The following is a 144,179-nucleotide window of genomic DNA, read 5'->3' as shown; positions in this document are numbered from 1 at the left end:
ATGCTCCCAAAAGGAGAAAATTTCTATGGCCCAGGGCCAAGAGGCGAACAGGAGGAAAAGTGGCCATGCTAAGGAGGAATAGAACTGCATTCCATTCCCAAAGGAACATCCATTCCCACCGGGGGAGCGAGTCTAAGAATTTATGCCCCCATCATTCGGCGGGGGAACGTGACTATGCCGCGTTTTTATCGCCACTCAAATCTTTACCCCTGGGGAATATATAGAAGGAAAACTGTGTTGTTCCCCCAGCGCATGAAGTCAGCAAGCATTCCATTCCCCCAGAGGCATTACTTTAGAAAAACTTGAAGGCCTGTTATTTTTGTAGGTTTCTATATAAGTCACACGAAGACTGCCATGGAGATAAAGCGCTCTCGTTGTTCAGCATCTTGAGCACTTAAGGTTAGGTTCTTTCCTGGTTTTGCAACAGCCTGGGCTTCTGCTTCAGTAACAGTATTGAATTCTTCTGTGTAAGAGGTCTTGGGTCACCAGGGTGATGCCCTTTACTAGGTTGAAAAGTATACCCAAATGGAGGAGGGACTTAGACAATCAGGATGAGATTTCCCTTTCCCCCAGAAATCTGCTTTCTCTTCATTTTAACTGATTTCTGGGTTCAAATTTGACTTTCCACGAGTCAGATCACACTGTGGAGAACGACTTCTCTCTGTCTACCTCTTTCTTTCCTTCCTTCCTTCTTGACAAATAAAGACACTTCAATTTAAAAAGTATTTATTAGCACTCACCTCAGGTCAGGCACCTGTGATACATCAAGACAGACTCAGCCCTTTCTTCTATGTCCTCACACGCAGTCAAGGCCTTGTATTCTCCTCCTAACTATTTACAAAAAGGAAACTCAAATGATAATCGAAAAGCTGGAAAAACTGAACGCAAACACCCACATACCCTTCTTCTGTTACTTTACCACTTCTGCTCATCTCTCGATGGATAGATAAGTAATATAAGGGCGATAACAATATAAGATCGGTGCATAGGAACAGTTTTTCCTTAGCCATTTGAAAGTAAATGGGAGATACCATGATCCATCACCCCAATATACTTCAGAATGCCTCTCCTCAAAATGAATATACAAGGTTCGATTTTGAGCAGAGAAAAAGTGATGTCTTTTTTTCTTAGGCAGAGTGGGTCCTTGCGGAACACTGACTGTGTTCCGGGTGTGGAATTACAAGGGTAAGAAAGTCTGGAGTTCAGGAAGCCGTGGAGCCTGCAGTTTGGACCTGCTCTTGAATTTTATAACTGGCTCAGGAAAACGGCACTCGTGTGTTTAATACCCAGGAATAACAGTTAGCTCATCTCTGCGTCTCCTGTTCAGTCTTCTCTGGTCAAGCTGGATTTGGGGAGTTAAATAAATACATCGAACAGACTATATCTCTGTAATTTACACCCCCTGCCTGTCCCCCCTCCGCCCTTTAAATTCTCACACTGAATCAAGAATAACTTTGCACAACTAGCTGAGCAGGTGTGGTACTTTTCACCCATCTGAGTACCTGCCATGCTGAGTTGGAACACTGTCACAATACGAAAAGCCTTTGCTCCTCACCTTCTTGCCTTTATATCTTTGGTTCACAAGAGGGATCAGCAGGAATTTGCTGGTGGTCCAGTGGTTAGGACTCTGTGTTCTCACAGCGAGGGACCGGGTTCAGTCTCTGGTTGGGGAACTAAGATCCCACACGTCATGCAGCACAGCCAAGAAAAAAAAGAGAGAGAGAGAGATTAGCAATATACTGACGGGCACTCTGTCTGATGCAGGTTCTTGTCAGAACATTGATTTGGTACAGATTATACAATAATTCTTTTCTTACTTCCATACACCGCTTTGCAGTGCAGTTTGACTGTAATTACAATATCTACTGGATGCAATACCGCCAATATTTCTGTTTAGTACAGAAATTTTTCCATCTGTACAGTATTATGATTTCAGAGTCTTTTGTAGATTTAGTTCAGCATTTTTTAGAATGCACTTTTTATATAAAAAGAGGTTCAGAAAAATAATATTTTGAGATAAAAAATATCTTGCAGTTACTCTAATATACACTTTAGTCACATTTATATTCCCTCATGTTCAATGCACTTATCTGCTACATTAGAAGCTCAAAGAATAAATACAGAAACTCAAGGAACAAATAAAATTGTTACATTTACTGCCACAATAAGCAATATGGAACATTAAAAACAGTATGAATTCATTAAAAAAAAGAGCAAAGATGGAATGGCAGCATAAAATTAAGAAGGACATTCTAACTGGGCTGTATGGGAACCAGCCTCGTTGGTTTCTTCCAAGCAATGCATTTTCGTCAAAACTCATACATATTCACCAAAACAAACAGCATGTCAATGAATTCAATGAACTGCCACTGAAACTGACACATCTATTTCCTCGCATCTGCTTACGGGAATTATGTAAAATACTTAATCCAATGTGTTTTCACCGCAATCCTATTTTTGTCTCTCATCCAGTGAATTTTCATTTAAACCAATACGTTTGCCTGAGACCTGCACACGTGAGTTTCTTGGAACCTCAATGCAGTCACAGATTCAGGCATCATGTTTGCGGAAGCCTAACCAATGCATTTCAGTGCAACTCAGCCAATTTTCCACGACACGTATTCTGATTCTCTAGCGGGTATAAAGTCTCCTATAATTGTAAATGCACGTGATTGCAAGGGAAGGCAGGAGAGGTTCTGCCTGGATTGTCGGGTAATACCACAAGTGTGGCTTTCCTAAAGCCTTGATACCCGACGCGTGCTCTGGGGGCCTGCAGCACTGCCATCCAGGAAGCCAGTGCCACAGGAAGGCTCTCAGCCCTGACTCCAGACCTACTGATCCAGAATCTGGATCCCAGAAAGATCCCTAGTCGATGTGTTTGAACAGTAAAATATGAGAAGCGCTGTGTCAAAACAAACTCTTTAACAACCATAGTTATCTCGGGGGTGATACTCAAAGTTTTCTGAGTCAAGCGCTTCTTCCAGTGGATGGAGAGTTTGATGAGACAGAGGTTGAAACCAGCTTACTTTATACGCAAAGGTATATTTGCATATAAAGTTTTTTATTGCACACATGATTCATGCATACATTTTCTTTTAATCAATTCACGCATACATCTTTGAGTCAAAATTTTTTTTAAATTAAACCATTCAGGGCTTCCCTGGTGGCTTAAGTGTTAAAAAATCCGTATGCAATGCACGGGACATGGATTCAGTCCCTAGGTCGGGAAGATCCCCTGCAGAAGGAAATGGCCACCCATCCCAGTATTCTTGCCTGGAAAAGCCCATGGACCAAGGAGCCCAGCAGGCTAGAGTCCATGTGTTCTCTAGAGTAGGACAAGACTTAGCAACTAAACCACCGCCACGAACAAGAGTTACTAGAGTTAGCAATAGAAATAAACAATGAGGTCATTGGTGACCTGGATAAGAAACTTGTTGGTAGCGCTATGGGGGAGAACTTGTTTGCAATGGGTTCATAAGAGAACAGCCAGAGAGAATTGCTTGCATGGTGTCCCACAGCAGGAAAGAGATGGATGGGATGCTTAGCCTGAGGAATAAGGTCAGTTCATCCACATCAACAGGAGAGAAGGTCCAGAGAAGTTCAGGTGTGTTGAAGTGATGGTGGGAGCTGGTAGTAGTTCTGTTCTATTTACTTCACTTTTCTCAGAGACTCGGGAAGTATGTCATTAGCTGAAAGTGACAGCTGATGGGAGGAGGAGTTGCTAAGAGGCTTGAGGTGGGAGAAGCTACAAAATAGTCACTGGGAGAGAGTGGGAGTGTATGGAGCCCACCATGGACTTAAAGTATTCTGCACAGTCAGGTGCTTTTCAACAGCTTCTTCTAACTGCCAGGGTACAAGCGTGGAGGAGGCAGGAAATTGGGTTTAAGCAGCCTTGTGGTTGAGCCAGGTGGGAAGGACTGAGCAAGAGACAGGCAGGAGAGTGGTGAGGTCATGCAAAAAGTGATGGTAATAATGACCTTGGAATTGAGTTGGATAAGAAGGAGAAAATGGATATGGGGAGAATGTAGGAAGTAAAAGGATGATGGGATCAATAAGTTAAAGTCCCACCGGGGCTAAAGGATTGCTGGAGTTGGAAATGTGAGAGGCAAGACACTGGGAAGACAGCGGTAGAAGGGGAGTGAGTTATGAACACTGAGGTTATGTGGGGGTTGTCGTTATCAGCCACGACAAAGCTAAGGGTATGGACATGCGAGTGAGCAGCTGATGTGGGGTGATCAGTAAGACTGCTGGAGGAGAGGCCAAGGAGCTGAGCTGCCAGGGCATTGGAAGGATCACTTAAGTGGACATGGAACCCACCAAGAATTAGGATAGCCATGGTGGACAGGGGGGCCGTGTGCCTCTTCACAGAATGAGGGTGTGACCCCAGGCTCAGTAGGTGACCTTCAACAAAGAGGAATCGTGGGTGGAATCGTCTGATAATGGCATGAGGTTTATAGCTGGATGTATGTGGGAGAAGAGAAGGAAAACGGCATAAAAGTGGAAACAAGGACCTGGAAGATTTCCTCCAGTCCTAAGCTCAGCGGTGCCAAAGGTATAGGACAGAGAAGAGCCATTTGAGGAGCTCAAGGAAAGTGGGTTCCTCCTGGCAGGAGGGGAGCCAGGTCTCAGTTACAGAAAGAAGGTGAAGGGATTGATCCCCAATGAGCCTGAATGAAGGGAGCTTCCAGAATCCCAGCCCTCAGGATTGTTCTTACACAGTTCAGCGGATTTAGCAGATGCCATCATTTAACCAACATTGAGAGTAGTTTGTTTTTTGTTTTTTTTTGCCAAGCTCATTTTTTGTGTTGCTAATAGATACAGAGGAGGTAAATCACTGTTATCAGAGACTTAATGCGAAAGCAGGTGGTAACTGGGACGCTCTACAAAGGTGAGGTTTTATTATTAGTTGAGAGAGACAGAGCCTTCTACCCCAGGCAAAACTGCCCCACTTGATGGCTTTCGATGATGGCACCAGAATTTCTTATTCCTGCAGGAGGTCTCCTTTATCAGCAGGTCTTTCTCTGTTTAATTGTCTTCATGATGCTTATCACCACCTAGCACATGCATCACTTATTACCTTTTTTATTTCATGGTGAAGACAGGACTTGGCTTTTGTTCATAGTTTTATCTCAGCGGAGCCTAGATGAGCATGTAGCTCAATAGATACTGAATGAATGAATGGATGAGTAAATGTGAATGAATGAACGAGAAAATGCAATGGCCTCTGTCCAATAACCGGTCACCAGATGTGGTTTCCAAGTAGGGGAAAGAGCACAGGTTTTGGAGCAAAAGTCCTAAAGGGGGACCTCCGTGGCAGTCCAGTGGTTACGGCTTCACCTCCCAGTGAGGGCGAGGGTTCAATCCCGGGTCTGGGAGCTAAGATCCGACCCGCCTCACAGCCAAAAAACCGAAACAGAAGACAGAAGCAATATTGTCACAAATTCAATAAAGGCTTTTTAAATGGTCCATATTAAAAATAAAAAAAATTTTTTTTAAATCCTGATGCATAAAGTCTAATCCATAGCCTCTGAGCCTCAAGTTTCTTCATCTATATAATAGAGATGAAGAATTATTGTTATTAAAAAAAATAAACCCTCTCACAATCGTTTTGGAAATTAATGAGGTATCAAGTGTACAGTAAATACATTAATAGGTTTCCCAGCTCATAACAACCCTGTAGTTGAGTTCAGTTGCCGGGACCAGCCGTGGACACTTGATCCAAATGAGGGCAATCGGAAGCTCCCTCCTGGAAACTAGATGTCAGCATCATGAGATTCTGGAGCCACCTATCTCTTAAATGGTGGGGGTGTAAATTAAGAATTCTGCAGTCACTATATTTTTACAGGCTGAGGAAAGAGAGAGTCTATTCAAAGAGAGAAGAGAATGACTAGTTACATGTATAACTTAGCCATCTTCACAGCTGGTTTTTGGCTTTGAACCTCTGTAAGACTTATCTGGAGCCTTTTCAAAAAATTCCTTTATTGCTCAAGCTGGTTCAAGAGGGTTTATTACTTGCAAACAAAGACTTATGATAAGAGAATGTAGTCACTCTACATTCTCTACATTGTGCAGTAATCTCTATATGCTTAAATACATTTCATAAACACAAATGGAATGCATGTTATATATTACACTTTTTTTCATTTATCTACATGTTTCTAACATCGGTCCTTGTCCATATACTTTGGATAACCTCAGTCTTTTTTACAACCACATAGCTCTCCATAGTACAAACACATGATCATTTGCACAGCCAGCTCCTTATTTATGGCCGTTTGGGTTGTTTCTATTTCTGTTGCAAACAGTGCCATGTGAACATCCCTCAGCATCAGTCTTTGTGGCGATGTTGGAGAATTTTAGATTAGATTCCTAGAAATTGAACTCTAGGGCCAAGAAAAACAGATAGAAGGATAAAGTTAAGAAAAACATATGATATGTGGGCTCTCAATCTCTTGCGATTGGGTCAGAAAGTACCAGGAGTCATTACAACTCAACAACAACAAAGCAGTTTAAACCTGAGCAAAGGACTTAGACTTTTCTCCAAAGAATTTATACAAACGGCCAGTGAGCACATGCAAAAATGTTCAACATCACTAATCGTTGCTGCTGCTGCTGCTAAGTTGCTTCAGTCATATCCGACTCTGTGTGACCCCATAAACAGCAGCCCACCAGGCTCCCCCGTCCACGGGATTCTCCAGGAAAGAACACTGGAGTGGGTTGCCATTTCCTGCTCCAATGCATGAAAGTGGAAAGTGAAAGTGAAGTCGCTCAGTCGTGTCCGACCTCTAGTGACCCGATGGACTGCAGCCTACCAGGCTCCTCCACCCATGGGGTTTTCCAGGCAACAGTACTGGAGTGGGGTGCCATCGCCTTCTCCCACTAATCATTACAAAACTGCAAATCAAAACCACAAAGAGATACACTTCACATCCATTAAGGTGACCAGTTTCACTCTTTTTTGTGGGGCCTCAGACATGGACAGCTGCCTCAGAATGAAGCTCAACATCTCTTTCCCAACCACTGGCTGCCAGAAGCTCACTGAAGTGGACAATGGATGAAAAACTTCGTATTTTCCAGGACAAGCATACAGCCACAGAGGCTGCTGCTGACGCTGTGGGTGAAGAAGGGAAGATTATTAGGTCCGAATCGGGGGTGGGAATGACAAACAGGGTCTCCCCATGGAGCGGATTTTCCCCGTGAAGAGGATGATCCGTGGCTGAGTCTGCCTGCTGCTGGTCAGGGGCATTCCTGTTACACACTGAAGGGGACTGGAGAAAGAAAGCGCACATTTGTACAGGATTGCATTGTGGATGCCAACCTGAGTGTTCTCAATCCGGTCATTGTAAAAAAGGGGGGCGAGAAGGATGTTCCTGGACACAGTGATACACTGTATCTCGTCACCTGAGACCCAAGAGAACTAGCTGCTGCTGCTGCTGCTTAGCTGCTCAGTCGTGTTCAACTCTCTGTGGCTCCATGGACTGTAGCCCGCCCACCAGGCTCTTCTGTCCATGGGATTCTCCAGCCAAGAATACCGGAGTGGGTTGCCATTTCCTATTCCAAGGGATCATCCCAACACAGGAACTGAACCCACATCTCCTGAATTGGCAGGTGGATTCCTTGCCACTAGCGCCACCTGGGAAACCCCCAAAGAGATGGCAAAATCCACACGCTTTTCAATCTCTTTAAAGAAGGTAATGTCCACAAATACGCTATGAAAAAGCCCCTAAACAAAGAAGGTAAGGATTCAGCATCTTGTTACTCCGTGTGTCCTGCCATGTTGGTGTTTTACTCTGAAGAAGCATCATACCAAGAAAATTAAGGAGGAGGCTTCAGAAGACGCTAAATTTTTGGCCAAGAGAATGAAGGTCAAAGGAAAACACCTGGAACAGATTGCCAAGAGACGGGGGCTGTCGTCTCTGAGAGCTCCTGCTGCCCAGTCTGAGACCAGTCAAAAACGAGACGTCCTAAGAGCAACAAATAAGATCAGACATCAGAAAAAAAAAAAAAAGATGTTGACTCTAAAAAAAAAACCAGCAATAGCAAATTTTGGTGAGAATGTGCAGAAATTGGGCCCCTTGTGCGTTGGTGGGAAGGTAAAATGATGTAGCCACTATAGAAAATAGTATGGTAGCTGATTCCAATTCCGCTTCTGGGTGTATCTACCCCAAAGAATTGAAAGCAAGGTACCAAAGGCATAGTCACACCTCCATGTTCCTTGCAGGATTATTCACAGTAGCCACAAGGCAGAAGCAACCCAGGTGTCCATCAACAGATGAATAGATAAACAAAACTCACTATGTGTACACAATGGAATATCATTCAGCCTGAAAAAGAAAAGAAATTCTGACACAGTCTCCAACGTGGATGAACCTTGAAGACATTATGTTAAGTGAAATGAGCCAGAAAGACAAACACTATATGATTTCACTTACAAGAGGTGCTTAGCCTATCAAGTTCATAGAGACAAAAATAGAATGGTGGTTGGCAGGGGCTAGAGGAAGGAAGGAATGGAGACTGTTGTTTAATGGGTACAGAGTTTCAGCTTTACAAGATGAAAAAGTTCTAGAGATCTGCAGCACAGCATTGTAAACGTACTGAATACCACTGAATGGTATACTTCAGCATGGTTAATGTGATTTTATGTTATGTACATGTTACTACAATTTTTTTTTTAAAGCATGAGAGAACTGTAACTGCGAAGACAATCCATGGAATGGTTATAATTAAGCTCTTTTTGCAGGAGACCCAGGTTTGATCCCTGGGTCTGGAAGATCCTCTGGAGAAGAGAATGGCAACCCACTCCAGCATTCTTACCTGGAGAATCCCATGGACAGAGGAGCCTGGCTGGCTGTCAGACCCAACTGAGACACGAATGCTTTCACTTTCACTTTGCTCCAAAAGAAAGAAGATAAAAGGCTGGACGCAATGACCAGGCAGTTGAAGTCTTGGATTGAAAGCCAGAGAACTTTACCAAGAAACTCTCATCTGCAGTGGAGCCCAGAGAAAGCTGAGGACCCAGCCCACAGATGAATCATCTGATCCCAAAGAAGGCTAAACTGCCTGGGAAAGCATGGGGCTCTGACACACAGGATAACATATCTGCGCAGATGCTGGGTCTTTGAATTTCTAGTTTCTTCTGAACCTTCCCAGGTGGCTCAGTGGTAAAGACTCGCCTGCCAGTGCAGGAGACGAAGGAGATGCAGGTTCGATCCCTGGGTCGGGAAGATGCCCTGGAGGAGGAAATGGCAACCCACTCCACTATTCTTGCCCGCAAAATCCCATGGACAGAGGAGCCTGGTGGGCTACAGTTCACAGGGTGACAAAGAGTCGGACACAACTGAAGCGACTGAGCACAATAAAAGACCATGGCCCTAGGGGCAAAATACATGTCAACAAGGATACTACGCAACTTATACCATCAGAAGAAACTGAGAATGGATAATCAGAAGGCTGATGGCAGGCACCCCAGTAAAAGTCAGGATAGCCCGCCCAGTGTACCACCTTGAGCACCCCGGGTGACAAGAAGGATCTTGCAACGCCAGGGCAAGGGGGCACAGCCACAGTGCTCTGGGTCTTTCTGCAGAGGAACCTAAGGACTCAGCGAACTGTTCACTGGGGAGGGAAATGTCAAATATTTGGAGACTTGGTGGGACTGACACTGATACGTGGAGACCTGAAGCACCATCACGGCCCCCTCGCTCTGTTGCTGTGAGTGTCTGGCCACCAAGTTATTGAGAATCGCACAGGTCCATAGACCAGCCAGTGGTCATTTCCCCAGACCTCCAATACAATAGTGACAGATATTTTCAGAAGCTGGCAAAACCTTCACATTGGGTCTTTGGCCTGAGAGATAAGAGCCTTCAGTGGGAAAAACCAAGTGCAATTTTCTGAAACTGCCCCCATTCACCTAGCCAAGATAGCAATTAGCACCATCAAATGGTAACAGAATGGAAACACAAGGCTAGAACTTCTTTCTAATATTTCCAATTTGTTAGCTTTTGATGGGGATCTCATAAGACCAGCAGAAAAAAAAAAGTTCCTGGAGAAAGACACAGCAACTCACTCCATTATTCTTGCCTGAGAAATCCCATGGACAGAGGAGCCTGGCGAGCTAGAGTCTATGGAGTCACAAAAGAGTTGGACACAACTTAGTGACTAAACAACAAAAGCTTGATGGTGATTTTAAAAGACTTCAGTTCAGTTCAGTCGCTCAGTCATGTCGACTCTTTGCAACCCCATGAACCGCAGCATGCCAGGCCTCCCTGCCTATCACCAACTCTTGGAGTTCACTCAAACTCATGTCCATTAGGTATGTGATGCCATCCAGCCATCTCATTCTTTGTCGTCCCCTTCTCCTCCTGCCCTCAATCCCTCCCAGCATCAGGGTCTTTTCCAATGAGTCAACTCTTGGCATGAGGTGGCCAAAGTATTAGAGTTTCAGCTTCAACATCAGTCCTTCCAATGAACACCCAGGACTGATCTCCTTTAGGATGGACTGGTTGGATTTCCTTGCAGTCCAAGGGACTCTCAAGAGCCTTCTCCAATACCATAGTTCAAAAGCATCAATTCTTCAGTGCTCAGCTTTCTTCACAGTCCAACTCTCACATCCATACATGACCACTGGAAAAACCATAGCCTTGACTAGACGGACCTTTGCTGACAAAGTAATGTCTCTGTTTTCAATATGCTGTCTAGGTTGGTCATAACTTTCCTTCCGAGGAGTAAGCATCTTTTAATTTCGTGGCTGCAATCACCATCTGCAGTGATTTTGGAGCCCAGAAAAATAAAGTCAGCCACTGTTTCCACTGTATCCCCATCTATTTGCCATGAAGTGGTGGAACGAGATGCCATGATCTTCGTTTTCTGAATATTGAGCTTTAAGCCAACTTTTTCACTCTCCTCTTTCACCTTCATCAAGAGGCTTTTTAGTTATTTTTTTTTTCTTTTATTTTTAAACTTTACAATATTGTGTTAGTTTTGCCAAATATCGAAATGAATCCGCCACAGGTATACATATGTTCCCCATCCTGAACCCTCCTCCCTCCTCCCTCCCCGGCTTTTTAGTTCTTCTTCACTTTCTGCCATAAGGGTCGTGTCATCTGCATATCTGAGGTTATTGATATTTCTCCCGGCAATCTTGATTCCAACTTGTGTTTCTTCCAGTCCAGCATTTCTCATGATGTACTCTGCATATAAGTTAAATAAACAGGGTGACAATATAGCCTGATGTACTCCTCTTCCTATTTGGAACCAGTCTGTTGTTCCATGTCCAGTTCTAACTGTTGCTTCCTGACCTGCATACAGGTTTCTCAAGAGGCAGGTCAGGTGGTCTGGTATTCCCATCTCTTTCAGAATTTTCCACAGTTTATTGTGATCCACACAGTCAAAGGCTTTGGCATAGTCAATAAAGCAGAAATAGATGCTTTTTCTGGAACTCTCTTGCTTTTTCAGTGATCCAGTGGATGTTGGCAATTTGATCTCTGGTTCCTCTGCCTTTTCTAAAACCAGCTTGAACATCAGGAAGTTCACGGTTCATGTATTGCTGAAGCCTGGCTTTGAGAATTTTGAGCATTACTTTCCTAGCGTGTGAGATGAGTGCAATTGTGTGGTAGTTTGAGCATTCTTTGGCATCGCCTTTCTTTGGGATTGGAATGAAAACTGACCTTTTCCAGTCCTGTGGCCACTGCTGTGTTTTCCAAATTTGCTGGCATATTGAGTGTAGCACTTTCACAGCATCATCTTTCAGGATTTGAAATAGCTCAACTGGAATTCCATCACCTCCACTAGCTTTGTTCGTAGTGATGCTTCCTAAGGCCCACTTGACTTCACATTCCAGGATGTATGGCTCTAGGTGAGTGATCACACCATCGTGATTATCTGGGTCGTGAAGCTCTTTTTTTGTACATTTCTTCCGTGTATTCTTGCCACCTCTTCTTAATATCTTCTGCTTCTGCTAGGTCCCTACCATTTCTGTCCTTTATCGAGCCCATCTTTGAATGAAATGTTCCCTTGGTATCTCTAATTTTCTTGAAAAGAGCTCTAGTCTTTCCCATTCTATTGTTTGCCTCTATTTCTTTTCATTGGTCGTTGAGGAAGGCTTTCTTCTCTCTCCTTGCTATTCTTTGGCACTCTGCATTCAGATGGGTATATCTTTCCTTTTCTCCTTTGCTTTTCACTTCTCTTCTTTTCACAGCTATTTGTAAGGCCTCCTCAGACAGACATTTTGCTTTTTTGCATTTTTTTTCTTGGGGGTGGTCTTGATTCCTGTCTCCTGTACAATGTCACAAACCTCCATGCATAGTTCTTCAGGCACTCTGTCAATCAGATCTAGTCTCTTAAATCTATTTCTCACTTCCACTGTATAGTCATAAGGGATTTGATTTAGGTCATACCTGAATGGTCTAGTGGTTCTCTCCACTTTCTTCAATTTCAGTCTGTATTTGGCAATAAGGAGTTCATGATCCAAGCCACAGTCAGCTCCCAGTCTTGTTTTTGCTGACTGTATAGAGCTTCTCCATCTTTGGCTGCAAAGAATACAATCAATCTGATTTTGGTGTCGACCATCTGGTGATGTCCATGTGTAGAGTATTCTCTTGTGTTGTTGGAAGAGGGTGTTTGCTGTGACCAGTGCGTTCTCTTGGCAGCACTCTGTCAGCCTTTGCCCTGCTTCCTGCTGCACTCCAAGGCCGGCTTTGCCTGTTACTCCAGGTGTTTTACAGTTCATGGGGTCACAGTCGGACATGACTGAGCGGCCAACACAACAACGATTGTAATTCACAGCTTTACCTGCAGGTGGCGGCATATCACTGCTATTTTGCTTTTTCTCTTTCCACTTCGTTTCTCTTCATTTTGTAAAGTCATCCATTGGCAGAGTAGGCAATGGAATATATAATGTGGTACCGCGGGCATTGGGAAGTCTTCCAGAACGATTTAATCTCAAGTTGAATTTAAGTTTTTATACTCATCATGGTACCATTAAGGATTAAAAAGATATAGGGTCCTTGGTACTACGTGGGGACCACATATGTCATTCGTATGTCATATCATACATACGTGTCACACGTGTGTCATATCACAGAGATAGACTCTAAAGCAGACATTCTCATACTTCTTGTTTATAATTTACAAGAACGCTTTATGCACTTGAAAATTACTAAGCACTAAAAAAAATTTTTTGTGTGGGTTATATCCATTGATATCTACCACGTGACATTAAAACTAAGTTTTTGAAATACAAAATACACAAGTATATATGACATCCGTCATTGAAACTATGATGGTATATCCTATAGTTTTTTAAAAAGTCTATTAGATACATGTGAGAGAATGAGAATGTGAAAAGTAAGAGTCTAAATGGCAAATAAAGTCATAGTATTATTATGAGAAAAGTTAGATCCCTTGGGTTTCCTTAAAGGATTTTGCAGACCCCTGTGGTGTCAGAAATGTATTTAATGTTATCCTTGCTGTAAAGCACAGGAAGCTCAGCTCCGTGCTCCATGATGACCTAGACGGGTGGGGTGGGGCAGAGACTCCAAGAGGAAGGGAATGTATGCACACATGCAGTTGAGTTGCTTCGTTGCACAGCAGAAGCTAACACAGCATTGTAAAGCAAGTACGTTTCAAGTTTTCTAAAAAGCTAAACTGAAAATAGAATAAAGCACTTTTATAATGGATGGATCTGACTGACACCACCTTAACCTTGCCAAAAATAAAACAGACTGAGTTTGGGTCTCTCACATTGGGATCTAATGAGAGATTTAAACTATTACCTATGTAGCAGTCAGGGAAAAAAATGTTTCAGTTGGTTCTAACCATAAGGAAACAATCAGGACTTCCCTGGTGGTCCACTGGTTGAGACTCTGCCTTCCAGTAGGGGACACGGGTTTGATTTCTGGTCCAGGAAGATCCCACCTGTCTTGGAGCAACTAAGTCCGTGCGCCACAATTACCGAAGCCCATGAGCCTAGAGCTGCGTTCCACAACAGAGAAGGCAGGACAAGGAGAAGCCTGCGCGCTGCAACTGGAGAGCAGCCCCCCATCGCCGAAACTAGAGAAAGCCGCCAGCGCGCAGCAGTGAAGACCTAGCACAGCCAAAAATAAATAAGTAATTTTTTTTTTTTTAAAAAGCTCCCTGTGAACTTTTCAGGGTGTATTTTTTTAAGCTAGGGACTTCGCAGTTCAAATGAGGTGGATGAACCTAGAGCCAGTTAGACAGAGTGAAGTCAGTCAGAAAGAGAAAAGCAAATACCGTATATTAACACATGTTAATCAGAAAGAGGGCACTGAAGAGCCTATTGCAGGGCAGCAGTGGACACACGCAGAGGACAGACGTAGGACTGGGCGGGCGGGGTGGGAGGAGGAAGTGGGGGCATGGACGCGCATACACTGCCGTGTGTGACACAGATCGCCGGGGAGACCTGCTGCATGACTCGGGGAGCTCGGACTGAGGCTCTGGAACAACCTAGGGGGTGGGAGAGGGTGGAAGGCGGGAGGGAGTCTCAAAACGGAGGGGACCTATGTATACCTGTGGCCAATTCATGTTACCGGCTGGCAGAATCCAATGGACATGAGTGGGAGCAAGCTCCCGGAGCTGGTGATGGACGGGGAAGCCTGGCGTGCTGCAGTCCACGGGGTCGCAAAGAGTCAGACACGACTGAGCGACGGAACAATGACAATTGCAGAAACCAAAGGCACATTGTAAAGAAATTACCCTTCGATAAAAAATAAATAAAAAGCTAAGAACACTGGACTATTACTGTCACCTGCTCTCTTTTCAGATGTCTACCCAAATCTCCTTTCAAATGTGGGTAACAATAAATTGGCCACATTTTTTCTTATGCCCTCTCCCTTTATAAAATGTATTTTATACATTTGTTTACCTAAGAATATAAGCTCTCCACTCTGTGGATCCTAAAATAATTTCTGGAAGGTGGGGATGAGGATCTAACCCTGGATTAATTCTCATAAAAATGAGAATATAAAAAAATTTAGGTGCTGAGAACTGAGAGGGAGTGATATGTACTTGCCTAATTTCTTCCTGTGGACACACTTTTTAACAAACAGCAAAAGCCAGATTTTGTAAAATTTCAAAGTCTGTTATCTTATTTCCATCATAGGATTCAGAAAGTTAATAAATGTGATAGTCTTGGGAAAATACTTGGATCATAGTTAAAGCTTAATAAAGATTTTTTTTTAAGTTGTATCTGTGCTTTTGAAAATACTTCTTTAGGAAAAATTCTTACAGAATCCAACACAACACTGTAAAGCAATTATCCTTCAATTAGAAATAAATATATTTTAAAAATCCTTAGAAGTGGATTTATTGGACAAAGAATATAAGCATGTAGTATTTTGATAGATATTGTCATACTGCCTCAAAAAGTTATAATAATGTATATACCCATCAACAGTATAGGAAGGGAGATGGGATGGATTGAGAGAAGATCAGAATTGACATGTATCTACTACTATGTATAAAATAGATAAAAAGGACCTACTGTAAAGCACAGGACACTCTGCTCAATACTCTGTAATGACCTATATGGGAAAATAATTTTTAAAAAGAGTATGTATCTATATGCATAACTGATTCACTTGGCTATACACCTAAAATTAACACAACGTTGTAAGGAACTTCCTGGTGGTACAGTGGATACGAATCTACCTGCCAAAGCACGGCACACAGGTTCGATCCCTGGTCCAGGAAGATTCCACACGCCGTGGAGCAACTAAGCCCGTGAGCCCAACTACTGAAGCCCCCACACCCGAGAGCCCGTGCTCTGCAGCCAGAGAAGCCACTGCAATGAGAAGCCCGTGAACCACAGCTAGAGAGGAGCCCCCCGCCCCCGTCACAGCTAGAGAGGAGCCCCCCGCCCCCGTCACAGCTAGAGAGGAGCCCCCTCTCGGTCACAGCTAGAGAAAGACCGCACGCAGCAATGAAGACCCAGCACAGCCAGAATATAAATACATACAAAAAAGTAAATTAAAGAACTACAACATTGTAAAGTAATCATACTCCAATAAAAATTTCAGAAATTAAAAAAAAAAACAATATAAGAGTACCATTCCCCCACATCTCAGTCAACCCAGGTACCATCAGACTTCCTAACCTTAATCTTATTTGTGAAATATTGACCTGACTATTATTTCATTTTGCATTTTCCAACCAATGAGGGTGAAAGAGGAGAACGAAAAGGCTGGCTTAAAACTCAAAATTAAAAAAACTAATAAGATCATGGTATCCGGTCCCATCACTTCATGGCAAATAGATGGGTAGAAAGTGGAAACAGAGGCAGACTTTATTTTCTTGGGTTCCAAAATCACAGCAGACGGTGACTGCAGCCATGAAATTAAAAAGCATTTGCTCCTCTGAAGAAAAGCTGTGACAAACCTAGACAGTGTATTAAAAAGCAGAGATATCACTTTGCCGACAAAGGTCTGGATGGTCAAACTATGGTTTTTCCAGTAGTCAGAAACGGATGTGAAAGTTGGACCCTAAAAAAGGCTGAGCACCAAAGAATTGACACCTTTGAATTGTGATGCTGGAGAAAACTCCTGAGAGTCCCTTGGACTGCTAGGAGATCAAACCAGTCAATCCTAAAGGAAATCAACCCTGAATATTCATTGGAAGGACTGATGCTGAAGCTGAAGCTCCAATACTTTGGTCACTTGATGTGAAGAGCTGACTCATTGGAAAAGACCCTGATGCTGGGAAAGATCGAAGGCAGGAGGAGAAGGGGCCGACAGAGAATGAGATGGTTGGATGGCACCACTGACTCAATGGAGATGAGTTTGAGCAAGCTCCAGGAGATGGTGATGGACAGGGAAGCCTGGTGTGCTACAGCCCATGGGGTCACAAAGAGTCAGACACGACTGAGCGACTGAACAGCAACAAAGGGGATTACTCTCAACACTATGGGTGGGCCTTGTCCAATCAGCTGAAGGCCATAAGAGCAAAATCTGAGGTCTTCTGAGGACAGCAACATAAAAATGCTGCCTGTGCTTCCAGACTGCCTCCCCACCCTGCAGATGTCAGACTTGTGTCTCCCACAGCCTCAGCTTCACCATATGAAAAAAAAAAAAAAAAATAGAACAGGCCAAAGAAGGCTGGGACTCTGATTAATCTCTAGCATGTTTTCTTCTCTGTTTCAAACTCAGAAAGAGGCAACTGCAGGCATGTGAGTAGGAGCTCAATTTATGCTCATTGTCCTACCTCGGGATTCTCTGAACTCCCCAGTGTATTGTCACAGTTTGGTCCCACGGGGCTTGGCCCGATTGCAGGGCCTTAGTGTAAGACTATAATGTATTGATGACGTTATGAAAACATTGGAAACTGAAGGGCAAGCCAGGACTGACTTGAATAGTGATGGATCATGTAGCCAACTGAAACTCGTCAATAAACCCTGCAAAGATCCAAGGGCTTGCCTAAACGGCGAAATTCTTAGAAGACATAGTCCAGAACCATTAAGACATTCCGTAAGAGACTGAAGATAAACTGCTGTCATCATTCACCCCTGAGGACCCAACCAAAACTCCAGCCTTTGGTTAGCTTATCAGGATTTTGGAGAATGTGTATTCTACATCTGGAAATATACCAGCATCTATCTGTAAGACGACCCAAAGGAAAGTCATACCTGCATGAGGATCTGAAGAAAAGCAGGCTGTGTCTGAATTACAGAAAGTGATGGCTATCTCACTGCCTTTGGGCCCTTGTGATCAAATATGATTTGGGAAGTGTCTGCCTCCTGAACTCATGTAGACCAGTGCGTGCATGCTAAGTTGCTTCAGTCATCCCTAACTCTTCATGACCCTATGGATTGTAGCCTGCCAGGTTCCTCTGTCAGTGGAATTTTCCAGGCAAGAATACTGAAGTGGGTTGTCATTTCCTTTTCCAGGGGATCTTCCCAACCCAGGGATTGAACCTGTGCCTCCTGCATTGCAGGCAGATTCTTTACTGCTGAGCCGCCTGGGAAGCCCCATGCAGACCAGAGCGAATGGCAAAAGCCCGTGAGCACCTACCAGTGGCAACCACTTGGATTTTGCACCAGAAAAATTTCCAAATTCTGCCTCCCCAGACACATTATTGGAAAAACCATTACTAGTGAATCATGGGGCATTGATTTGGACTGCCTCAGGGACTGTAGGTCATCAAAACTTCTGGAACCTGAAGTGTCCATAATGTCTTGGTGATGTCAGAGAAACACTCTGATAAGAAGGCAGTGCTCAGAGGAGTTTCATAATAAAATGGAAATGGTTCAGGATTTCCCTGGTGGTCCAGGGGTTAAGGCTGTGCACTTCCACCGCAGGGGGCATAGGTTCCATCCCTGGTTGGAAACTAAGTGGATCATCCTAACATGATCCACTCCCTCCCACTTTAAATTTCCCCTACTTTTTTCATACACATATTGCCGCACATGCAGATGCAGCAGAAAAAAAGGAAATGGTTCACCCAGGAGCATGCTGCCAAGGGAATACAGAGAAGTTCTCACTCCCCCTTCAGCAGGTATCTTCTTTTTCCCAGGACTGACTTTGAAACCATGTTGAAGAGCAGCTGCAACCCATTGCCCCGTGAACAGTGGCTGTGTGAACTCTCAACTGACTGAGAAAGAGCTGCCTGGTTTGCAGATGACAGTTGAGAGATGAGTAAGCAGTATCCTGTCTGGAAGCACTGATTAAAGAAAATAAGAATAAATCAGCTCAGAGGACTGGATTGCGTGCCATTTCCCTAGCAGCGATGAAAGAATTGAACAATGGTAAAAGTTCCTCTGTGTGGGTTTCCTCCCACTCATGTGCCGCAGCTAATGGCCTGGTCATATTGTGGTCATCTGGTGGTTGGACAACGGAAAGCTGGACTGTTAAAGGCAGGCTCATATGAGGTGTGCCCCTATGCAGAACATACTAATAGGAATTGAAGGGGTATGTTCTTCCCCAGCTTTACTGAGATGTAACTGACATATACCACTGTGCAAGTTTTCAAGATGTATGGTGTGTCAATTTGAGACACGTGGCAAAGTGAGTATTATCATGTGTATTCAGTTGGGTCTGACTCTTTGTGATCCCATGGACTAAAGCCCTCTAGGCTCCTCTGTCCATGGGATTCTGCAGGAAGAATACTGAAGTGGATTGCCATTTCCTACCCCAGGGATCTTCCCAACCCAGGGATCTAACCTGTGTCTCTTACATCTCCTACATTGCAGGAGGACTCTTTACCACTGAACCACCAAGGAATCCCTGTTATTATCATAGTGTCAGCCAAAACCTCCGTCACATCACACAAGTACCATTTCTTTTTTGTGATGAGAACATTTAAGACTTCCTCTTTTAGCAACTTTCAAGTACCCTATAGAATATTTTTTTTTAATTTCATCCCAGAATGTTTTAATATGCATTTCTAAAAATAAGGCCATTTTCCTACATAATTTTAAAACCATGACTGCACCTGAAATCATCCTACATGATCCACTCCCTCCCACTTTAAATTTCCCCTACTTTTTTCATACACACATATATATTTTTTTCAGATTAGGACCCAAGTCAAGACTCAGGCTGATGTCTGGTTGTTATGATTCTTTAGTTTCTTTTTTTTTTCCCCTGTAACACGACTTCTTGAAGAGACTGGGCCTTTTGTCATGCAAAGTATTCCATATTCTGGATTTTTCTGGTTGTTTCCATCCTGTGTCATTTAAGTGTTTCAGTTGGACCACTTTCCTGCTCCTGCTCTGCCTTTACCCACTCCTGTAAAGAGCAGTTTAGATCCAAAGACTTGGTTATTTTCTGGTTAAACTTTTTTTTAAACCATAGTCCTTTGTGGGTAATGTTTACACCTCAGTTTATACCTTTTTTATTTTTTAACTTTTTATTTTGTATTGAAAGAAAGACAGAAAGTGAATTCACTCAGTCGTGTCTGACTCTTTGAGACCCCGTGGACTGTAGCCCACCAGGCTCCTCCATCCATGGAATTTTCCAGGCAAGAGTACTGGAGTGGGGTGCCATTGCCTTCTCCAGGGGATCGTCCCGACCCAGGGATCAAACCGGGGTCTCCCGCACTGACGGCTGACGCTTTAGCATCTGAGCCAGCAGGGAAGCCCTGTTTTGTATCGCGATATAGCCAATTAACAATGTTGTGATAGTTCCAGGTGTACAACAGAGCGACTCAGCCACGTGCACATATACATGGCCTCACACGGAAGTGAGGTCACACAGCGTTTGTCTTTCTGCGTCTGGCTTATTTCAGCTCACACGCATGCATGTGTACATACATACGTGTGTGCAAACACACGGTGCACATACACGTGTCTGCTCCCCCCAGGCTCCCCTCCCTTCCCTCTCGCCACGTAGCACAATGAAGTATTTGTAATGAGGATCATCGTGCTACACGTTAGACTCCCCTCCAGAACTTACTCATCTCGAAACTACAAGCCGGTACCCTTTGCCTGACATCGCTCCGTTTCCTCCAACCCCACCTCAGCCACTGATAACCATCAGCCTACGCTCTGTTTCTGAGAATGGCCTCTTTCGTTTCCACATAGAAGTGAGGTCGTACCGCGTTTGTCTCTCTGTGTCTGGCTTATTTCAGCTCACATAAGGCCCTCAACATCCACCCCATCCTCGCCATCGTTTGTCCTCTTTCTGATGCTAACCTTGCTAACAGGTGTGAGACAACACCTCTGTCTGGTCGCGATTTACATTTCTTGATGATTAGTGATCTACAGCCCCTTGTCTCACACCTTGGCCACTGGCATGCCCTCTAAAGAGACATTTGTAGTGATAAGTAACTAGATTAAATGGCTTCGCTCTTTTTCATTCTTTCCTTGTTGCTTCTCTGAAGAATTTCAGTTGATCTGTCTTCAAGCTAACTTCGGATTGGTCATGTCTGTTGAAGGTATTCCTTGTTGAATTCTTCGGGCCTTCCCTGGTGACTGGTGACTCAGATGGTAGAGAACCTGCCTGCAATGCAGGAGACCTGGATTTGATCCCTGGGTCAGGAAGATCCCCCTGGAGGAGGAAATGGCAACCCACTCCAGTATTCTTGCCTGGAGAATCCCATGGACAGAGGAGCCTGGTGGGCTACAGTCCTCGGGGTCAGACACAACTGATGCGACTTAGCACACGGTATTAATTATATTTATCATGTTGTACATTACATCCCTAGTAAATTAAATTACATTTAATTTACACAAATTTCCCAAAAAATTTAATTTACAAAATGTAAATTAAATTACATTTAATTATAACTGCAAGTTTGTATTTTTTTACTCCTTCATTCAATTCTCCCTTCCCTAGCCCCCTCCCCACACTGTCCCCCCTCCCTGTAATCACAAACCTAATCTCTTTTCCTATGAGCCTTTGCTTGTCTGCAAAACTTTTAACCCCTCCATGAAATCTGAATGAAAGCCTTACCAGGTAGGGTATTCTTGGTTGTACACTTTTCCCTTAAATCTCATTAAATGTATCAAGCTACTCCCTTCTGGCTTAAGTGTCTGCTCACTGTTTCATTCTTCTGCATCATCTGATTTATTGTTAATATCTTTTAGTATCTTTTAGTGTCTTTTAGTGTATCTTTCATTTCACTTACTGTAGTCTTTATCTCTGTTTCTTGTTTTCTCTTCTTTAAAAACTTCTAACTCCTCATTCTGTGCATCCATTCTTCTCTCAAGTTCTCTGAATATCTTTACCATCATTGAGTGAGTGAGTGAGTGAGTAATAGTCACTCAGTCGGGTCTGACTCTTTGAGACCGCGTAGACTGTATGGCCCGCCAGGCTTCTCTGTCCATGGAATTCTCCAGGCAAGAACACTGGGGTCAGTTGCCATTACCTTGAAGTTTTTTTCAGGTAGATTGCCTACCTTCATGTCACTTACTTTTTAAAAAATAACTTTGTTTATTTATTTACTTGGCTATGCAGGGTCTTAATTGTGGCATGCGAACTCTTAGTTGCAGGATGTATGATCCAGTTCCCTCACCAGGGATCAAACCCAAGACCCTGTACTGGGAGCTTGGAATCTTAGCCACTGGGCCACCAAGGAAGTCCCTCCAATCAGTTCTTGATTTTATCTTTTTCCTTTGTAGGAAGCATATTCTTCTGTCACTCTATTTTTCTTAACTTGCTGTTTTTATTTCTTAGTATTTGGAAGGTTGGTTTCATTTCCTGACCTTGGAGAAGTGGCCTTTTGTAGGAGACATCCTGTGCGTCCCAGCGCCACAGTCCCCTCTGGTCATCAGAGCTCTCTGCTCCAGGGGCGCCCCCTATGTGGGCTGCATGGGTCCTTCTGTTGTGGCAGGCTGACCTCTGCGGGCCATCTGTTGGGCATGCTGGTGCCCCGTCGGGGTGGTTGCCAGGCCTTGCCTTGTGTAGAGGCTGCCGGCCCCTGGTTGGTAGAGTCTGGTCAGGAGGCAACGGGTTGCAGTGTCCCAGGGGAGTGCCAGGGCTAGTGCGGCGCCCCTGGTAGGCGAAGCCAATTTCTGGGGTGGGCAGTCAGGGGCCAGGCTTGCTGGGTCTAGTGTCAGCCTCCTGGTGAGTGTGGATGGTTCATGACACGGCTGGCTGGGGAGTCCAGGGTGTCCCCAAGCTGGTGTCAGCCCACCGTTCAGCAGGGCCAGACCCTGGGGCTGCTGGAGGAGGGGCTCAAGACTTTGTCCCCTATGTCAGGCTGTGATAGCCCTGTGGCTCATGTCTGCCTGTTTGTGGATGGGGTCAGAGTCCAGGGGACGCTGGGGCTTATTACCACACCCTGGTGGGTGAAGCCGGATCCCAGGATCTCTGGCCGTTGGACCCTGGGGGTCCACAGGTTTGGGTGTCAGCCTCCGGTGGCTGGGGCCAGGCCCAGGTCTCCCTGGGGCCGATGCTTGCTCCCCAGGGAGGGAGGTCGGTCCCCGGGCTATGCTGGCTCTCGGGTGTCTGGGCGAGGACCTGAGTCCTCTGGTGGATGGGGTCACGGCCCGGGTTGCTGGGATCTCAGGACAGACAGCAGGCCCATTGGTGGGAGGAGCTGCGTCTCTGTCCGGCTAGCTGGATGGCTCGAGTCATCTCAGTTCCAGCGTTGACGGGACAGCTGGCAGGACCAGTCCTTGCCCCAAGAGGCGAGAAGGAGAATTCCAGCATGGGCTTGCCAGCTCTGACATCCTCGTCCTAGAACGAGCTCCACAGAGCCTGCCGTGGCAGGCTCTGCGGCCCCAGGGTGCCCTCCGACCGCCTCCCACGTCTCCCAGAGGCGCTCTGGGATCAGCAGGTAGGTTTGACCCCAGGTTCCTTCCACGCCATTGCGTCTGCCCTCAGTCCCGGACTGCCTGTGAGTCTGCTTCCATTTCAGCCTTCCTGGCTGCTCCTGGGGGGATGTCCTGTTTGGTTCTTGTCTGTTTTCTCTGTGTTGAATTTCTCATTTTGCTCTTGGATCATTTCCCCGATACCGCTGCACTGTTTGCGTTCTCTTACAGTGCTCTGAGCATCTTTGGACGATTATTTTGAACTCTGTGGGCAATTCCTGGCTCTCCATTTCTCTGGGGCCAGGGACTGGAGGTTTACCATCTTCCTTCGGGGAATCTTTTTGCCCTGGTTCTTCATGACCCCGGTAGCCCCGCGCCAGAGTCTGCCCCTGTGAAGAATCAGTCACCCCCTTAGGTCTCATGGGCTGACTTCAGTGAGGGGAGGCAGTCACCTGCAGGTGAGGACACATTGGAGTGGGCTGTGACCCTGGGTCTAGCGGCGCAGAGACTGGAGGCCCAGGTGTCTGGGGGACATGTGGCTACTTAGCTGGAGGGGCTAGTTTGTTGTTGTTGCTTATTTATTTGTTTATTTATTTTTGGCTGAACCGTGAGGCTTGTGGGATCTTAGCTCTCCAACTAGGGATCCGACCCAGGCCCCTTGCAGTGTTAGTGTGAAGTCCTGATCACTGAACTGCTGGGGAAGTCCCTGGAGAGGCTAATTTTATGTGAGCTCTGTAAACACAGGACAGAGAGAGAGGACAGGGCCTGATCTGGGCCTGCAAACAGCTCCAGGGGCCCTGGGTCTCAGGCCTGTCTCCTGTAGCTTCGAGTCTCCCCTGCAGTGCGCTGCTAGAGGCACCAGCCCGGAGGGCACCCATGATGGCGGGGATCGAGGCTGGCATCCTTCACCCACAGGGTGGCAGAGGCCTGGGCTAGGTGCCTGGGTGGCCTCAGGGCCCCAGTAGGGGTGAGGGAAGAGGGGAAGGAGCAGGCAGGGACCCAGGCAGCTGGTATCCACAAACACGAACACCTGGGCCAGGGGAGGAGCTGGTGCCATCTGCGGGGACCCACAGGCAGCCCCCACTCACGTCTGTCTGCAGAGCGGGTCGCTGTGAACCGCAGTTGCCCCTCGGCGTGGCTGCCATGGGCAGCCCTGCTTCTCCGTGTTCACAGCCTTCTCCACTGTTGCGCTGTTGTCCTTGATGAGTCACTAAGTCCTGTCTGACTCTTCACAACCCCATGGACTATAGCCCACCAGGCTCCTCTGTCCTTAGGATTTCTCCAGGCGAGAATGCTGGAGCAGGTTGCCATTTCCCCCTCCAGGGAATCCTCCTGACTCAAGGATCGAGCCCACGTCTCCTGCATCTCCTGCATCCATAGCCATCTCTAACGTACGTCTCAGTCTCAGGCTTGTGATCTGAAAGGGTTGAAATTGAAGCAGGCCCTTCATTAGGTACCTGAAAGGCTGGGGAAACCGGTTACTCACCTTGCTCTTCCTTTCCTGCAAGAGGAACTCGTTCTACTCTTGGCCTGAGCAGTGCCAGCCCAGGGGTGGGATGACGCAGGAAAAATTAAGTTCTCCTTTTCTTCGTGTGCAGTTAGTCTTGGGTTTGTTGTTCTACTCTGTTGAAGCTTCTTAAGTAGACTTAAGTGGGCTCCAGCGCTCTCTGTCTCTGTTCATGGATAGCTGTTTAACTGTAGACTTTGGCAGAGGAGGAGGTGGGGCAGACACTGGGGTCTCCTACGCTGACATTTTGGTGATGTCATTCTAAGAGACATATTCAGTAGGATATGTCAATGCCCATCAGAAAATCTCCCTTCTTGGAACTTCCTGGGCAGTCCAGTGGTTAAGATCCAGAGCTTCTACTCCTGGGGGTGGGTGCAAGTTCAATCCCTGGTCAGGGAACCAAGATCCCGCACACCATACTGTGTGGTCAAAAAAAGAAAAAGAATATCTTTCTTCTAGGTTCAGAAGGTGATTGGAACCACCAAGTGGACCTTTTGGAAGCCTAGGTCCAGGAAGTGAGTGGATGGACGCGGGGTATGCTGCAGCAATGCAGAGATGGACTAAAGTCAGACCCCCGCTGAGGCATAACACAGTAACCATAACTCTTCTGTCAACAAGAGAGAGGAGACTGCAGACAGCTGTGGGCAACAGGGGAAATCCCCTGGGGGAAGGCCTTGCCTGTGGCCAGAAGTGGATTACACTGGACCAGTGCCAGGACCTCCAGGGGTATAAACGGGTGATAACAGATGCTTACTCAGTTGTAGACACAAATACTCAGTTCAGTTCAGTCACTCAGTCATGTCTGACTCTGCGACTGCATGGACTGCAGCACGCCAGGCTTTCCTGTCCATCACCAACTCCCAGAGCTTACTCAAACTCATGTCCATTGAGTCGGTCCAACCATCTCATCCTTTGTTGCCACCTTCTCCTGCCTTCAGTCTTTCCCAGCATCAGGGTCTTTCCCAGTGAGTCAGCTCTTTGCATCGGGCGGCCAAAGTATTGGAGTTTCAGCTTCAGCATCAGTCCTTCCAATGAATATTCAGGACTGATTTCCTTTAGGATGGACTGGCTGGATCTCCTTGCAGTCCAAGGGACTCATACTGTTAAAGGACTGGAACAGAAGATGCTAAAGATTCTGGCTGCCGAATTACATTTCTTCAGACAAAGGGATGTCCTTTCCAGCCCACAATATCCAACGGTGTCCATTATCAAATGGGAAAATCGCATTGCATATCCTCATTAGAGCAATGGCTTCATAGAGGAGCAGAACTGACAGTTGAAACATTTGTTGTCTAAAACAGGGGGAAGAATAAAAAAGCAATATTTTTTTTTTTTAAGAATAAAACAGGGGGAAGAGAAAGGCATAAAGGGCTGGTTTAGATGCCTTCCTGAGTGCTTCCACTCAGCGTGAGGGGGCCTCAGGGAGGGTCAAGGACAGATAGATTCCTCTGCTTGGGGGTGGGGTTGGGGGAGGGGGGAGGAGGAGAGAGCGGGGAGGAGGATGCTGGTGCAGCTCTATCACTTTCCTTTTTCCTAACCTGACGCAGTGGTCCCAGGACTAGGGATGCAGCTGCCGGAAGCAGGCATGATTCTTTCTTTTTTCTTTTTTTTTCCATTTCTAAAATTTAAATGTTTGTTTAAAAGTTTTTACTATGTTGTGTTGGTTTCTGCCACGTGTGTACTTCATCACTCAGTCGTGTCTGACTCTTTGCCAGCCCATGGACTGTAGCCCACCAGGCTCCTCTGTCCATGGGATTCTCCGGGCAAGAATACTAGAGTGGGTTACCATTGCCTTCTCTAGAGGATCTTCCCAATGCAGGGATCAAACCCAGGTCTCCTGTGTTGCAAGCAGATTCTTTACTGTATGAGCTCCAGGGAAGTTCTAGTTTCTGCCATAGAACAATGTGAATCAGTCATGGTTATATATTCATTCTCCCCCTCCTTAGCCTCCCTCCCCTCCTTCCATCCCATCCCTCCAGGTTACCTGTTTGCAGGGAAGGAATGGAGAGGATGGACTGGTGAGCACAGTGTGGGAGGGAGAGGATGGAGCAAATGGACACGTGCATGCTATCAGGGGTAAGACGGATAGCTGAGGAGAAGGCAGAATTCTTGAGCAAGAAACTGGAACCACCTCTTTCAAACTTGGTAGCAGAATTCCTAAAGATCCAGTGGAGTGGATTGAGCTTTGCCTCATCTAGAAAAGTCCGGGTGGCAGAGAGTGCTGTTCTCTTGCCTAGTGGTAGGGACAGCCCCCTGGTTTGCACCTACTCTGTACGAAAGGGAGGCAGCCAGGGAGGAAGCTTTGGCTGGACTAATACTCCTGTCAGCAATCTGGCCCAGTACGCAGGCCAAAATGAATGTCCCTTCCAAAGGTGAAAATGTCTGGGTAAAAATTAAATGACACAAATGAAGAGGAGCAGGAATAATAGCTGAGAGCAAAGGAATGAATAAATAGGTTATGCGATGAGGGGAATCCGACTTTATATTAAGACCTCCAAAGAGGCTCAGAACAAGGGATCCACATTATCTTTCAGCACAATTGTACCTGGTACCTGGAAGGGTAAAGCTGTGCTTGCCAAGACCAGCCCAGCTTTTGGAACTTGAAGAAATCTAACAGCAGCCTGCAAGCTTGGGCAGGCTCCCTCTGGGAGTCATGCAAACTGATGGTTAATGACAAAATGGATTCTAGTTAATGACCAAGTGGGCACTGCTATAATCCATTTAGTCATTAGTGGGCAGTCAAGTTTTGCCTCTAGTTTTTTTTACTCTATTTTTCAGTGTTTCAGTTTTTTTGACTTCTATTTACTATCGGGAATTTGGGAGGGAGTTTTGGGAACACTTTTTCTTTCTGTGACTTCACACCATGTGGTGTAAGGCTCCTAGCAGACTGATCTTGGGGGAACCATAAGCCCTGATGATCAAATACTTGGTTATAGTGGACAGAATACAATGGCAGCATGTCCATCATGCCACGGTTATGCACAAACGCACATCACCCCTTTTTCATGGATTATTAAGGAAAATACGGGAAAACAATGGGCATCTAACGAGATTATAGCATAAGCAGCATGTGGTGGATTAGAGTGCCCCAGGCAGAAGGCCCCACTCTGAGACCAGAAAGGATGTGCGAGGCTTCGTGGTATAGTCAGACTAAGGAGCAGCTACTCGTGATCACCCTCATCTACCCCTCTTATGGGGGACCTGACATTTTGGGGTTCAATATATGCATTCCAACTAACCCACGCCACAACACACAGTGCAACAACAGCCCTGGTAGATAATATTTAGTCAGCAAGACTCATAAGACCATAGGGGACTTAGGTGCTGGCCTGGGTTGACCTTTAATGAGGCGTGCCATTCAAAGGAAAAAGACTGATTAACCAGAACAGGCAGATTAGAGTGAATTCTCTTCCAGGAGGAAGGGAAAGGCTAAGAGTTAGTCTGGAAAAATAAGGAGGTTTTAGCAAAGTGAGTCAAGCAAACTCAGCAAATAAGGCGGGATGACAGATGATGGATGAGGCTAGGGCCAACTTTGGGAAAGGTTCCTCACCCTCACTCCTCAGGGCCTCTTGACTACTTGAAATACAGTCGGAGGCTGAAGCAGCCACGGCACAGCTTCCTGTCTGCTTTGGGCAGCTCACGGGGCTGACCTCAGGGGATCTCATGGCTCTCCAAACTCGCAGCAGTCATCTGGGGGCACCTGGAACTCACTCTGATGCACTGTGACTGCTCGCACCCCCAAAGTAGGTCAAAGTCAGACACAGCCAGGGGTACAGTTAGGAAGGATAGAAACTCTTCTAAGTCCCACTAATGTCCTCCTCGTAGGAGGGAGGTGGGCCCTCCTCCTCTGGCCTGCCATACATATGACATCACAGAATAGAAACCAGTCTCCACACAAGCCTGTGAGATGAGGTGGCACGCCTGACTTTCCCCCGGTTAACTAGAATTAACCCCCAAATAACGTGTTCTTGTTGTTTAGTCACTAAGTGCTGTCCAGCTCTTTTACAACCTCATGGGCTGTCTATGGGATTCTCCAGGCAAGAATACTGGATTGCCATGCCCTCCTCCAGGGCATCTTCCCAACCCAGGGACCAAACCTTCATCTCTTTCATCTCCTGAATTGGCAGGCGGATTCTTTACCACTAGTACCACCTGAGAAGCCCATGAATGCTATACCAAATGTCAATACTTTGATAGGTTTGATCGTTTGATGTAAGTCATCTGTAGTCGATGGACTTCCCTGGTGGCTCAGATGGTAAAGTGTCTGCCTACCATGTGGGACACCCAGGTTCAATCGCTGGGTCAGAAAGATCCTCTGGAGAAGGCAATGGCAACCCACTCCAGTACTCTTGCCTGGAAAATCCCATGGACAGAGGAGCCTGGTAGGCTACAGTCCATGGGGTCGCAAAGAGTCAGACATGACTGAGCAACTAAACTTAAAAACTTATAGTCAAATCCGTAGAACGGTCTATGATATAATAGAATATATACATGTTGGTCTTTGTTCCCACTTCCTGATAGAGCTTCTAAAACTCTTGGGATTTCCTTAGTGATAGAGTGGTAGGAGCATCTCTGGTTCTTGGGGGATCCATAGATAGCTTCAGAATGAGGCCTGACAGCCACCTGAACCAGTCAAGCGATTAGAGGGCTGGAGATTGAGTTCAACCATCAGCAGATGATGATTTAATCGATCATACCTTTGTGATGGAACCTCCAGAAAAGCCTCTCAGCTATGGGATTCTGGGGGCTTCTGCACTGGGGAACGCCTTCCTGTGCCCGGAGAGGGAAGCCCCCAGCTCCACGGGGACAAGGGCTCCCGGGCTTGGGACCCTCCCAGGTCTTGCCCTGGGCAGCACTTGACCAGCTGCCCACTGTCTCCTTTGTAATAAACAGGCGATAGTAAGCTGAGTGTCTTCCAGAGTTTTGTGAGCCATCCTAGCAAATTATCCAACGTGAAGAAAGGGAACCTGCCGACTTTGTAGCCACGTCAGACAGAAGTGCAGGTAACCGGGGGACCTGATACTCACAAACTGCCATCTGATGCTGGGCGATCTGATGGGACGGAGGCCCTCAACCTGCGGAGTCTGATACAAGCTCTGGGTAGTCAGTGTCAGAATTGAATTTACTTGTAGGATACCGGGTTGGTGTCTAGAGAACCAGAGACTTGGTTGGCGGGAGAAAAAACCTGCACATTTTGGTGTCAGAAATTTCGTGAGCAAATCAGCTCGATCTAGGATACATCCTTAAGTATAAGAGTTCAAGGTAGAGGACTTTCCTGATGGTCCGTTGGTTAAGACTCCACCCTCCCAAGGCAGGGGACAAGGGTTTGACTCCTGGTTAGGGAACTATGATCCCACATGCAGAGCTGTACAGCCAAAAAATAAAAAAGATTTCAGAGCAAAAGAATATTCATATTTTTAAAAATTTATTTTTAATTGGAGGATAATTGCTTTACAATATTGTGTTGCTGTCTGCCATACATCAACATGAATCAGCCATAGCTATATGTATGTCCCCTCCCTCTTAAACCCCCTCCCACCTCCCATCTCCCACCCCATCCCACCCCTCTAGGTTGTTACAGAGCACCAGCTTTCAGCTCCCTGTGTCATATAGCAAATTCCCACTGGCTGTCTATTTTACATATATTCATATTTTCATTAGTCAGTGTTGCCAGAACATCCCAAAGAGGGTGCTACGATTTGCATTTTATTCAGCAATGTACTAGAAACTCCTTTTTTCACTTAGGGAATTATTCTTGTGCTTTAGAAATCACCAGATAGTGGCCTTTGGGAAATGTCAGCTTGACTCAGTCATGGTCTTTCTCCTCTGAATCCACCACCTTTCTAGAACTGGTTTTTCAACCACGGCCTTTGCATGCCTGGGGAGCTTGAGGGTGAGTCAGCCAACAGGATTATGTAATAAGGGCTTGAAAGGAAAGATGACAGTCTCCAAGTTTTCACAGCCTCCAACATCTGACAAGCAGAGCGGGAAGTCATCGTTTTCTGGGAAAACCTCAGCTGGGTTCTGCTGGTCTCTCTTCTCTGGTTTCCTGCTCTGTGCTGGCAGCAAGAACAACAGCTTTTGGTGGAGCACGGGAGGCAAGGAATTGTAAGGAATTCACAAAGATCATGGCATTTTATCCTAAACATCTTAGTATAAGGTCTTACCCTCACTTTAAGACAGAGAGACCAGAACTCGGATGTTAGATAAATTCTTCAGTGCAAAAGAGTCAGGGCCGCCTTGTGCAGTTAGGTCCTTCCATGGAGGAGGAGGGGAAGGGCTGCCCCCTAGAAGTCTAACTCTGCTATTAAACGGCATGTTATGAGCTGAAAATTCCAAAGGAAGGCAAGTACCATCTCCTATTAGACACTCTGAAGACACGGTTATCAGTGTTGCTTGCAGTGAAGATGAGTGAATCATCTTCAAATGAAAATGAATGACCTCTGGAGAAATCCTTCTCCCGTGAAATTTCTATGAAGTAGTTCCTTATCCCCATTTTGCAGAGAAGAAGACCAAGGCTCAGAAAGGTTAAGGAACTGGTCTAAGGACACAGCCAGTCACCGTTAAAGCTGGAGTTTTAACCCACGTCTGGAACTCTGAAGGCTTGTGTGCACGATCACTCCATTAGATGGCCGGTGTGCATGCTGGGCCCTGCATACCAGTGCCTCCCAGTGGCTCCTGCTCCTTGCCTGCTAGGCACAGCCCTTGACAAACCACAATGTGGGCAGAGAGTGTTTTGTTTGTCCTGCCATATCAACGTCCACAAGCTTGCTTCATCTCCTGTATTATCTTTGGCTAGCCAAAGAAGGAAGTTAGCCCCTGACCGCATACATCCAAGGGGTAATATTTAGCTTGCAGAAAAACCCTAATGAACTTTTTGGCCAATCCAGTGTTTTGAAGGAATCCTCTCTTCCTTTGTCCAGTCAAAACTGCCAATCTCTACGCAACCCCCACAACCTCTTCACCAGAAAATTCTCTCATCTCTGTCTGTGAAACAAACGCAGAAATTGACAACTCCTTACCACTTCCATCACTACCAGTTTGGTCCAAGCTGCCATCATCTCACACCTGGATTGATACAATTGTCTCTTTTCCAGGCAGGAATTCTGGAGTAGGTTGCCATTTCCTACTCCAGGGGATCATCCCAACCCAGGGATAGGAACCAACATCTCTTGCATCTCCTGCATTGGTAGGTGGATTCTTAACCAGTAACACCACCTGGGAAAAGCCCTACCTATTATGGTACTGTTTTCTTTTTTACTATAAGTTTTTCAGATACGGCTGCTTGTAAACCCCACTCACCGTGTGACTGTCCTGAAATGCTTCTGACAAGGACTTTGGCCCAGGAGTGATAGTTACCCAATAATGCCATGACAATAATGTCAGTAATCACAAGCATGTTGACAGCTGTGTGGCAGGCACTGTGTCCCAGGCCATTCACTTGCATTCTTCCAACTTCCAGCAGTCTTGCAAGATGGCCATTTAACCTCTATTTTCCAGGAGAAAAGACCGACGTTCCTAGGGGAAAGAATGTCTTGCCCAAGGCCACATTGCCTTTAGGTAGAGTTGGAATTTTCACCAGAATTGTCTGAAAGGTCATACAGTTTTACTACCTTAGGCTAACTTCTTACTTAAAATTGTTCAAATTAAAGATGAGGACAATAACTGTGTTCATCTCTTTTCCAACCTCCCGTGTGTGCAGGACGCAGTGGCAGCTTTCCGTGTAATTATTCAGGTCTTACAAGGATCCACTGAAGAAGTAAAGATCATTACTCACACTTTACAGAGCGTGATGGTTAATTTCTGGGATCAGCATGGCTAGGCTCTGGTGCCCAATTTCTCGATCAAACCTAGTTTAGATGTTGCTGTGAAAGGATTTGTTGATGGGATTGACCGCAGGTGTAATTGAATCAAACTTTACCTAACAGAGATTACCCTTCACGTTGTGGGTGGCCCGCATCTGATGAGTTGGAGACTCTAAAAGTGAAGACTGAAGTTTCTAGAAGCACTCCTGCCTCAAGAAAGCAGCATAGAAACCCTGCTGAGCTTCCTACCTGTTGGTAGGAATTCAAACTTAAGACTCCTATTCAACTTTTACCTGAATTTCATATCAACTCTCACCAGGATCTTCACCCGACAGTCTAACCTACAGATTGCAGAGTTGCCAGCCTCCAAAATCACGGTAGCAAAAAATTCCATAAAATAAGTCAGTCTCTCTTGATATTGATCTATCGAGAGAGACAGAGAAGAGAGACCGTATAGGCTCTGTTTCTTGGGAGAACCCTGACTGATACACAGAGTAAATGAAAACTAAAGATTTTAAGATCCATCCTGTATGGATGTGAGAGTTGGACTGTGAAGAAAGCTGAGCACCAAAGAACTGATGCTTTTGAACTGTGGTGTTGGAGAAGACTCTTGAGAGTCCCTTGGACTGCAAGGAGATCCAACCAGCCCATCCTAAAGGAGATCAGACCTGGGTGTTCATTGGAAGGACCGATGTTGAAGCTGAAACTCCAATATTTTGGCCACCTCTTGCAAAGTGTTGACTCATTGGAAAAGACCCTCATGCTAGGAAGGATTGGGGGCAGGAGGAAAAGGGGATGACAGAGGATGAGATGGCTGGATAGCATCATTGACTCAATGGACATGAGTTTCAGTAAACTCCGGGAGTTGGTGATAGACAGGGAGGCCTGGCGTGCCGCGATTCATGAGGTCGCAAAGAGTCGGACACGACTGAGTGACTAAACTGAACTGAACTGAAAGATTTTAACAATATATCCCAAAGAACACAGCTGATGAGGGCCGGGGATGTGATTTAAACCCGGATCTGTCTGTTCCTTGCTGCCCAGCTCTGAACAAGTCCAGCCAGAGGGGTAATGAGAAGCCAGGACAACCATCTCGGGCCACGTGCTTTCAAGGACCACAGCAGCTGGGCACTGACTTTAGCTAGCGGTGAGAATGGCTCTTCTGGACACGAATTCAAATAAGTAGCACAAATCAGCCCTGTGACATGTACACGCTGTTCATGTACCACCTCCCCATTGTCACCAAAGCAAAGTGGAAAGGCTTCCTGATTCTCCCACCGATTCACCCTCCAGGGAGAGACTTGACCATTATTTTCCTTTCAAGAAGGCTCTCAAAGCAGGACCCAAATGAAATAAACTGTTGGAGGTTTGTACTGATGGAGTTCGAATCAGAACGGTCTCCTCCCGTTGTCACGGGGATTTGGGCAGCTGTGATGCGTTCGCCCCTTTCCTGCCAGGCACCCACTGGCCTGTGAGGGAAACTAACTCTTGACCCCACCTTCTTGCCCTCTTTGCCGGAATGGCCACTGTCCTCTGATGACCCAGTTTTTCCACGCGGCGGTCAGCTTGGCCACTCCCAAGCTTTCCAGCCCATGGGAGGCTCAGTGGAGTTGCCCGGGGTGGAGGGGGAAAGCGTAGCAGAAGCCCCAAGTTCAGAGTCAGGCTCAGCCCCCTGTGTCATCACAGATGTCAGCAGGGCTCCTGACACATATGGAAAATAAATTCTTCCAGAATCAAAAACAGCTGAGAATAGGTCTAATGAGCCTTTAAGTGCCCTTAGGGACAACTCTTTCCCAAGTTACTCATTTTGATCCGAGGAGAGAGGGTGAGCCAGGATTCATGGGGGTGCCCAGACTCGAGGGTGGAAGACAGTTTCTCAGGAATTTTAAGGGGGAGAAATGTAAATGACCACATTTTTCTCAAAGCAAGGTTAGAACTGGGGCAGGATTGAACTTGTCCAAGCATTCTGCCCTGTAACTGCTTTTGAGATATAAGGAGACCGTCGTAGGTTGTGGAGAATGGATGCTGGGGGCAGAGGGAGGCACATGCATGCTTCAGGGGAGTACCCCTCCCTGCACTCTCGGGGCTCTCGGAAACCAGCGGTCAGAGGTCCCATCTATATCCACACAAAGGTAGGGGACCAGGGTCTGAATGCTCCTGGATTCATGAGAACATCTGCCTTAATGATCGATCCAGACCGATAGGAAATCTGTTTAGTTAGCTAATTATAATTGCTCATCTGGATCGCATTCTACATTAAGACTGAGACCATGACGGTGGCTCCATGGCTACCCCAGACCAGCTCATCTCCATGTTGATGAATGATGGGGTTTTTGTTTGTTTGTTTTACTGCATAGCTAGTCTCGGTGGCTGGGATTTTACTGAAGACATGTGGGGTTCTGGAAAATTCTGAGACTGAACCACTAATGCCTAGGGAGCAGGTTAACCCAGGAAGGGAAGATGAAGGAAGGAGTTTGCCAAGAAGTAACTCGTAGGTGACTCAGTGGTAGAGTCCGCCTGCGATGCAGAAGACGCAGGAGACACGGGTTTGATCCCTGGGTCAGGAAGATCCCCTGGAGGAGCAAACGGCAACCTGCTCCAGTTTCTTGCCTGGGAAATCCTATGGACAGAGGAGCCTGGTGGCCTACGTCCATGGGGTAGCAAAGAGTCGGATACGACTGAGCCCACACACACACAAACCTATAAAGTGCATGCGTGCCTGTGTGTGTGTCTATTTGTCTCTCTCTCTCTCTCAGCTAGGCTCCTCTGATTCCCAGTCTTGCTCAAGTTTACACAGTAAGTGCAAGAACCAGAACTCTGCTCTTCTTACCAGGAAAGCAACCCTGTAACAGAATCGTGTGTGCACGCGTGCACCTTGTCCCAAATGCTCTAGAATGTTATCACATCAGAGGATCAGTGGATGCCGCAATTCATGAAAGAACACTGACGCTTATTCTCTTTATGGACACAGAGGACCTGGGGTCAGTTTTCCACTTAGCGGGAGGTTAAAGCTGTCAATGTTTAAGCTCCCCTAACAGAGTGTTAAACTTAAGCCAGCTGGCACCTTAGTGACTCGGGGCTCATGCTGCCGATGTGGCTGCAGGACCAGATGCCCCAGTAGCCATGCTGAGATGGTCTGAAAGTCAGGCTGCACCCCCTACACCTCTGAGTGTACCCCTCATTATTCACCGGTTCTAAATTTGCACATTTGTCTACTTTCTAAAATTTGTAATCCCCAAATCAGTATTTGTGGTCCTTGGCCCACATGTGCAGAGCTACAAAAAAAAAAAAAAAAGCCTGAGTCACCAGACTTGAACGTTCCCAGCTGAAGTCTAACAAGATGATGCTCTGCCTTCCTTTTTTAAAATGATAATTTTATGTATTTATTAAGTTACTTTCGGCTGTGCTTGGGGTTTCTCTGGATGTAGAGTGGAAGCTACTCCCTAGGTGTGTGGTGCTCAGCTTCTCATTGCAGGGGCTTCTCTTGCTGTGGAACATGGGCTCTGAAGCACAGGCTCAGTAGCTATAGCAGAGTGCCCGGGCTTAGTCGCTCCATGGCCTGTGGAACTTTCCTGGACCAGGGATCGAACTGGTGTCCCCTGCATCGGCAGGCAGACTCTTATCCACTGGACCACCAGGGAAGCCCAGTGCTCTGCCTTCTTGATTCTGTTCTGAAACAGATGAGCTGGATATGGAGACAGGACGGGGGCTCCATGCCTGCAAAGAAGTCCAGCTCTGGGGCCAGTTGGATAGGACTTGAATTCCAACCCAGGCTGCCATCAGTGGGGGGGCCTCAGACAAGTCATCTCATACAACGGAACTTCTTTGGGTGGGTTTCTAACCCTGACCGCCACGTGATTCCTAAGACCCTCACCGACTAGACTGGGACTCACATTCCTTCTCCAGAAAATCTTCCCGACCCAGGGATTGAACTTGGGTCTCCTGGATTGCAGGTGGATTCTTTACCATCTGAACCACCAGGGAAAACTCTAAATTACAAGAGAAGCACTAAAATAAAAAGACTTGATTTTTGATGTGTGTGCCTAGGACATTGGGAAATTTTTTATTCTTAAGACATATCTAATTCTGCAATGAATAATAGAAGCGATGCATCTCACTGCCTTCATATGCTCTCCAGGCTCCTTAGCAGTTGCTGCCAGAACATTCCAAAGAATTACCAATAGTACCCTGGGTTCCAGACCTTGCTTGCTTTTTTCTTCCACCTGATCTAATTTGTCTCTTGTCCCATTTTTTCAAAACCTCTGTTAGATGTCTTCGTTTTCAATGACTTTTTTTTTGGCCCCAGACCCAACATGTAGGATCTTAGTTCCCTGAGTAGGGCTTGAACCTGAGCCCCCTGCAGTGGAAGCAACAACTAGACTGCCAGGGAAGTCCCCCAGTGACTTAATGAGATGTATGGAAGTTATAAAACAGCATAGCAAAACAATTTGCTATATATCAGCAAAACAATTCGCTTCCTCCTGAGACATTCGTAAATGTCCTTGTGGAGACTGTGGTGGGGTTGGGATTTTGAGATCTGGCAGGTTTTTTCAGCAATGCTCAAACACCACGTTGAGCACTTCTAATGTCTTCAAAGACAGGTTCTTCCTTCTGAGTTGCCCCCAGTCTAGTGGGGAATAAAACGCTGTAATGGCAAGAATTCTCCCTCCTGTCAAGCAAGAGATAGTCCACCAGGCCGAGCAATGTGCCACACGGCCTCTGAGTGGCAGCACCACATTTTGCCAAAGTTAGAGTCACGCTGGAGTCAGGCAAAGCGTTGTTCTCTGAATTTCCAGTGCACTTGAGTCTCAGGTGAGACTCTCCAAGTGACTGTGTGCAGAAAAGACCAACAGAACAATCCATTTAGTGGATTCTCTGTGTTTACAGTCTGTAAACAAATGGCTATGGTCCGATGGCCTTGTATTCATGGACACTGAAATTTGAATCTCACGTGCCATGAAATGTTTTTTCTTTCTTCCAATTTTCTTTCAGCCATTCAAAACTGCACACAGTGGAGGGCATGGCAGCCCACTCCAGGATTCTTGCCTGGAGAATCCCTTGGACAGAGGAGCCTGGTGGGCTACAGTCCCCAGGATCCCAAAGAGTTGAACACGACTAAAGCGGCTTAGCATGCGTGCACGGCGTGGAAGAACTGAGTTCTCATCTACCATGGAAGAAAGTCAGTATACAGTGTCTAAAATCAGTAAATCAAGATATAGCGGTAAAGGATATTTTTTAAAATGCACACAAACTGTACAAAAACATATGGCAGGGACTTCTCTGGCAGTCCAGTGGTTAAGACTCTGTGCTTTCAAAAATGAAGACTCTGCCCTTCTGCCCTTTCAATGTGGGTGGCACGGGTTCGATTCCTTGTCGGGGACCTAAGATTCCACATGCTATGCGGCCAAAAAAAAAAAAAAATGACAGGTGGATTGCCCCCCACCCCGCCAGGATGCCCATTGTAGCTTTGCCCACCCCTGGTGTAGAGGGAAGAAGAGCGACCAGACTTAATTTTATGATGCATGTCTACTATCAACTAGGTGCCAAAAACACTGTGACCAGTAGACAGAAGTCACCTTCCATGGGCTGGTGGCGGGGCAAACAGACGAGAGTGGGGCGCCGGGCCCTAGTGGAGCGGGAAGGGCTCCTAACCTGAACGTGGGGGGCAGGGAAGGTGCCACCCAAGGCCCTGGTGGACAGGAGGGTCTCATCAAGGAACGTGTGGGAAGAGAACGTTCCAGGTAGAATGTTCTCCACTCTGCTAGAGTCGAAACCTTGCTAGAGTCAGGCAAGTGTGCTTCAGTCTCCTGTGGGTATAATGCCCATGCTCACCTCCCAGACCATCAGTGAGAAAGTGGAGCCAAGCGTGTGATAGAGGGACTTCCCTAGCAGTCCAGTGGTTAAGACTATATGCTTCCACCGTAGGGGGCCCGGGGTTCGATCCTTGGCCAGGGAACGAAGATTCCGCATGCCACTCAGTACAGCCAAAAAAAAAAAGTGTGATAAAACATCAATGACGGTTCATTTTCAAGGCGCTGCATTTGCAACTTGAGTGAGCTGGTCTGAATGATCTGCACGATTCCATCCAATCCTGCATTTCAATGAATTCTTGATTTTTATCTTTATGTAGAGGGATACACTCCTGTTGAGAAATTCTGGGTGCCGTCAAGATTAGTATCAGTAAGTGCCGGTGATGACCCCGGCTCATGAAAAGTGACTCATGAAAAGTGAGACGGTCCCCAAACCGAAGACATAAGCTGTCCCCTGAGCTTAAAGATGACATCAGTCACGGTGATGAGGTGTCCCTCTGGCGGGGGTAAAAGGGCTGTAAGAAGGACCCACATTCAACTTCCTCCTCCCTGCCCTCCCAGAACACCCTGAGTTGGCAGCCGTGACAGAGTCTTAACTTGAGGTTGAGCTGGACCAAGGCAACACCACCACGCAGTTCTTGCTCCACTGGCCCCAGTGCCTCATGTTCTTGGATCCACTCAGTCCCTTCGTTGTAAAAGAAGAACGTCAAGCTTGGGGTTGACCCCTTGACCCTTAAGTGAGAGGCAGTATTTATCTTCTTGCTCAAAATAAGAAGAAGGAGTTGATTCTCCAACAGTCAGAGGATGAAGCTGCGGCTGACTTTGTAACGATACAGAGTGACGAGCACAGGAGAGGTGGTGGGAAGCATGACGCTGAAGATGTTCAAGTTTGTTGTGGGATTTATGGCCATTTCTATAACTCTTTCGTTCCTGTATATCAACAATTTCAACCTGCCGAAACATCTGCTAGTGGGGAAAATTGCAAACTCTTCGGTGCTTGCAGAGGCCTGTGACATGGTTGAAGCAGGAAAGAAAATCTTGGGTGGAAATATACCAATGACGCCACTGAAAGACATAACTTGCCAACAATACCTGACCCAGAATCACTACATAACGAAACCTCTGTCCAAAGAAGAAGCTGAGTTCCCTCTGGCATATGTCATGGTCATCCACAAAGACTTGGATACATTCCAGAGGCTCTTCAGGGCTGTCTACATGCCTCAGAATGTCTACTGTGTTCATGTGGATGAGAAAGCGAGAGCTGAATTTAAAGATGCAGTGGAGCAATTACTGAGCTGCTTCCCAAATGCCTTCCTGGCTTCCAAGATGGAGTCTGTGGTCTACGCAGGAATTTCCAGGCTCCAGGCTGACCTGAACTGCCTGCAAGACCTCATAGACTCGGAGGTCCCATGGAAATACACCATCAACACTTGCGGGCAAGATTTCCCCCTGAAAACCAACCGGGAGATCATCCAGCATCTCAAAGGATTTAAAGGGAAAAACATCACCCCCGGGGTGCTGCCTCCTCCTCACATTATCAGAAGGACTAAATATAGGCACTTGGAGCAGAGATACAGTTTGTTTTCCTTTACGCTGTGGACTTGGATAAGAAAAACGCCTCCTCCCCATAATCTCACCATTTACTTCGGTTCCACCTACGTAGCGCTTACAAGAGAATTTGTTAATTTTGTTCTCCGAGACCAGAGGGCTCTTGACTTACTTGAGTGGTCGAGGGACACGTACTCTCCTGATGAGCATTTCTGGGTGACACTGAACAGGATTCCAGGTATGTGGGACTTGATTCTACATAAAGTCTGGAAGCATTGTGCGTGTATGTGCGTGTGTATGTGTGCAAGTATTTTACACTTTGAAACTGTCCTTAATTGTATTACGTATACTCACCTTTGGGCTTCCCTGGTGGCTCCACGGTAAAGAATTCTCGCCTGCAATGCAGGAGACGCAGGTTCGATCCCTGGGTCAGGAAGATCCCCTGGAGGAGGGTATGAGAATCCACTCCAATATTCTTGCCTGGAAAATCCCATGGACAGAGGAGCCTGGTGGGCTACAGTCCATAGGGTCGCAAAGAGCTGGACACAACTGAAGTGACTATGCACACATGCATATTCACCTGTGTTTCCAGCTTTATGGACACCCTGTAAATTTTCGTGTGTCTGGTGCAATGGAATTCATATAACAGAAGTTAATCATCTTACATATCAATAAATATACTGTTTGCTTAGAGAAGGTGCCTGCCTATCAAATTTTGACATGGTCATTAAGTCTTTGATATGACAAGTGAAACTGGTTTTTTTTAATCAATTATAGTATGTTTTCTGTGAAAATCTCTCAGTCACGTCCGACTCTTTGCAATCCCCTGGGCTGAATGGTCCATGGAGTTCTCCAGGCCAGAATACTGGAGTGGGTAGCCTTTCCCTACTCCAGGGGATCTTCCCAACCCAGGGATCAAACCCAGGTCTCCCACATTGCAGGCAGATTCTTTACCAGCTGAGCCACAAGGGAAGCCCAAGAATACTGGAGTGGTAGCCTGTCCCTTCTCCAGCAGATCTTCCCGACCCAGGAACTGAAACAGGGTCTCCTGCATTGCAGGCGGATTCTTCCAGTTATTTGCCGTGTGGGTTATTCATCATGGTTTCATTTTACGCGAATTTGAATTGCTCAAGTTGGAAAAGTTTGAGGTCTGAAAAATGTCAACAAAATTTCTATAGGAACAATGTGAAATAATTCAGCCTTTCCAAATCAAATTTTTTTAACTGACCAGAACTTTCCAGAATTCCGGACTGTCAGACAAATGAACCGTAGACCACACTTGGGCCTGGCCACGTGGCGGCCTCACTTTGGTGAATGGAAACCTGCCATCCTCTGTGCTCCGTGCTCTAGGCTTACAGGAGTCAAGAACTCACCCTTTGTGTAGAATCTGAAAACCCTGTGCTAGTTACTGATGAGCAGAATATTAAAATAATTCTTTTCTTCGGACTTCCTTGGTGGGCCAGTGGTTGGGAATCTTCTTTCCAAAGCAGGGGATGCAGGTTCGATTCCTGATTGGGGAACTCAGATCCCACGTGCCAAGGGGCGACTAAGTGCACGCCCCGCAACTACTGAGCCAGTACACTGCGACTAAGACCCAATGCAGCCAAATAAATAAATAATAATTTAAAAAAATTTTTTTCTTATTATAGAATACAATCCTATTGTAGAAAATCTGAGAAATAAAGAAAAGTCGGTATGTAAAAACTAAGAAAATTTAAAAAAGCAAACATTATACATCACACAAATTGAGAAATAATTGCCGTGCATATACACTGGGTAATTGCATTCTTTTTCATGGTATGGATGTACTAGAATTTGCTTAACAATTCCTCAGCTGTCGAGCGTGTGTTTCCAGTTTTTTCACTATGGAAAGTGCTATTGCAATTAATGCTGGGAAGTGTCAAAACTAAGTCACACCTTTTCACATACAGCTTTGTCAGATGTCAGCATTTCTGCTTCCGGAATGAACTCAGACCCAACTCTGTTAAAGGTCACTCCAGATCTGGGGCTATAGGCTTTCCTGCCTGGGACTAAATTTGAGGGTGAACTTTAAGCACAAAGAATCTGGAAAGAGGACTCCCTGGTGCTCTAGTGGCTAAGACCCCACACTTCCTGGAGTTTTAGGGGTCTGGGTGCCAACCCTGATCTGGGAACTAGATCCCACAGGCCGCAGCTAAGACCTAATGAAACCAAATAAATAAAATAAAATTTAAAATAAATATTAAAAAAAAAAGAATCTGTGAAGAAAATTCAGAAGTTCTTTCTCTAGGAAAAGCAAACTTCTGCATGGGTAAATTGGACGGTAGTCTCAGGAAAGTTTTGGTTTAGTTGCTCAGTCATGTCTTGACTCTTTGTAACCCCATGGACTGCCAAGCCTGCCAAGCTTCCCTGTCCAAAGGATTTCCTAGGCAAGAATACTGGAGCACGTTGCCATTTCCTTCTTCAGGGGATCTTCCTGACCCAAGGATGGAACCCGAGTCTCCTACGTTGGCATGGGCCCTATTTTGAGTGTCCTAGTGGGAGATGCAGTTTTATCAAGGACAGTTATCTCCCCCATGGCGACATCTTACAACATTTCTGAAGTTGGAAGTGTTAGATTCAAAGCTTCCAGGACTCTGTAGGGGAGGGTAAGCCGGCGTTGGATAACAGTAACATGAGACTCCAAGACTCCAGCTTATTTTAAGTCTCAGTCTTTGCGACTCTGAAGGACAGGCCTTTGGGACTGGGACTGAGGCAAACAGAACGTTAAGCTTCCACATTCCAGCTTTTGTTATTCTGCGTTTAAATACCAACGTAAACTCCAATAACGGCCTCCATCATAAGAGAAGGAGAAGATTCGCACTAGGGTGTTCCCAGGCAACTTTATCCTCCCGGGAATGGAGAGAGATAGAAAGGGGTCTATTTGCTAGAAAACTACTGAGGGAAGAGGTTTTCTGGAAACATCACCTCTTTTTTTAAAACTGAAGTATAGTTGATTTACATGTTCTTTTAATTTCTGGTACATGGCAAAGTGATTCACTTATATATATTCTTTTTTCAGATTCTCTTCCGTTGTAGGTTATTACCAGATACTTCCCAGGTGGCACTAGTGGTAAAGAGCCCACCTGCCAATGCAGGAGATGTAAGAGATGTGGGTTCAATCCCTGGGTAGGGAAGATCCCCTGGAGAATGAAATGGCAACCCACCCCATTATTCTTGCTCAGAAATCCCATGGACAGAGGAGCCTGGTGGGCTACAGCGGGCTCATAGGGCTGCAAAGAGCTGGACTCGACTGAGCAACTTAGCACGCAACCCTGAGCTGCTCTTCATCTGTCAGCTCTTGGCCTCAGCTTTGCATTATACCAATGATATGTAATGGACTGTTTTGACAAGAACCAGCTTTGGGCTTTCCTGGCAGCCCAGTGGTTAAGACTCCGAGCTTCCATTGCAGGGGATGTGGGTTCCATCCCTGGGTCAGGGAAGATCCTGCACCCTGCCTGGTGCGGCCAAAGAGAAAAAGAAAAGAGCCAGCTTTTTCTTACATTTCCCTGCTATTCTATTTCCAGGGATTTTGTGTCAAAAAACTGCAACCTTCCCCACCTCCTCCTCTCACTCTTTTCTTCCCAATGGCTTTCCCTGAAAGTCTGAAATTTGCTCTGACGTCTCTGGCCACTCTCTGGCTGGATGCTTTCTGTACGTTACTTCTGGAATCTTCCAGCTGTACCCGGATGTTGATGTCGGAAAAAACCCAGACTCAGAGGCATGGGTGATTTGCTTGAGAGGAAGCCAGCCTTAGAGGTCCCTGAGTGAGAGCAGGGGTTGTTTTCTCAAATTTACTCTGGAGGAAGCAGGGCAGTGTGAGATCAAATGGCTTTCTCAGATGCGCTGGGCTGTCAAGAGTGGCTTTGACTCAACTGGAGACCTTCCTGCCTACAATCCAGGCTGTTTCTCACCACTCTTTCTCAACCACATGCGGGGCTATTTTAAGTCCTGGTGCTTCAGACTATTTCCTGTGGCTAATAAAAAAACCAAACCCCCACAGAGATGAAGGTAAAGCAGAGTACAGAGTTTAGTATAGTAAACGTATAGACAAAGAGAGAAAGAGGAGGGAGAGAAAAGAGAAAGAAGACAGACAGAGAAGACAGTCTGGCCAGAGACAGAGCTGGAAAAGAAAAACAAAATGTGACATTAAAACCATTTTAACCCAGGTTGCTCTTTCTCTGTGACCTCTGTGGACTCAGACAAAGTTTCCACTCGGTATCCCTGGTTTCTCACTTGGGTACAGAGGTGCTGTCAAAATGAAAGGAATGTGTGAAAAGTGCTTTGGGTTCTGGTGTGTGGAGTGACCGCAGCTGTACAAACAGGGCTCTTCTCTCTGTTTCCTTTCTATAGTCAACTGTGGAGATTAAACTTTCAGTGCAGTTTTCTTAGGATGAAAATGAGTTTATGACTGGAGTGGGAATTTGTAAGAGTGAACGTTATGTAGAAATAAGCAAGTATGGGTTGAATTCTAGGACTTCATCATACAGTTCAGTTCAGTTCAGTCGCTCAGTCGTGTCTGACTCTTTGCAACCCATGAATCGCAGCACGCCAGGCCTCCCTGTCCATCACCAACTCTTGGAGCTCACTCAAACTCATGTCCATTGAGTCTGTGATGCCATCCAGCCATCTCATCCTCTGTTGTCTCCTTCTCCTCCTGCCCCCAATCCCTCCCAGCATCAGGGTCTTTTCCAATGAATCAACTCTTCACATGAGGTGGCCAAAATATTGGAGTTTCAGCTTTAGCATCAGTCCTTCCACTGAACACCCAGGGCTGATCTCCTTTAGGATGGACTGGTTGGACCTCCTTGCAGTCCAAGGGACTCTCACCCAGCCATTTATTGAGTAACTGAGCCACAAGTCTGCCCTGGCCGACGACTTCTCCAGAATTCTAACCTACTCAGTCGGTGCCTCCAACTTAGAATTGGGGTATCAGTTTTGACCTGGGATTTGCCTGGTTGCCATTTCCTTCCTGGGATTTTCCTGGTTGAGTTCTGCCTGCCCATGCGGGGGACACGGGTTCAATCCCCGGTCTGGGAAGATTCCACGTGCCAAGGTGACTAAACCCATGCACCACAGCTATTGAGCCCACGCTGTGCAACTACCGAAGCCCACCCACCTAAGCCTGTGCTCTGCAACAAGAGAAGTCAGGAGATGAGAAGCCCGTGCCCCGCAATGAAATGTAGCCCCTGCCCACCGCAACTAGAGAAAGCCTGTGCACAGCAGCCAAGACCAAGTACAGCCAAAAATTAATTAATTAAAAGATAGGTTTTGACCTGATGTTCAAACTGAGGAAAAGGATTGCCGTTCTTTTTCGTCACTTATTACCATCCCTTCTACAATCTTGTGTAAATGGCAAGAGCATCCTGCCCAGAATTCGGAAGAATGGTGAGTGGTGTCGTGCAAAAGGGCCTCAGGAAAACCAGCATCTGCCATGTAACCACCAGGAGAGTAAACATCAGAAAGCACTGGGGTAGTGCAAAAAAAAAGATTGACATTAATAATGTCTAGCATTGTCAAAATCCTTCTGATTTTAAGGATTTGGGGTTAGGATTCCACTGCAGCCAAGTGCCAATTTGCAAACGTTCTTCCCCTTGTAACTTTAAACTCAGGGAGTTGTAGGGACTTCAAAGACTGGTGGTCCACAGGCTAAGAATCCACCTTGCAATGCAGGGGACACAGGTTCAATCCCTGGCCAGGGATCTAAGATCCCACTTGCCACGGAGCAGTTAGGTAAGCCCAAGAGCTGCAACAGAAGATCCCGCATGAAGCAGTGAAGACTTGGCAGCCAAATGAATAAACAATATTAAAATAACAACAACAATAATAGCAAACTCGGGGAGTTGTAAATTCAGGGTAGAACAGGCAAGTCATTAGAGATGCTTTTAGCATAAAATCTCTGGAGAAATGGAACTGTGCCAAGAATGAGGAAAGCCAAAACAAACAAAGGGAGAGTTCATGTCATCATCTGCATGTATGAGGAGAAAAAGTTATACAAACTATTCAACTCGTTTCGAAAGCATAATTAGACGTAAATGCCTCCATTTTTGACCCCTGAGGGGCCTTTCTGCACATGTGCAGTCAGGGAGATCTCCTTGACCTCCAGGATGAAGACTGTGGTCATCATCTTCTCACTCAAGCAGATTTCAGCTCCTCTCTGCTCCTGTCTTTATCTCTGCCATGAAGCACCAACTGGAGACAAGCTCCTGCTGCCCAGCCTGGGGTCCAGCTGGCTCCAGTCTCAGCCCCACTCATGGTTGGGGGCGGCCGTGAACCCTTGATACGTTTTTCTCATTGTACTCCCACGATTGACTTATGAAGGTGATAAAATTATTCTCATGTTTTGCAGATAAGGGAACTCCTTTGGGAAGGTTTATACGTATATGGAATCTGAGAACTTCTCTCCTTCGGTTCTGTGGTTGTTTAGTCACTAAGTCGTGTCTGACTCTTTTGTGACCCCATGGACTCTAGCCCAACAGTCTTCTCTGTCCATGGGATTCTTCAGGCAAGAATATGAAGCAGGTTACCATTTCCTCCTTCAGGGGATCTTCCCAACCAAGAGATCAAATCCATGTCTCCTGTGTCTCCTGCATTGGCAGGCAAATTCTTTACCACTGAGCCACCCGGGCTTAGATGAGATAAACTTGATATTCACTAACTTCAGCTTTAGGCCCTATGCAATTTGGGGGTTATAATGGGCTGCTAGGCTTTTAGAGGTATTTTTTTATGTAAATGTATTTTTCAAAAAAATATTTATTCATTTGCCTGCATCAGGTCTTAGGTGCAACACTTGAGACCAGGCATAGAACCCATGTCCCCTGTGTTGCGTGACAGATTCTTAACCACTGTACCACTGGGAAGTCCCTGTTTTTTGTTTTTTTTTTTTGATTAGTTTTTATTCATCTTAGTGTAGTAAGTCAGGTGGTGAGGTTCGCTTGCTAATGTGCCTTTTTAAAGACCTTACCTCATAGCAGAGAAAATTAAGTGCTGGAAAGAATGGCTCAACAGCCAGTCATACGCCATGCTTTATGGCATAGCCAGCCAATATGGAGAGGGGGGCGTGTGTGGAAAAAGACAAGGTGAGGTGATTAATTTTTAAGTACTAAATATTTATTGACAGATTATCTCTCCAGGCAGTGTTCACATGCTCGGGACCGATGCTTGTAACTTGGCAGTGCTGTTTAAGCAAACAAACTCAGTCAGTTGAATGCAAATAATTAACAGGAAGTCTGGGAGCTGACACAGTTACCAATCTTCTGGCTGAGAGAAGAGGCCCGGGTTAAGGTCTGAGAGCGGTGACTTGCAGAAAGGTCCCTTCACCCCTCACTGATTTTCCTGTAGGGAAGGGTGGACACGCTGGAGTCAGAACCTCCCTGGGGCAACTTGTTTTTTGTGTGTGTATAAACAGGCAAGATGAGACGGGGGAGGAGACAGAGCAAAGCAAATCGCTAAGAGTTCCTTCAGAAACTGAAGAAACTGTTGGAGAAAGGTGGAAAAGCAGCACCGTGGGGAATGCAGAGGAAAGGAAGACAGAAAAAGGACAAGCAGGATCAGCTGGAAGGTCACGGAGTGGCCGGTCAGAGCTGCGTCCACCTAGAGGATGGTTATGGATTTTGGAGAAAATGTAAGTTAAGTCTGTCTACCCTCTGACCAGATGTCCCAAGAGACATTCTACTCATTTCCTGGGTTTGAATGATGGGCTTTTGGAAGCATTGTCTCTTCTGTGTGTCTCTGGTCACGGCCCTGATTTTTGTGTTTGTTTGCAACAACAAGTTAGGGGAGAATAAAAATTTCCTTCAAGCTTCCTTATCCAATGCTTCACTATTATCAGAAGTCTGTCACCAGATTTTTAAGGGGAAGAGTTTTTGCCCTAAAAAGAATGCATTGAAGAGTACCTTCAGTGAAACCACCTGTCATGAGTACGTGGCTCAGAGTCACTACATAACAGAAACACTCTCTGAAGAAGAGGCTGGCTTCCCCTTGGCTTATGTGATGACCATCCACAAAGACTTCGGCACTTTTGAGAGACTCTTCAGGGCTATTTACATGCCCCAAAATGTCTACTGTGTTCACGTGGACAAAAAGGCAACAGATACATTTAAAGGCTCGGTGAAGCAGTTACTGAGCTGCTTCCCAAACGCTTTTCTGGCTTCCAAGATGGAGCCCGTGGTCTACGGTGGGATTTCCAGGCTCCAGGCTGACCTGAACTGCATGAAAGATCTTGTGGCCTCAGAGGTTCCGTGGAAATACATCCTCAACACCTGTGGGCAAGATTTCCCCCTGAAAACCAACAGGGAGATCGTTCAGTATCTGAAGGGATTTAAAGGGAAAAACATCACCCCCGGGGTGCTGCCTCCAGCTCACGCAATTGGGCGGACTAAGTATGTCCATCACGAGCTATTAAACCCAAAAAATTCCTACGTGATTAAAACCACAAAATTGAAAACACTGCCTCCTCACAACATGACCGTTTACTTTGGCACTGCCTATGTGGCCCTCACAAGGGAATTCGCAAACTTCGTCCTTCACGACCCGCTGGCGCTTGACTTAATGTCCTGGTCCACGGACACGTACAGTCCTGACGAACATTTCTGGGTCACACTCAATAGGATTCCTGGTATGTATATCTCTTAACTTTTGTTATGAATTAACATCTCATGGCCAATACTGAATAAACCACTAAAAAATAAGTTTTTAAAAAGTAACACCTTCATAAAGATCTTTCTTCACGTGAGTTTGATCCCTGGGTCAGGAAGATCCCCTGGAGGAGGGCTTGGCAAGCCACTCCAGTATTCCTGCCTGGAGACTCCTGTGGACAGAGGATCCTGGTGGGCTGCAGTCCATAGGGAAGCTAAGACTCGACTGAAGTGACTTAGCACACATTCACTGTTTCAAATGTTCATTAAAATATCTTTATAGCAGCTCTGCTCACAGAGTGGGAGGTGTAATTCATCTTCATTTTGTGTTGTTGTTGTTCAGTGACTAGTGTCTGACTCTTCTGCAACCCACCCCATGGACTGTAGCCCCCCAGGCTCCTCTGTCCATGAGATTTCCCAGGCAGTGGGTTGCCATTTCCTTCTCCAAGGGATCTTCCCTACCCAAGGATCAAACCCACGTCCCCTGTATCTGCTGCTTTGGCAGGCGGATTCCTTACCGCTGTGCCACCTAGGAAGCCCAAAGATTCCTAGACCAATGTCTTTATTTTATAGACAAAGAAGATTCAGCATGGTTGCATGATGTGTTCAAATTACCCAGCTAGCAGGCAAATGCACCAATTGTACCAGGTTGCCTAAGCCTGATGTTCTTTTAAGGTGATTTCCCAAATTAGTTGTTCGGTTGTTCCTAAATCAACTTCACCTTTCCTTGGTCCAAGTTCTAAATGCCTTAAATAATCTCCAGTTGTTTACAGTGAACTAATTTCAGTTCTGCTAGTTCAATTGGAAATAAAAATTCAGATTCCTAATTCAAAGGAAAACTAACTTGAATCAACATAAGGATTAGGGTCATGGCTTCTTGAGATTAGTGGTTCAGCCCTAGATACATATTAAAGGCTCCTGGAGCTTGTAAAAATACATTTCCTGATTTCCTGGGTGGATGTGAACTTCAGTATTTGTTCAGCCTCCAGGAAATTCTCAGGAGCAGTCAAGGCTGTGAACCACTGTGGATGCTTATTTTTGATGTTAGTACACAAAGCTTGTTAGACTTAGAATGCTTTTTAAATCAATGGTTTTCCCAGAGCGGGAATGAGTAATGTTGTAATGATAAAAGAAATCAAGACAAGGACCTAGTGTATAGCACGGGGCAATGTCTTGTAATAATTTATATTGGAAAATGATCTGAAAAAGCTTTCCCGGTGGCTCAGCAGTAAAGAATCTGCCTGTAGTACAGGAGACACAAGTTGAGTTCCTGAGTTGAGAAGATCCCCTGGAGGAGGGCTGGGCAACCCACTCCAGTATTCTTGCCTGGAGAATCCCATGGACAGAGGAGCCTGGCGGGCTACAGTCCATAGGGTTGCATACATATATGTGCGTGCGTGGTCAGTTGCTTCACTTGTATCCGGTTCTTTGCAACCCTATAGATGTATATATCACTTTGCTGTGTACTTGAAACTAGCACAACACTGTAAATCAACTATATTGGAATAATTTTTTTTTAATTAAGAAAAAAATTAAATGACCTCTTTTGGCAGAGATCACAGTCAAAAAAGAAATCAGGGCTCAAGAAAGTGAAATGAAGGAACTTCCCTGGAGGTCCAGTGGTTAAGAATCCACCTCCCAATGCAGATCTGGTTCAATTCCTGGTTGGAGAACTAAGATCCCACATGCCTTGGGGCAACTAAGCCTGTGAGCCACAACTAAGACCCAACTAAGTCATGATGTGGCCCAAAATAATAAAATTTTAATAAGAAACTGAACTGGAGGAGTCAGGACCATTCAGCTGTCCACATGGAGCTGTAGTACCCAGAATAAGGGGAGGAAAAGCCCCACTTCTCTCTTATGTGTTGCTTGGACCAAATACCATGTAGACCGTTTCCATGGATCTGGGATTAGAATAGTGAACAAACCCAAGGGATGTTTGGAAGCCGAGGCTGGAGAAATGGTGTCAAGGAAACTCATTTATCAAGTGTTGGACAGATGACCTGTGAGTCTCTATCACTCTGGAGCCCATGAGTCTAACTAATGATTCTAATCAATTTATTGAACAGAAATGCTGTGTCCTCAGCATGATTTATCTATTGGAACTAGATTGTTACATCTCTGGTAAAGACCAGCAGTTACAGGTCAGCGAGACAATGGAAAACAAATGGACAGCTCCATGCCTTTCAAAACGTTTCAAGGAAGGAGCCTTTAGAATTGCTTCTGTGTTACGTGTCCAGAGGATTCTTGTTAGAGGCCTTCACTGGGCCAGCCAACTCTTACAAGACCTGAGGCAGGCCTGAGAGTAGGGCTTGGTCGTGAGGAGGTGAGGGAACTAGAAACTTAAGTGTCTGTTTAATGGTTCCTCCTGCTATGTGAACATCTGGGTCATTTCTGTTTCAAGGGTCCTTCTTTGCTGATTATGAGTTTGTTGGCTGTTTGTTTTGGACATTTTAAGATTGTTCTAATTAACTGCAGTGATGGTGGGTGTGTTAGGATTCTCAATAGGACAGGGACTTCCCTTGTGGTCTCGTGGTTAAGAATTTGAGCTTCCATGGCGGGGGTGGGCACAGGCTCAATCCCTGGTTGGGGAACTAAGATCCCACATGCCAAGTGGTGTGGCCAAAAAGTTAAAAAAATTAGAAGAAGAAGCAATAGGACAGAAAAAAAGATCTCCTGGATGAAATGGCCTTGTGGGGATGTAGCTGCTGCTAAGTCGCTTCAGTCGTGTCCGACTCTGTGTGACCCCATAGACGGCAGCCCACCAGGCTCCTCCATCTCTGGGATTCTCCAGGCAAGAACACTGGAGTGGGTTGCCATTTCCTTCTCCAATGCATGAAAGTGAAAAATGAAAGTGAAGTCGCTCAGTCGTGTCCGATTTAGCGACCCCATGGACTGCAGCCCACCAGGCTCCTCAGTCTATGGGATTTTCCAGGCAAGAGTACTGGTGTGGGGTGCCATTGCCTTCTCCGGGGGATGTAGCACACCATCTGAGAGAAGGACAGTGTGAGCCACATACGTAACTTTCCATCTTTCGCGGCTGCATTATAGAAACAAAAATGAGTAGGTCAAGTGACTTTGAATCATGTATTTTATTGAACCCAATATAACTCAAATACCAAAGGCGCCCATGGCTGGTGGCTCCTGGGATGCACAGAGCAGGCAGCCGGGTGTCCTCCCCGCTCAGGGAAGAACAGTCAGACAGCAGCGGGGCCGTCCTAGTGACTCGGAGAAGCGTCAGCATCTTCATCTCTGGTTCTCTGTCCTTACCTAAGAGTCTTACCTCTGCTTCAGGGCTTCTTCTTGCTTGTGAGCCCGGCAGGTTCTACTTTCAGCACCTTCCCCTTGTGTCTCCAGCCAGATTCTGGGCCGCTCTGTTGATGGCAATTCCTCTCTGTCTCCTTCAGATGTTTGTTCTCAGAGAGTCTCGCTGTGTGGGTCCTGAAGTCACCGCATAGTGAGCATCCCTGTTCGCATCCCGGCCACTTCCTGGGCAGCAGGAACCCCTCTGTAGAGGCGCTGCCTTTCACTGAGGCCCCCAACCATTCAGGTCAGGTGGGGCCAGCAGGGCAGGGTCACATGGTTTCAAACACAAGGCAAGCCGTGGTCCTAATATGCAGTAAGGCCATTCAGCAGCAGCCGGTCCTCCGGAAACCTCTCAGAAGTGAGGGTTCCTGCACAGCCCGCTCAGGCGAAGGGGCCCACAAGGACAGATGTGCTCCAGAAAGAGTGTTCACAGGTGCCTTAAACGATGCTGTCCAATGGACGTCACCAGCTGTTGTGAAATGAGCGTTCCTGACCTTCCTCCGTCTTTACCCCACTTCTCTCCCAACTCTGTCCTGCGCCTTCCATTCCTTAACCCAGGTCACACCAAGGTGGCAGCCTTTCAGTTCCCTGTTGGCCTCAGCCATGGCTGATTTCCAGTTAGGACAGAGATCCTTTTATGGGCCAGAGGTGCCAGTTCACCACCTCCTGTTTGCTTCCAAGTTATAGATCATGTGCTCCTCCCGTCGGCATGGTTCTGCCCTGAGCAGGAACTTTTGGTGGGTTAGTTTTATTCATCACATGCTCTTGGGATTTAAAGATTTTGAAACTGACCAACGGTTTCGGCCTCACTTGCAACAAAGGAATATTTCTCATTTGATTCAGTGGGAGCTTATTTCAAATTAATATTAATGAATGAAAAGAGTCTTTTCTCATTCTGAAAAAAATCTCATAGAAAAAGAAAAAGCTGAGAGCAGGTTTCATTGGAGATGGGAGGAAAAAAGAACAAGAAGAAATCAAAAGGGGAAGGTATAGAGAAAAGAAGAAAATTGGAAATTGTGGGCTTGGAAGACAGATTTTATTCGCTTTTCATTTTTCCCTTGGAGAACCAGCCGACGGACCCGCCCTGCTGGTATTTTCTGCCGTGTATGTGGCCCTGTGCCCTTGAAATGGGAGGCTTGTTGAGTTTCTGCTGTAAAGTCCACACTGGCCTGACTCCATCTTTATTGGAGGCTGGCTAGTTGCTTTAGTCTCTTTATATGTACAGATGCTGTGCTGAGGTGCCAAGTGCTGAAACCTTGAGAGAAGCAGGAAGAATCAGTCTAAATAAAGCTGCTTCTGGGAACTCACAGCTTCGCGGCCCCCCCCAGGGATTTGGCTGGGATCTTGCTATCTCCAGAGGGAATTTATGCTTCTCAAACACATTATGCTTACAAAGCTTCCAGGATCACTGGGTGTATGGGCAGACTTGCTGGGGAAGGACGGTTGGGGGATAAGTTTTATTAATAGCTTGAACAACCTCTTTTTTCATATCTGTTAAAATATAGACTTTTGTCATAGGAAAAGAAATCAGCAAGTTGGGATACATGCGAGTTATTTTTCAAGGAAATACCATCTTTCCTCAAAAAAAAAAAAAAAAAAAAATAGAACTACCATACAATCCAGCAATCCCACCACTGGGTATTTATCCAAAGAAAACAAAAACACTAACTCAAAAACATGCATTAATATATACCCCATCTTTATTCCTGCATTATTTATTAAAGCCAAGATATGGAACCAAGCTAAGTGCCCATCAGTAGATGAATGGATAAAAAAGATGTGGTTTACACACACGCACACTCAGCAATAAAGAAGAATGAAATCTTGTCATTTGTAATAACATGGGTAAACCTAGAGAGCACCACGCTGAATGAAGAGAGTCAGGCAGAGAGAAAAATACCAGAGGATTTCACTTATATGTGGAATCTAGAAAACAAAACACAAAACCAGAAATGGAGTCGTCGATACAAAGAACAAACAAATGGTTGGCAGAGGCAAGGGGGTTGGAGGGAGAAATAGGTGAAGGATACTGAAAAGTACAAACTGGGACTTCCCATGTGGTCCAGTGGCTAGGATTCCACGCTCTCAATGCTAGGGGCCCAGGTTAGATCCCTGGCCAGGGGACTAGATCCCATGTGCCACAAGGAAGAGTTTGCATGGCGATACTAAGACCCGGCATAGCCTAAAAATATAAATAAATATTTTAAAAGAGAAAAAAGAGGTACCAACTTCCAGTTGCAAGACAAATGAGTCACAGGTAGGAAAGGTACAGAGCTACAGGGTGGGGAACAAAGCCATTAATATTGTAAGGTCTTCGGGTGGTGACAGATGGCAATAGCCCATTGTGGAGATTATTCCGAAATGTATAGACATATTAATAGCAAATCACTGTGTTGTGTGACAGGGACTAGCACAGGTCAAGAATCCATCAAAAACAAACTCAAAGGAAAAGAGATCAAATTTATGGTTACCAGAGGGAGGGGATATTGGATGAAGACAGTCAAAAGGTACAAACTTCCAGTTACAAGATAAATAAGGATTGCAGCGTATGTCATACTTAATATAATTAACTATGCTATACTGGAGTGGGTAGCCTTTCCCTTCTCCAGGGGATCTTCCTAATCCAGGGATTGAACTCAGGTCTCCCACATTGCAGGTGGATTTCTTTGAACCCAGGTCTCGCACATTGCAGGCAGATTCTTTACCAGCTGAGCCACAAAAGAAGCCCAAGAATACTGGAGTGGGTAGCCTATCCCTTCTCCAGGGGATCTTCCCTACTCAGGAACCCAACTGGGGTCTCCTGCATTGCAGGCAGATTCTTTACCAACTGAGCTCCCTGGGAAGCCTGTAGAGTCAGTGGTGGCTCCCAATTTGTTGGCGGGATTTAAAAGCAGACAGTCCTGGCTTTGCCACCTACAATCTGTGTCATTTGGGGCAAAATGTCTAATTTCTCTGATTTGTCATCAAAACATCACCTTGTCAGACTGTAGGAAGGATTAGATTACACACAAATTGTACCTGGGATGTTGTAGGAGCTTATTAACTCTTCCAAGAGAGGGAGAACAAAAAAGAACTTCTTAGATGCTGCTTTTTGAAGTTTTAGTGTTAAAATTCTAAAACTTCTGTGTGTGACCAAAAAAAAAAGTGTTTTTGAAGGCACAGGGATTTTTTTTTTACTAGAAATCGGACATGCAGCCCACAGAGGTCACCACTCAGCTGTTGCTTTTATTAGCAGGGTCACATGAGTGGGGTCTGAAGTGGCTGCTTTCTCTTTCCTCTTATTAGGAAGTGGCATTCCGAGCCGAGTCCAGGGCGTCTGACGCTGCCAAGTTTCTGTCATCCTAGCTCGGTCGGAAGACAGACAGTCTCCAGGCCCTTGCTCACACTGCCCCTTCGTTCTGAAATGCTCTTTTGTCGCTCATTCTGGAATGTTCGCCCGATCTAGTTGAAATAGCCTCAGTTCGTGTTGAAAGGTCACTTACTTCCTCAGGAAAGTTTCTCTGCTCCCCGGCCCTCCCACAGAAGCCGCCACCCCCACCCACCCACTTGACTGCTGTCCTAGGGTGACCCCCACAGCATCTCACTGGTCCCCCCTCAACCCCACCTCCCTGCCCCACCCTCACCTCCTGCACCCCAAAAGGTGCAGGACTGAACTGGATGACTGACACCAGCCCTTGGACTTCTGGCCTAACTTCCTCCTGTTGGGCTCCAGCAGAATGTTGAGTGAGGAGCCACTGAGTGGGAGACGATAGTGTAGTCTTCCCCTTCTCTTCAATGTCATCTTTTCTCCAAGTGATGGAAATTCTCCTTCCGTTTGGCAGAAAGTTCAGTCTGCTATTTTCAGTCTAATTCAGCTTTTACATCCTGCCTCTGGCTCCACCCCCTTTTCCAAAGGGCAGACATCCTTAGCACCTAGGCCAAATCCACCAGCAAACTTGAGTGCAGTGGGTCTGTGGGAGTCAGCAGTTACCTGAGACCGAGCTCACCTCGCATCAGCCTGTGCGTCATGGCAGTGATGGAAGCTGTTTTAGTTCAAGTCTTAGAAAATCGAAATCAACCGTTAGGGGAATTTGCCAGTTGTACCAACCCTGAGAGGCTCTGATTAAAACTATCCAGAAAATGTAGGTAGGTGCTTTACTTTGCTACCACTTGAATTCCTTGTAGACTTGCTAAGCCCCAAGCCGACCTCTTTCCTCTCGGTCAGCTTTTCCCCTGAGGCCTCTCTTTGCCTGAAGAAATTCTAATTATCTTTGAGAGCTGTACTGAGCTCTGTGTACTGAGCACCCACCACCCTCGGGTAGAGTTTGTCCTCTGGCCTCTTTTTCTCCTGCTGGTATCCTTATCTTCTTAAGGGTTTATTGTTGTTCCAGTATCTGTGGAGACAGAGTGAAGAGTCCTAGAGGGTTAGAGGGACATTTCTGTCTTTTTGAGCCTCCACCACACACTGCTGAGTGTCAAACTGAATGTGATTCACCTATGGTGCTACTCTAAAATAAATGTGGCATTAAAACAGGCAGGACGGGGGCAGGGCACAACCTTTAAAAGAATGAAGGAGCTGTTGAGAACAGAACATAAACTGGCTAGAACCCCAACGTGGTTAGGCCCAAGAAGGTGGCAGGTTTGATTTCCACTGGACCTTGAGCTTCCTTGTAATACATTAGCTAAATGACACACCTACAGGCACCATGACACTTCCAAGGTCAACCATAAAAGTGTTCAGTTCAGCTCAGTCGCTCAGTCGTGTCCGACTCTTTGCGACCCCATGAACCGCAGCACGCCAGGCCTCCCTGTCCATCACCGACTCCCAGAGTGCGCCCACACCCATGTCCACTGAGTCGGTGATGCCATCCAACCATCTCATCCTCTGTCGTCCCCTTCTCCTCCTGCCCTCAATCTTTCCCAGTATCAGCGTCTTTTCCAGTGAGCCAGCTCTTCGCATCAGGTGGCCAAAGTATTGTAGTTTCAGCTTCAACATCAGTCCTTCCAATGAATACCCAGGACTGATCTCCTTTAGGATGGACTGGTTGGATCCTCGCAGTCCAAGGGACTCTCAAGAGTCTTCTCCAACACCACAGTTCAAAAGCGTCAATTCTTTGGCGCTCAGCTTCCTTTATAGTCCAACTCTCACATCCATACATGACTACTGGAAAAACCATAGCCTTGACTAGACGGACCTTTGCTGACGACGTTATGTCTCTGCTTTTTAATATGCTGTCTAGGTTGGTCATAACTTTCCTTCCAAGGAGTAAGTGTCTTTTAATTTCATGGCTGCAATCACCATCTGCAGTGATTTTGGAGCCCAGAAAAATAAAGCCTGACACTGTTTCCACTGTTTCCCCATCTATTTGCCATGAAGTGGTGGGACCGGATGCCATGATCTTCGTTTTCTGAATGTTGAGCTTTAAGCCAACTTTTTCACTCTCCTCTTTCACTTTCATCAAGAGGCTCTTTAGTTCCTCTTCACTTTCTGCCATAAGGGTGGTGTCATATCTGAGGTTATTGATATTTCTCCCAGCAATCTTGATTCCAGCTTTGCTTCATCCAGTCCAGCATTTCGCATGATGTACTCCGCACATAAGTTAAATAAACAGGGTGACAATGTACAGCCTTGATGTACTCCTTTTCCTATTTGGAACCAGTCTGTTGTTCCATGTCCAGTTCTAACTGTTGCTTCCTGACCTGCATACAGATTTCTCAAGAGGCAGGTCAGGTGGTCTGGTATTCCCATCTCTTTCAGAGTTTATTGTGACCAGTTCCTGGAAATCTCTGCCCCTTCCCCAAATTTGTTGGTGTTTTCAGTTGCTAAGTCCTGTCCAACTCTGAGACTCCCTGGATGGCAGCACACCAGGCTTCCCTATCTGTCACCAACTCCCAGAGCTTTCTCAAACTCATGTCCATTGAGTCAGTGATACCATCCAACCATCTCATCCTCTGTCATCCCCTTCTCCTCCTGCCTTCAATCTTTCCCAACATGAGGGTCTTTTCCAATGAGTCAGCTCTTCTCATCAGGCCACAGTATTGGAGCTTCAACTTCAGCATCAGTCCTTCCAATGAATATTCAGAGTTGATTTCCTTTAAGATTGACTGATTTGGTATTTTTGCTGTGCAAGAAACTCTCAAGACTCTTCTCCAGCACCACAGTTCAAAGGCATCAATTCTTCAGCACTCAACCTTCTTTATGGTCCAACTCTCACATCTGTACATGACTACTGGAAAAAACCACAGTTTTGACTGTATGGACATTTGTTGGCAAAGTGGTGTCTGGTTTTTAATTTGCTGTCTAGGTTTGTCATAGCTTTTCATCCAGAGAGCAAGTATCTTTTAATTTCAGGCTACAGTCACTGTCTGCAGTGATTTTGGAGCCCAAGAAAATGAAGTCTGTCACTGTTTCCATTTTTTCTCCATCTAACTGCCATGAAGTGATGGGACTGGATACCATGATTTTTGTTTTTTAAATGTTGAGTTTTAAGCCAGCGTTTTCACTCTCCTCTTTCACCTTCATCAAGAGGTTCTTTAGTTCCTCCTCGCTTTCTGCCATTAGGGTGGTGTCATCGGCATACCTAAGTTTATTGATATTTCTCCCTGCAATCTTGATTCCAGTTTATGATTCATCCAGCCTGGCATTTCGCCTATGAAATTACCCAGCCCGTAAAAACTAACAACTCTGTTCCCTGGGGCCTCTTGCCTTCTGAGATGGTCCATACTTTATCTATGGAATGTGTATTTCCCTCAATAAATTTGTTCTTTCACTCTGGCTGGCTCTTGAAGTCCTTTCTGTGAGGAACCAGGGACCCTCACATGGCAGCCCTCTCCAGGGACTCACCTGAGACCTGGGGTGTGACCATCCTCTTGCGCCCCATGTTTTTCCTGCCAAAGTATTGCTTTCATGCCAACCAGGTAGTCTTCTGCTGTCAAAATCACCAACAGCTTACAGTCCACCCAGGTTAGTCACTACAAAAGAAGGCCAGCAAACTCACATATGAATATTTTCAGTGTCAGGTGCTGGGCAAACTGCCCTTCTTCCTCTGAGTTTACAGCTTTATTGAAGTACAATTTACACACCACAGAATTGAGGTGTGTTATTCAGAAATATAATAACTTGTATACTGTAAAACTCACCTGTTTCAAGTACACAATTCAAATGGTTTTTAGTATATGTACAAGTGCACCACCATGACCCCAGCTGAATTTAGAATTTTTTTTATCACCTGCAGAAGAAACTTCATGCGCATTTACAATCCTTTGTTTTCTGTCTGAATAGATTTGCCTTTGCTGGATATTTTTAAGTCAAACCACAGATATGCTTTTTCATGTCCGTCTCCTTCCATTAATGGAATGATTTTGAGGATTATCCAGGTTGTAGCATGAATCAGTACTTCTCTTCTTTATATAGATGACTTCTATTCTGTTATGGGGGTAGATCACGTTGTGTTTACTCATTTATCTGTCGATAAGCTTTCGAGTTGTTGCTGCTGCTGCTGCTGCTAAGTCGCTTCAGTCGTGTCCGACTCTGTGCGACCCCATAGACGGCAGCCCACCAGGCTCCTCTGTCCCCAGGATTCTCCAGGCGAGAACACTGGAGTGGGTTGCCATTTCCTTCTCCAATGCATGAAAGTGAAAAGTGAAAGTGAAGTTGCTCAGTCATGTCCGACTGTTAGCGACCCCATGGACTGCAGCCTACCAGGCTCCTCCGCCCATGGGATTTACCAGGCAAGAGTACTCGAGTGGGGTGCCATTGCCTTTGGGGCCATTATGAATAATGCTGCTATGAACATTCCTAGGCAAGTCTTGTACAGGCACATGTTTTCATTTCTCCTGGGTAGATTCTATAAGTAAAATTACAGGTCCAAGGACTTCCCTGGAGGTCCATTGGTTAAGACTCTGCGCTTCCACCAAAGTGGGCACAGGTTCTGTCCCCAGTTGGGGAACTAAATCTTGCATGCCACACAGTGGGCCCCTAAAAATTTACAAATTGCTAGTCCATGTGGTAACTCTATGTTTAACATTTTGAGGAATTGCCAAGCTGGTTTCCAAAGCAGGTATACCATTTTGCATTTCCACCAGCAAGGTATGAGGGTTCCAATTTCTTCACATACTCACCCACACTCATTATTGCCTTTTTATTTTACCCATTCTAGTAGATGTGAAGTGGTACCTCCTTTGGTTTCATTTGCATTTCCCTAATGAGCAATGATCTTGAACACCTTTTCATGTGCTTGTTGGCCTTTTGAATATTGATTGGAAGGACTGCTGCTGAGGCTTCAATACTCTGGTCACTTGATGCAAAGAGCCAACTCATTGGAAATGACCTTGATGCTGGGAAAGATTAAAGGCAAAAGAATTGGGTGGCAGAGGATGAGATGGTTAGATAGCATCACCTACTTAATGGACATGAGTTTGAACAGACTCCGGGAGATTGTGAAAGACAGCGCTGCAGCGCTGCAGCCCACGGGGCTGCAAAGAATCAAACACAACTTACCGACTGAACAAGGAGCCATGATGTTGAAAATCTTCTCGAGTGCTTGTTGGCATTTGGTCTGCCTTCTTGGAAGAGGACTAAGTGCCTCTTGGACATTACTTCTTTGAATCTTGGCATTTCAAGCTCTATTTTATAGATGAGGAAACAGGTTCGGAGAGTTTCTGCAACTTTCTCAAGGACATCCAACTCATAACTGCCAAAGACACTTGAATTTGTTTTGAAGACTGGGTGGATTAAAAGATGAAACTGTCCAATGTTGAATTAAGGATACCTTGCTAAAATGCCTGGCCAAAATGTCAATTCCGGTTTCTTCTTTCTGAACCCTTTGATTAAGCAATTAGTTAAGGTTCATTTAAAAAATAAAGTGACCCTTTTAATTGAGATACTATATTAAGATTTGAGCCCTTTTCTGTTGTTTTATGCAAACCACAATTCTTCCTCCTCTTGGCTACAATCCCTTCCTGTCTAGCCAACCCATATTTGCTCTCTCTAGTCTATGACCTTTCCCTTCCAGCTCTTGAACTGTGAGATACAGGACTGCTGCTGAAGCCCGAGTTAGTGTTTGTGTAACTTTTACTTTTCGTTTCTTCCATTTCACAAGATTTGCCCCTTGGCCCCGGTCTCCGTTAGTGTGTGTGCGCTGTTCTGTGCTGGCTATATTTGACCACCTAGAAACACAGGAGGGGGTTGTTTAAGTCCACACCACTTTGCTGCTCCCAACACTATTTCTTGTGTTACTGAGCTTGACAAATTCGGGGCAGAGTCTGACAGAGTTTCGCAAGCATTTGTTTTTACCTCCAAGGATTCATAAATGTGTCTCTCTAGTTTTATCCTTATTAGGAATGAAGTGAACTTCAAATTCCTATAATCTTTGCAATCCTAACTAAGCTCCTTCTAGCCATGGTGAAAAATTATAACAATTTTTATGGAAGGTAAACCAGCCACCCGGGTAGAATTTTCCGTGCAAATACTGAGCTGTGTGCAGCTGTTTGTGACTTTACAGAGCTTCCCTGGTGGCTCAGCTGGCAAAGAATCTGCCTGCAATGCAGGAGACCAGGGTTTGATTCTTGGGTTGGAAAGATCCCCTGGAGAAGGGAATGGCAACCCACTCCAGTATTCTGGCCTGGAGAATTTCATGGACAGAGGAGCCTTTACAGTCTTGAGCCCTAACAAGCCACAAGGCTTCAATCCTGTGAATCAGGCAAAAGCCAGGTGTGGGGTGGCTTTCTAGCTTCAAAGCCATAAAAGAGAAGGTTAAGATAGGAGGGGAAATGAAATTATGGACAAGGCAGGATTGAGAATAAAATTAATTGTAATGATAGGTCTCTATTGACAAGACATAGAGCCTCAGAATAGAAACCCAGAGTTGTTCTGGAGGGTCCCCGGGTGCCAGTGTAGCCGGAAATGGCTCCATTTTTCCCCAAAGTGTATGGAGGGTTTTTAGGCTTCCCTGGTGGCTTAGCAGTGAAGAATCCTCCTGCCATGCAGGAGATATGGGCTTGATCCCTGGTCTGAAAACATCCCCTGGAGAAGGAAATGGCAACCCACTCCAGTATTCTTGCCTGGGAGTCCCATGGACAGAGGAGCCTGGCGGGCTACAGTCCACGGGGTTGCAGAGTTGGACGTGACTTAGTGACTAGACAGCAATGGAAGGCTTTTGGTTTGTGTCCAGACTGCTTCCTGTCATGGCAGCCTCTTTCCTTGTCATACCGTGTAGACACTGCTAAGCTTCCCAGCCGTGTCCGCGCAGGCTGACCTGCTGGGCGCAGCTGCTGAGAGGCTACCTGCTGATCCTGGTAGTGTATTCCGCACACAAGGCCCTTGGCAGTTGGGGAGTCTTGTCTATTCACCTGTGGAGGAGAGAACTTTGTTCAGTTATTGTTATTTTTTAACAGGTGCCAGACAAACGACTGCTTTCAGGAAATGCCCTGGCATGGAAACTGTTGAAAATTACTTCCTTGATCTAACACCCCACATTAAAAACCAGATTTCAAAATCTCAGAGGAGCAAGGTTTCTGTTTGGTCAGAAAGGGTGGGGAAGAGCTGACTTTGGTCATAATAATCTCTAGGTAGAATTGTCGTCCTGTGTTAATTTTATAGACAGGGGCTGTTTCCGCAGCCTTGGTGGCTCCAACGTTGGCACTGTTTTGGAAGTTTTTGTTTGTTTGTTTTCTTGAATTTTGTTTGTTTTTTTGTGTTGTTTTTGGCAACACCAAGCAGCTTGTGAGACGTTAATTGCCTGACCAGGGATTGAACCCCCGCCCTTGGCCACGAGAGAGCAGAATCCTAACTACTGGACTGCCAGGGAAATCCCTGGCACCGCTTTGTTGGTGCAGGAAATACAAATGTGGCTAAAGAAGAAATTCTGTAGAACAAATGTTATCTCCAGGAGAGAGTACAAAGATTTAATGTTAATGTTTCATTTGACTAAGTCATTTAAACCTCTCAGAAATCCTCTGAGGGAGGTCGATATTATTCTTTGCAATTTTCAGGAGTCTTACCTGGTGGTTTGGTGATTAGGGCTCTGCGCTACCACTGCAGAGGGCATGGGTTTGATCCCTGGTCCAGGAACTAAGATTCCGCACGCTGCAACTAAAGATTGCCTGTTGCAACCAAAAAGTAAAGAAAGATTAAATAAGTAAAGAGTGGTTAAAGAAAACCCCTGTTCCCCTTAAAAAGAAAGAAAAGAAAATACTACTCCTTGAATGTCTAGAAAATGTTTGAAGATCTTAATGAGTTTTCAACCTCTTAAACGAATTCCAAAATTACTATACTTAAAATACTTATAGACTTATAAGAATAGTATAAAGAGCTCCCCTATACCCTTCACTTACACTCCACAACCCATGACGTTCTACCATACCTGCTTCTTCTTTGCTTCCGCGCTCTCTCCTTTATACTTCTCTTCAGCCGTTTGCAAATCATCTCTCACCATTTCAAAGTGCGATAATCACTAACAACCAAGGCACTCTTCTGCAGAGTTTCCTGTCATAGTATAACCAGCAAGTGCTGCCGTGTTACTCTTTAACCCACAGACCCTACTCCCGTATCGCCAGTTGTACTAATAATGTCCTTCCTAAACTTAAAATCTGAGTAAGGATCTTGAGCTACACTTAGCGGTCACATCTCTTTTGTTGTTGTTGCTCAGTTGCTCAGTCGTGTCCAGCTCTTTTCGACCCCATGGACTGCAGCACGCCAGGCTTCTCTGTCCTTCACCATCTCCTGGAGCTTGCTCAGACTCATGTCCGTTGACTCGGTGATGCCATCCAACCATCTCATCCTCTGTCGTCCCCTTCTCCTCCCGCTTTCAATCTTTTCCAGCATCAGGGTCTTTTCAAATGAGTCAATTCTTTGCATCAGGTGGCCAAAGTATTGGAGCTTCAACTTCAGCATCAGTTCTTCCAATGAATATTCAGGAGTGATTTCCTTTAGGATGGACTGGTTGGATCTCCTTGCAGTCCAAGGGACTCTCAAGAGTCTTCTCCAACACCACAGTTCAAAAGCATCAATTCTTCGGCACTCAGCTTTCTTCATAGTCCAGCTCTCACATCCATACGTGACCACTGGAAAAACCATAGCCTTGACTAGACGGACCTTTGTTAGCAAAGTAATGTCTCGGTTTTTCGATATGCTGCCTAGGTTGATCATAACTTTTCTTCCAAGGAGCAAGGATCCTTTAATTTCATGGCAGCAGTCACCATCTGCAGTGATTTGGGACAAAAAAAAAAGTCTGTCACTGTTTCCACCATTTCCCCATCTATTTGCCATGAAGTGATGGAACCAGATGCCATGATCTTAGCTTTCTGAATGCTGAGCTTTAAGCCAACTTTTTCACTCTCCTCTTTCACTTTCATCAAGAGCCTCTTTAGTTCTTCTTCACTTTCTGCCATAAGGGTGGTGTCATCTGCATATCTGAGGTTTTTGATATTTCTCCCAGCAATCTTGATTCCAGCTTGTACTTCATCCAGTCCAGCATTTCACATTATGTACTCTGCATATAAGTTAAATAAGCAGGGTGACAATATACAGCCTTTATGTACTCCTTTTCCTGTTTGGAACCAGTCTGTTGTTCCATGTCCAGTCCTAACTGTTGCTTCCTGAACTGCATACAGATTTCTCAAGAGGCAGGTCAGGTGGTCTGGTATTCCCATCCCTTGAAGAATTTTCCACATAGGTATCTATGTACCACATAGGTACCTATGTACCTATCTATTTATATCTATCTATGTACCTATCTCTGCCCGCTTATTAAAAACCATAGGGAATTCCCTAGTGGTTCAATTGTTAGGACTCAATGCTTTCACTGCCGTGACCCGGGTTTGATCTCTGGTCGGGGAAGATCCCACAAGCCTCACAGCAAGGCCAGAAAAACAAACACAAATTCACATGGCCTCCAATTCCAATCCAACAACAAAGGCTTCTTTATTCTCCATTTCCTTCCCCAGGAGTGAGGAACCAGGCCCCCATTAACCCCAGCACATTCACTCGTCTTTCCCCCCCACTCTATGTAAGTGGTCTTTCCCATGATGCTTAGCTGAAGTCCTGGCTCCAAGACATGCTGGTCCCACCTCCACCAGCGGTGGCCTTGGCCTCTGGGAAGAGCGAAGGAGCTTGGAATGAACTGTGATGCCTTTATAGACATATATGTATTGGAAGGCAGCTCAATATATATATATATATAAATTCAGAGATCAGCTCTAATGCCACCCAACTTCATGACCTTGGATATGTGTTGGACATTTCTAAGTCTCATTTGCTCATCTGTGAAATGGGGATAATAATTGTGCCTACTTCACAGAGTTACTATGAGTATTAAATGATAATCTACACTAAAATTGGTGACTTGTTCTCTGCAAAAAGAGAAGAGTTGGAGATGGTTCACAAGGGCTTGGTCCCTGGAGAGTACCTTTAGGTGCCTGGTTAATTATTAGTTCAAGGGTGAGGCCTTGGAAACCCGGTTTGGCCCAGGACCAATTACTCCTCTGGATCAGGTTAATACCTGCAGAAATGTGACCACCTGAAGGGGGAGCTAGAGAGGCTGAATTTGGAAGTCAGTTCTACAGGAAAGCAAAAGATTGTCCAGATGGTTTTCTGAGCAATAAGGAAGCTTGAAGGAAAAGATTTACAGTGCTTCAGACCCAGTGCTTCCCAGCACATACTGATGTATTGAATGCTGGAGAAAGAAAAGGAATGTTGGAGAAAGCCACATGTCTTAGTAAAAGTGAACACGGCTCTCCCTATCTCTCCTGGTTTTCTATGAAGCACTCCTGGGTGCTGACTCCTAGCCGTCCCTGGGCCTGCCTGAACGGCATGGCATGGGACACCGACCAACGGCACAAAGTCCTGAGCAAAGCTGCTCACATTTGAGTCCAGGGTCAGCCACTTCTAGCACAGTGGCCCTGGGCTGGGAGGTCACTGGGAGACCAGTGACCTTCTGAGTTGGGACTTGGAGTTTCCTCACTGGGCAAGAGGGCGTGACAGCCCCCTGATGCCCTAGCTGTGTCATTCACACCCCTGGTACCCTGTCGTAACGTCCATTCTGCTTGTCAGCCCAGGTGTCCCCTCATCCTTGTCTAATCGAGACTCTTCTTGTTTAGTCCCCCAGTAGCGTCCGAGTATTTTACAGCTCCGTGGATTGTAGCCCGCCAGACTCCTCTGTCCATGGGATTCTCCAGGCAAGAATACTGGAGCGGGTTGCCGTTTTCTTCTCCAGGGGATCTTCCTCACCCAGGGATCAAACATGGGTCTCCTGCATCAGCAGGCAGATTCTTTACCACTGAGCCCTTTGTAAGCCCCTAATCTAGATTGCTGCTGCTGCTGCGTCGCTTCAGTCATGTCCAACTCTGTGTGACCCCATAGATGGCAGCCCACAAGTCTCCCCCATCCCTGGGATTCTCCAGGCAAGAACACTGGAGTGGGTTGCCATTTCCTTCTCCAGATTACAAGTGCCTTAAAGGCTGACACTCGGTTTTGTGTGGATGAGCAACAGGGGGGTTTTGAATTCAATTGTGACCTCCTGTTCTATTTCCTCTTGGCTCCTTTCCTGCTGGACATTGCTCACTGGTAGGAAGGTGAGATCTTTGGGTCATGACTGAGGGCGGCTGGTGTCAGGAGCCAGAGTGGAAACAGCCTCGGTCTGCTTAGGGAAGAAGGGATGGAATGTGGTCTTGCAGAGAGTTTGACCAGGAGTGATAACCATAAATACGAGCTGCTTCAGAGACAGCTGATTCCCCGGTCACCTGGGAGACTTCGCTGAAAGAGTATTTCTGGGAGGAGGACTTTGACTCGTGTTATACTTTCATTCATTCACTCACTTCTGGTGAGACACTATATAACAAAGAGAAGCGCACCTATCACTAGGGCTCAGCTTGATCCCGTTGCACAAAGTGGACGCAGCCGCAGCCACGCAGTCGGTGGAAGGACACAGAACATAACCAGCATTCCGGTCACTACCATGATGTCTGGCAGCACAGACACTTTTACCTGTTTTTGACTTTTATAGAAATGGAAATGTACAGCATGTACTTTTCCTGTCTGCCTTTTTTTTTTTTTTTTTCTCTTGCTCAATGGTCTGTTTGTGAGATTCCCTTTTTGGTGGTTGCAGACAGTTATGATTCATTCTCGTTGCTGTGTGAAGTTGGGGTGGGAGGGTGGAGGGTGATTTTGCCCCCCTGGAACATTTAGCTGTATCTGGAGACATTGGTTGTCAAAACCTGGAGGAGGCACAAGGGGTAATACGCGCATCTGGTGGGTGGAGACCGAGGATGTTGGTAAATATCCACTGGACAGCACCCACCCCCCCAACAAGGCCTATTCAGCCCCAAATGCCAGTACTGCCATGGTGGAGAAACCCTGCCATGTAACAACTGTTGGTGGGCATTTGGGTCTACTAGGAATGTGGCTGCAGTGAATGTTGAGCTAGGCGAAATTTTCATTGTTGTTTAGTCGCCAAGTCTTGTCCAACTCTTTTGCGACCCCATGGACTGTAGCCCACCAGGCTCCTCTGTCCATGGGATTTCCCAGGCAAGAATACTGAAGTGGGTTGTCATTTCCCTCTCCAGGATATCTTCCCAACCCGCAGATTGAACCCACGTCTCTAGCCTCTCCTGCACTGGCAGGCAGATTCTTTACTGCTGAGTCGTGTGTCCTTTAAACACACACACAAATACCTGGGGATGGAACTGCTGGGTGCCAGAGGTCTGAGCTCAGCCTGAGTAGAAATCGCCAATGTCCTGGAGTGGTCCGAGTTCAGGCTTCCTCCTGGAGCGCACAGGTGTTTTGGTTGCTCTCCATCTGCACCAGTATGTGGTATTTTCTGACTTTTTTTCATTTTTAAAAACATGTGAAAAAAATAAAAAAAAAAAAATGTGTGTCTCCTTCTCCTATACCCTCCTCCATTTCAGTTGATGGCAAACTGGATACTCAAAACATCATTGTTTGTTGGTAAATAACCCAAGTCTATACTTTGTGAAAGACTGGGATTAGGACAGGTGTCCGCACTGTGTACAGTAAATTACAGAATGAATTTGGGGCAGGATGACCTGCAACTAGGGTTTCTCTTATTTAAATAACACCACCTAGCACCATTCTGTCTATCCATTTTCTTTCATTCTTCCTAAAAGTACCAGTTACCATAGTGAATTTACCATAGTAAATTTTATTCAAGGAATCAGGCTATGGACCATTTGAATTCACGATTTTGGAGGTTTTTTTGCTCTTTTGTGGGTATTATTTTTAGCCACACCTTAAGGCTTGTGGAATCTGAGTTCCTAGATCAAGGAACCAACTCAGGTCTTCAGCAGTGACAGCTCAGAGTCCTAACCACTAGACTGCCAAGGAATCCTTCAGTTCAGTTCAGTCGCTCAGTCGTGTCCGACTCTTTGTGACCCCATGAATCGCAGCACACCAGGCCTCCCTGTCCATCACCAACTCCCAGAGTTCACTCAAACTCACATCCATCGAGTCAGTGATGCCATCCAGCCATCTCATCCTCTGTCGTCCCCTTCTCCTCCTGCCCCCAATCCCTCCCAGCATCAGAGTCTTTTCCAATGAGTCAACTCTTCGCATGAGGTGGCCAAAGAACTGGAGTTTCAGCTTTAGCATCATTCCTTCCAAAGAACACCCAGGACTGATCAATCTCCATTAGAATGGACTGGTTGGAATCCTTAGCATTCGTTTTTATTCAATATTTCCAAACTATACAGTATTGATGATCCTGAAATAGTGATTTTTTGTTTTATTTATGATATATTGCTTAATCTTTAAAAAAATAGATCAATTCAGGTCACTGAGTAAAAATAATCATAGAATTTGGCATCTGATCCTTTGGGTCTCAAACTTTGGTCTCAAGACCTATTAGAAATGCAAATGATTAAATTCCACCTGGAGCTAACGGACTTCTTGGGGTGGGGAACCTGCAACCTTGAGAGGTCGAACAGAAGGTTGCAAACTTTTGACCTAAACTACCCTTAACCTCAAGTCACAGGCACACTTAGGTTGGCTTTTGGAAACAAATGTTTCAGTAAAACAATGAGTCAGTTCTTCCAAGGTTAAGCAATTAGTTTCCACAGGTAAATTCAGTAGTAAGTTTTATCCTAAAATGTTAACTTCTTGTTGTTCAGTAATTCAGTCATGTCTGACCCTTTGTGACCCCATGGACTGCAGCACACCAGGCTTCCCTGTCCTTCACCGTCTACAGGAGTTTGCTCAAACTCATGTGCAGAGTCAGTGATGCCATCCAACCATCTCATTCTCTGTCATCCCCTTCTCCTCCTGCCCTCAATCTTTCCCAGCATCAGGATCTTTTCTAATGAGTCAACTCTTTGCATCAGGTGGCCAAAGTACTGAAATTTCAGCATCAACATCAGTCCTTCCAATGAATATTTAGGGTTGATTTCCTTTAGGATCAAGTGGTTTGATCTCCTTGCAACCCAAAGGACTCTCAAGAGTCTTCTCCAACACCACAATTTGAAAGCATCGATTCTTTGGTCCTTAGCCTTCTTTATGGTCCAGTTCTGACATCCATACATACGTGACTATGGGAAAAACCACAGCTTTGACTATACAGATATTTGTTGGCAAAGTGATGTCTCTGATTTTTAGTACACTGTCTAGGTTTGTCATAGCTTTCCTTGCAAGGAGCAAGCAAGTGTCTTTTAATTTCGTTAACTGGCTATGACTTATTTGGAATACTGAATTTTTTTTTTTTTCATTCTCTGAGCCCCGCCCAGTTTCAGGCTCTTTATGGTACCAGTGGCTACATTTCTGCTACCAGAAGGTTGCCTCCTTCCTGTGCAGGTTTTGACATTTGCCTATGGGGATTTGTGTGGACTGTCTTTTGCAAATATTTGCTTAGCTCCTTTAGCATCCAGGAAGGGTTTCCTTGACACCTTTGTGCCATCAAAATGAGATGCAGATCAGTTCAGCTCACACCACCATGCTAGGGTTTGGTAGGACCACCTTCTCTACCTGCCACCTAAGCCTGTGTGTTCATCTTCCTCCCCTCTTTGAGGCAAGAGTTTGAAATCATGATTTGGGTTCTGTGATCTAAACAACAACCTCTGCTACTGTTAATTAGATGAACAGTATAGAAAGTAAAATGATTGGGTCCCCAGAGAAGGTGGATTTTCCCCAGTGAGCTCCCTCGGAGGGCTCTCAGTTCTGGGAGAAATTGTTGTTTTAAAGATGTGCTTGGAAAATGTCTTCGTCCTTCTCTTTAGCATCATGACCATCACAGATACGGACTTCCCTGGCTGTCCAGGGGCTAAGACTTTGTGACTCCACTGCGCAGGGCACAGGTTTGATCCCTGGTGGGGGAACTAAGATCCCACATGCCTTGTGGCATGGTTTAAAAAAAAAAAAAAACACTGCATAGATACATAGACAAACAAAAGGCTTCGTTTACAAAACATCTGGCTACTCAGAACAGAATTGCTTGACTGACTGTCCAAAGTGAAATGGACTGTCACTGTTCTCTGCTTTTTCATGAGATACTCTTAGTTCCAAGAGAAGAAAATTAATCTATATATTTTGTAATTAAGGAATGAATCCCTGAGTCACTTGACCTGCTTCAAGAGTAATAAAAACCACACACAAATGACCTGCTGAAGAACAGCCATCAGTGAGTCTGAGAAATGATAGCATCTCATCTCACTTACCTAACCTTTTCTGCTGATATGACTTTGCACCTCCGTGCCATGCCAGCAACTTCATCAGACCCCTTCCTTTCCAGTGACCCTTCGGCTGATTTACCAGTATGAATTGAGTGTTTTTGCTCAAGCCTCCGTCCCCTTCATTTCTTTCCCAACTCCAGGATAACTGTTAACTGTGAAAGGAAAAACAGGTCCCAGAAAAATTATGAAAGTATAATGAAGTTTGCATTAGTCCATGCAATTAAACCAAGGAAAGATGCATAAGGAAGTGACTAAAATTCAGTGCTGATGTGGTATACTTATAGCTAGATCTTCGAACAGGCATGTGCTGTGGGGGAAGAGAGAAAAAACACTATTTGTACAGTAAAATGACACCTCCGAATAGCTAGAAATCGGCCTGAAAGAAAAAAAAAAAAAACATCAGAAACGACTCTTCTAGCCTTTGCTGTTCTGATATATAAATTAAAACAGTGGGCAAATGTAAGCTTCAACATGCCTTCTTCCTGAGCTGAAAATTGTGCTTTCAAACGCCCAGATGATTTTGGACCCGTCTGACAAGCATCGAACACACTGCGTGTCGTGTCGGGCCCTGGTGGAGCTGCTGGGTTGTGAGCGAAACGGGAGGTGAAAGTCCTTGCTCTCTTGCACTCACCCTTTAAACACGACCGGTTCTTTGAGGTCTCAGTTCACTGACTTGAAGGTTTTTATCTGCTGCCCTGTCAAAGAAATTCTAGATTTACAACTCTCCCTGGGAAATTTCTGCACATGAGGCTTTCTTGTTTTGGTGTTGGTGCTCACTCTTGTAATTTCCCCAACTGGAATGCGTTCTCCTTGTTCTGTCTGAATCTCACCATTGGAAGCTCTTGCGAACCATCCCAGCTCCAAGGGAGTTGTTTGTTTCTCTTCTGAGTTCCTGTCACATTTATCAGACACCTTCTTGTTTGGAACTAATCCATGGTCTTTCCTGTTTTGTTGGTTGTCTTTCCAGCTGTACGCATTTTAATCCTACTAAAGATACACTTCCCTATAGGTCAGAGGCCACACCTCATACTTCCTGGATCCCATCACTGTTGCTTAGCGATTCCCCTTACATCATGCTAAACTGTACTTCATTTTAAAAGCTGGAAAGGGAGACTTCCCTGGCGGTCTAGTGGTTGAGACCCCACACTTCCAATGCAAGGACTGGCATTCGAGTCCTGGTTGGGGAACTAAGATCCCACATGCCATGTGGCACAGCCAAAAATTGAAAGAATAAAAATGAAAAATAAAACTATTTTTAAAAATCTGGAAGGGATCATGGAGAACATCCTTTTTATTTATTTTTAAGTTATTATTATTTTTTAAAATATTGATGTGGCTACGCCAGGTCCTAGTTTCGGCATGAGGGGTCCAGTTACCTGATAGGGATTGGCCCTGCACTGGGAGAACAGAGTTTTAGCTCCAGGTCACCAGGGAAGTTCCAAGAACATCGTTTTTAAAGAAGAAGCCAGTGGGAGCCTAAGATCACATAATCAGATCAGATCAGATCAGATCAGTCGCTCAGTCGTGTCCGACTCTTTGCGACCCCATGAATCGCAGCACACCAGGCTTCCCTGTCCATCACCAACTCCCGGAGTTCACTCAGACTCACACCCATCGAGTCAGTGATGCCATCCAGCCGTCTCATCCTCTGTCGTCCCCTTCTCCTCCTGCCCCCAATCCCTCCCAGCATCAGAGTCTTTTCCAATGAGTCAACTCTTCGCATGAGGTGGCCAAAGTACTGGAGCTTCAGCTTTAGTATCATTCCTTCCAAAGAAATCCCAGGGCTGATCTCCTTTAGAATGGACTGGTTGGATCTCCTCGCAATCCAAGGGACTCTCAAGAGTCTTCTCCAACACTACAGTTCAAAAGCATCAATTTTTCAGCGCTCAGCCTTCTTCACAGTCCAACTCTCACATCAATACATGACCACAGGAAAAACCATAGCCTTGACTAGACGGACCTTTGTTGGCAATGTAATGTCTCTGCTTTTGAATATGCTATCTAGGTTGGTCATAACTTTCCTGCCAAGGAGTAAGCATCTTTTAATTTCATGGCTGCAGTCACCATCTGCAGTGATTTTGGAGCCCCGAAAAATAAAGTCTGACACTGTTTACACTGTTTCCCCATCTATTTCCCATGAAGTGATGGGACCAGATGCCATGATCTTCGTTTTCTGAATGTTGAACTTTAAGCCAACTTTTTCACTCTCCACTTTCACTTTCATCAAGAGGCTTTTGAGTTCTTCTTCACTTTCTGCCATAAGGGTGGTATCATCTGCATATCTGAGGTTATTGATATTTCTCCCAGCAATCTTGATTCCAGCTTGTGCTTCTTCCAGCCCAGTGTTTCTCATGATGTACTCTGCATATAAGTTAAATAAACAGGGTGACAATATACAGCCTTGACGAACTCCTTTTCCTATTTGGAACCAATCTGTTGTTCCATGTCCACTTCTAACTGTTGCTTCCTGACCTGCATACAAATTTCTCAAGAGGCAGATCAGGTGGTCTGGTATTCCCATCTCTTTCAGAATTTTCCAGTTTATTGTGATCCACATAGTCAAAGGCTTTGGCATAGTCAATAAAGCATAAATTGATGTTTTTCTGGAACTCTTGCTTTTTCCATGATCCAGTGGATGTTGGCAATTTGATCTCTGGTTCCTATGCCTTTTCTAAAAGCAGCTTGAACATCAGGAAGTTCACAGTTCACATATTGCTGAAGCCTGGCTTGGAGAATTTTGAGCATTACTTTACTAGCATGTGAGATGAGTGCAATTGTGCGGTAGTTTGAGCATTCTTTGGCATTGCCTTTCTTTGGGATTGGAATGAAAACTAACCTTTTCCAGTCCTGTGGCCACTGCTGTTTTCCAAATTTGCTGGCATATTTAGTGCAGCACTTTCACAGCATCATCTTTCAGAATTTGGAATAGCTCAACTGGAATTCCATCACCTCCACTAACTTTGTTCGTAGTGATGCTTTCTAAGGCCCACTTGACTTCACATTCCAGGATGTCTGGCTCTAGGTCAGTGATCACACCATCGTGATTATCTAGGTCGTGAAGCTCTTTTTTGTACAGTTCTTCTGTGTATTCTTGCCATCTTTTCTTAATATCTTCTGCTTCTGTTAGGTCCATATCATTTCTGTCCTTTATCGAGCCCATCTTTGCACGAAATGTTCCTTTGGTATCTCTGATTTTCTTGAAGAGATCCCTAGTCTTTCCCATTCTGTTGTTTTCCTCTATTTCTTTGCATTGATGGCTGAAGAAGGCTTTCTTATCTCTTCTTGCTATTCTTTGGAACTCTGCATTCAGATGTTTATATCTTTCCTTTTCTCCTTTGCTTTTTGCTTCTCTTCTTTTCACAGCTATTTGTAAGGCCTCCCCAGACAGCCATTTTGCTTTTTTAAAGGTAGAAAATTCAGCAGTACCCGGGTTTCCTTATTTTTGCACCATTCCCTGTTAGTAATTGTAGGGGTTAATGGATAACCTTTCCTTGAAACACAAGACAAAGTACATCTTGCATGGTTCCCCTGCCAAAGTGATTAAAAGTTGTGTTTTTTTACTGTTATTTGATCTCTGTGGTCGGTCAACATGGTCAGAGCTTTTGCTTGTCAGAGAAAAAGATACCCGTTGTTCTGTTCCCAATTCTAGTTTAAAGGACATTTACCCATGAGCACCTGGAACTGTGGGGAATGTGGACTCCATTCATTTATTCACCCATTCATTCATTCAACACATTCAACACATATAAATAAGTCACCTGGGGAAGATAAGGCACATATTTCTCATCACAAGGTGGAAAAACAGGAAAATAATAATAGAAAGGAGACTACTCATTCACTGTCTATTAACTCCTCACGGACCTTGGGACTTTAAATCCCTCCCTTATCTTTATTTCTTTATTTAAGAAAAACTCAAACAATACAGTATCTGATGTCCTGTGAATATCTGCAGGACTAAAGCCTCAACTGTAAGAGCTTGCTGCATTTCCTTCTCTTCTAAGAAACGTAGTTAACTTAGCATCATTATCACCCTTGCCTCGTAGTTTAAGAGGCTTTACTTTAGTTATACGTAAACGGACACAAGGGGCGTCCCTGGTGGCTCAGATGGTGAACTGTCTGCCTGTAATGCAGGAGACCTGGGTTCTATCCCTGGGTCGGGAAGATTCCCTGAAGAAGGAAATGGCAACCCACTCCAGTACTCTTGCCTGGAAAATTCCATGGATGGAGGAGCCTGATAGGCTACAGTCCATAGGGGTGCCAAGAGTCGGACATGACTGAACAACTTCACTGGTTCAAATGGGCTTAATGGAAGTGAATCTGAGCAAACTCCAGGAGATGATGAAGGACAGGGAAGCCTGATGTGCTGTAGTCCATGGGGTCACAAAGAGTAGAACATGACTTAGGGGCTGAATAACAGCAACACTGTAATGCTACTATTATTACCAACGAGTGCCTTATGCATTTGTGGGCTGACTTTCCACCATGATTTATTTTGCTCTTGTTCTTCCTCCAGTTGGCATTTGTTGCCTGGGAGCTTCTCAACTCAACGTCTTAGGTGGTGCTCCTTGGGCAAAAGGTGATGTCCAAGTTTTTCAGAACAATAATATGCAAGGTCTTTTATGACCTTTTATGACCAGCAGCCACCTCCCTAGGGATGTGACTCAGCCTGGCAGGCAGCAAACTCCAGGCGCTGCTCCCTCAACACACCTTCTGTAGGTCACCCAGCATCAGGCAAGTGCTACCTTGCCTCCTCGCACAGAAAGCCTAGGGGTGCTGAAGTTCTCCTCCTCAACTTTGATTATTTCTTTATTTCACTGAGACTGGGAGTCTTCTATCATTTCACAAAAAGGATACCCTCTTCATTTTGGACCTATGCTCCACCAGCTTCGAAACTGGAAAAATTCTTCTTTTTTAAAAATTGGAATATAGTTGACTGAGGGTTTCTCTGGTGGCTCAGATGGTTAAGAATCTGCCTGCAATGCGGGAGACACAGGAGCTGTGGGTTCGATCCCTGGGTCGGGAAGATCCCCTGGAGAAGGGAATGGCGACCCACTCCAGTATTCTTGCCTGGAGAATCCCATGGACAGAGGAGCCTGGTGGGCTACAGTCCATGGAGTTGCAAAGAGTCGGACACAACTGAGCGACTAGCACACAAACGTAGTTGACTTACAATGTTTCACGCGTACAGCAAAGTGATTCAATTATCCCTAAACATGTATTATCTATTCTTTTTCAGATTCTTTTCCATGATAGGTTATTACAAGATATTGAATATAGCCCCCTGTGCTGTTGTGTTGTACAGTATGTCCTTGTTGGTTATCTACATTTTCGTGTGTGTATGTTAATCCCAAACTCCTAATGTATCCCTCCACCCCCCTTTTCTCCTTTGATAACCATGTTTGTTTTCTTTGTCTGTGAGAATATTTCTGTGTTGTAAATAAGTTCATTTGTATTCTTTTTCTTTTAAATTTCACCTGTAAGTGACATCACTTATAGAAAGATGATTTTAATCTTTCTCTGTTCGACATACTTCATTTAGTATGATCATCTGTGTGTGTGTGTGTGTGTGTGTGTGTTTAGTTGCTCAGTCATGTCCAACTCTTTGCAACCCCATGGACTATAGACTGCTAGGCTTCTTTGTCCATGGAAATTTTCCAAGCAAGAAAACCTGAAGCAGGTTGCCATTCCTACTCCAGGGGATCTTCCCAGCCCAGGGATCAAACCCCCATTTCTTGCGTCTCCTGCAAGGATGATTCTTTACCACCAAGCTGCCTGGGAAGCCCCCATGATCTTCTCTATGTCCGTCTGTATTGCTGCAAGTGGCGCTGTTTCAGTCTTTCACATGGCTCAGAAACACGCTATTGTAGATGCACCACATCCTCTTTATCCATTCCTTTGTCGGTGGACATTTATGTTGCTTCTATTGTAAATAGTGCTGCAGTGAACATTAGGGTGCGTGTGTCTTTTCAAATCAGAGGTGTTGTGTTTTCTGGATATCTGCTCAAGAATGGAATTGCAAGACCATATGGTAACTCTGTTTTTAGTTCCTTAAAGAACCTGAATACTATTCTCCATAGAGGCAGCACCAAGTTACATTCCCGTCATCAGTGTAGGAGGGTTCCTGGAAAAACTCTTAAATGATGCGGAAAACAATAAAAGCTGCTGAATGGAAGAAAGAACAAGGTTTTAAGGTGGCCCTGGGGAGGGCAAACATGTCTAGCCTGATTAATTGTCTAGTTCGGGCATAACTGCTTCCAGAGTGAGCCAAAGGTGGGGTTGCTGGGCCTGCACGCGTGGATCCTGCCCTTGCCTGCAGTCACGGGCAGGGAGGCAAGACTGAGCTGTTCAGTCTCAGCAGCAAAGAAACAAACAAAAAAAAAACACAAAAATGCTTGGTGTCTGTGCTGGAAAAGCAGGTCTTATGGCCTCACAGGAAGGAAAGCGAACAGTGGTCTCTCGCCGTTACAAGTGGTTTTTTTTTTTTTAAGTTCTCCTGTAGGGATTTTTCAATACCCAAGGGCAGACAGGAAAGACAGCTATATTTTCAAAACTCATACAATGCTGCTTTAAGTAACGGATTGAATACCAAAGAAGTATGCTGGAAGTTCCTAATTGGCTAACGTCTGTGTTTCTCAATAGAGTAATATTATTAACGTCTACCCTCTAAGCCTGTAGAAATCTGAATCCCTTTCTTGCTGGCCAGTTGGAAATAATAATGTAAACAGACTCTTGTGGCCTCATTAAGTCATGTGTCTGAACACTTTGTCAAACTGCAAATATTTAAAATATTTTAATATTCATTCTAAGCCGAAAAGGCTTTGCCAAACTAGATAATGAAATTACTCTCTGCTGTTTTGAAACAGAATAAATTATAGCCTGATATTTAAAGGTATTATTTGGAAGGAGGAGGGAAGCAGCTTGGGATTGAATTTTCCATTATCTTGAACTATGGGGACACTAAGAATTAGATTAATCTGCTCTGTCCAGCTAAAGGCTCCATCTACTTTTTCCACTTTGCATAAAAATCCAAAGGTGGGTTCCATACAGAGTTTATTTGTGATAGATCTTAGAGGATGAGGAGAATTTAGTAAGGGAGGGAGAAAAATAATGTATGAGCTGGAAGAATGAAAAATGTGAGCAATAAAATGTAGAAGGAAAACCTGCCATGGTTCAGGAAGTGATGAGTTATTCAGTTGGAGTACAGAGTCATGGAGATTAACCTTGCTTTTCCTGCCTCTGCTGAAAGCAAAAAAAATCAGCATATTGCTGTATTAATTTTATTAATAGCAGAGTAGAGACTTGTCAAAAGGGAGCAGGGAAAGGGCATTAAAAGACATTTTTTTCTTCATCGGGTGAGGTGGGGGCTGTCTTCATGGTGCGTTACTGCTACAGAATGAAGGCTCAGAGAGTTACTTTCAAAGGTAAGGGGAAATGGGAAGGCAGGCAGTAGTGCATGGGAAGTCATCGTAAAGAACATATGTTGATCTGCATGAAAAAAGAAATGGCCACCCAGTCCAGTATTCTTGCCTGGAAAATTCTATGGATGGAGGAGCCTGGCGTGTTATAGTCCACGAGGTCGCAAAGTGTCAGACGCGACCAAGTGTCTTTCACTTTCACTTTTCGTTGTAAAGGTACAAGGCAAAGAGGATGAGTGGTGTATGCTCTAAAACCCTGAACTCCCCAACGGTTTGGGGGAATAGTTTTTAAGAAAATTTTTGGGATGAGGGCTGCAAGGTATGTGACTTTGCTCTCACTGACTGGAAAGCTGAGCGCCAAAGAGTTGATGCTTTTGATATGTGGTGTTGGAGAAGACTCTTGAGAGTCCCTAGGACTGCAAGGAGATCCCACCAGTCCATCTTAGAGGAAATCAGTCCTGAATATTCATTGGAAAGACTGATGCTGAAGCTGAAGCTCCAATCCTTTGGCCATCTGATGCGAAGAACTGACTCACTGGAAAAGACCCTGATGCTGGGAAAGATTGAAGGTGGGAGAAGGGGACGACAGAGGATGAGATGGCTGGATGGCATCACTGACTCGATGGGCATGGGAAGTGGTGATGGACAGGGAGGCCTGGCGTGCTGCAGTCCATGGAATCACAAAGAGCGACTGAACTGAACTGAGGTAGCAGGGCTCTTTGCTCAATCTGAAGTTATCATCCTCTACCTGGGAGGGGCCCTGGATTCTGAAGATAAAATAAAGACACTGTTCACTGTATGCCCTGAAGTGGAACCAGGACCTTGCCCCAAGGCTGTACTTCTGTTTCTGGGCTCTTCTCCACTTGTGTCTGCACGCCCTTCCCCTCTCTCTCCTGATTCAGTTCAGTTCAGTCACTCAGTCGAGTCTGACTCTTTGCGACCCCATGAATCACAGCACGCCAGGCCTCCCTGTCCATCACCGACTCCCGGAGTTCACTCAAACTCACGCCCATCAAGTCAGTGATGCCATCCAACCATTTCATCCTCTGTCGTCCCCTTCTCCTCCTGCCCCCAATCCCTCTCAGCATCAGGGTCTTCTCCAATGAGTCAACTCTTCGCATGAGGTGGCCAAAGTACTGGAGTTTCAGCTTTAGCATCAGTACTTCCACTGAACACCCAGGGCTGATCTCCTTTAGGATGGACTGGTTGGATCTCCTTGCAGTCCAAGGGACTCTCAAGAGTCTTCTCCAACACCACAGTTCAAAAGCATCAATTCATCGGCGTTCACCTTTCTTCACAGTCCAACTCTCACATCCATACATGACCACTGGAAAAACCATAGCCTTGACTAGACAGACCTTTGTTGGCAAAGTAATGTCTCTGCTTTTGAATATGCTATCTAGGTTGGTCATAACTTTCCTTCCAAGGAGTAAGCGTCTTTTAATTTCATGGCTGCAGTCACCATCTGCGGTGATTTTGGAGCCCCAAAAAATAAAAGTCTGACACTGTTTCCACTGTTTCCCCATCTATTTCCCATGAAGTGATGGGACCAGATGCCATGATCTTCGTTTTCTGAATGTTGAGCTTTAAGCCAACTTTTTCACTCTCCTCTTTCACTTTCATCAAGAGGCTTTTTGGTTCCTCTCCGAGTCAGACACGACTGAATCGACTTATCAGCAGCAGCAGCACTTTCTGCCATAAGGGTGGTGTCATCTGCATATCCCCTGATTAGCAACTGTTTGAATCTGCCCTTTGGAATGCAGGTAAGGTCAAGGAGGCTGAAGAAAGCCTATTTCCTACAAACAAGAAGTAGGGGTCAGGGAGAGGCTTTGTACCAGGGAGGACCCCAGGGGGTCCCGCCCTGTCTCAGCCCTAGGATAAGCAGCAAAGGGGGAGGACAGGGACTGCACCCTGATCTGAGTCACAGGACAGGGAACCAACCCTACACTTTCAGATCCCCTAGGACAGGAACTCCTTTCAGCGCCCGATTTGGAAAAGAGAAGGGCGGGGGCCCCCGCGGTACCGTCGAGCCGGTTGGATGAGGCTTTCTTTGGGACCTTGTTGCTGCATTCCCATCCACCCCACCCTGACGCGGCATATTTGAGAATGGAGGCTACCGGGTACACCCAGGATTGTGCTGGGAGGGTCGAGGGACCCTCCCGGTCACGGGAAACAAGCTGGGGTGAGTGTCGCAGCCTGTGGGGTGACTAGCAGGAAATGGCATGCGAAGCGCATCATTTCGACTTTTTTTTTTTTAATGCATCCCCCCATTTCGACTTTTGACGCTTACTCATTCTCCGAATGACCGCCGCAAGGGGGAGGGGGTCGGGGAGAGAAAAACCTTGTGAAATGGAAGAAAAGAGACGTGAGAAACTAAAGCCTCAGGCGGCGTGGGAGGGGTGGGGGGAAAGAATGACCGGAGTTGTAGTGAAACCGGCAGCTACGGCGAGCCGGGAAGCCGCTGGAAAGGGAAGAGGCTGGGCTTAAAGAACCTGCTGCGGGTTGTAGACAAAGGCGGCTTGGGAGGCAGAGGCCGGGGCGGGATCCGTCGCTACTATCACCCTGGGGAGAGCGCCAGCGGCTGGACTCCCGCGTGGAAACCCGGGAAATTCACCAGCCCTCCCTTCAGGGCAGGAATGCCCGGAGTATGCACCAAGCTAAGAACCCAGAGGGAAAAAGTAAGTTTGGGAGAGGACTTAACCGATCTTGACGGTCTTTGAACCCTCAACTCCTCTTGGAGGCATGCCTTCACCGATGCGTTCCCTCTTCATCATTTCTGTCTCTTGTGTCATCGTTTTCATCGTGTTTTGTGTGTTCAACTTTGGGGGAGAGCAAGGCTTCCAGAGGCTAAATAACTCAGACACTTGGGTGCTGACTCAGGTTTGCACATCCCTTATCAAAGACAAAACACCGTTACTTTGGAGAAACAAACTCATGATGTATGAGAAGTCTTCCTGCGAGGCGTACCTGACCCAAAGCCACTACATCACGGCACCCTTATCAAAGGAAGAAGCCGAGTTTCGTTTGGCATATATCATGGTCATCCATCACAACTTCGACACCTTTGCGAGGCTCTTCAGGGCTATTTACATGCCTCAGAATGTCTACTGTGTTCATGTGGATGAGAAAGCGACAGTTGAATTTAAAGACTCAGTGGAGCAGTTACTGAGCTGCTTCCCAAATGCTTTTCTGGCTTCCAAGATGGAGCCCGTGGTCTATGGTGGGATTTCCAGGCTCCAGGCTGACCTGAACTGCATGAAAGATCTTGCAGCCTCGGAGGTTCCCTGGAAATACGCCCTCAACACCTGTGGGCAAGATTTCCCCCTGAAAACCAACAGGGAGATCGTTCAGTATCTGAAGGGATTTAAAGGGAAAAACATCACCCCCGGGGTGCTGCCCCCAGCTCACGCAGTTGGGCGGACTAAGTATGTCCACCGGGAGCACCTAGGGCAAAGAGCTTTCCTATGTGATAAGAACCACAGCCTTGAAGCCGCCTCCTCCCCACAATCTCACCATCTACTTTGGCTCTGCCTATGTGGCCCTGTCCAGAGAGTTTACCAACTTTGTTCTCCACGACCCACGGGCCCTTGACTTGCTCCAGTGGTCCAAAGACACCTTCAGTCCGGATGAACATTTCTGGGTGACGCTCAATAGGATTCCAGGTATGTGGGATTCCCTACTTCACGTGAAGGCGACATTCTGTACTTGAAAGGGCTTTTTGAGAGCCTGCACCTTTTTGATTAGGAGATAAAAGCTGAAGTATGTGGTTTTCACCTGAATTCTTTCTAAACCCTGAAAGAATTGATGTTCTTTAGGTGACAATTCAGTAGTCTAACCAAGCCAAACATTGGTGGTATTGATCTGCAGTTGGTCTTGTTCTCTTGCATTTAGCATCTTATTAAATCTTTACCGAAGTCAGGATGAATTGCACCCCATCCCCGCTGGTGATTTTCTTCTCCCCAGATTTGTCAGACTTGCTGTAACCCCAGGGCCATTGGCTTGGCCACTCCCCTGCCCATTCGTAGATTCCCCCTTATCAGCCAGATGTCATCAACTCTGAGAAGCTGAACTGATCATCCCTCTCTTTTCCTTCAGAGATTTTTATCATCTTCTGGAATTATTAAATCTACTTTTTTGAATGCGTTTGTTTTTGGCCTTCTTCGCATTAGCTCCATGAAGCAGGTCATTTTCTATTTTGTTACCTGCTGTATCCTCTATGCAAAGAACACACGGTAAATGCTCAATAAAAAAATGAATGAATGAATGGCAAAGCATGAGGCTTTACTGCGGTGCCACAGCTGTCTCCCTAAGACCCAGTGGGCAGAGAAATATTTGGACTCATGCATGTACCACATCATTTTAAAAATATATTTATTTCTAACTTCAGATAAATAATGAGATTCCAGGAGAAGCTTTTTCCTTTCTCATCAGAGCAGTTCTACCTGTGCTAATGGACCAGACCATTGATTTTTAAAACTAAATAAAACATGATAGGATTTCTTCTGAAGGAAACAGCATGCTTTGCACTCACTGAAAAATACAAAATGGATCTCTGATGAACTTGACAGCATTATTATAGCTAGAGAAAAGCAATCATTGTTCTGGTTTTTGGGGGGCTGCCAAGTTGGAAACGCTGGTAGATGCTCTTAGGCTGCAGGGCAGGGCCTGCTGGGCGATAAACATGCCAGCATTCTCTGGAAAACGCCGTGTTTGGTCTCTGAGTCCCAGGGTGACTGGCTGGGGAACAGGGCTCGCTCCCATCAGTGCACACTCCGTGTCCGGACCTCCCACTTCCAGGGCCTCCCTCTTCCAGGGCCTCCGCCTTGTCACCTTTTACATGTTGTTTCCATCTTGAGTGGGGAACATTAGGTACTGAGAGGCCTGGTTTTCATATTTAAATATTTATTCCCTTTGTGTTTTCACTATCCCCTTGAGATTTATAATGGTTTGATTCTAGCCACGTGGTTCCGGAGATATCATGCTGAGATGAAGGCAGCTGTAACTTCACAAAAGCCTAAATTGTAGGAAAAACATGGGTTTGGGTTAGTGTTAAATGTCTGTGTTTGCTTAGCAGAAGGATGGTTAGTCTTACCAATGTCAAATCAACTTAAGAAAATCAAGGAAAAAATAATCTTTCACCGCCCTTCTCCCGCCCCTTTTTTTTCCCCTTAGTCCCCCTCTCCTTTCCAGCCCTGGTGAAATGAAGGCAGGAGGCTGAGAATGATATACCTCGACAGGCTCGGGATACAAGACCATTTTTGCTGTAGATTCGTGGGGTAGCTCCCTGCCTTCTGCCCTCTCTTGGTGACTGGATGGTAGTGGTGGTGGTTTAGCCACTAAGCCGTGTCTAACTCTTGTGACTCCGTGGACTGTAGCCTGCCAGGCTCTTCTGTCCAAGGGATTTTCCACAAAAGTCATATCTTGGAACCTCCTATCTCCCCAGCTACAAAATAAAAGACCCAATAGGCAAGACCTTTTTTTTTTGTTCCTATATATGCCTTTTTTTTTTTTGCAGAGGGCACAATACTCAGAACCACATAAACACATAGCAGGGAGCTGTTGAGAACTTGTAGAAAGGCCGAGATACTGGTGAGTCTAGACTCCCTCAGTCTTGCTGCCCCTTAGCCTTGGCAAGTGCACGTCATCACCCCTGCAGGAAACTGGAGGTGAGAGCTTCACTATGAGGACCCTCAGTGATCTGATTCTTCAAGGGATGCCTTTCAGAATAATGTGCCACTTCCCAGGGGCTTGCTGCCTTCCTCTCTTCCATTCCGGGTGGTATCCCGGTTCAGGGAGCCGGCAGGAGGATATCCTGCCCATAGGTGGGCCCTTCCCGAATCACAGGTGCCAAAGAAAGTAAGCCGTCACGTGCTCTGGCCCAAGTGCTGGACGCCCCCTTCTTCAAAGGCGATGCCAGTGCTCCAGTCGCTCCAGTGGTTTTCCACTTGAGCGTTCTCTGTGATTTAGGATAGAGTGCGGGAGCCTGGTTCTTAATTATCAGGCACCCTTTGACCATATCAGCTCTTCCCTTCTCCATGTCAGTTTCAAAGGGAAAAGTCCTTTGATAAACAGCATAAACATCCTTCTCCAAGTTCAGATGGTGCTTTTCCTTGCCTCCCTCAAAGTTCCCTTCTGTCTGTCCTAAACACCCTAAAAGATCTTTTTTTAGGTAGCTATTTATTTACCTCCTTGGCTGTGCCAGGTCTTAGTGGCGACCCTTGGGATCTTTAGTTGTGGCTTTCGAACTCTTACTTGTGGCAGGTTGGCTCTAGTTCCCTGACCAGGGATCGAACCTGGGCGCCCTGCATTGAAAGTGAAGAACAGTCTTAGCCACCGGACCACCAGGGAAGTCCCGCTAAATATCCTAAAGTGTTTGTGTTAGAAAGACCCTGCATAGGCATATTGTGCTCCCTGAAACACCTAAAAAGGACTAAGACCATGAACATCACTAGGATCCTGTTCCTGAATGGTATCAGAAGACTAAAGCAGAACAGTTTAAGATGAGTGACTCTGTGAAAGTATATTCATTGAGGTAGGACTGAGTTGCATATCCTCACACTGCTTTTTTTTTTTTCATGTTGTCTTTCTATTGAGACAATGAATTCCTTCTTGGTTTCCAACACTTAGGTTTTCTCCAACTGTGTTAGAATGGGAAATGGTGCTGGCCAGGCCAGAGAGAGTCCCAGGGGAGCCTGGTCTCACATCCTTCTTTGGGGGAGGCCAGCAAGAGTGGCTCTCATTCCATCCTGTGGGGCTGTGTACAGATGGATTATCTAGATTTCTACCTTCTGGCCACATTCTCAAAGGAAACCCTTCAGGAGCACGCATTTCTCTGACTCATGCTGTAGAGCGAGGGGTTTAGGGTGAGCCTGAGGCTCTAACCTGTGCCCCCGGTATGAATTCTGGTTCATGCTGATGTTTCCCAACTTCTCCAGTCTTTGTTATCACTGCCGTCACCTGAAGAAAAGCTTTTTCTGGTTATTCTGGGTATTCCTTAGCATTATCTTTGGTTTGTCTGCCCCAGGGCGGAGTGCCAGAGACCGTTGAGACGTTTTAAGTCTTATGTGGTTGTTGAGTATCTGCAGAAGCCACTGCTGGTCACAGTCCCTTCCACAAGAAGCTCAGTTGTCTTGCCCCACCTTACAGTGGATCTAACGAAAACCTAAAACTAGACTTCCCTAGCGCCCAGGGACGGGGGAGCCTGGTGGGCTGCCATCTATGGGGTCGCACAGAGTCGGACACGACTGAAGCAACTTAGCAGCAGCAGCAGCAGCAGCGATCCAGTGGCTAAGACCCTGCCTTACGGTGCAGGGGCCATGGGTTCGATCCCTGGTCTGGAAATGAAGATCCTGTGCACCACAGCTAAGGAACCTGCGTGTCGCAGCCAAAAAAAAAACCAAAACAAAACAGGCTTAGAATAGTTTAAGAGAAAAAGAAAAGGCAGAACTGCTCCATGCTTTGGCTTCAGCTCCTTTTCCACCCCCTCCCTGTTCTTTTGGATTTTTGCTCATCATTCCTCTGACCTTTCTCATGCCATGAGGCTTTTCTTCCATTAGAATGTTTTCATTTGCCTTTTCCTCTTTCCATTTTGTATACTTTTTTTTTTTTTGAGCCCCTTTGTCAAATAGATTACCTCAACCTCAGAAATGACCACATTTCCTCATTTTTCAGTCCTAAAAATGGCGTGTTTCTTACTTTGATTTATTTTGCTTTTTTGACTTTGAGTTTTATTTATATGTGGACTTTCTTTGGGTGTGTGTTTTGACTCTTTGAAGTGCATGTGACAGAAATGTAACTCAAAGTTGCTTAAACAAACACAGCAGGACTTACCGGATCACGTCAATAGAACTGAGGTGTCCAAGGAGGGCCTCCAAGTAAAGCTAGACCAAGGCTTGGACAGTGTATTTAGGACTCATACACCAGAGACCTCTCTGTAAGGTGACCAGTTGTCCCTGTGTGCCCAAGTCTGAGGGAGCATCTTGGGCATGGGACTTTCTATGCTAAAGCCAGGAAAGTCCCAGTTTGGTCTGAGATGGTCACTCTGTCTCTGAGTTGATGTTTTTCAGTTTTTCCATCCCCACATGGTGTCAGAGAGACTCTAAAGTAGCCCCAAGTGTTTGTTTCTCACAGCTGGCCCCCCTGGGAGAAAAGAAAGGTTTTTATTCCTGACAGTCCCAGCAGCAGCTCGGGGAGTCATCAGAGTAGCCGTGTAGCATAGATGTTGAGGCTGGACCCGGGAGCCAGACCGACTGCTCTGCCATTTACAAGGCAGGTAACTGGACAAGTTACCTAAATGTGGGCGCCTCAGTTCCCCCATCTGTAAAATGGAGGAAATAATGATATTTATGTCAGATCTGTGAGGCTTCAATGAGTTTGGCCAGTGCCCAGCACATATTTTGACTGTTCATTTTTTTTATTGTTGTTACTGTTATTATTATCATATTCTTCACCTGTAATATAGATATTCATTCAGTAAATTTATTTTATTGAAATATAGTTGGTTTACAATGTTGTATTAGTTTCAGGTATATAGCAAAGTGATTCACTTATACATTGCTAAGTCACTTCAGTCGTGTCCAACTCTGTGCGACCCCAGAGACGGCAGCCCACCAGGCTCCCCCGTCCCTGGGATTCTCCAGGCAAGAACAATGGAGTGGGGTGCCATTGTCTTCTCTGTCACTTATACATACATACATATATATATATATATATATCCCTTTCAGATTATTTTCCCTTAAAAGTTATTACAAAATATCGAGTAGAGTTTACTGTGCTATACAGCAGATCCTTATGGATTCTCTATCTTTTCAGATGTTTATTTGTTTATTTGGTTGCCCCAGGCCGTAGTTGCGGCGCATGGGATCTTTAGTTGTGGCATTCAGAATCTAGTTTCCTGACCAGAGATCAAACCCTGGCCCCCTGCATGGGTGCACGGAATCTTAGCCACTGGACCAGCAGAGGAGTCCTGGTTATCTATTTTATGCATTGGAGAAGGAAATGGCAACCCACTCCAGTGTTCTTGCCTGGAGAATCCCAGGGATGGAGGAGCCTGGTGGGCTGCCGTCCCTGGGGTCGCACAGAGCCGGACACGACGGAAGCGACTTAGCAGCAGCAGCAGCAGTGTGTCTGTGGGCTTCCTTGGTGGCTCAGATGGGAAAGAATTTGCCTGCAATGCAGGAGACCCAGATTCAATCCCTGGGTTGGGAAGATCCCCTGGAAAAGGGAATGGCAACAACCCACTCCAGTATTCTTGCCCGGAGAATCCCATGGAGAGAGGAGCCTGGCGGGCTACAGTCCCATGAGGTAGCAAAGAGTTGAACAAGACTGAGCGAAGACTGGAGGGGAGTGTGTCTATGTTAGTTGCAAACTCATAATTTATCCCTCTCCCCACCGTACTGAGCACTTGGACACTGTGCTGAGTCTGAATGTAATAGTGAATAAGTATATTCTAGGCTTCCCTGGTGGCTCAGATGGTAAAGAATCTCTCTGCAATGCAGAAAACCTGGGTTCTATCCCTGGGTCAGGAAGATTCCCAGGAGAAGGGACTCCTACCCTTCTTCCTACCCACTCCAGTGTTCTTGCCTGGAGAATCCCACGGACAGAGGAGCCTGGTGGGCTGTAGGCCATGGGGTCACAAAAGAGTCGGACACGACTGAGCGACTATCGCCTTTACTTTCAAGTATATAACAGTGAGTAACAGATAAGGCCCCTCCTTTCATGGAATATTCTAGAAGTAGGAGACAGACAATAAAAAGTAGACTGATAAGATAATCAGAGACTCCAAGCGCGATGAAGGAAATGAGCAGGCCGACCCAGGAAGGGACCAACCTCTTGGTGAAAGCAGATGTGAACTGCAGCCCCAAAGTGAGGAGGGCCGTGGGAACGAGTAGGGGGTTCCCGGTAGGGGGGTGAGGGCTTGCAGAGACCCCGAGGTGAGCACGGGTTCCACATGTCCAGGAGCCAGAAAAGCAGCCAGTGTGGCTGGGCCCGAAGGACCGAGGGTGAGAGCTGGACCCAGCTTGACGTGGGCGAGGCCCTAGCGTGAAGGTCACGGGGGAAACTTGACCTGGCAGCGCCCATTCATAGGGTTATTGGCAGCGGAGGCAGGGGCTTGGGTCCTGCCAGGGACCAAGTGAACGGTCCATGAGTGGGGTCTGGCTGTCGGCCCCCTTTCCAAGTCCAGTGCCATCACCCCCTCTCTGCTTATCTCTCTCCGACGATAGTCTAACTTCCTTTCCTAACAACTTCCCCTGATGCCGTTCTCAGCCTGCTTTAATCCATCCTCCAGAGATGGAATGACCTTGATAAAAGCACATCGGTCCTGTGACCATGTCTCTCTCCTTAGATGCTAGGCATGGATCCCCGTTACCGAAGCATGACACCGCAGCCCTTCTGCTGGAAGGGGGCTCATTGCCGGGTGGCCCCCTTGACCTTCGAAGGGCTCAGCTTCCCTGCCTTGACTCTTGCCGGTCCCCTCCACCAGGAGGCGCTAGAAGGCTCTGCCTCCCTCTCCCTCCTCTGATTGGCCTGTGCTTTTCTTCAAAGACTCAGCTTAGAGTCACATTCTCTAGAGAGCCTTTCCTGATGCTCGCTCCGATGGACTCCATCCCCCTGTATCCCATGTACTGTGAGTCTTGCGGTGCTGGCGTCTGTGTTCCGAGAGGCCCTGGGAGACTGACCTGCGAGGGAAGAACCGGCATCTGCCAATTTCTTTTTTCCTTATTCCCTGTACAATGACTGGCAAACGAGCAATGGAGTCCCGGCTCCTCAGAGCCACTTAACTTCGCAAACTCAACTAGATTCTCTCTCTCTGTCTCTCTCACACACACACATGTGCACACACACAGTGTATGTAAGTTTAAATGGTCATCCCTCCCTGCCCACCATTCCACACAATGAGTCTAGGGTCCACAGATGGATTCTGCTTATTCTCGCGAGGGGGTCTTGGTTTTCGGGGCTCACCAACCTTAAAGAGACAGTGTGATCTCATGACTCGGCTCCTCAGCTAAAGCCAAGCTGTCCATCTGGTGCTCGTAAGAAGTCACTCTCTGGACCCAGATTCAACGGAGAATGTGCCATGCTGGAATTATGGAGAGACTGTGGCTTCTTCCCAGGGCCTTCCTCCAGAGGAATTCTGACTGCACGCTGTCTTCCCCGTACCTGTCGACTTTGAAGCCCAGCCTATCTGTGGTATGAGTGCCTTCTCTAAATGTTTGTTGAGTTTATTTATTGGCTAGGAATTGGCAAGGTCAGGGCCCAAATTCAAATCATCCTACTTCTAATTTAGGGTTCTGGCTCCAATCCTCAGTGCATCATATATAATCGCTCTTTTCGAAAAGTTGTTCTTACTCCTAAAAGGCAGACAGAGAGATACAAGTGCCACGAAGAAATGATTGTCTGAAGCCATCAGTCTTTGGACAATACTTTGTCACACAGAACTTTGAGCGATGGCTTCCACCTTAGGAAAAAGTTGCCATGTGTGTTAGAAGGCATTGCTTTTATAATCCCTCTTTGGAAATGTATTTAAGTGGATTCCATTCTTTTCATATTCTTGGTCACTGACTACTGAACTGAGACTTGGATAATAGTTGATTGAGAGCCACTCAACTCTCAGTTGAAATGTAGTCTCAGTGAAATGTAGAACTGGGGAGAGTTTAGGTCCCAGTAAACATCCCTCGAGAGTCTTTACCAGGTTTGCTTTTTGGCTCTTGCTGTTCCATCTTCCTTGGTGACCTCCTCGGCCTCCAAGCTCAACCCCATTCTGTCCTGATGAATCACAAGTCTCCACTGTGTTCCCCAGGCCCTGTCTGCGTTCCTCCCAGGCCTTTGGGTATCTGTTCCCGAGGTGCCCACTGGCCCTTGCTCACACCTCCCCATTTTGTTGCCTACTTCTCACAGCCCCCTTCCTGAGAATCCCAGGCACCGCCATCCTCCAAGTCCGCTGACGTCTCTTCCAGCCCCCAGCCCTAATCAGCACATTCCATGTGCTCTGCGTGTGCCCAGTAAGCATCACCATTGTGGGCCCATCATTACTGCTCTGACTCCAGCCTGTGGTGCCCACCTCTCGAGATAATCTTTAGACCCATCAATGTGGTGTCTCTGGCCCACAAGTCTCCCTCTTCAAGTCATTCTAACACTCCTGACATATTTTTCTTCGAAGAATAACTTCTCAATTCCAGAAGCCTCAGTGACATTCAACAACAGCTTCCTGAATTATTCAATCCAATCCTCTCAACATAGGACGTTGGATGTTGGACGTTTGCAAAGCCCTGTGGAACGCCACATCAATGTCACTGATTAATTAATTCCCAAGACGGCCTTCCCTGAAAGGGACACTCCAGAAAAACCATGCTTTGTGTTTCTGCCTTTGCTACTTTTCTTCCTCTTTCCTTGAGTCATCCTCTTTGATTTCTCCTGTTTACATCATGGCCTGAATATGTCTACATTCAAGGCCTTGTCACATGGGAAATGTTCATTGATTTTTGGTCTCAATTTTGTAAACCTCTGTTGTAACTCCTTTATGTCATTCTATCATCTTCTTTGCCCTATAACTGTGAACATGGGTATCATATTGCCCTGACAACTACTATCTCTTTGGGGTCTTTTATATTTTTGGCAGCTCAACATAGGGAGCATCCAGTGGAATAAGAATAAATATTTACTGAATTGAATCAAATGGAAATAACGTTTTATATGCTCATCAACACTGCTGCCAACTCAGCTTCAAATCAGCCACCCTCTCTGTCACCACACACACACACACAACACACACACAGAGTCTAGATCCCTTTGCCAGATCTTACTGGGTCAGCTTCAGACCACATCTTCTAGCACATTCAGGTTTTCTGGGAATTTTCCTGAAGTCCTTCTTCCCCTGGTCAACAGCAACAGGCCTGTTCTCCCTCTCTCTGTTTTTCCAAAGCAGCCGGTTCGTCTTGGGAAGGCTGCTCAACGCCAAGTTCTTCCTGGGGGCACCAGTTCAAGCCAGACTGTGCTCCAATCCACGGTCCGCTATCTGTGAACTTAACCAGTGGCCACCTAAGTCTGCACCAAAGAAATACAAAGAGCAGACTAATAGCAGAAAACCCTACTTTAAAGACCAGATCTGGGTTTGTAAAGGGCTGTTGCTTTGGGCAACAGCCCTGTACAAAGAAAATGACCCTGCTAAGATTTTTAGGGATTTTTTTTCCCCCTGGATCTTAGAGTGAACAAATCTGCAGTCTTAGAAAGCAATATGCAAAGCAGCAGTTATAGGGAATTTCATGTGTGGCATGGAGTGGTTAAAAACAAAAACCAGAAAACAAAAACAAAAACAAAAACCAGGGATTTCCCTGGTGGTCCAGTGGCTAAGACTCCACACTCCCAATTCAGGGGACCTGGGTTCAATCCCTGGTCAGGGAACTAGATCCTACATGCCATCTAAGACTGGATGTAGCCCAATACATAAATAAATATTAAAAAAAAAAAAAAAAAAACCAAACCTACACACCAGCAGTTATATTATTTTTCTAACCAACCATTTCTCCTTTTCTTTCATATGCATTACATTTATTTTCATCACTACATCATTATTGATTGTTTGACTTTAATCTGTTTAGATCAAGAATGATATGAAAGAATGCTGATTGAACTTAAGGTGAAGAAAGCAAACATTCTGAGCCTTTTTTTTTTTTTTGAGATGAACATGGATCATACCATTTAATGCAGACCCAAGGCCTTGCATTTTTTGGAGGTAGGGATTACTTCCATTACAGATTCTTTTCATGTAGATCATAAAAATACAATGCATTGTGATGATCCCAATTCAAAAATTACATGCTGCAGTTTATATTAACACTGACAGCTCCTCATAGACAAAAAGAAAATTAAATTTTCTTGGCCTAACTAACCAGTTCTTAATGTGATTTCTCAATGCCTGTCTTTCATGCTCTCACCTGAACAGTATGTGACATTCTTTTTGACCTGCTTTAGACAAAGCCATGAGTAGAAGGTTTTTTCCAAATGTTGTGCTAAGTCACTTCAGTTGTGTCCGAGTTTTTGTGACCCTATGGACTGTAGCCTGCCAGACTCCTCTGTCCATGGGATTTCCCAAGCAAGAATACTGGAGTAGAATTCCTCCTCCAGGGGATCTTCCCAACCCAGGAACTGAACCTGAGTCTCCTGTGTCCCTTACATTGGCAGGCAGATTCTTCACCACTAGCGCCACCTGGGGACGGGCTCAGATGGTTGTGGCACACGGGCTTAGTCGCTCCTAGGCATATGGAATCTTCTGGGACCCTGCATTGGCAGGCCGATTCTTAGCCACTGTACCTCCAGGGAAGTCCTAAGTGTATTCTTACTGGTTCGCTCTTACTCTGCATCACTCTGTGCTCGAGCCACAGTGGCCTGAGGATACGTGTGGGAGGTCACATAGTTTTTCTGCACTGTAGTTTGCAAACTTTTGATGGTCTGCTTGCGCCTCTCACCCAGACCAATGATTTCAACATTTCCTCTCCCTCCATCAGTTCAGTTCAGTCGCTCAGTTGTGTCCGACTCTGCGACCCCAGGGACTGCAGCACGCCTGGCTTCCCTGCCCATCACCACCTCCCGGAGCTTGCTCAAACTCATGTCCATCAAGTCGGTGATGCCATCCAACTGTCTCATCCTCTGTCATCCTCTTCTCCTGCCTTCAGTCTTTCCCACCATCAGGGTCTTTTCCAATAAGTTGGCTCTTTGCATCAGGTGGCCAAAGTATTGGAGCTTCAGCTTCAGCGTCAGTCCTTCCAAGGAATATTCAGGACTGATCTTTAGGATGGACTAGTTTGATCTCCCTCCATACTGATCAGCTGTTGAACATTCTCTGTTTGATATATCATTCAGCAGTGAGGGCTTAGGACCGATGATATCTAGGATAGCAAAGACATTTTTGTTTGCCCAGGACTTTCTCACTTTTAGCACTAAAAAAAAAAAAAAATCCCTTGTGCTGGGAAATTCCTTAGTCCTGGGCAAACTGGACAATTGGTTATCCTAAGTACTGCCCTTAAACATTCCCTCTCGTCTTTCCGATGCCCAAGGCATCTTGGGACTGAGAATTAGTGCCCTAGGTATTTATGTTCCACTGATCATTTACTCGGTGGGGGCGGGGGGAAGAAAGGTAACCAAAACTACTCCATTACATAGGTTACAATACATTTAAGACACACTGAAGGGTAGTAACCCAAACTACACCATCAGCCCTGAGATCCCTAACCAAAGGAGACCAGGGCTGAGCCTACCCTGCTTATAACAATTTTCCCTGTTTTTGAGGAGAAAAAATCGAGTTCAAGGATATCCTTTAAAAGGATGGATTGCTAAATAGAAAATTTGAATGGAAAACCGTTTTAGGGCTTCCCTGGTGTCTCAGTAGTAAAGAATCCACCTGCCAGTGCAGGAGACACGGGTTTGATCCCTGATCAGGGAAGATCCCACATGCTGCGGATCAACTAAGCCTTGTGTGCCACGGCTACTGAGCCTTTGCTCTAGAGCCCGGGAGCCACAGCTACTGAAGCCTGCACACCCTGGAGCCCGTGCTCTGCAGCCAGAGAAGCCATCGCAATGAGAAGCCTGCACACTGCAATTGGAGACTAGACCCCGCGTGCCGCAGCTAGAGAAAGCCCAAGCAGCAGTGAAGACCCGGCACAGCCAAAAATAAATAAATGCATAAAATTATATTTAAAAAAAGAAAACCACTTTAACCAGTGGGAGAACCAAGGGTGAGGATTTTCTTCTATTGAATTCAGACACAGGACATATCCTGAAGGCAAATTTTATCCAGCTTTCATTTCTAGGAAAGTAAAAGAAACATCTGCTTGTGGGGATTCAGCCAAGCCACTCTGGCCCGACCAGCAGTCTAAACTCAAGTAAGCGACAGGTTCTGTGGGAAAGAGGCTAGTTCGATAGTGGGTTCAATGAACTGAAAGCGAGGCAAGAATTTAATAGGGCTATTAAAGCTAGAAGTTGGAGGAAGCCACTGGCTACCCCTATTTTAAGACGGTTTTGTTTTCATTTATTCGAAAATGTTTAGAAGAAAGAGAGTGTCTTCAAGATACAGATTGTTGGTAGCAGCTGAATGATAAGATATTATCTCTTAGTAGAAATATCTCCTTGCAACTTCAACATTCAAAAATATGGGAGTGGAGGAGTTTGGTGGATGAGAAGGGTACCAGAAGTATGTCCAGATTTGAACAGAGGCAAAGTCTTATGAATTTTTTTTCTCAGAGCAGACACTTAGAAACAGAGAAAAGTTGCATAGAAAGACAAATAGTCACCAATTCTGTCCCTTGAGATTTAGTGGAATTGAGCCAAAGATCAAATACGTGTGAGTTTGGTTTTTGCTTTTGTTTTGGCTTGGAAAACTGGAATTAAATCTAGGCAACTAACCACAAGAGAGAAAGAAATTGGCTGCCCCAAAGAGGCTGCCAGAGAAGTAGAAAAAAAAGTAATGTGATCTTAGAAGAATAAGGGTAAGCTGGAGTGATGTTATGTGGAATAGTATAGAAAAATACAGGAGCCTTCCAAGCCGGATTGACTTTCATAGACTTCCTATGATTCCTTTTTGAATATTCGGCATCAAAGGTACAGTGATCCCAAGAAACTCTCTGAGGGTCATATTGTAAACAGCTGAACCAGATTTAAACCCTGCTCCAAAGCCTGGGTCTTCACCAGCATGCTGTGTCACAACATTTTACAGGGTGCACCAGCCCGCTCGGTCTCTAAGTAGAGGCTGCAACTATACTTCAAGAGGCTGCAACTGGGGGACTTCCCTGGTGGCCCAGGGGCTAAGACTTGAGCTTCCAACGCAAGGGGCCTGGGTTCAATCCCTGGTCAGGGAACTAGATCCTTCATGCCATGACTAACACCCAGTGCAGCCAAATAAATTAAGAAAAAAGAGAGGAAGAGGGTCTGCAATTGGGAATAAAGAGCAGTTCCCTCACTGTGGGATACAGGAGAGGGCTGCAGAGGCTGGCTCTGCCTATGATAACCACAGCCTTTATGGCGCCCCCCTGTCCTTTGGGGTCTTTTAGGGCTTCCCAGGTGGTGCTAGTGGTAAAGGATCCGCCTGCCAATGCTGGAGACATGGGTTCGATGCCTGGTGGGGAAGAAACGCTGGAAGAGGAAATGGCAACCCACTCCACTATTCTTGCCTGGAGAATCCCCATGGGCCGAGGAGCCTGGCAGGCTATAGTTCATGGAGTGGTAAAGAGTTGGACATGACTGAGCGACTAAGCAAAGATGAAGAATCGCTCGTCAAGCCCTGCAGCTCTGCCTCATGAGAGGTATCGGAAGGTGGATGGACACTTCAGGCTCTGTGTGAACCACGTTTGGCAACAGAGAGAGATGCTAGAAGATTTGTTGAGTACACCTTCTGTGCAAGGTATCACTCTAAGCTCTTTTTGTGTACTAAGCTGTTAAGATCTCTTTGGAACGCTGTGAGGTCAGTGTTCCTAGTATCTCCGTTTTATAGAAGAAAGGAGACAGGCACGTAGGCCCAGTGTACTTTTAACCCTGATGGGGCGTGTTGGGCATTCAGGCAGGTACAAGAATGACCAACAGTATCCTTTTTCCTCATTTCGCATTTCTTCATCTGGAAAGTAATTATGAAGACTCTGATATTACAAAATACAGGCCTGGAGGAACTTGATTATGATCTGGAAAAGAAATGAGCCAAGAACATACAACCTGTGGGCTAAATCTGACCTATTTTTATACTGACTACAAACTAAGAATGATTTTGCATTTTTAAAGGATTGTAAAATAAATTTTAAAAACCTATTTTATGACTTGAAAATAATATGAGATGGAGATATCAGTGTCCATGGATAAAGTTTTGGCAGGACAGAGACACATGCTGTTGTGGCTGCTTTCAGAACACAGTCTAGGGTTGACTGGTTGCCTCAGAAGCCAAACAACTCACAAGCCTAAAATGCTTACTATCTGGCCCTTCACAGAAAAAGTACTGACTTCTGCTATAGAAGCCTGTGACAGACAAGTTTTGGCAGATTTGTGAGTTTCCTGGGTAATTTAGAACCTGCCCTTTTGTGTGCAAAATGGTTAAACTAAAAAAAAAAAAAAACCCTAATTTGAATAAGCATATTTCAGAAATGCCTTTTTAAATAGACTATGCAAAATATATGTACACGAATATATTGATGTATTTCTATTTCACTAAATGTTAGTCCTCTGCTTGTTTTCAACCCCAAACTGCTACGTTCGTTGGCCTGCACATTTTTCAAGCCTTTTCATTAACTGATTTGATAATTTTATTTATTTTTAAACATTTATTTATTTATTTGGCTGCACTGGGTCTTCGTTGTGGCCCCAGAGATCTTGGTTGCATCAAGCAGATCTTTATGGCACACAGATTCTCTCGGTGCTTCATGCAGGCTCAGTAGCCGTGGTAGCTGTGGTACTCGGGCTTAGCTGCCCTGCAGCATGTGGGATCTTAGTTCCCCAACCAGGAATCAAACCCACATCCCCTGCATTGCAAGCCAGAGTCTTAACCACTGAACCACTAGGGAATTCCCTTATTTGATCATTTTAAATACTGTACAAATGCCAGTCATTCTTTAATCGAATGATCTTGAAATGTTTGTGGAGTTTTTCTTTCTTTTTAAATTGAAATTCAGTTTTGCAATATTGCGTTAATATCAAGTGTACACCAATGTGACTCAGTTATATATGTGTCATATATGTATTCGTAATTTTATTTTTCAGGTTGTTTTCCATTATAGGTTATTACAAGGCATTGAATATAGTTCCCTGTGCTACATAGTACATCCTTGCTGTTTATCTGTTTTATATATAGCAGTGTGTACCTATTAATCCTTACTTATCTCTCTCCTTTCCCCTTTGGTAACCGTAAGTTTGTTTGCTATGTCCATGAGTCCGTTTCTGTTTTGTATATAGATTCACTGTATTAATTTTTAGATCCACAGGTAAATGATATGTTTGCCTTCCTTACTTCACTTAGTATGATATTCTCCAAGTCTACTCATGGTGCTGCAAATGGTCGTATTTTGCCCTTTTTCATGGCTGAGTAATATTCCATTGTATTCCTAAACCAGTCATCTGTTGATGGCTATTCAGGTTGCTTTTGTTCCTTCACTATTGTAAGTAGTGCTGCCATGAACATTGGGGTGTGTGTATCTTTTTCGTATTTGTCTTCATTTTTTCTGGATATATGCTCAGGAGTGGGGTTACTGGGTCATATGGTACCTCTATTTGTAGTTTTTTATGGAAACTTTTGGAGTTTTTCTTGAACCTACTTCACGCTGAGTCTCTCGCCTATTGCTGACCAAAGGATGCCCAGTCTAACTGTTCTACATCCCTCTTCTAATTTGTGACTTCTTACCTGTTTAGTTCTAAGAAAGTGTGTTAGGATTGTGTCTAAACTAAGAGAGAATAAACTAAGCCTCAAGAGAGATTCAAATACATGAGCTCTGATGCTTCAACCGAAGGTGAAAGATGGCATTGTGGGGGCTGATGCAGTCTTCAGGTGCTTGTGTGTCCTTTCACTTGGGTCTTAAAAATTTGTTAATTACTTGGTAACATTTAAAGAGTTTGGATTTTTTTAAATATAAAATTCAGATTTCTCCCTCCTCTTAAAACATTTGCAGAGCTGGCAGCATTGGCCCCATGACCCTACATGTTACTCACTGCTGGCTGTGAAGGTGGCTCTTATTCAGTCTCAAAGTCATTTCCAACCCTTTGCAACACCACGGAATGCAGCACGCCAGCCTTCCCTGTCCTTCAGTATCTCCTGGAGTTTGCTCAAATTCACATCCGTTGAGTCAGTGACTATGCCATCCAATCATCCTCTGCTGCCCGCTTCTCCTCTTGCCCTCAATCTTTCCCAGCATCAGGATCTTTTCCAATAAGTTGGCTCATCACATCAGATGGCCAAAGTACTAGAGCTTCAGCTTCAGCATCAGTCCTTCCAGTGAATATTCAGGACTGATTTCCTTTAGGATTGATCTCCTTGCTGTCCAGGGGACTCTCAAGGGTCTTCTCCAGAACAGTTCGAAAGCTGTAGGTGGGGCAAGAACTAACGATTCTACCACCGTCCCCACCTTCTTTCAGCCTCCCCGACACCACGGCCAAGCGTTAGCTGCCGCTCAGGAATTCACTAGCCCTGTTTTTCTTGCCCTTCACCAGCTTTACCTACTTTTTTTTTTTTTTAACTTTTTTCACTTACCTGTCTGTACACATTCAGGTGTATGAATCCAGCCTTGATGTTTGATCTTTATTTTGGTTGCCAGGAGACCTGTTCAGGTTTACTTTCTGGGTTTCGATGTGGTTGGAGTGTTTGAGGTTGTCAGAATGACACAGCTCAAGCCTTGGGTGGGAAGCAGGATGGTGTGACCTTGGTGGACGTGAGAGCGCCCAACAACAACAACAAAAAAAAACATTGCCTTGATGCAGTAGCCAGTACTTGTGCTGAAAAAGAGCAGGAGAGCTGTAAGGACTTGAGAACAGATCAGGCCCAGGCTGTGATCCTGCCCGAGCAAGAAGGCATTCATGTTTTACCTCTGAGAGCCCAGCTGGGGTGGACACACAGCTCAAATGAGGTTAACGAGAACTGAAGCTATTGGGGGAAGCACACCGACTGAAACCGCCCACCCTGGCCAGGCACCATCGCAATTATTTGCATGAGTTATTTTACAACAGGAGGTCTTGGTAAGGAGCACGGAACTAACAAGCCACTGCCCTCCCAAAGAGTTCAGGAAGGATCAAAAGGAGACGTCATGTGTCCTAACACCTCCCAGAATCCTTCTCGCTGGCGTCCATCTTGGCTGAGCAATGTGTGCGCCACCGGGAAGGACCCTGAGTCAGAATGATTGGCCAAAAACAACCCAGAAACTAATGCCATCACCATAAAACCCAAGACTGTGAGCCACGTGGCAGAGCAGTTGTCCTGTGTCCCCTTCCCCTGGTGCTCTCCACCCAGGCACCCCTTCCCAACAAAGTCTCTTCCTTTGTTCAGCACATGTGTCTCCTCAGACAATACATCTCCAAGTGTTAGACAAGAGCCCACTCTCGGGCCCTGAAGGGCTCCCCTTCTTGCAACAGAGCCCTGCCTAGCCTTTTTTGTTTTGATGTTTGAGCAGATCTCACTGTGTCATCAGTGGCTATCTCCTTGTGCTTGCTGTCTCCTTGATTGTGACCATAAACATATCCTGCGGGCAGAGAGAGGCAGGGAGTGATACAGAATGTCCACCTGACGACAGTTTTCAATATGTTAAGCCAACCAGAGGGAAGAGAACAGATATCCTGTCCTGGTTGCACGTTATTAGCTTAGCCTGTCCAATTACTTGCTGGAAGAAAATGCCTGTTCAGTTGCCTCAGATACCAGGCAAACAAACCTCCTGCTGGGCCAACCATTACAAAAGGCACCGCACTCTAATCTCTGGCTGTTCCTCTGCTGCTCCTGCTGCTAAGTTGCTTCAGTTGTGTCCAACTCTGTGCGACCCTATGGACAGCAGCCCACCAGGCTCCTCTGTCCACAGGATTCTCCAGGCAAGATTACTGAAGTGGGTTGCCATTTCCTTCTCCGGCTTTTCTTCTAACTCCTTGTAAAGAAGGACAGACTGTAGAACGGGGTTTTGGATCCTATTATTTTGAACTGTTAGTCACATTGCACCCCCTTCTCATCTGCAAACTGCTTTGATAAATCATGATTAAAGATTTGTTGAGTTTGTTTTGGCTTGGCATTGGACCAGAGCTCCATATTGTAGGATGGAGGATCAAGGCAAAGAGAGGGGGAAAACCAACTGAACCTACAGTTGTTCCCGGTGAATTTCTTGCCTCACCCAGAAAGAATTCAAAGATGAAGTGATAGGTAAAAAGTGGACTTATTTAGAGATAAATACACCATAGGCAGAGTGTCAGTTCAGTTCAGTTCAGTCGCTCAGTCGTGTCCGACTCTTTGCGACCCCATGAACCGCAGCACACCAGGCCTCCCTGTCCATCACCAGCTCCCGGAGTTCACTCAGACTCACGTCCATCCAGTCAGTGATGCCATCCAGCCATCTCATCCTCTGTCGTCCCCTTCTCCTCCTGCCCCCAATCCCTCCCAGCATCAGAGTCTTTTCCAATGAGTCAACTCTTCGCATGAGGTGGCCAAAGTATTGGAGCTTCAGCTTTAGCATCATTCCTTCCAAAGAAATCCCAGGGCTGATCTCCTTCAGAATGGACTGGTTGGATCTCCTTGCAGTCTAAGGGACTCTCAAGAGTCTTCTTCAACACCACAGTTCAAAAGCATCAATTCTTTGGCGCTCAGTTTTCTTCATAGTCCAACTCTCACATCCATACATGACCACTGGAAAAACCATAGCCTTGACTAGACAGACCTTTGTTGGCAAAGTAATGTCTCTGCTTTTTAATGTGCTATCTAGGTTGGGCATAACTTTCCTTCTAAGGAGTAAGCGTCTTTTAATTTCATGGCTGCAGTCACCATTTGCGGTGATTTTGGAGCCCCGAAAAATAAAGTCTGACACTGTTTCCACTGTTTCCCCATCTATTTCCCATGAAGTGATGGGACCAGATGCCATGATCTTCATTTTCTGAATGTTGAGCTTTAAGCCAACTTTTTCACTCTCCTCTTTCACTTTCATCAAGAGGCTTTTGAGTTCCTCTTCACTTTCTGCCATAAGGGTGGTATCATCTGCATATCTGAGGTTATTGATATTTCTCCCAGCAATCTTGATTCCAGCTTGTGCTTCTTCCAGCCCAGCATTTCTCATGATGTACTCTGCATATAAGTTAAATAAGCAGGGTGACAATATACAGCCTTGATGTACCCCTTTTCCTATTTTAAACCAGTCTGTTGTTCCATGTCCAGCTCTAACTGTTGCTTCTTGACCTGCATATAGGTTTCTCAAGAGGCAGGTCAGGTGGTCTGGTATTCCCATCTCTTTCAGAATTTTCCACAGTTTATTGTGATCCATACAGTCAAAGGCTTTGGCATAGTCAATAAAGCAGAAATAGATGTTTTTCTGGAACTCTCTTGCTTTTTCAGTGATCCAGCAGATGTTGGCAATTTGATCTCTGGTTCCTATGCCTTTTCTAAAAGCAGCTTGAACATCTGGAAGTTCACAGTTCACGTATTGCTGAAGCCTGGCTTGGAGAATTTTGAGCATTAGTTTACTAGCGTGTGAGATGAGTGCAATTGTGCGGTAGTTTGAGCATTCTTTGGCATTGCCTTTCTTTGGGATTGGAATGAAAACTGACCTTTTCCAGTCCTGTGGCCACTGCTGAGTTTTCCAAATTTGCTGGCATATTGAGTGCAGCACTTTCACAGCATCATCTTTTAGGTTTGAAATAGCTCAGCCTCCCCTTAGTCCTGCCATTATTCTTTGAAGAAAAGGGTGTGTCTCTAACAAGAAGTAAGAATGAAGGAATATCAAGACGTGAAAGCAGACCATTCAGTACTTTCCTTCTTACACCTACAGTTCTACTGTCCCCAGTCTCAGGATAAAGGGAGATTTCAGTGGGGAAAGAAAATAGTGAAAAACATTCTTCACTCTTTTGGAGTGGCAATAAGTCAAACCATTTGAAAGCTCTACGAAGGTAAATGTTTTTCATTTCCATTACTGAGAACAGAAGTCCAAATATCAGTTCCTTAACAGGGTCAGAAATGTTGACTATTTTTCAAAAAGCAAACAAAAGCAACAAGACTTGCTAATGCTTATTGAACATAAACAAACAGATACATAAATCCTAGATGAGAGCTATCTCACTCACTGTTCTTAAGAACCCTGTGAAATAGGAAGTACTGTTATTTCCATGTGGAAAACAAAGAACCTGATGCTTAGAGAGGTTAAGTGTAACTCCACCCTGCTCATACAGCCGGTCACTGAACAGCTGGGATTTGACAATGATTAGACTGGCTTTGCCTTTTAGGCCAGGGAGCTGCAGAATTAAGACTTTGGATTCTATCCAGCTGCATAACTTTGGGAAAAATATTTTTGTTAGCCTTAATCTCCTGGTCTGTAAAATATAGAATTGTGTTAGGTGATCTTTAAGATTCCTGCCAGCTTTTTGGGGTCTCTCTCCAAGTCAATATGCATCAAGTTGACTGAAAAAAAATGGCACAACCTAAAAGTTGAGAATTATGTGTGTGTTTTTTTTTTTTAAAGAACACTAATTTATTTACGTATTTATTTATTTGGCTATGTTGGGTCTCAGTTGCAGCACTCAGGTTCCAGAGCATGGGGGTTTCAGTAGTTGAGGCCAGTGGGCTCAGTTGCTTCAACCAGGAGGGATCTTAGCTCCCCGACCAGGGATAGAAGCTGAGCAAGTCCCTTGCACTGCAAAGCGGATTCTTAACCTCTGGACCAGCGGGAAGTCCTGAGACTTCTTTTATTGGGCAGACATTCTGAGGACTTCAAGCCTGGCATTGCTCTGAAGAGATAAAGGAGGAGCCAGGATACATAGAAGTTTTTTTATCACAAAGACCAGGAAGTAGGCACCTCAAAAGATGACTGTTAATGAAAGAAAACCAGACATCTCAGGTTAATGAATTTAGCACTTTTCTATTTCTAGAAAGATGCAAGAGTCCGGGCTCAGTGAAATCACCCATTGATATGCCCGTCAGCTCTCCATGACCAGTATCCGGTGCTTTGTCATCCCCAGCCTCCTGACTGCAGCGACTGATGGTGGCTTGATGGCAGGCATCCTGTGTTTCCATCCTGAGTCCCCTCAGGACTCACCCCCGTGTGTGGGGAAAGGGGGGTAGGCGGCGGCTGTCATTTGATGGCGGAAACATCCTTTGTTGACTGCGATGGCAGGTGACATTTTTCATTCTCAGTCACATCCAGGCCACCGTTGCCATTCATCAGTCCAGCAAACCATAGGCAGCTGAGGGGTGGGGTGGGAGTGGAGGGGGACGGGTAGAGCGCGGGATTACAGACGTGTCTTCCTAACAGAAGCAGCTGCTCAGCTCCCATGTCACGCTGAGACAGGCAAGATTGTTGAGTGACTGCAGAAGGGAGGTGGGAGCAGGGCCGCTTTCAGCTCCCGTGGCTGCCAGAGTTAATCTCTTAGTTGGCTCAGTAACTTTCCCCCAGGAGCATCCTTACCACCTGCCTTGAATGCACTCCACGTCTGCTGAGTGCTGGAGGCACCTGGCTCAGGTGAGCTATGAGGAGGCATCTGTCATGTGACCAGACCTGCTGAGCTGCTGTCCCTGGCTTCCCTGAACTGCACTGAAGGAGACTTCCAGAAATTTGCCTCAGTCCTGAAGCCTTTGTTCTCTCTTCAGAGTAAGGAAGTAGGAGAGGGGCTGGGTGGAGAGGCGACTCTTCCGAGCTCTCTAAAGTGACCTGCAGCCTGAGGAAGTCAGGCTGTTAAAGAGACCTAGTGGCTACCACACGTGCTAGATAATACTGTGTCAACAGCTCCAGTTATCTAAAGCTCTGTGTGAAATGGGAACCAGCCTTTGCTCTCTGGGAACAAGCTATCACCTTTCTCCCAGGCAGGCGGAACTAAAGTGCGTTTCATTTATGCCTGCACGCCAACTCTTGAATATCAAGTCACTCCTCGCTTCCTTCTGACCTCATCCTCTGCCCTTGAAAGTGTAATTCATTTTTTCCTCTACCCATGGGCATATATATGCTACGTAACATCATCAGAAACTGATTTAATTCAGGGAACACCATCAGATTTTTTTTTTCCTCCAGTAATCTTCTACTTAGGCATGTTGCAAGGGGTTTTTTTCTTATCTGTGTCTGTCTTATATGCCCAGAGGTAGAGATAACACTGAAATGAAATAAAGTGGCAGAGACCAAGAAAGAGAAATAAACCCGAGGAGGAGAAGTCCACAGGCAGCAGTTTAGCAGCTTGGCGGGGCGAGCCAGAAAAAGGAGAACCACTTAACTTGAAAAGGAAGGGGAAAGCGTGAGAAGGGAGGTCAGGCCACATAGAGTGGATGGAGGGGGGTGGAGTGAAGCCCAGGAAACAGCCCAGGTGAAGGGAGCTGGCACTCCAGACTGAATGCAGTTTCCTAAGATCCACTGGTCCACTGGCGTCGTGTATGCAAATGAGAAGGGCTTCCCGGAGCTGCCCTGAGCCAGGCGCCTTCTGCCAGCAGCCAGGTGGCACCACGGAGGCCAGAAGCCCAGGGCGCTTTAAGAAGCATCTCTGGCCGTTGCCAGGAGAGGATGGACAGCACCCAGAAGCAGAGAGTAAATGAGGATTAAAGGACCCGGCAGAAGGAAGCCAGCCCTCTTGAGAAGCTATTGAAATTCCAAGATTGGCAAAAGAAGTCAGTTCCACCTCTTCACTCTTGTTTTAGGAACCGATTGTTTCTCAGTCTTTCGAGAGAGATTTCTTCCCCAGGGAAGTGAAAATAATGAACTTCTGGAAGTATTGGTTTTTTACTTTCATGGGAGTCAGTGTGGTTATTTTTATGATCTTTTACAGTGGTCAGTTAAGCCAACCGAGAAGTCACAGGAATAGTTCCGTTGAAAGGGACTTGGAGATACACGCCTGTAAGAATGCCTTAGATGAGAAGTCAATCTTTTTGTGGGAAAAGACATTGATGTCCCCCATGGGAAGTGTCCCGTGCAAGGACTACCTGATCCAGAATCACTATATCACAAGGCCTTTGTCGAAAGAAGAAGCCGAGTTCCCTCTGGCATATGTCATGGTCATCCATAAGGACTTTAATACTTTTGAAAGACTCTTCAGGGCCGTCTACATGCCCCAGAACGTCTACTGTGTTCACGTGGATGAGAAAGCCACAGTTCACTTTAAGAAGTCTGTATGGCAGCTGCTGAGTTGCTTCAAGAATGCTTTTCTTGCTTCAAAGATGGAGCCTGTGGTCTACGCAGGAATTTCCAGGCTCCAGGCTGACCTGAACTGCCTGGAAGACCTTTTAGCTTCTGAAGTTCCATGGAAATACTCCATCAACACCTGTGGGCAAGATTTCCCCCTGAAAACCAACAGGGAGATCGTTCAGCATCTCAAAGGATTTAAAGGGAAAAACATCACCCCCGGGGTGCTGCCTCCTGACCATGCAGTAAAGCGGACTCGATATGTCTACCGGGAACACTTGGGCAGAGCTGGCTCTTTTATGAAAAATACCGGTATTTTGAAAACCTCACCTCCCCACCGGTTGACCATCTACTTTGGCACTGCCTACGTGGCCCTCACCAGAGAGTTTGTGAAGTTTGTCTTCCAAGACCGAAGGGCCATTGATCTGCTCCAGTGGTCCAAAGATACCTATTCTCCCGATGAACATTTCTGGGTGACTCTTAATAGGATCCCAGGTGGGTATGAACTTCCATTCCTGTTTTTTTTTTTTTTTCACTTATCCATAGATTGAGTTTGCTAACATTCAGCTCTTCTTTGAAATTATTTGGGAAAAATAAATAAATGCCTGGAAAGTGATTAGTCAGCTTGCTTTTTAGTGGCAGCTCTACTGTCTTATTTGGAGAAGGCAATGGCACCCCATTCCAGTACTCTTGCCTGGAAAATCTCATGGAGGGAGGAGCCTGGTGGGCTGCAGTCCATGGGGTCGCTAAGAGTGGGACACGACTGAGTGATTTCCCTTTCAGTTTTCACTTTCATGCATTGGAGAAGGAAATGGCAACCCACTCCAGTGTTCTTGCCTGGAGAATCCCAGGGACGGGGGAGCCTGGTGGTGGCAACCCACTCCAGTGTTCTTGCCTGGAGAATTCCAGGGACGGGGGAGCCTGGTGGGCTCCCATCTCTGGGGTCACACAGGGTCGGACACGACTGAAGCAACTTAGCAGCAGCAGCAGCTAGTGTCTTATGGGCCTCCCTGGTGGCTAAAATGGTGAAGAAATGTGCCCACCGTGCAGGAGACTCGGGTTTGATCACTGCCTCGGGAAGATCCCCTAAAGGGGAGGAATGGCAACCCACTCGAATATTCTTATCTGGAGAATCCCATGGACAGAGGAGCCTGGCGGGCTAAAGTCCCTGGGGTCCCAAAGAGTCAGACATGACTGAGTGACACACACACACACACACTACCACCTTATAACTGTGCTGTACAGTGATCTAAGAAATATGCCAATTTCCTGGAGCGCTGGCAAAACTGCCTTTGAAGGTGTATCACACAGTTCCTCACCTTGAGCTCAGTCTTTTGAATGAATGCCTTTCATAGTCCTTGATAAGAACAGTTGTGACATCATGAGACTGGCTTTGAATAAGCATCCTATGAATTGAAATCAGTGGTGTTTCTCTTAGAGGCTGCTGCACAGTATTATACTGATGCTCAAAGTTCATGGGGCTGTTCCATCTTTGGAGGTTTACAAATTATCACTCTGGCTTGAACATCTCTAGTCTCAGACCTGACCAGGTGTCCAGGTCTCAACTCACTTGGTTCAGTAAATCTAGTCTGATATTTTATTTCCTGGGAGAGTGAGTCACAGTGAGTTGAAACATGCGGAGAGACATTCTGGCTGGAGCTGACCCCAGGTCACTTGTCAATTGTTAAGTCCCATTTTCTTATTAGAAATTGCCCTTTGCAGTCTCTTGTTGTGATATACTGTGAAGTCTTTCCCACTGTTCATGATAATTTGGGGCTAAGGTATTTGAGGCATGGAGGCGGGAAACAGCAGCAGATTCCCTCTTTAGATTCAGGACTGGGTTTCTTTTCAAAGTTCTGTTTCCCATATGTTGTCTGGGAAGGTCCGTGTGACCTCTAGGGCCTCTTCCTGGCGATGTCCCAATGCCCTAGTTTCTACTCTTGTGCCAGCTTGCCTGTGGGTGTCAGCCCTGCGGGGAGGTGACCCCAAGCCTGCCACGCTTGAAAAACCTCCCTTCTCTTGGCCGCAGCATCGCTCTTGTTGGCACACACGATTGCTACCTTCATACCTGAACGTGGACTCACAGCAATTGTTAGGTGCCCAATAGCGCAGCATCCCTGAGGGCTAATCTAGAGTGGCAGTTACAGAAACCTACTTAAAGAGGGGAGGAAAAAGGACTGGCAAGGTGGTTGGGGGCAGAGGCATGCAGTGAACTTCAGACAATAGTAGGTTAAGAGTTCACGAAGACTTGCAGAAGGGGGAGTGAATCGACGTGTTTTCACAGTTTAAGTTGCACCGGAAAGTGGGGTGCGGTTGCTTGCTGCTCGAAAGAAGCGAGGTTGGTGGAAAGGAAGGCTTGCTTTATTTTGGATGCTGACCACGGAGCGGGGAGGGCAGACTTCTGTCCAAAGGAGGGCTTTCCCCTACTGACAACCAGTAGGCAAGAGCTTTTATAAGCTGCAGGAGGGGCTACGGGCAGAAACAGCACAGTCAGAGCTGACAGTCATCTTGAAATTGGTCATCAGTGATCGGTTTGTTCCACTTTCCTTGACACCAGTTTTCGGAATTGTGGCAGCTATGTCATGGCTCGGAGAAGGCAATGGCACCCCACTCCAGTACTCTTGCCTGGAAAATCCCATGGATGGAGGAGCCTGGTAGGCTGCAGTCCATGGGGTCGCTAAGAGTCGGACACGACTGAGCGACTTCACTTTCCCTTTTCACTTTCACGCATTGGAGAAGGAAATGACAACCCACTCCATTGTTCTTGCCTGGAGAATCCCAGGGACGGGGGAGTCTGGTGGGCTGCCGTCTATGGGGTCGCATAGAGTCGGACACGACTGAAGCGACTTAGCAGCAGCAGCAGCAGCAGCATGTCATGACTATGGTCAAGTAGTTAACTTACCTAAGGTTTCAGTTATCTATAAGACAGCTCACAGGATATGGCTCAGATATTTATTTATCTATAGCCCTTGAGAAGGAACCAAAGGTCCTTGACTATGCTTAATGACAGCATTATTATTATTTGGTCTGCTTGGACTATTTTCCTTTGTTTCTGCATTTTCTCACTTCTCTGATTCAACTTATTCTTTGGCTAAAGTTTTTCCACAAAGGCAGGCAGAGGACACAGGGTAGGGGGCTGGGCAAGGACCATGGGCAGAGCCCTGCTCCATTTCATAGTGAGTGTTCATCCTAATTGTTCACAAATAAGTGTAAACATTCTGTACATGGCATGCAATACCGTTTTTGTTAATACAGTTTGTGCTGGGTATGTTATGCGCCATAGCACCTCTTTTAATTATGAGAAATAATCATTGTTATCCTTATGTACAGATGAGGAAAATCAGGCTTAGTAGCAGTGGTAATCGTTCAGTCGTGTCCGTTCTTTGCAACCCCATGGACTGTAGCCCACCAGGCTCCTCTGTCCATGAAATTTCTCCAGGCAAGAATACTGGATTGGGTTGCCATTTCTTTCTCCAGGAGATCTTCCTGGCTCAGGGATCGAACCCGGGTCTCCTGTATCGCAGGCGGATTCTTTACCATCTGAGCCACCAGGGATGTGCTCGGTTCACACAGCTTGTCCAAGGCAAAGCTGGGGTCTGATCCTGGATTTGAGAGCCCTGAAGTTTGAAGTGTTTCTCTTGTAGCAGGGAAAGGAACAGTCTTGTTTTGTTTTGTTTTGTTTTTCTTTGCTGTATATCTAAAACAAATTCCCTGCAGAACCCCAGAAAGGTGAAAAGACGAGTTTGGAAGAGTGAAAGAAAGCCCCACCTGACCATTCTAACCTAGAAATCAGGTTAGCAGGGATATGAAAGTGTGTGTGTGTGTGTGTGTGTGTGTGTTTGGAGTCACAGGAAGGTGCCCTTGCTGGAACCAACTGCCACGACCCACCCAGGCTTTTGTACCTGCTCCCCACGCCGGCTCTAGACCAGGCTGTGGTCTGGCTCTCCCTCCGCGCAGCCAGTGGACCTGGGAAGTACTCTTCAGGGCTCCTCTGCTGCTCACAGAGGCTGGTGGGCGAGACCCATTCAGGCTGACTTTGAACCTAGTCACTGCTAAACGGTAACAAAAAGAACATGAAGAATCTTGAGGACATTGTCTCCCTACAGAATAGAAAAGAAGTCTTCAAAAAAAAAAAAACAAAATAGAAACATTGGTGCCATGTGTGTTTTCAGCAATTAACAAATACTTATTAAACCCCGGTGGTACCTGGCACCATTCTGTGAACTGAGGGTGGCTCTGGAAGGAGACAGGTATGACTTTATGGAATTTAAGTTTTGAGATTTGAATGGTTGCGTTATCAGGTTTAGTGATTTAGTTCATCAGGTTTTAGTATATTGAGCTAATCCACCCCCGACTCCAACCCCTCAAAATGTTGTGGGTTTTTTTTTTCCCCCTGATTATCCGTCCCCGTTTTTAAAAATAAGAAATACATTCAAGAGCTTTAAAATTTTTAAGTTAAATTTTTTTTAACTCTATGAGCTGCCAATATTAATGCTTCCTTGTATTCTTCCAGAGATATTTTATTAAGTTTATAGATTATAAAATTAATTAAACATCGTGTGTGGAAAATAGTACACTTTTTTTTTTTAAGTTCACAAAATACACATCAAAAAGAAGAATGGCCATTTTTTTAGACACCGTATTGCTGACTCATCAGAAAAGTCCTGATGTTGGGAAAGATTGAGGGTAGGAGGAGAACGGGGCAACAGAGGATGAGATGGTTGGATGGCATCTGTTACTCAATAGACATGAGTTTGAGCAAGCTCAGGAGATGGTGAAGGACAGGGAACCCCAGAGTGCTGCAATCCATGGTGTCGCAAAGAGTCAGACACGACTAAGCGCCTGGATGACAACAAATTGTGAGTGAGAAACAGCAGTTGATAAGAGGTAACCTCTATTTAAATAGATCATATGCAGACATTTAGGAAACTAATTTTCATTTAAAATTTTTTGAAGCATTTTTGATTGTTCACTTGTTTGTTTAATTTTTTGGCCATGCCATGGGGCGGCTTAGCTTCCCCACCCATGACTGAACTGGTGCCCCTCGAAGTGGAAGCACAGAGTCTCAAACTCTGGACCGCCTGGAAGTCCCATTATGTATTTTGTTAATATATACATATTTTATTTTTTTAAATTTTGGCCATGCCATGCAGCTTGCAGGATCTCAGTCCCCTGAGCAGGAATTGAATCTGGGCATGAACCCCTAGACCCCAGGGAGCTCCCCAACACAGCAGGACTCTCTGACCTGACCCCCCTCCTCCCTTACCCCATCTCTCTCCCCTCACTGCTTCATACCTAAGGCCTCACACTTCATATCCCAGCAACTACTTGGTCCTACACACTTCTGCGATTTTCCCTTAATTTTTTTTTTTTGGTGGCTTTTTATGATGTCTTCTCTGAGCTACCCTTCCTATCATCTCTGACTATTCCTATGCATCCTTTGTAACCCTCCTTGGATGTCACCTCCTCCAGAAGCCGTCCTTGATAACCCACCTCCCAGACAGCTGGTTACTCCTATTCGCCCTGCCACAGTTGCCAGCACTAAATTATAACTACCTGCTAAGTGAAAAGCCCCTCTGCCCTTCCTCCTCCTTGTTTGAGTTCCTTTAGGGTGAGGAATGTGATATCCATTTTTATCTTTTCCATCACTACCCCTACACTGCGACCTATTGCTGTGCCTGAAGAGGGTTTGATGCTGTGGGTTGGGTCTGGGGAGGGGACGGTTAGGAGACACTGAATACACGCATATGTATGGCTGAGTCACTGCTGTGCGCCTGAAACTATCACAACATTGTTAATCAGCTATCAAAGTCTGAAAAAAAGTTCAGAGAGTGGTGTCCCCTGTCTGAGGTGGGGAGGAGTAATTTTTGATAGAATCAGAGAAACAGTGGGTAGGCTTGAAGGTATAATTCCGTAAGAGCTAGGGCAAGAAGTGATACCAGTAAAGAGAGAGAGAACCAGTCCTTGTGGAATTTTAAGAGTTTCAGCTGGAATGTTAATAGGGCAGAATCATTGCTTAGAAAACTGATGCCCAGGGGCTTCCCTGATGGTCCAGTGGTTAAGACTCCATGCTTCCACTATAAAGGGTGCGGGTTCGATCCTTGGTCAGGGAGCTAAGAGCTGAGTGGTCCAAAAAACAAACAAAAACTGGCTCCTGGGCAGCCAGCTGGGCCCGCGCAGTCTCCTCTGATGCCCAGAGCGAGCACCAGTTCCCTAGGCGGGCACTGCCACCTGGTTCCTGTCTTACCTGCCCTCAGTCTGAGTATCTCCCACAGCTTGGCACTTAGCCAGCCCTGCGGTTTGTCTCCCACTTGGCTACTCCTGGCTCACAGAGTGGGCTTCTTCTGTCTGAATCTGACCCAGAGTACCCCTTAGGGGCTTTCCTGGTGGCTCAGATAGTAAAGAATGTGCCTGCAATGCAGGAGACCCAGGTTCAATCCTTGGGTCGGAAAGATCTCCTGGAGAAGCGAATGGCTACCCACTCCACTATTCTTGCCTGGAGAATCCCATGGACAGAGGAGCCTGGCGGGCTACAGTCCATGGGATCGAAAAAAGCTGGACGTGACTGAGCCACAAACACCTTCACCTTCAACCCTTAGCTACTGGCTTGGAAAAAACAGGAGCATAAGGAAATGAAAGGTTAAAGGAAAAACAACAATAGAAACTTGAGAAACATTTCTCCAGGTGTAGCTCTCAACAAATGTAAACACTGAGCTCTTGGGAAGGTACGTGTTCTCTCTGAAAAGGTTACCCCAACCTTAAATCTGGGCGTGGCTGGATCAACCCCCAGGCTTTTTCAAAGTACGCATTGTGTTCTCTGAACATCAGCCTAAATTTAGAGTTCGGTTTCTATTGCCACAAAGGATGCATTCAGTCATGTTGATCGTACCATTGATTGAGAATGATGAACATAATCGGATTGGAAGCATCGTGTTTTAATGAACATTATTAGAACGTTCAGGCTTATACTTGAGTTACTTTTTCGTGCCTGAATGACAGTCCACAGTGGCACCTATTTTGTTGACATGGAGGTAAATTCAGATTGAAGGAGAAATGACACTAAACAGATCCTTTCCTTGGGTTCCTATCCGCTGAGCAGAATTTTCACATGACATCGTTTCTGTATGGCCAGATAATGTTAAATAGACATAATACAATTGGACATGATTTTCACAATATTGTATCAGGGCGGCAGGCCTGTTTTGCTTGTTTTGTCTCTTTGGTAAATGTAGGCGATTCTTGGGGAAGTAATTTGAGGTCAGAGAAGGTCACGCTATATCCTGGCTCTTGAGAATCTAGATGTCAGCCTGGCCCCAGGGGTAGAGAAACCTTAGACAGGTTACAGAGAATTCACATAATTAAACTATTCTAAGCCGGTGGCTCAGTGGTAAAGAACCCGCCTGCCAATGCAGGAGACGAGGGTTCAATCCCTGGGTCAGGAAGATCTGCTGGAGTGGCCACCCACTCCAGTATTCTTGCCTGGGAAAGCCCATGGACAGAAGAGCCTAGTGGGCTACAGTCCATGGGGTCGACCTAGCAACTAAACAAAAAAGACAGAACTATACTGAAGCCGTAGCCATTTGAAGGCATTTATTTATGATGCCTCTGGCCATCGGTTGTGCTGTATAACACTCGGATCATTTTCTTTTAAAAAAATACATTTATTTCTTGGTTTTTGGCTGCATGGGGTCTGTATTGCTGGGGGCTTTCTCTAGTTGTGGAGGACAGGGGCTCCTCCCCGTTGCGGTGCAAGGCCCTCTCACTGCGGTGGCTTCTCCTGTTGCGGAGCACCAGCTTTAGGGCCTGGGGGCTTCCGCAGCTGCGGAGCACAGACTCAAGTCGCCCCATGGCATGTGGAATCTTCCCAAACCAGGGATCAAACCTTTGCTCCCTGCCCTGGCAGACGGATTCTTGACCACTGAACCCCCAGGGAAGTTCCTGGGTCATCCTCTTCACTGGGAAATCTGTGCCCAATGATTTCCCCACCCATCCTGTGAAGGAAATAATCTGGAAATACTGCTCTTAATTAACTTTTAATCCCTAATTCCTAGAACAACATTATATAAACAAGAAAAATTGGGTTATCGTATATATACACATTTAATTATGTACAGATACCATTCCTAAATATCCAGTAAGCTGAGCTTAACACAACTTTAAGTCGTGCAGAAAGGATTAATGTCTTGCTTTAGACCCAGCAAGGCCATTTTTTTTGCAACTTTCATTCCACTTCCAATCAATTTTCTACCGACTGTCTGAAATTAATCTTTTCTAGAAGAACCAAGGTTTTAGGTTTTATGTATTTTTGGCCACGCTGTGTGTCTTTCGGGATCTTTAGTTCCCTGAGCAGAGACCGAACCGTGTTCGGTGTAATAGAAGTGCAGAATCCCAACCATTGGACCACCGGGGAAGTCCCTCAGTGACTCTTTAAAACGGTAAAATGTTCGTTGCATGTCACAGTCATAACAGATACATATAATCGGTGTCTACAGATCTCGTTGTCATCTAGATCTCTACTTTCTCTAACCACAGCAATGGCATCTCCCGATATCTCCCCTCGAGTGCACGCAATACTATGAAAAGGCTTTGGAACCAGATAAGTGCAGGTTAGATATTGGCTCCCATTGCCTCCTAACTGTGTGATACTGGTCTTGGTCTATGCTGTCTCAGTTAACCCATCTGTGATGGTGGGAGTAATACATTTAGTCTCGAGAAGTTATGAATATTAAATAAGATAATGTATATAGTGTAGTGGTTCCCAGACAGAGCATGCTTCAGGAGCCCGGTGGAGCCCATTAAAACACGGACTTCTGGCCCCTAGCGCCAGGATTTCCAGTCCAGTAGGATCGGAGCAGGGTCCAGAATTTGTAGTTCTAACAAGTTGCGGGGGGTACTGATGCTAGAAGCCCCCGTTGAGAACTGTTGGCACGGCCCTTTTACAGAGTAGCACATAGATTTGCAGCAAATGTTGGTTCTGTTTATTTCCATCTCCTTAACAGAGAAAAAAAGGTAATCACCAGTAAAAATGAAAATGAGTTTATATAAGGCAAAGCTTTACAGTTTTGGTTGCTTAGGGTGGCTGTTGTAAAAGGGGTGTGGAAATGACTGATGCTTGGGAAGGACTCATGTTGAAGAAATATCCCGGGCTTTGGGGTGAGACAAATTGATGATGAATTTTGGCTCTGTCCTTAGTAACTTTGTGACCATGGGTGGTGGTATTTAGTCACTAAGTCATATCTGACTCTTTGCGACTCCAAAGACTGTAGCCTGCCAGGCTCCTCTGTCCATGGGATTTCCCAGGCAAGATTACTGGAGTGGGTTGCTATATGCTTCTTCAAACTATCTTTCTGACCCAGGGATCAAAACCTGGGTCTCCTGCGCCTCCTGCATTGACAAGTGAATTCTTTACCATTGAGCCGCCTGAGAAGCCTGACCACGGATACCCAAACTTTAAACTCCTCATCTGTTTAAACTCACAGTAATGATGGCTACTTAGTAAAGCTGATTTGAGAACTGAGTGAAAAAAAATGGGTGTAAACTGAGAGGTGAAGTGTTTTTCTATTTGTTAATACAAATACGTATTAAGAAAACCTAAATATGGTGTAGAATTCCTAAACTAATGAGATCCTCAAGGAAGGTGTTAAATTAAACCCGTTTAAATCTCTTTTCGCTACGAAAAGATGTCTGCACCATGGCCCCAAAACCATGTAAAACTAGATGTAAGTTCATCCAAAGAGAAATAGGAGGAACTATAAGAAAACTTAAGCAGTTTAACATGTTAGGATGCGGATTTTTTATAATTTTGATTTCCCTGAATGTTATTGGGTATAATTTCTGAAACTACAGAAAAGTCTCACTTAGTTCTTACAGTAATACTGTGAAGTATGTTCTCATATCCATGAGAAGAGTGTTTCCTTAAAGATGCAAAGGATGTTAGTATCTTCAGGACTCTTTCTGAGATCACATCACATGAAAGGAACAGGAGCTGGGATTAATAGGATTGTTTTATTCTCTTAAACCTTATCATGTACAGAGATGTCAGTTTAGAATAAATATAATTTCTTGGAAAAGGAAATCGACATAGCCAAGATGTGAAAGAAATTGGAGTTTTTTTTTTCCCCCACAGTCAATCTGTATAGGTTTCTGTGCATTCAGCCACATCCTTTTCATTTCCGTGTTCAACTTCCTGGATGTTAAAACAAATTATTGCTCCTTCTAGCTACTTACCAGGGACCACTGTAAAATTCTATTGTGTGTGTGTGTGTGTGTGTGCTAAGTCGTCAGTTGTGTCTGACCCTCGGCAACCCTATGGACTGACTGGCTGTGTTAGACTATGTCTGCCTCTGGGTGACCCACCGGGCTCCTCTGTCCATAGAATTCTTGAGGCAAGAATACTGGAGTAGGTTGCTGTGCCCTCCTCTAAAACTCTATTAGAGATTTACAAACACACACAATCGGATGCAGAATGGTACAGTCATCCTTATGTGCCCATCAGCCAGTCTCAAACTGAATTTATTATAAGCACACGTTCTTTAATCTTTAGGAGCAATATGTTTGTTAAGATGCTCATTTTGGCCTTCCTCTTCCTGTAGGGAACGTGGGAGGGGTTTGTTACTAAGAGTAGGACTTGCTTAGTGGGGGTAGACTATTCCATGTGCAGTGTTTAGAGGTAATTTTTTCCATCTCTTCTAGCTACTGAATATTCTGCTTCCTTTATATAGGAGGGAAAAAAGACATCGACAGTCTAACTATTTTATGAGTCCCCTTTGGAATTGCCTTGGGGAGTTTCCTGTTGGTCCAGTGGTTAGGACGCCAAGAGCTCACTGCCGAGGGCTCCAGGTTCGATCCCTGGTCAGGGAACTAAGATCCCGCAAGCCACATGATGTGGCCCAAGACAAAAGCAAACAAGAAACAATGCCTGGGTTCAATCTCTGACTGGGGAACTGAGATCCCACAAGTTGCATGGTGCAGCCAAAGGGAAAAAAAAAAAAAACAACAAGCAAATACAGCATGTAGTTATGTCATTGTGCTTTTGTTACTTTTGGCTTGACAGTGTCTGTGATTCAGAATAAATATTAGGAACATTGTGAACTTAATTGGAAGAATAAGAATAACCCCAACTGTATCCACTTCTTTTTCAGGAACACAAAAAGGAAGAGAAGCTTCTTTTTCAGAAACACATGTGACAGACTCACAAAGCTTCCTATCATGAGTCCTTGCAATCCATTAGATTATCTGAGGACTTTGTACTGTTTATGTCACAATATCCCAATAGGATCTCTTATCAGAAGTCATACAGAAGAGGATTTGTCTAGATTTGTAGATGGCTCAAGGGTTTATCTTTTCCTGTAAAGTGAACGTATTAGTCACTGGTCCGTATCCACAATTCAGAGTTGCTAAAATATTGAAATAACTGTTGCACAAATGGAAACAGCAGTATTCAAGTGCTTTAAAGTAAGCTCTCCACACCTGAAAACTGAATGCTCAGAATTGGCACTTTGATCCCTAAAATGACCCTGAGCAGAGAAGAAGAGGGCAAGGAACTGAGGGGGCCAACATTTCTCTGAAGTCTCAGGTTTTGTTTTATGAATTTATGTACACATCACATTCCCACCTCTTCTAGAACTTTCTTAAATTTCTAATTGAAATGTATTACACAATGTATGGGGCTTCGCTGGTAGCTTAGACGGTGAAGAGTCACCTGCGATGCAGGAGACCTGGGTTCCATCCCTGGGTCAGGAAGATTCCCCTGGAGGAGGGCATGGCAACCCACTCCAGTATTCTTGCCTGGAGAATCCCCATGGACAGAGGAGCCTGGTAGGCTACAGTCCACGGCGTTGCAAAGAGTAGGACATGACTGAGCGACTAAGCACAGCACATACAGTGTATACGTACACTGTATACATGTTGATGTATAGCAGAAAACAACACAATATTGTAATTAGCCTTCAATTAAAAATAAATAAATTTTGAAAAAAGAAATATACATACAGGAAACCCAACGTATCAGAATTGAAATGACTGAATTTTCAAACTGATCCTCACCTGAGTAACCAGTACAAGAGCCCACACTCCTACAAATACTCCAGGAATCCCCCAGTACTCTCTTCAAGAGCAACAATCGTCTTGACCCTCTAGTTTTGCTGCTTTTGTGTCATCATAGAGCTTCTAATTGTAGCCTAGTGCTTTTCATCCACATGTTCAGGTTAAATAGATTCTTTCAAGAAGAAATGCTCAGGCCACACTGTGATTTCGTGTGTTTCTAAAAACTGCTGGACATTCCGTGGGTTGGGGGTGAGGGGCGGGAGTGGGCTGGGATACCCACATGTGCCAGGTACAACCTAGGACCCTCTGTCCCATGTTTCTTCTCTTTTTAATTTTTTTTAAAGAAGTTTCTCCTATTTGCAGAACAGTCCAAGCAGAAGTACTTCTGTGGTTCTATATAAAAGGTTAGGCTTGTTGTAGATAGGCAGTTAGTTCCCAGAATGAGCAACCTATATATACCCCAGTGCGTGCAGCACCAAATGGAATTTACCACTGACCTTCAACTCCTTCAGACTTGTCTCGGGTTGTAGATAGGGTTTAAAATTAGACAACAGCCCTAAGCAAGCATGGTTTTTATTTGGCTGCTTTTACATGGACTTGGAGGGAAGGCTTTACAACTTAGGAATGCATTCTTGATTTACATCCAACTGGGTGTAACCTGGTGCCTTGTTTTGAAGGTGAGGTAGGCACTGCAGGCAGGGCAAGAGGAAAATTCGTCTAATGGGTTCATTAAGGGCCTTTCCCCAGACAGGAGACAAAGCAGCGCAGGGCGTGCTACGTTCTGTTGATTCTAACAAGGAAAGGCCTGGCCATGAAATAGCTTTCAGTGTAATGGAGTGCGAAGGACGATCAGTACTGAAAATACTTTTATTTGAAGTGAAATGAAGTCACTCGGTCGTGTCTGACTCTTTGCGACCCCATGGACTGTAGTCTACCAGGCTCCTCCGTCCACGGGATTTTCCAGGCAAGAGTACTGGAGTGGGTGGCCATTGCCTTCTCCAGGGGATCTTTCCGACCCAGGGATCGAACCCGGGTCTCCCGCATTGTAGGCAGATGCTTTACCACCTGCGCCACCAGGAAAGTCTATTTATTTGAAACAGTCACATAAAACTAGGAGATGCCACTTGAAATGCAAATGCCTAATTTAACCTGTGAACAAACACATCTAAACGAATAGATTACAGGGAAAACATGACTTGATGTTCACATGCTGCAAATAACAATGCTTCATCCTAAGGAAACAGGTTTTTGGACTGATGAAAGTGGTGAACATTTGTGCATAAGGGATGCCCAAACTCATTTTAGGAAACCCAGTCCATATTTCTCAGTGGTAAAGACCACTTATGATAGGTTATTTGCAATTTATATTTGGTAGAGTTTTGTCAGCTAGTTGGGGGCATCAGTGACGAATAATCTGCCCACCAACGTCGGACATGCAGGAGGCTCAGGTTTACTCCTTGGATCGGGAATCCCCTGGAGGAAGAAATGGCAACCTACTCCAGTATTCTTGTCTGGAAAATTCCATGGACAGTGGAGCCTGCCAGGCTACACCGTCCATGGGGTCGAAAGAGTCAGACATGACTGGGCGACTGAGCACACACACAGCCAGCTAGTTCACAGCTATGCCAGTCTTAAGGTGATGTGAAAGTATTTATTGGTGCAAAAAATGCTTCATGAAATGTTTTCTTAGTGATTGTTACTTGTAAGATTTTGTAGTGTTTGGGATCTTTTTTAACTTTCATTTTTGTTTTTTGTACTTTTATCAGTCGTTTGAATCCATTCAAATAAAAGTGTTTGATTTTTCCCAAATTATAGAATAATATTTTTAAGAGGAAAAAAGTCAAGATTCATGAGGTAAATGTGCCAGGATACTTAACACTAGCTAAATTGGGGAAGTTGGGGGGGAAAAGAAAAAAAAAACAGTTGGTCTCTTCTTTGAACTTCTCTGTATTTTTAAAATCTTCAAAACTTATGGTTGCTTTATTTGTTGAAAAATAAAATCTCCCTTTACTAAGGGATACTATTTGGTGTTTTAAAAGCTGAAAAATATTATCCCTATAAAGGGATGCTCAATGCATTAAGTAGCCTATGGAAAACACAGCTACTCAAACCTGGCTACACATTATAATCATATAGAGCATTTTAAAAAATTCCAGTGTCTGGGCCTCACGCCTGACCAATTAATTCAGAATAGCTAGGAGATGGGGCACAGTTATTGGTACTTTCCTGAAAGTTCCACAGAGGATTCCGATGTGTAGCCAGAATGGAGAATACTGATACAGATGAAGGCTGGACTTAGAGATAAAAACTGAAGGATGGAACTGACTGTCTTGTGGACTTGGCCCACATCCATTCTCTGCCATTTTACCTGACAGCTACTTTTGTAAAAAGTCAGTTAAGGTTTTGCTAGGAGGAAAAGAACTTCCAAAACATAGTAGCTTGAAGCAGTTCCTGTGTCTTCTGTGAGGACTTCCGACCGGGGCCTGTTCCACCAGGACTGGAAGGGCTTGGATGGACCTTCGCTTGCAGAACCTGGTCTTCTAACCCCACGGCCCCTCATTCCCTAGTGGGTTCAGCAGGGCTGTTTCACTTGGTGACCTCAGGGAGGGTCGCCCTAATCAGCGAGTACTTTCGTAAGTCTCTGCTTGAATCATGTGTGCTAATGTCCCATCAGTCAAAGCAGGTCCCGTGGCCAAGCCACGGGAGAGACTGGAGTGTGGAGAAACATTCTCTACCTTTGAATGGAAAAGTTGCAAAATCATAGTGAATGAAGGCATGTATATAGCAATGGAATGAATTTGTGCCCATTTTTGGCAATTGACCATAACAAATTAAAATGCATCCCTTTTTTAGTGAAAGTACTTGATAAAGCAAGATATTTACTAGGATCTTTTTTAAAAAATTCTTTTTGAGGGGGCTTCCCAGGCAGTCCAGTAGTTAAGACTCTGCACTTCCACTTGAGGTGGGAGCAGAGGGTTTGATCCCTGATTGGGGAACTAAGATTCCACGTGTTGTGGCACAGTCCAGAAAAAAATTATTTTTCTAGTTAATTTTGGGAAAGTACCTTTAACTTGCATTACAAAAGAAATTTAATGGTAATTAAGGAATTTCTAAAACAGTTTAGAAATTAGGAAATTTAGAAATTAGGAAAATCCAGAAAATTACAAAGACTAAAATAAAAATCATCAACAGAAATATTCAGAGATACTATTTTAGCACATTTCTTTCAGTATTTGTTTTCATATAAAAACATCTATTTTATGTGTTTTTATAATTGGCTCCCCTCATTTAATAGTATGTCCTAGTTTTTCTGTGTCCTGAAGAATTCTTCACCATAATTTATAATAGCTCAGTAATATGCCATCATGTGAATGCAATATCATTTATTTAGCAAAACTTCCAATTAGGGGTTTTTAGGAGGTATTATCAGTAATACATTGTTTTATTAATAAAATTGGTCATTAACGGTGACTGAATCTCAGCAGTAATTAAGTCCCAAGTACCATTCAGGGTGTTTTAAGTATATTACACACTTCACAACAACTCCATGAGGTGTAGGGAATTTTTTTTTCCCAAAGTTTTTATTTGGGATTGGGGTATAGCCCGTTAACAATGCTGTGGTAGCTTCAGGGGAACATTGAAGGGATTCAGCCATACATATACATGGATCCATTTCCCCCCAAACTTCCTCCTATCCAGACTCTGTAGGAACTGTTTTGACACTCCTTTAGAGTCAGAGAAACCAAAGAACAGAGAGGTTAGGTGATCTATCAGAGGTCCCACAATTAATAATCGGTCCGGCAGGGACTTGAACCCAGGCAATATTGTTTGAGAGCCTTGTGACTGCTATATTACATTGCCTCTCAAATAAGAATTTAGAAAGAACTTCTTTAGGACAAATTGCAGTACACGAACTGAGTCAGAGTATATGCAAGGGTTTATTTGTTTTTTGTATTAATTATTTATTTTTGTCTCTTCTGGGTCTTCGTTGCTGACCCAGGGCTTTCTCCTGTGGTGGTGCTTGGGTTTCTCATTGCAGCGGCTTCTGTTGTGGAGCACAGGCTCTAGGTGCACGGGTTTTAGGAGTTTGGCGCGTGGGCTCAGCTGCTCCTTGGTGTGTGGAATCTTCCTGGACCAGAGATTGAACTCATGTCTGCTGCATTGGCAGGCAGACTCCCAACCACTGGACCACCAGGGAAGTCTGTATGCAGGTCTTTTAAGGGTTTTGATAGAAAGTGTCATATTGCTCTCCCCAAAACTGGTCCAACTGCACTCCCATTGGCAAGTCTGAGACTCTCATTTCCCTACACCTTCTCCACCACCAGCTATTCAGTTCAGTTCAGTTTAGTCACTCAGTCGTGTCCGACTCTTTGCGACCCCATGGGCTGCAGCACAACAGGCCTCCCTGTCCATCGCCAACTCCCAGAGCCTACTCAAACTCATGTCCATCGAGTCGGTGATGCCATCCAACCACCTCATCCTGTGTTGTCCCCTTCTCCTCCTGCCCTCAGTCTTTCCCAGCATCAGGGTCTTTTCAATACCACTAGGTCTTATCACTTTCTAAATCTTTGCCAGCTCCATATAAAATGATGAGAGCAGCAGGGAATATATAGGAAATATATATATATAGGAATATATAGGGAATATATAGGAAATCCAGGTACCTTCTACTCAGTCTTTTGCTGTGAATCTACAGCTGCTCTAAACAAAAAGTCTATGAAAAAATTATTTTCTTAAGAGAGGCTATCTTAAGATTTAAATTTTACTAACTTTAGTTTCTAGCAAGCATGAGCTTCTTTTTTTTTAATTGATACATAACTGACATATAACAGTTTCAAATGTATAAGATAATGATACAAGATTTGTACATACTGAGAAATGATGATCACAATGTCTTGTTAACATCTGTCCCCACCACCATAGTTACAAATTTTTCTTTCCTTAAGATGAGAACTTTCAAGATTCTCTCCTAGCAACTTCCAAATAGGCACTGCAGTGTTAATAACTACAGTCATCGTGCTGTACTTTACAGCCCCATGAATTATTTTGAGCTTGTTGTCTTTTATTAGATATTTGCATAAGCCAAGGTACAGAGAATGACGTGAAAATGGAAGGCCAATTTGGGAATTCCCGAAAGCCTGGTAGGACAGCTGGGTGTGTATGGATGGTGATGACAGGAGACGTGGGCAGTGTTGAAAGGTGATGTCGTGGACAGTGATGAAAGGGGAGGCCTGGAAACTCAGTGTCGCAAACTCCACGTCCACGGGGCCAGGCAGACAGGGTGAGCTGGTGAAACACGGTAGGGGAGCAGGGTAGGTGGAGAGCTCCAGGTTAGATAACACTCTCGTGACTTGTGGACAGTGGAGTCTTGGCAGTCCAGACTGTTGTGGGAACTTTCCTTTTTTGCGGTGTCCCACTCGCCTTCAGTGGGGGTCAAACCAAACAGGTCTCCCAATCAGATATGGTTTCTGGGCTACCCGTCTGCTGCATAGAGTCTGTAGACATGACTGCAAAGATCCTCTTGTGCCATGCTCAACACACTGGTGTCTTCCTGGCCCGAATGTGACCTAGAGCAGCAAACCGCTGGACCTGGCCAGGGTCACGGTTCTGAGGCGCTAGCTGGGGCAGTTGATTCGTGACAGCATGGAGCAAAAGAAAAAAGCGCCGATTTATATTCATGTGTTTGTGGCAAGAGGTCACTTTGAACTGGGTCCTGAGGAGCAGAAGTAGCAACGTAAAATGAGATACGGGGCGAGGAGTCAGAATTCTAAGGGCAATGGGCACCCTTGGGAGGGATCTGGGATGACGGCAAGCCTGAATTTGTCATTTGTCCGAGGGTGAGGTGGGGGGCAGGCACCACAAAGCACTAGAAGAAGCAGACGCAGGGCAGGGGGTTCAAAGTAATCCCACATACCCCAGCCAGGAAGGCCACAAGGTCAACGCTAATTATATAAACAGCCATTTGCTGGTATGGCCGACAAAGTGGGCAGACTGGAGGCCGAGAGACTGGTTTATGGGCAATTAAAATAGTCTTGGTGAGTGGGCAGTGCTAGCCAGGAAAATGATGCTCTGAAAAGCCAGGTAAGGCTTGAAGAACTGCTGGTAGATGAGAAATCAGTCAGGGGCTCACCTGAAAACCAGTTCTGGACTTATGGTGGTGATCATTTTGCGATATATACAAGTATCGAGTCAATATATTGTACACCCGAAACTAGTATAATGTTATATGGCAATTGTACTTCAATTTAGGAAAAGAAAACAGAAACTCTGGGAAATAGAAGACTTTAGTTTTATTTTAAGCACTCTGGAAAGTTTTGATATATTCTGAAGTTTGGAAACATCAAATTCTTTTCTTTCTTCCTCGTCTTCCTTCTTTCCTTCCCCTCACTCAACGGTGTACAGAGTATTTGCTAGTTATTTGGGCACGTGTCTGAGGGTGCTGTGCTGTGCTATGTCAGTCGTGTCCAATTCTTTGTGAGCCCATGGACTGTAGCCTGCCAGGCTCCTCTGTCCGTGGGATTCTCCAGGGAAGAATACTGGAGTGGGTTGCCATGCCATCCTCCAGGGGATCTTCCGAACCCAGGGACCGAACCCGGGTCTCCCGCATTGCAGATGGTTTCTTTCCTGTGTGAGCCACCTGTCTGAGGGTAGATCTATCAAAGACAGCGTTCTGATGTTTGTTTAGATGTTCTGGTATTTCTGGGACACCTGATAAAAGTCTCACTTGAGAGTACTTCCCTCTTGTTCATGTCAGAAGTCCACCTTGCTTGACCCAGCTCCCCCAAAGGACGCTCTTATCACTCTGAGTGAATAGTTTGAATAGTTCAAGGTTTGTCTCCTAGGTGCTTTCATGAGACGTTCCACAAAAAACTCCACCCCTTTCCATGTGGCCATTCAATCTCGAACTTTCATGAAACATCATCGGAATGAATTTGCTGATCATTTCCTACTTTACTCACAAACCTGCATGCTCTCAACAAAACAGAGTACCTTGAGGACAGGTATAATACAAAGGAAAAAGAGTGATCATCTTTCAGCTGCTTGAGCTCTGAGATCCTGAAGGGAGAGGGTTCCTTAAATAGAACTAGAGAAATACGCCACAGAAGAGTCCATACACATCTAATCCAGTGGCTCTTCATTTCAGCATTTCTTTCTTTTCTCCATTGAATTAGCATAATTCTGCACTAAAGTCAAGCCAATCAGATAAAAGGAAACTTCTTTCTCTTTGACATATTAAAAAGTACAACAAATACCCACACAGATCAAACTCTTCAAAAGAAAATACAGAGAGGAGATGCTGAAAGACTAGTTATTTATCCAAGTTTATTCTTGGAGCGCTGGAGTTCAGAAACTCTGAACCCTGCGCCCCTGGAAGCAATACTCTGTCAAAGAGAAATCATTCTTAAAGTGTGATTTTTAAAAATTCTCTTCGTTCCCTCTTGGCATACTTGTGGAGCAGCCTTGGGAACAGTTCCGTTCTGGCCTCTCCTTACACCCTTGCGCTGTTTTTACCTCCAGACAATGACTGTAGAATCGCTTTCTAGGCAAGGGACAAGTGAGTGGCTCAGGGGTCATCATGAGTGGAGGATATTGAAGGCTGTCTTGGTTTTAGTGAAGAGAAGAAGGAAAAGTTGTCTGAAAGTTGTGAAAGGCAGGCCTTCACTGCCACAGAGAAATCTGCCGTAATATTAACAGGGGTGTTTGACGAGAGCTAAAGCCCTTGTGGCTCAGAGGTTAAAGCGTCTGCCTGGAGTGCGGGAGACCCGGGTTCGATCCCTGGGTCGGGAAGATCCCCTGGAGAAGGAAATGGCACCCCACTCCAGTACTCTTGCCTGGAGAATCCCATGGAGGGAGGAGCCTGGTAGGCTACAGTCCATGGGGTCACAAAGAGTCAGACACGACTGAGCCACTTCACTTTCACTTTTCACTTTCAAAGATGATAGAGAACAATGGAAGCAAAGGGTCAGGGGATCAAGGTCAGTCTTGAGGTCATGAATGCACTGAAACCTGAACTGTTCTCTGGGGTTGCCCAAGATTGTCTGCTTTTAAAAAACACTGCACTAACCTTTCCTGTTCGTCACTGGAAGATTGTTCAGGAAACACTCTTGACTAGAGGAATCTGGTCTGCTAATAAAAATATCAATACAACCCATAAGGGAAAAGGATCTAGAAAAGAAAATTGATTCCTGGGTCGGGAAGATCCGCTGGAGAACAGATGGGCTACCTGCTCCAGTATTCTTGGGCTTCCAGTATTCGTGGCTCAGCTGGTAAAGAATCCTCCTGCAATGTGGGAGACTTGGGTTCGATCTCTGGGTTGGGAAGATTCCCTGGAGAAGGGAACAGCTACCCACTCCAGTTTTCTGGCCTGGAGAATTCCACAGACTATACAGTCCATGGGGTCGCAAAGAGTTAGACACGACTGAGCGACTTACACTTTCACTTTCATACATATATATAACTGAATCACTGTAAATCAACCTCAAAAAATAAAGTATAAAAAAATCAGTACATATAAACCTTTCTGGATATGCTAGGCCAAAGTATCAGTATCAGTAAATATAAACCCAGGCTTCCCTGGTGGTCCAGCAGTTAAGAATTTGCCTTGCAACGTGACGGATACCAGTTCCATCTCTGGTCCTGGAGGATCCCACGTGCCGCAGGGTAACTGACCCGTGAGCCACAACTGATGAACCGGTGCTCTCAAGCCTGTACTCTGCAATAAGAGGAGCCATCACAACGAAAGAGTAGCTTCTACTCACCATAACTAGAGAAAGTCCTTGCCTGTCAACAGAGACCCAGTGCAAGCAAAACTAAGTAAATATTTTTTTTTTAAATAAAATAAATATAAACCCTTCTGGATACTCTGGGTCAAAAGCTCCAAGAACATCTCATTTGTGGCTTTGTCCCCAGCATCTCCTCTGGAACACAGGAGCCCCACAAGTAAACTGAATGAGAGAATAAGTTATCCTGAAAACAAAATCAACAAGGATTTTAGCACGTCCACACTCCTGGGCAATTCACTTCAATATTGTGGGTTCTTGTTTACACAGCTTGGCAATGATGGGAACATATTAAAATATTAAAGCATGAAAATTTCTAAAATCCCTTCCTCTATAAAATTTTAGTTTCCTCCTTTCCTTGTATTATCTTTTCCTCTTAAAACCAAAGAAGAGTCTATTTGTTGGCAGTTGTCAGAGGTGATGTAGAGAGGTCATCATCTCAGGGATCACAGAACTCCAAAAAAAATCCCCATGAAACCAAGAGGATCATTCTGTAAGTTACATATGTTAAACCAACACAACATTGTAAAGCAATTATCCTCCAATTAAAAATTTTTTTAAAAATTGAGGGATTAATGAACCATTGGAAGGCAAAAACAAATATACCATTTTATTTCTCAAAATAACCCAAGTTAACAATGAGGGGGAAAAGGCTACAAGGTACTTAACGTATGTTTCCCAACTATCAGGTAATTTTCCATTTTTTTAATTGTTTAAGTTAACCAGCAATGAACACCATTTTTTCTTTGGTTGAATTTCATAAGCACAATTACTAAATCAGTGAAGCAAATCAGACTCGGATGCTTGTAAATAAACCTTTTTAAAATATAAAAGCAATGTAACATTAAAGGAAGTTTTGTAAACACAAATTTGCATATTTCATATTCAAATACTGGGTTGCCCAAAAAGTTCATTTGGGTTTTTCAGTAAGAGCTTATGGAACCCAAATGAACTTTTTGGCCAATTCAGTATTTATACATGGTTTTATTGTGAAAAGTGAAAGTCACTCAGTTGTGTGACTCTACGAATTCTCCAGGCCAGAATACTGGAGTGGGTAGCCTATCCCTTCTCCAGGGGATCTTCCCAACCCAGGAATTGAACCGGGGTCTCCTGCATTACAGGTGGATTCTTTACCACCTGAGCTACCAGGGAAGCCCACGTGGTTTTATTAATAAGGTACAATTCCATGTTCTCATCCAGGGGCAATTTATCCTCCCAGTGGACATTTGGCATTGTATTCATTGTGCTCAGTTGTGTACAACTCTTTGTGACCCCATGGACTGTAGCCCACCAGGCTCCTCTGTCCATCGGATTCTCCAGGCAAGAATACTAGCATGAATTGCCATTGCCTCCTCCAGGGGATCTTCCCAACCCAGGGATAGAACTCCCGTCTCCTACTTTGGCAAGCTGATTCTTTACCACTAGTGCCACCTGGGAAGCCCACATTTGGCATTATCTGTAAACATTGGGGTCACAACTTAGGGTTCGGGGGAGCAGGTAGAGAGGGCACTGGCATCTAGTGTGCAGAGGCCAGACAGAGAATCATCCAAAGTGCCACTGAGAAACTTGCTTTAGGTTATAGTACAAAAAAGCATTCTCTTCCACAGCTACTCTGTCCTCCTGGCTTGAATAGAAACGATTATGTTTTAACCATTTATTTAGTTAAGCCTACGAGGCACTGTGCTGAACACAATACACACCTTATCTTAGGTAACACAAACTCTCTGAAATTTTGAAGATTAGCACATGACGTCTGAAAGAGACTTGGTAATTGTTCAAGGTCACCCAAGCCTGTAAATAGCACAGACTAGGATTTGCTGCAGGAGGTAAATCCCACCGATGGCTCGGTGGTGAAGAATTTGCCTGCAACACAGGAGACACAGGAAACATGGGTTCGATCCCTGCATGGAGAAGAGTCCTCTGGAGGAGGAAATGGTAACCCATGCCAGTACTCTTGCCTGGAAAATTCCATGGACAGAGAGTAGCCCGGTGGGCGCAAGAGTCAGACACAACTTAGGGACTGAATAACAACAGTGATTTTCCCTACTTTTCTAAGTTGACTTTCCAGAGTTGTGCCAATTTCCAGCACCACTGTGAAGCCGTGAGAAAACCTCTTTCAATACACTGACCCTAGCATTACTTTTGACATTGAAAACCAAAATTCTTGCTTATTTAATAAGCTAAAAATTATGTATCTGAGCTTAAATATTAAACAGTTGCTGGAATTTGTTATCATGTATATGTCTCCCAAAACAAGGAACCCTCTTGCCATGTAAGAACAATAAGGAGAAAAGTCAGGTCAATATAAATAAAGCTTGTGTTTCAAAGAAACACATTCATTTATTCAACAAATGCAGTTGTTTGTCTAATAGAGGCTAAGCCCCAAGAAAAACATTCCTGCTTAGTCCGTAAAGTTGATCTCAAATCTTTTGTTTAAATAAGCCTATGAAGAGCAAATGAGAGAATTGTGTTTTATAGTTTAAAATGTTTTCTCTGATAATATTAGTGTCTTTTTTGCCCTGTCCTAGAAATACTGCAAAATAGATGCTACCTAGGATACCTGTGAATTGAGGCAGACTTTTACCCACATACCCCATAACTCCCCTCCTGCCAAACAATAATCATAATAGCAACAATCATAACACAATATAGTCCAGTATTTTAAAATATATAGTAACAGTGTATATAATATGTATAATGGGATACAGTAGTACATCCCATTAGTGGATCATTTTAGTAGGTCTTAAATGAAAATTTTTAACATTAGAGAATTGATGCTTTTGAACTGTGGTCTTAGAGAAGACTCTTGAGAGTCCCTTGGACTGCAAGGAGATCCAACCAGTCCATCCAACCAAAGGAGATCAGCCCTGGATGTTCTTTGGAAGGAATGATGCTAAAGCTGAAACTCCAGTACTTTGGCCACCTCATGCGAAGAGTTGACTCATTGGAAAAGACTCTGATGCTGGGAGGGATTGGGGGCAGGAGGAGAAGGGGACGACAGAGGATGAGATGGCTGGATGGCATCACCGACTCGATGGACGTGAGTTTGAGTGAACTCTGGGAGTTGGTGATGGACAGGGAGGCCTGGTGTGCTGCGATTCATGGGATCGCAAAGAGTCGGACACAACTGAGCGACTGAACTGAACTGAACTGAAACTAGAAAATAGCAGACAAGTGTATTGCTACAACACTAAATATTTTGTGAAACTTTTGTGTGGGTGAGAGAGAGAGAGACAGTGAAATTGTTTTCCAGTGGCTTGCAGCCTAAAGGGTTGAAAACCTCTGATCTTATCTACCTACTTCACTTGAAAAGTAATTCTGGGGCCATTGCGTGATGGCCAAGAATACACAGCTAGTTCTGGGGTAAGAATTTTTTCGCAGCTCCCTAGGCCAGTATCTGTTCCACTGGGGGGTTCAACCTAAGGTCAGTCTCTGGGGGAAAAATCGGAAAGAGACGTAGAGATGTCTTTAGGGTAGTAAAAGGGGAAACTGGCTGTTGGCACAAGTAACAGGATCAGTAGCTTTGGGGTCTCCAAATATTTTTAAAAAATTATTAATTAAGTAATTTTAGTTTTTGGTTGCACCGGGTGTTTGTCGCTGCGCATGGGCTTTTTCTCTAGTTGCGGCGAGCAGGGACTACTTTCTGTTGCGATGTGCGGGCTTCTCATTGCGGTGGCTTCTGATTGCGGTGGCTTCCCTTGTTGCAGAGCACGGGCTCTAGGCCGGAGGGGTGGGGGGTGGGGGGCTTCAGTAGTCGAGGCTCTCGGGCTCTGAAGTTTCCTTTGAATCCAAGGTTCCACATCCATGGATTCAACCAACCTCCTATTGCCTAGGATTGTTGTATCTACTATTGAAAAAAATCTGCCTAGGAAAGGACCCTTGCAGTTCAAACCCATGCTTTTCAAGGGTCAATTGTATTCCCTGCAGAGGGAACAAAGATGTAAGTATCAAGATTCTTTCATGAGAGCAGAATTTGAGTGAGAAGAGCAGAGTGAGAAGCTCCCCTGAAACTGGATGAAGGCTGAGGGGGTGACTTCTGGAGGGGAGGAAATGAAGCTGGGTTCCTGGCCGTGTTGCTTGTAGCCCAAGCTTGACTGTGCGCAGGGATCCTCCTGGGGTCTTGTGAAGATGCTCATTCTGGTGCAGGAGGTCTGGGTGGGGCCCGAGATACTGCATAAAGAGTCAGTTTGTGATGTTCAATATTAATTAATGAGAATGAAAGAGGAAGAGAAATATTTTGTCCTTTTAAAAATTCAATCCTTTAAAGGAGGGCCAGCGACTTTTCGTCAAGACAATGTTTTATTCACATCTTTCTGCTGTAATTATTTAATTGAAAGAGACATAAAAATCATACATCAGCTGACCTTGCTGACATGAGTAAATATACCAGATTACCTATTTGCTTTCCAGACTGCCTCTACCCACTGCTCAACTTAACCAAGGCGAGTTTTATTCTAAATTATTCTAAAATTTGTTCTGGGACTTACCAGGTGGTTCAATGGTTAAGATACTGTGCTTCCAATGCAGGGGGCGCGGGTTCAATCCCTGATCAGGGAACTAAGATCCCACGTGCCTTGGCGTGCAGCCAAAACAAAAGTAATTTTTAAAAATGTGTGCTAAGAATAAAAGAAGCCTCTTTTCTTATAGGCAAAGACTAAAGTAACTTTTAAAGTATTAAATGCAAACTAAAATAATAGGAAGACATATTACTTAATAAAGAGTTTTTATTGAGTACTTAACATTTACAAACAACGTTTTTAAGTTTGGCAGCAAGGAAAGAAGAATCTCTGATAGAGAGCCCGTAGGGGTGAAGACTCATGCTATTTACAGAAAAGACTGAAAAATTTAATTTTAGCTGGAAGACCTTAGTACAGTTCTTAATTTAAATCCTCATATAATTATTATGTGACATCAGAGCAAAAGAGCAGAGCTTTTTTTTTAACTGCCTGAAAATGCACATGTTTTCATCAGTTTTTAAAAAATATTTTATTTCTTTATTTATTTGACTGCTCCAGGTCTTAGCCATGGGAATCTTTTTAGTTTCACCAAACTCCTAGTTGTGGCACGTGGGATCTAGTTCCCTGGCCAGGGATCGAACTCGGCTCCCCCTGCACTGGGAACAGGGAGTATTAGCCACCGGATCACCAGGGAAGATCCTTATCAGTGTTTTTAAAGAGGAAAAAATTTTATGTGCCTAAATCAATTAAACTTCTCAACATATTGATCTTGTCCAGTTTTTAAATTAAAAATATCCATGATCTTGTCCAATTTTTTAATTAAAAATATCCATCATCTTGGGTAATTTGGTTCTCATTAGTTTGTGTATTCGTTTTCTATTTGCCATTGTCATAGTTGATCACCGACTTAGGGGTTTAAATGATGTACTTGGCTCCTCTTATAGTTCTGTGGGTCAGAAGTCTGACATTGTCTCACCAGACCAAAGTCAAGGTGTTGGCTGCGCTATGCTCCTCTCTGTAGGGCTGGATTGGATCCCTCTCCTTGCCTTTTCCAGTTTCTACAGGCCACCCACATACCCTAGCCCCTTCCTCCTCCTCACCTTGTACCACTCCAGCCAGCTCTCCACCTCCCTCTTCCACTGTTAAAGGCCCTTGTATTTACAATGGCCTTGGATAAATTGGGATAATCTCCCTAGCTGAAGGTCAGTTGATAAGCAACCTTAATTCCCCTTTGCCATAGCATATTGTCAGGTTCCAGGGATTAGGATGCAGACTTGTTTGAGGATATGTTGGGGGCAGGGGCATTATTCCTACTACCAGATCTTTTAAGAAAAGACGTTTTGCAATTCGAGTACAAATGTCATTTGCATGGTATTCACATTGCATTTCTCACTGATGAGAATCGCTAGAGCTCTTATAACACAAAGGAGCCCTCATTTAGTTGCAGTTACATTGATTCCCATATTCAGTACTCCTTTTCCAGTAATGGAATCTCTGTCACTTATTAGCATTAAGGATGACATAGAGTGGCCAGTTTCCTGAGCTTTTACTGTAAGATAGATGTTATCCGGAAAGTCCTAAAAATTTTGGATAATGGTACTATTTACAATAGCCAAGACATGGAAGCAACCTACATGTGCATTGACAGAGGAATGGATAAACAAGTTGTGGCAAATATATGCAGTAGAATATTCAGTTCAGTTCAGTTCAGTCGCTCAGTCGTGTCCGACTCTGCGACCCCATGAATCGCAGCACGCCAGGCCTCCCTGTCCATCACAATCTCCCAGAGTTCACTCAAACTCACGTCCATCAAGTCGGTGATGCCATCCAGCCATCTCATCCTCTGTCGTCCCCTTCTCCTCCTGCCCCCAATCCCTCCCAGCATCAGAGTCTTTTCCAATGAGTCAACTCTTCGCCTGAGGTGGCCAAAGTACTGGAGTTTCAGCTTTAGCATCATTCCTTCCAAAGAAATCCCAGGGCTGATCTCCTTCAGATTGGACTGGTTGGATCTCCTTGCAGTCCAAGGGATTCTCAAGAGTCTTCTCCAAGACCACAGTTCAAAAGCATCAGTTCTTCGGCGCTCAGCTTTCTTCACAGTCCAACTCTTGCATCCATACATGACTACTGGAAAAACCATAGCCTTGACTAGACGGACCTTTGTTGGCAAAGTAATGTCTCTGCTTTTCATTATGCTGTCTAGGTTGGTAGATATGGCTACCGTATCTAGTAGAATATTACTAGTAGTAGAATATTACTCAGCCGTAAAAAGGAATGAAATAATGCCACTTGCAGTAACATGGATGGACCTAGAGATTATATTAAGTGGCATACGTTGGGCAGAGAAAGACAAATGCCATATTATATCACTTACATGAGGAACCTAATTTAAAAAATGATACAAATGAACTTATTTACAAAATAGAAACAGACTCGCAGGTCTCAAAATTAAGCTTATGGTTATCAAAGGGTGAAACATGGGGGGAGTGATAAATTGGGAGATTGGGATTAACATATACACACCACTATATATAAAATAGATAACTAATAAGAACCCGAACAACAAGGATCTACTGTATATCACAGGGAACTCTACTCAATATTCTGTGATAATTTATATGGGGAAAGGGTCTGAAAAAAGAAGGGATATATATGTATGTAAACTGATTCACTTTGTTGTACACGAAAAACCAACACAACATTGTAAATTATCTATACACTAATAAGAAGTTTTTAAGTAAATTCAATTAAGATTCAATTGAGATACCAGAAAATTCTCAGCTTTTCCATCTGCACTGTGGTTTCATCCAATGGCATTTCTTGCAGGCTTGTAAGAAATGAAAAATGAAAAAAAAGAAAAATAGACTCTTTTTACAAGGGAAGTCTAGGTTCGTAACTACCAACAGTTCTCACGACAAGCCTTTGGGGATTTGTACCAATGATGAGAAATCTGATGTGAAAGAAACTATACTGAGAAAATGAGCATGCCTTGGAAGCTCAGGCTCTTATTTCTGCTTTTTCTTCTTTATGAACATTGCAGGTGTCCCTGGCTCCATGCCAAATGCATCCTGGGCTGGTGACCTCAGAGCTGTGAAGTGGCTTGACATGGAAGATAAACACGGAGGCTGCCACGGTGAGGCATTCTTTTCAAACTTTGAGGCCACTCTGCTTGTTGGTGTTGGCATGAAAGGAGCTGTGGAATACAGGGGTTCTCACAGACAGACCTGCTGGTTCATTTAGACAGCCTGTGAATTATTAAACAGAGTAACTAGAGGCACAGTCCTTGAAAAGTTAATGTGTTTTTTTTTTAGGTAGTATTCATTTTTTAAAATATTTATTTATTTTTGGCTGCACCGAGTCTTCCTTGCCGTGCGTGGGCTTTCTCTAGTTGCGGTGAGCAGGGGCTATTCTCTAGTTGCGGTGGCTTCTCTTGTGGAGCACAGGCTTTGTTGCCCTGCACCAAGTGGGATCCTGGTTCCCACACCAAGGATCGAACCTGTATCCCCTGCATTGGCAGGCAGATGCTTCACCACTGGACCACCAGGAGAGTCCCAAGTTTAAGATGCTGGAAGGGATTGGGGGCAGGAGGAGAAGGGGACGACAGAGGATGAGATGGCTGGATGGCATCACTGACTCGATGGACCTGGGTCTGGGTGAACTCCGGGAGTTGGTGATGGACAGGGAGGCCTGGCGTGTTGCGATTCATGGGGTCGCGAAGAGTTGGACACGACTGAGCGACTGAACTGAACTGAGCTGAACTGAAAGACATTCTCTGTCCTCTGATTACCTAGGGAGATGTAGAGTTAGGCTCAAATTATAATGGTACTTTCCTCTTGCTAGTTTCTGTTCTCTTCTTCTTCTTCCTTCCTCTTTCTGTCCCTTTTGAGGGTGCAGCAGTTAGGAGGAGCAAGTGGTCAGGATGAGAAGTGATGTCATCTTCTCTCCATGGAGCCCCCTCCCTCACATCAGCCTCTGCTCCCTCCACCAATGGGTTTCCAGGTGGCGTGGAGGTATTTGCTCCGGTATGATGGCAGGTGACAGCAACAAGAGAGATTGCCCCTCTCAATGCATAAGAACTAGAAGACAAGTAGCTGTGAAGAAGACTTTTCATCAGTCTTGGTGTATATACCATTAAGACTCTGGCCTGGTACATGGCAGGCGTGCGTATTTGTTGACGAGAGCGAGCATAACAAAGTACCACAGACTGAGTGGTTTAAACCACCAACATTTCTTCGCTTACAGTCCTGGGTGCTGGAAGTCGGAGGCTCGAAGTGGCAGTAGCTTTGACTTTTCCTGGGGCCTCTCCCCTTGGCTTGCAGACAGCCATCTTTGCCCCGTGTGCTCACGTGACCTACCCTCTGCGTGTGTCTGTGTCCTAATCGCTTCTTATAAGGACCCCAGTCCTACTGGATCAGGGCCATCCATTAGACCTCATTTAACTCAGTTATCTCTTTAAGGGCCCTACATCTAACACAGTTCCATCCTGACGTGCTGGAGGTTAGGACTTCGACATGTGAATTTGGGGGAAATACAATGCAGTCTGTAAAAGAAGGCCGTAAATATATATTCAGTGAATGAGTGATGAAGCGAACAGTTGAGTGAGTGAATAGGAAGGTTTGCCCTGTAAAGTTTGGCCTCCTCCCCCCCGCCATTCAATTTATAGCTTCATTTATTAGTCCTTTTATTCTACACCTAACATTTCAGACAATAAATAATAATAATATTTTCACCTAGTAGTGTCCGACTTTCTGTGACTCTGTGGAATGTAGCCTGCCAGGCTCTTCTGTCCATGGAATTCTCCAGGCAAGAACACTGGAGTAGGTTGCTATTTCCTTCTCTATGAAGAAGAGAAATGGCAACATTTCAGATCAAAACTCCAGATTGCTGCGTCTCGCCAGCTCTCCATCACGCTCATGCTCCTCCCCAGGCGTGTCTCTTGAGGTCCTCCCCCCATTATAGAGGCCAGCATCCTTGTGTCCCTGCACAGTCTTTCTGCAAGTATATTCATGTCTTTACCTTAATTGGCCCACGTTTTCCCCAGAGGACAGCTCATTGCCACCTGCCTGCATAGCCTGCCCTCCTAGTGGGGAGAGGAAAATGGAGAGGTGGGTATTGTGCACTTTGATCTCCTGGGTCTTCCTTAGAAAATGGACCATCTCCATCAGTGAGGGTCCCAGTATTTGGGATAAGCTGTCTTCTCCACATCCTTCTGTAACCCCTATCACTTGGCCTCTAGGGCCACTACGGTCATCTTCCAATCTGCTTCTCCTCCTCTTCTCTGGCTGTAGCACTTGAAGACGTCAACATCTACAGCATGGACCCATGTGATGAGATTACTTTGCAGCCAAGCCCTCCCCCGCCCACCCCGCTCCCTGCAGAGGTTCGTGTCCATTGTGTATCAGCCACGTGCACTCCCCGCCCAAGTAGAGACATACCTTCAGTCTCCCTGACATCGCCTGTATCCAGGACCTGCCTCAGTAGAGAAGGTATAGACTCGTCAGATTTGCCTTTTTGTAAGGACTTTTGGGCTCCCCAGGTTGCTCAGTGATAAACAATCTTCCTGCCAATGCTGGAGACGCAAGTTCCATCCCTGGGTCAGGAAGATCCCTTGGAGAAGGAAATGGCAAACCTGCTCCAGTATTTCTGCCTGGGAAATCCCACGGACAGAGGAGACTGATGGGTTAGCAACTAAACAACAACAACATGTCATGATGACATGACAGGTGGGGCCGTGAAAGTAGCCTCTAGCCAGGAACTGCATAGGGTTCAAAGTTTGGGTAGCCCAGCCTGCCCTCTTCAAACAAATGGCTCAGTTTTTTCTACTCTTATTACCCGTTATGCCATTTGAAAGCCTTAAACTGTTAGCATTTAAAATATTTGTCCCCAAACCACTATACAGAGAAAAGAAAAAGGCACAGTCTGGACAGAGGAGGTAGAAATTTATGTCAACCCAGCAAGTCAGTAATACCATCTGGATCTTGTCCCCTTGGCTGTATTAGTTCCAAACCTGTGCGTGTAGCCACTTTCAAGCCTTGTTAGCATTTAGAATCACAGAGTACCATTCTAGACCTGTGGTCTTGAATGTGGAGCTCCCATCTCTGATTCCAATCTCTTCGTCTTCCTTCACCAACTTATATGCTATATATTTTACTGTCTTTCTTCCCCAGAACAGAATAGAAGACCCAGCAATGCTGGGGTTTTTGACCGGTTTGTTCATTCCCATAACCCCACATCTAAAATATGATGTTGTCATGTTAGATGTGTTTGCTTTTTTAAAATTGGGACTTCCAGAGATTCAGCTTTCTGGCTCCCTCCTCCTACGGGTTCTTTATGAGGACCTCTTGTCTAGCCTGTGTACTGTGTCAGCTTTTCATGCTGTTCTCTCAAACATTTTAGGTTCCCTTGGCATTTTTTTTATTTTATATATATATATATATATTTTTTTTTTTATCCCTTGGCATTTAATCCTAGGAGGCTGGTTCCTACGCATAATCATTACTGTCATCTGCTTTTTGCCATTCCCTAGGCAGAACACTGCTGAAGAATGCTCCAGAACTGTCCTAAACTCACCCACCATCTCCCTTCAGCTGTTCCCTCTGGCTTCCCGCTTGTTCTTTTATTTACGTCATTATTGTCCTGGTACTCTTCATGGTATACACATTTTCAGCTTTTTGGCTCACCTTTAAACTCCTAATCTTGTGCTGAAACAGCCTCTCTACTCTCCAAAGGTGATCATTTCAACTTTGGGAAGAACTTTGAAGACACTTGATTAAAATCACCTTATCAGTTCCTTTATCAGGTCATCCCTTTCCTCCATCTTAGAGCATTTTGGGGTTTTTTTTGGGTGGGGGCGGCTGCATTGTGTCTTAATTGCAGAATCTTCATTGTGGAATTCGGGATCTGGTATGTGGGATCTTATTTCCCTGACCTGGGATCGAACTCACGTCCCCTGCATTGGGAGGTGGATTCTTAACCACTGGACCACCAGGGAAGTCCCCATCATAGGGCATTTGGGACCCTTTCTCACATTGTTGCTTCCTGTTTCAAGAAGAAAAGTGACCCATCCTCCCAACCAAGGTCCCCATCGGGCCTCAGTTATGTGTGGGTCCATCTCAGTTATGCCGTCGCTCTCTTGCATTCTGAGTGACTCTGTCTCTGCTGGTTCTTTTCCTTCTCTCTGCCAAGATGTATTTTCTGCCTCTGTCCTCAAGACCAAGCTGTCTAGGCTCTCTCTACACGACCCAGCCCTAAATCTTCTCTCCTGTTCACTTTCATTTCTTAAGCATGGGTGTGCTGTTTGTGTACCAAGTTCTTCTCACCTACCACCAGGTTATTCTTTAACATCCCCCGAACTCTGGCTTCTTTCTCCAGTGATTTTCACTGTCTCCTGTCTCTCTTCCCAGCCACATTGAGTTAATTATCAAGTCCCATCGGTCCTTCTGTACTCTGTCTCTAATAGCTTTCCTTTCCCACTCATGGCAACCATTAACTTCAAACAAACTCTCTGGTTTACACGATTACTACAGTCTCTTGATTGGTTCTTAATGTACCTTGCAAAGCTCTGCGAAATTAATCTTGCTGAAATCTATTTCATCATTTGATTCTTCTATTAAATTTCTCCAACCCTTTCAAAAAAAAGGTATAAAAATGGCCCAAACCTTTCATCTATTTTAAGACAGTCAACCATAGTAGTTCTACCATATGCCAAACAAATCTGGAAAGAGTGCAAACTTCTTACAGCTTCCTTGTTTTGAACCTGTTCCCCAGCAAACTCTTTTTTGTAGCAGAAAATTCCCCTCTCTGCATTTTTCCACCTGAAGCTTTCCCATCCATCTTGAGATGCTTCCCAATTCTACCCACCTGTGAACTCTCCACTCATCCTTCTCTACACTTTTCATTCAATAACTATTAATTTAACATCTGATATTTACCAGGCACTGTTCCAAATGTGGCTTACTCAATGGCTTGGCAGTAAAGAATCCACCTACAACTCGGGAGACATGGGTTTGATCCCTGGGTTGGGAAGATCCCATGGAAAAGGAAATGGCAATCCATTCCAGTATTCTTGCCTGGAAAATCCCATGCACAGAGGAGCCTGGCGGGCTACAGTCCAAGAGGTTGCAAAAAGTCGGACTTGACTGAGCACTCGCACTTGTTGTAGATTTAGGGGACACAGAAGTAAACACAGTGGTCTCAAATTTCAACTCCTGAGCTTATATTCTAGTCTGGGGAGAAAAACAACAAAGAAACATGTGTGTTGGTAATGAGTACCAAAAGGAAAATGAATCAGGGAAGAAGGAAAGGAGGTCAGAAATGGCCTCACTGAGAGGATGGCCTTGAAGTAGATTCCTGAGTGGTGCCAGAGGGAGCCTTGAGGATGTATGGTGGAAGGGCGTGGTCCGGGGGAGGAAGGGCAAACACGGATGCTTGGGTTGCTCAGGACCAGCGAGGGGGCCAGTGTGACTGATGTGAAGATTATTAAGGGTTATAACTGAATGAGTAAGTGGTGAGAGGTGAGTCCGGGTGAGGAGGGCCAGACTCTGAGGAGTCCTGAACGCCATTGCTAGGATTTTGGCTTTTTCTCCAAATGAGACAAGAAGCCATCAGAGGGTTTTGAGCAACAGACACATCTTCAGCGCTTACGTTTAAAACAGCCACTCTGGCTGCTGTGCTGGGAATATGCTAACAGGCAAAAACGGAATTGCCGAGCCTATCTGCAGGGAAGGAATGCAGACTCAGACATAGAGACTGGACTTATGGAAACGGGGGGAAGGAGAGAGTGGGACAAACGGAGAACGTAGCTGGCTCTGTGATGACCTGGAGAGGTGGGGCTGGGGCGGGCTCAGGAGGGAGGTGATACATGTACAGTTATGGCTAATTTGCCTTGTCGTGTGGCAGAAACCAATACAACATTGTAAAGCAGTTTTCCCCAATTAAAAGTAAATTTTTTAAAATAAATGGAGGCACTGGGAACCAGTCAGACAGGAAGATGGAGGCAGCTTGACTAGGATGGAGGTATCGGAGGGGGTGAAATGTGGTCAAATTGCATTAATATTTTGAAGGTTGAGCTGACAAGGTTGCTGCCAGATTGGATGTGGGGTGTGGAAGGAAGGGGGAAAAGGGCCGAGTGTACTGAAGAGTAGGCTTGCCCTGGATTACGATAGAGAAGACTTGGAGAGGATTAGGAGTTCATAGGTGACACGCGGGTGATGTTTATTCCCCATTTAAGAGGAGAGATAGGGCCTTCCCTGGTGGTCCAGTGGTTAGGACTCCAAGCTTCCAATGCCGGAGACTCAAGTTCGATCCCTGCTTGGGGAACTGGGATCCTGCATGCTTTGCAGCGAGGCCAAAAGTTCCTAATTTAAAAAAAAACACACAAAAAGCCTCATACATAATAAAGTAGGCTCTTGGATAGCCCAGGGAAGAGACCCAACCAACTCAGCCCACAAAGACCCCTCCCATCTGTCTACGTATAGGACGTCTCATCTGTGAAACCCAAAGTTCATAATGCGTGAATTGCCTTGTGATCCCTATTGTGTTTTTCCTTTGGACTACTTAACTCTCATTTTCTGTAAGTACATATTTGTATCTTTGTCTCCTCATAGAAAGTTTAACTTCCTTGTGGGCTGGGCTGACGCAATCCTACTTCATCGGAATCCCCTAGCGCTTGGCACAGTCCTAGCCCTGCAGCAGTCAGTTGGACAACCTACTGTTCTGCAAGCTCACCCCTGTTGACATGGAAACAAGCCTATTTTGACTGTTTTCTTGTTCTCTCCTATTACAGGCCACTATGTCCATGACATTTGTATCTATGGCAATGGAGACTTAAAGTGGTTGATTAATTCGTCAAGCCTCTTTGCAAACAAGTTTGAGCTCACTGCATACCCCCTCACTGTGGAATGCCTGGAACTGAGGCTTCGAGAAAGAACCCTGAATCAGAGTGAAATTGCAATACAGCCCAGCTGGCATTTCTGATCTACAGCCACTCACAGTCTAAAGGGAAATTGCCTCTGGGAAGGAGAGCCTTTCTTTGGGAGAAAAACTTTGCCTGGGTTATATGAACAGTCTCAGGGCCAAGGTTATAGCTTCAGGACCTGACTACATAATTACACGTCAAAATGTCCGCTAGACACTGTGAAATGTGCTGTCAGGATGCTTGCATGGTGATACTGGTTCTTAGGCCACTCTGGCAGTTTCTTGAGGTTCACCGCTCTTTCAGGCTCATGTCCCGATCTGTGATAAATTGAACTGTTTTCAGATCTTTGCATCAGACCCTCATCGTATATAAATGTTCGCATGAAAAGGAGAATGGTAGATAATACTATTTAGGGAAATAAGAATCAAGTTGCTTTGAAGAAGGAATCTTTTATCACAGATCTGTAGCCTCACACGAATGGACTCCCCTGCTCTTTGCTCAGCTGCACGTCGGCATAGAAACTGCTTTCAGGTGACTCTCCAGTCTCCTTTAGAACTTGACCTGCTAGAACTGAGAACTTGGTCTTGTTCCTGAGTTTCAACAGTAACATTTTCAAGTTTCCTGTGCCTACAGGTTGTTTTTTTTTTACATTCTTTACATTCTGTATAGAATGTAAAGTTATTCACAGGAGACCAAATTTAAGACAGCCGTCACTGCCTGCTACTTCAGTAAAAGATTCTCAGGTAGTTCGCTTCTTGAATATTTGTCAGTGTCCTCTGACCCCTCGTCCATCATTTTCCATTGAGAACATGGAAAAGTTCTTGAAGAATGAAGATATTTCAAGAGGGGAAGTGCTATTGCATGGGTATAGCCTCAAGCCTTGACTATTTCAGGATAAATCACTTCCCTTTTTTGCCTGCACCCCCACCAAAGTGGGGCTTTCCCAATGGCTCAGTGGTAAAGAATCTGCCTGTGATGCAGAAGACACAGGAGATCTGGATTCAATCCCTGGGTCGAGAAGATCCCATAGAGAAGGAAATGGCTACCCACTTCAGTATTCTTGCCTGGGAAATCCCATGGACAGAGAAGCCTGGTGGGCTACCATCCTGGGGTCACAAAGAGTAGGACGTGACTGAAGTGACTAAGCATGCACACACCACCGAAGTGATCTTACCTGCAAAATGGAGACCAAATTCTATCCCATGAACCTTTAAGGAGTCCACAGTGTTCTCTGGGTAACTTTGCAGTGCCTGTGGGGTCTTAGGAGTGCCTGGATTTTTAAAAGCTTTCAATTGTGGGAGAGCCTCTTTGTCACTTATCCTTTATCCCATTCATCCATCCAATCCATAAGTATTTCTTGGGTGTCTACTATACACCAGACACGTGCAGAGATAAGAAGTGAGAAGCTTTTTCACTCTGAAAATCTTGGCAATAATGCCAAGATTGGAAAGAGAATCTCTAGAACTCCAGAGAATCTCACAAAGTGTATTATCCGCCCCCGGCTCCGGCCACCCCATGAGGCATGTGGAACTCCCCTGACCGGGGATCAAGCCCTCGGACCCTGCAGTAGAAGTGCGGACTCCTAACCACTAGACCACCAGGGAGTGGCTGTAGTGGTGGGCTTATGGATTGTCATATCAGGCCCAAGATATCACCAATTTCAAAGTGAGGTCTAAATCAGAATATTCTGAAGAGAGAAGGGAGGCTGGAGACAGAGGCCACAGCTGATTGTTTTCTAGGCAACCTGCTTTCTCTTTGACCTCTCAGGGCATTCAGATCTCACAGTGCTCTTGCAAACTCGCACAATTACCCCATCTTGCAGATGAAGTGACTGAGGCTTAGAGAGGTTGTTAGTAAGCATGAGAAAACAAGTGCTCTGAGAATCAGGCTTCTCTTACTGGTCTCCTTAGTTCATTTCCTAAGGTGGAGCATCTCGAGAGGGTGAAGTGAAGCCATACTTAGCATCCCAGAACGGTTTCAGTGTTCACACTGAGAAAACGTCCTGTCACGTCCAAAAAATGTGAAGTCTCCTTTTGTACTCCATCCAGTTCCTTGGTATTTATTTATTCTAATGAAAAACAGCAACTACGACTAATGATACATTTAATCCACGCAATGTTACTTTTTCTGCAGTTGTGCCTGTTGAATGTTAATCATATTTAACTTAAGGAAGCCCTTAATCATATTTAATGACCTTGAATTTAATGACTTTTAATGATTTTGAAGTAAAATCTGTCCTTTTTCCTGTTGCCGAGAGAGATGGAAGTGCACTGGGTGACGAAAAGTCAAGGGGTAGGGAACACACCCGGAGCTAAAGGCAGAATTTAAAATCACCTTTTTTTTTAAACTTATATCACACCACTTGAGGAGCTTTACACTGGATCTTCCTCTTGCAGAAGAAGAAATCTTTTGGAATAGAAGATGTTTACATGTCTGTTGGTCATTTCTTCTGTGTCTCAAATACTTTAATGTTGGGAGAGTTTAATGTTTGAACTAGTGGGTTTCTGCAGGCCCATGGAGATGCCCTGAAAATTTTGTTTTCGATGATGTTCCATGTTGTTTTCTTGGAAATAAATTAATATATTGTTTTCCACACTGGGGACTGTTGTATGGCTTTATTTGATCCGTATTTAACAAGCCCATCTTCCCAGCATTGTCTTTCTTAGAAAATTTTATCTGGCTGCGCAGGTCTTAGATGCAGCAGGTGGGATCTTTTGTTGTGGCTCCGGGCTCAGTAGCTGTGGCGCATGGGCTCAGCCGCACCAGGGTACCTGGGATCTTAGTTCCTCAGCCAGGGAATCGAACCCGCAGCCCCAGGCACTGCAAGGCAGATTCCTAAGCACTAGACCACCAGGGATGTCCCCCTCCTAGCATTTTCTAAAAATACACAAATAAATTCATTCATGCAAACATATACCTGTCTAAAAATGCCCAGCCCACTGAAAAATAATGAAGCTTTCCCTGTGAGGAGTATCGGAGAGGATAACTGGAAATGATAGAGACAATGGAAGGTCAGTTTCATTTCAATCGGGAATTTAAATTCAAAATCTGAGAGGCAGGAAGAAGTTATCTCCTATACGTGCCTCCGTTATTTATTTTTTAAAAATCAAGGTACAATTTAGGAAAAAGACATGTTGATATTGTAATTATTCAACTGTCAAATGCCAAAGTTTTTGAGCAGTCTTTCAGTGCTAAGTTTGGGTAAATGAATATTTCCTCTACTAGACACATGGAAAATGATAGAAATACTAAGGAAAATAACTCGTCTAAACAATATCTGATGCACCATTTTTTAATGCATAATATTTTAAAACTAAAGTACAAAATATTTCAAACTACAAAAACAAAACTATGTGCTCATAAAAAATATTTTGTAGTTTGAAAAATATTTAAAACTACAAAAACAAAAATATGTGCTGTATATCATAGAAAATATATAAATCAACTATAAAAATTAAATATATAAGTATATTTTCTAAATAAATATTTCCTAAATATAGAAAATACATAAACGCCAAAATAAATAAAAATATTTTCTAAAAATAGAAAATATACAAATCAATTCCAATCCTTTGGCCACCTGATGTGAAGAGCCAACTCATTGGAAAAGACCCTAATGCTGGAAAAGACAGGGCAGGAGGAGAAGGGGCGAAGGGGAATGAGATGGTTGGATGGCATCATCGACCCAATGGACATGAGTTTGAGCAAGCTCTGGGAGATGGTGAAGGACAGGGAGGCCTGGTGTGCTGCAGTCCACGGGGTCGCAAAGAGTCGGACATGACTGAGCAATGAAAACAAATCAACTATGCTTCAATAAAAAATTTTAAACACGATTTAAATCAAGTTAATAAGTTAAAAAATAGAATACGGGAGAATATAGGATGAAAAAATGAATTAATACAGAAGGATATGGGATAAAAAGTGAACTCCTTTCTCCAGAGGTGATCAGTCTGGTGTCAGTGTCCTTTCAGTACGGCAATATACACTCAGATATCCTAGGGCAGTGCTGTCCAAAAGAATCTGCCGTGATGGGAACATTCTACATCTGCACTGTCCGAGATACTGACACTCGTCCTAGCTATTGGGCACTTGAAATGTGGCCAGTTTGACTGAGGAAATGTTACTTATTTTATGTGACCAGTGGCTGTTGTACTGCACAGTTCTATAGCTACACAACCATTATGTACCTGTGCTTATTATACAGCAGAAATACAAGGACACACAGACTAGCTTTTTTTTTTTTTTAAGTGTTGCTTATATAGATACATAATAGAATTATAGCTTTTTGTAACTTGC

General features: G+C 45.1%; 2 protein-coding genes and 2 long non-coding RNA genes across 5 annotated transcripts; 2 read left to right on the top strand and 2 right to left on the bottom strand.

Moving 5' to 3' along the window:
* The first annotated feature begins 38,235 nt into the window (after window positions 1-38,235).
* On the top strand, window positions 38,236-47,380 carry LOC112443869 (N-acetyllactosaminide beta-1,6-N-acetylglucosaminyl-transferase). The gene is made up of 2 exons (XM_024984143.2): window positions 38,236-40,108; window positions 47,297-47,380. Exons 1-2 carry the CDS (start codon window positions 39,190-39,192, stop codon window positions 47,338-47,340), a joined length of 963 nt encoding a protein of 320 aa, XP_024839911.1. The 5' UTR covers window positions 38,236-39,189; the 3' UTR covers window positions 47,341-47,380.
* GCNT2 (glucosaminyl (N-acetyl) transferase 2, I-branching enzyme (I blood group)) lies at window positions 47,155-142,475 on the top strand. Of its 2 annotated transcripts, NM_001435142.1 has the most exon segments (4): window positions 80,277-81,342; window positions 81,344-81,558; window positions 133,008-133,100; window positions 139,752-142,475. In NM_001435142.1, coding segments are annotated over 4 exon segments (1,203 nt in total). In that variant the 5' UTR covers window positions 80,277-80,638; the 3' UTR covers window positions 139,943-142,475.
* LOC132343658 (uncharacterized) lies at window positions 61,474-63,592 on the bottom strand. The gene is made up of 3 exons (XR_009492595.1): window positions 63,173-63,592; window positions 62,811-62,912; window positions 61,474-62,159 (listed from the first exon to the last, which is right to left on the bottom strand). It is a non-coding gene; the product is annotated as an uncharacterized lncRNA (long non-coding RNA).
* LOC132343657 (uncharacterized) lies at window positions 132,268-138,549 on the bottom strand. The gene is made up of 2 exons (XR_009492594.1): window positions 134,698-138,549; window positions 132,268-134,507 (listed from the first exon to the last, which is right to left on the bottom strand). It is a non-coding gene; the product is annotated as an uncharacterized lncRNA (long non-coding RNA).
* Window positions 142,476-144,179: the final 1,704 nt, after the last annotated feature.

The sequence above is a fragment of the Bos taurus genome, chromosome 23, assembly GCF_002263795.3.
Source record: "Bos taurus isolate L1 Dominette 01449 registration number 42190680 breed Hereford chromosome 23, ARS-UCD2.0, whole genome shotgun sequence".
NCBI classification, from domain to species: Eukaryota; Metazoa; Chordata; class Mammalia; order Artiodactyla; family Bovidae; genus Bos; species Bos taurus.
This window is presented reverse-complemented; position numbering and strand designations above follow the sequence as displayed.

Bases quoted from the DNA above. Each gene is read 5' to 3' on its own strand.
- LOC112443869 (XM_024984143.2), top strand. From the start codon at position 39,190: ATGACGCTGAAGATGTTCAAGTTTGTTGTGGGATTTATGGCCATTTCT. The intron at 40,109-47,296 runs GTATGTGGGACT...GTGTATAAACAG, and splicing joins GACACTGAACAGGATTCCAG to GCAAGATGAGACGGGGGAGG.
- GCNT2 (NM_001435141.1), top strand. From the start codon at position 47,581: ATGATGGGCTTTTGGAAGCATTGTCTCTTCTGTGTGTCTCTGGTCACG. The intron at 48,506-133,007 runs GTATGTATATCT...TGAACATTGCAG, and splicing joins CACACTCAATAGGATTCCTG to GTGTCCCTGGCTCCATGCCA. The intron at 133,101-139,751 runs GTGAGGCATTCT...CTCCTATTACAG, and splicing joins TAAACACGGAGGCTGCCACG to GCCACTATGTCCATGACATT.